The sequence below is a fragment of the Tachypleus tridentatus genome, chromosome 10 (genome assembly GCF_004210375.1).
Source record: "Tachypleus tridentatus isolate NWPU-2018 chromosome 10, ASM421037v1, whole genome shotgun sequence".
Taxonomy (NCBI): Eukaryota; Metazoa; Arthropoda; class Merostomata; order Xiphosura; family Limulidae; genus Tachypleus; species Tachypleus tridentatus.
The window spans coordinates 136,919,227-137,063,405 of record NC_134834.1 but is presented as its reverse complement, the minus strand read 5'-3'; the positions used below and the strand labels follow the sequence as shown (position 1 = coordinate 137,063,405).

The following is a 144,179-nucleotide window of genomic DNA, read 5'->3' as shown; positions in this document are numbered from 1 at the left end:
AAATCCTATCATAGGTGTTGTGTTAGGTAACATGACAGGTATGTGTTGATATGGAATGGTATAAATGCCAATTTCATTCCCCGGCTTTATGAAGTAAGTAACATTTGACTTATCTTCATGAACCCATTCCTTATTGGCCTATGGACGTCTTTCGTTACTAATTGTGTTTGTGGATTCTAAATGAGGTGCAATTGTTGCAGGCCTCTTTCTCAACGGTCGTATTTTCTCAAGTTGAGTCATATTCATTTGTTTCTAAAAGTCATTATGTACAAAATATATTCTCCTTCTTGGAAATTATACATTTTCTATCTCAGCATATCTCTATGATATAAGTGTATGAACACTGTGTGTAGAAAAGGGCACTCATACATTGTACCTAAAAAGGATCAGTCTGTGGTGGCATCACGATACCTTCAAATTGTCAAGCAATGTCAATGTAATTCTGAGACATTCTGTTCACTCAACTTGAGATCGGTTGCGGTTTTCATATGAGTTGCTGCTTTGCATATTCAAGATTGGTTTAATATAGAATACTCGTCAATTGTACGCTAACAAAATATTAAACCGTAAAATGCGGTTAGTATCAATTCGACATCAAATGTTTCATACCATTAAGACGATATCACAATTTATAGAAATAAATGAAATGTCAGACGACAAAGCCCACAAAGGGTAGCCTACAGTACTAAACCGTAAAAATAATGATCCAATAGAAAAAAACGTGGAATTCTAAATGAGCGTCTCATCAACACTGTGAGGTTATGGAACGGTAGTGTAAATAAAGTGTAATGAGCTATTCAGAGCTACGAACAAACTACATAAAGCGTGAATAAGTATACTACACTGTTTATCAAAGTGTACAAGACGTATATTTGTAAATAAGCTTAATAACTAGTATTTTGAATATTTAATTAAATAAACGTTCATTAGGAATTGTGGGTGTTTTAAAAGACATATTTCAGCCTAATAGAAAACCTGTTTAATCAGTAAAGTCGAAATTAGGCAGTGGATTTTTGCTACAATTATCTTGTTCGCAGCACAATAAAATACAGAATGTTACAAATGAAGTGTCAGTTTATGAAAGAAAAGAAAGTGAACGTTTCTGTTAACGTATTGAAATATTCAAGTTATGTTATTACATTATCATTTTTCAAAATTATAATTTACTCTCTTGTCTTCTTATACAAATAAAAATTGTGTCTTTGAAATATACTGAAACAACATATTTTTTAAAACAGGGTATGGGAATAACATTTATAATATATATATATATATGTATGTGTCGTTATTGTTTAAGTTTGTTGATTACTTCCATATGGTGCTAAAACATACCAAAGAAGCGCTATTCACAACGTGTAATGAAATAATAACTATTTTTATCAACAGATAAATAATTGTTTTTAAGCACAAATCACCTACACAAGGGCACTGTTTGTTGTTTCAAACAGGGGTATCAGAACTCTCCTTTAGCGCTGAAAGTTTTCACTCTTATCACTAAGCCACTGGTGGAGGAGGGGTCATAACCCGTAATGAAATAATAAGTATTTTTGTCAACATACAGTGAATAATTTTTTGAACACATAGCTGCGTAATGGGCTATCTAAGCTTTATTCCCTGCAAAAACCAAACCCAAATTTTTAATGTTATAAGACTTATGTTTATTTGTTATTCACGGTTGAGCAGATAGCAAATGAAAATTATATACTATGCAGTGCTGTAACAATGTAATTTACAAAAAAATCAAAATTATGGTAACTCACTGTTAATCTATAGATATTGATGTCGTACACATAATTTCAGCGAAAGTATGAATCTCGTGCAATAGTTAACATATATTTACAACTGTATAATTATTGTTTTCTTGTTATTGTACTTTATAAAATTTGTAGGATCATGTAAATCTATGATAACGTGCTTTTGAAGCTTGAAGATAAAAAATAAAGATTTTAATACACGCAACGCATCGAGTTTTCAAACAAAAACATCTGCATGGTTTTTCTTTTCTAAATAACCATTTACAAGGAACAACGAAATGTTCTCTACGATTTAAATATGCATATGTTTCCACATCTCAACATCGACGTATTCTGAAAATAAATTATTAACTTTTTATTACAGAATTGTTTTTTATAAATTACAAAATAAACATATTCAATGTTTTTGTTTATTTCAGTCACAGGCTGTACCCAGCTACATCTGGTGCTATACAGGCTTCCATGTAATACAATTCTGACATTGCAGAGGAAATAATGAAACTTAGTGATTTACAAGCCGCAAGTTATATATTCTGAGGCTGTACATATGTTAACAGACTACGGTGAAATACAATATCAGTAACATATGTTAGGGTAATGTTACTTGTACAGAAATGAAATTGTAAAACTCTGAATTTGTGAAGTTTTTGTTATAATTACCTTAACGGTATAACCAGATACAAAATTTATGCGCATATTATGCATACAGTTTATACACACATATATATATGTATATATATATATATATATACACACTTTTTTTATTTAGTTAAAATAGTGTTAAAAATTATATTAACCATGTTCATTGCGTTATAGCCACCTGTACAGTAATTACACGTTGTCTGTAAGCAAAGTTTTTATCATGTAAATATGTACCAGCACAAACCACTCGAGGCTCTAATTAACTTCACATTAAACTGACTACAATCAGTTTTTTGTTGTAACGTTGGTAAATAACAGTGAAATGTTGATACATAAATCAGATGATTACACAGACTTTATCTATATTTCGATGTCGAACAAACGTCCCCCGCTGGTACAACGGTAAGTCTACGGATTTGCAACACTAAAATCAGGGGATTCGATTCCCCTCGATGGATTCAGCGGATAGCCTGATGTGGCTTTGCTATAAGAAAACACACACACATCGAACAAACTATTTTAATGTTAAGTTAACAAATACAACATAAGTAGCATCTTATGCTCATATGAAGAAGATTCTAGATATTCCGTGCTCTTGTTTCGTCATCTTGCTTTATGTGTGTCGTTAATATTTTACTTTGGCATACAAGTTGTAATACAATACCAACTGATCAAATATATTATTGCTGTGTCATTTTTTCTTTCTTTTACGATGATGGAAGAGATAATTTGTGGTACTGTAGTTTAAACCTACCACAGCCTGAAGGTAAGGTATACCACATAAGCACTCGATCTTCGTCATCATTAAAGGTTCGATGATCTAAAACGTAGAAGGACTAGTGTAGTCATTAGTCACACATGGATTGAAAGAGACAAGACACGATGTTAAAGTCACAAAAAATAATGTGTTCATAGAAGAAAAACTGATTATGAAAAACTGATATAGCTGTTGCTTTTTGAGTGAAACCGCTATAACTGTTACTTTGGAAGTAAAGTTGATATAACTGTTACTTTTGGAAGTAAAGTTGATATAACTGTTACTTTTTAGAGTAAAACTGATATAACTGTTACTTTTGGAAGTAAAGTTGATATAACTGTTACTTTTTAGAGTAAAACCGCTATAACTGTTACTTTTGGAAGTAAAGTTGATATAACTGTTACTTTTTAGAGTAAAACTGATATAACTGTTGATTTTTGAACTAAAATAAACGGATAACATTTCAGTTTTAAACGATTAATGGAAGCAATATTTAAATAAAATTGGTATATAAAAGAAAATAAATAATACGATCAGCATACTGGAGAACATTAAACACGTGGACAAGAATAACAACTTTCGGCTCCTTTAAAACAGAAATGAAACAGAGGAACAGAAAAATGCGGATTAAAAGTGTTTAAACTAAAATCACAGTGCACATTCTCTGATCAATCAGAAAAATGGACAGCAGAATTCGGAAATATTTCTATCTCATGTGACAATCAGAAGGTAGTTCTTTGCATAAAATGTACAGCAGAATACAATGATACTATCCTATAAAACAGTACAGGAGCTACTTGGCCAAACAGTTTGCAAAAGAGTAAGAACTCGGACTAAATTTAACACGTGACTTCAACACGATTTACCCTGTTTCAACTAAGAACTGATAAAAATTAAATTTTCTTTAGAGGTTATATATATGAGGGGAGGGTAATGTTCGTAGTATTTATATACTGCAGGCTCTTCTTCCTTATCTTAGGCTTGTCCTCAAGTCTCTTTAATTTAACTTTAACATCAAAACTACAATGTAATATTATTTAGTCACATGAATACAACAAGAATTACACCAAAACTACAATGTAATATTATTTAGTCACATGAATACAACAAGAATTAAACCGTTTTTGAATAATTAAAGTTTAAATATATATAAAAAGCTCGAGCAATATAAAGAAAGGAAATAAAGTAAAGGTAAACATAAATCATTAATTAAGGTTAAATATATATTTTAAAAACACCTTTATATAACAGCTTTTCCACGCAATAAAAGAAAGCACAGTGCAAACTCTCCTTTGTTCATTCAAAGAAAAACAAAACAAAAGCATGAACGAACTTACAAAGAGTACGGAAATACTGTAAGCAGTACATATAAGAACAAGGTAAAGAAAAAAGAACTGAAACAATATTAGGTGTATAGATTAATAATACTATTAATATATAATTAAGACTAACTTCAGCATCACTTCAATATAATTAGTTCAGTGATAAGTGGAGTACAATTTATATGGTGCAAGGTTTGTTAGAATTTGGTTATACTCGAGAATTATGGGCTTGCTTGTGATTTTCAGGAGACACAGAAAAAAATACTCCACATTTACAGAGATTACTTTAGGATACGTTAGAGATAGCTTTGGGGAATATTGTTGTATTAAAGAGGAATAATCTTACCAGGAACACAAATTAAGGGAGCAAGACCGGAAACGGATAGATTACTTTAGGAAAAAATAAGGAGAATGTTGGGTTTGCAAGGTGCACAGTAATAAAAACGTAAATGATATAGAGGCAGATTCAGTTAGCACTGAGATATCATTGAACCATTGGCTGCTTTCAATGAGAATAACTATCAAAAGGTTATCATAGTGGAGGGGAATAATAAAAAGTAGGCTGATAAAATGTTTTGAAGTGGAGAGCACTGAAAGACTACAACTATAGTTTTTTTAGAGGTTCTACAGTGTTGACACTTCAGTTGCTGGTAATAATAAACACTGTCTTTTCGTAGTGCATGTAGGAACGAATGAATTTGGGAACTTTATAACAGAAGAGATGTTTTAAAAAGTATAAATAACTAAGTCAGACTATGCTTTTCAGAAGTTTTCGCTCGGGCCATACGCGTGAAGGAATTACTTAACAAGATAAAAGGCTTAACTTAGAGTACAGATATGTTCCTTGGACTTGTGAGATCGTTTATAATATAATAGAGACTCCATTTAAGCAGGTTAGGTGGCAGATGTTCAGGGAATATTAAAGAAGTTCATTAAAGACAGATTAACTCAATGTTAATTAGTGGTGAGAGAATTTGGGAAATTGATAATGAACAAATTCATAAGACAGCTAGAGCAGTAAGGAGATTAGAAAGAAAGAAGTATTAAAGGACATTAATAACTGGAATTATTTTGAAATTCCAAGTTATAAATTATTTTCTACTGATAAACCTTTTTATCTAAGAGATGAACTGCATCTTGTTAGGAATAAAGACAAAAATGGTAGTCTGGAGGAGGAATCTGGTTTTTAAGATAGATCACACAAATGATGCCAATGAGTAACTATATAATGAAATAAGGATTATTACTAACAAGAACACTGATACAAGAACCATTGAAAACACAAAGTCTAGATCATAAAATATTTTATTTATTTGAAAGTTACCTGCCATTGCCTCTTTCGTCCATTGGTAAATCAGCAGTAAATTTACAGATTTACAATTCTAAAATTCAGGTTTTGATTTACTGTAGTGAACAGAACTTAGATAGTAGATTGTGTAGCTTTGAGCTAAAATAAACCCTTTTCACTTGCCGTTTTATATGGCTCAAAGTATCTACATTTCAGTAATTTTAGTCTGTTTTGTCTATGATGTCAAATTCATAATTTTGCAGTAAGACGATTTAAATGCAGGGTCTTTCAATGTCACCAGCCATTTATGAGTTCAAGATCTGTAATAACTATAAATTTTCAATCATGTAAGTAGCATTAAAAGGCTTTATACCCTGTACTATGTTTAAGCATTCCTGCTCTATTGAGAAAAAAAAAGCATCAAATTCAAATGAAAAATTCCTAAGACCAAACTTGGTCACTACAAACATATAAATCCCTTCTCAGTACTTCCCTAGACTTGGCAGCAGATTAGCAGTCAAAACTAGTTTGTAATTGATATGTCGTTGTAAAAAAATAATTACATTACTCCTCATGGAAACAAGCAATATATCATTACTGCAACCCTTCTGTAAGTAATTACTTAACATTCAGCATGCATGTTTGTATGCATTAATTTAAGATTACTTTTAAACATTCTACCATGTGCCTAATGTGTGCCCCTCGGTCTGGATTCCTGTACGTGGTGAGGGGACCTTCCAGAGAAGGTTCTGTTCTTTCAGTTTACCTCTTCTGGGATCTAAACATCTACCCACGTGTTTGTTGTGCGTGGCAACCCGTGAAGGAGAGGAGAGGATTCTGGTGGTTGAGGGGTCCAACCCTAACACACCACTTTGGTCTTGAATTCCGTGGGTCAATCGGTTGGTCCACTCGGGCTAGGATCAACCAAGTACCAGAGTTGGATGTTCTCAATAGGTGTTGTGGACATTGTATCTGATGCTGGTGTTTCGTTATAGTGCTCACGAAACCCTGGCGTTGCTGCAGTGTCCTTGTTTGACATTGTAGTGCGTGGGCTCTTTGGGCTCTTTGGGCTCCATGGTGGGAGGGGTCAGTGGGCACCGAAATTTCCCTTTCTTTATTATGGATACTCCAATTAAAAATCTTAATAAAATAGTGGAAAAACAGTCTTGAAGATTCTGAGCAGCAATATTTAACATCTGTAACACCTGTTGTACTTGTACCTCATTTTCTTATATTGCATTCACTTTCATACAACTTTAGGACAAATGTCTTCTTTTTTCATTAAGAAGGGACTAGAGGGACTTGCTGGCTCTCCAAAGTCAGTAAAGAAGTTTCAGTCTGGTGATATATTAGTGGAAACATCCACATCTTAACACAGTAAACTCCTCTTACATTCAAAGGCAATTGGGGATATACCTATTGAGGTTAAACCTCATGCTACTTTGAATTCATCAGGAGGAGCTATTGTTGAGAGGGATTTGAAGAACATCCCAGATTCAGAGATTCTCGTTGGTTTCTCCACCAAAGAAGTTTCTGCAGTGAGGCGTATCTCCACTCGCAAAGATGGAATTATGATGCTGACAAATGTCCTCATTCTCACATTTACGGCACCACGTCCGCCTGCCACCATTAAGGTAGGTTATCTTAATTGCAGATTACGGCCAGATTTCAACCCTCTCCGATGTTTCCAATGTCAGCGGTTTGGTCACTCAAAGACGTCACGTCGTGGTTCCTTTACGTGTGTTCGTTGCAGTGGCAAGGACCATGATGCCTACGAATGTGAAACGGACCCTCAGTGCATCAATTGCAATGGCTCTCACTCGTCCTACTTTCGTTCTTGCCCTAAATGGTTGGAAAAAAATAAGTGCAGCGTTCCAAAACGATTCATAACATTACTTATCCTGAAGCTCGAAAATTGTTGTCCACCACCTCATCTCGGACGTATGCTGCTGCACTTTGTTCCACAACTAGCTTTATCTTTTTCGTTCGCTAGGTAATTTTTACATAAGACTTGATTTATAAGAATTTTTTTTTAAATCATAATTTTTAAGCCTAGATTCTTGAAATTTACTTGATTTATGCAAATTGCACCCTGGTGTGTTTTTTACAAATGGTAGCGACAGTTTATTTTTATCTCTGTGGTAATAGGGTGACAAAAAAAACATGTTTTGTGCCTTTCTATTTTTGATTTTATGTGCTGTCTAGCTGTAAAACGCAAACATTATAAAATTATAATATCACTTTTGTTTTGTTTATGTACACCTATGTATAAGAGACATATTCACGTGTGATATGCGCGTTTATATATTAATTTATAGATATTTCCATTGCGCATTTGAGAACGTAAACCGATGTTGCAAATTCAGTTTTCAAAAAATGTACTAAAATATCTTTGACTTATATTTGATTGTTTTATTCAGAAAAGGGGACGTTTTATCTCGAACAATCAACATGTTTTTAGAAAATAACATCTTAGTAACTAGGGGACAATCCTCAAGCAATGAGTAGTTTGTGTATACACTTTATTATATTCTTTACGTAATGGTTACGGGTGTTTTAACTGTAATGCAGATTGACTTTAACACTACTAAAGTAAATATAGACATTTTTTTGTTTTAAATTAATTTTATTTTTGCATTAGCAATGTAAAATAATCCAATAAAGGATTTATTCGATAATTAAAAAAATCATTCCAATTTTGTTAAATATATTTGCAAGTTATAGTTTCTTTTCCAAATAACAACCTCCGGAAATAAATAATTACTGAAATTTCAAAAATAAGAAAATGTTATTAAAAGAATTGAACAGCAGTCAGTAAACATCACCATATTTCCTTCTATTATATGAAGGTTTTTCTTTTCAGAATCATTATTCAGTTATTATCCTATCCTAACTTTACACATTTCTTAATGTCATCAATATAAAATAAAATGTAATAATCACCTTCCAAATAAACGTGATAGCATCTAAGTTAAATATATTACAAGTGTTTATGAAATTATTTAGCATTTTATAGAGTAGTTGAGGTCACAGTTATTTTAATGTAAAATTTGGAGTTACCAAAGCAAACTTGTTAATTGCTTTTCATATTTGTAGATAACGTTGTGGAGGCGCTCTTCGCTGCATTGGGGTTTTCGCCACTAAGGCGTTACATCGAGGCCTTGTTCTCTCTGTATGGGCATTACTCTCAATACCCGAGTGTAAGTGGTCTCACAAAAACAGGTCTGGCACAAAATAAGTTTCGGTATAAAGGTATATGCAATGGGATAACAAGTCAATACAGGTGTATAAAAACATTTGCAAAACACATCACTAGCAAAATGACTATAGAAGGCAGTACAAGATAAACTGAAACATAATAAATATTTTACCTTGTATTAATAGAACAGTTGTATCTCTGCAAGTGAAATTAAGTGTTCAGTATACTCACCTTCTCTTTAATCAACAGAGTCCAGACCAGATAGACACCAGCACTTTGATGTGGTACACCAAGTGGTGTAGAATATGATTTTTTTCCTTAACTATTAACTGCGAGTGTATGTATGAACTTTGACTTTAAGCTGAAACTAAGAGTAATTATCAATGAGGTCACATAATAAGCAAATACTTTTAAAGTTCCGTATTTTTTACGTAAATATGCCCTGCAGTAAATTACATGATTTTTCCGTCTCCTATACGTTCATACCCAAACTAATTTTGTGCCAGATCTCTCTTTTCATGTAGCTCTTTCTGAGGCCGAGCGCGTAAGGCGTGCGACTCGTAATCCGAGGGTCGCGGGATCGCGCCCGCGTCGCGCTAAATATGCTCGCCCTCCCAGCCGTGGGGGTGTATAATGTGACGGTCAATCCCACTATTCGTTGGTAAAAGAGTAGCCCAAGAGTTGGCGGTGGGTGGTGATGACTAGCTGCCTTCCCTCTAGTCTTACACTGCTAAATTAGGGACGGCTAGCACAGATAGCCCTCGAGTAGCTTTGTGCGAAATTCCAAAACAAACAAACAAACAAAAGCTCTTTCTGTTTAGAAAACATAAATTTTGTAAGCTAGTTTTATACTTTTTGACATCGACAGGAAGATCCAGTGTTCAATCCAGGTCTTTTTACTGGGGAAGGAGAGAGGGGGATGTGAAGCTGGAATATGAATTTAAATTTAACAACATGGAAGATACTTAACTTTACAAATATGCCATGGTATATTTTATTATAATTGGTTACCATATTTCAAAGTAATTTTTACAAATTTGCAAAAAAGAAAAATTACCGAAAATACGTTCAGAGTTCACTATAGCCACTTTTAAAGAAGACGAATGCGTCTTGTTTGGGTTTTTTTCGTGCAATCGCCCCCCAATGGCACAGTGGTATGTCTGCGGACTTACACACTAAAAATCGAGTTTTGATACCCGTGGTGGGCAGAGCATATACATCGATAACCCTAGACAACAACGAGTCTGAAAGTACATTAGGGCCCTCAATACTAATGCCCATGCAGCTTTGAAGCGTGTCTTGCTCGTCGCTTCTGATTTCTCGGCTTATTTAAAATACTCCTGAAAGAACCCTTAGCTTCAGCAGTCAAAATCAGCACAATCATCAAATAATTTTTAAAGATTGTAGAAACCGAGTCCTGTTTTTCGCAGGTAACGCACATCATCTCGATATTCTTGATACTTTCAAACGTACTTAAAGGAGTTCAAATCAGCCCTCACGAAATGAAGCTGAGACGACGTAAATAGATTTGTAATTATAGAGTCAGTGGACTTTCCAAAAGTGCAAGAAAGCCTTTCTTATCATTCAGATTCATTTTTACTCGCTCTGTCAAGTGAACTCATAATGGTTCCGGAAATAGTACTTGGTAGATCAGTAATGTTCAAGAAATCTCATCACCCCAGTTAGTCATGTAATAAATCTAAATTGACAACTGGCTTATATTATACAGTAATATTTGTTATTCAATTATGAGGCGTCACAATCATCGAGATATTCGGCAATGCAGGTCAGCAGATCCTAATCTGTACCTTTGATTATACCTGTCGAACGGTTGCACTCATTTTCTTTTATATTGTTTTAGCGACTTTGTCTTCCAGCACAAGAAAACGAGAAATCAAACGTCCATGTTTCGTAGTATGTGTAATTTCTTCATTTGTTTCCCTGTTGTAACTACATTCCTGAATCAACAGTTGAAGAAGTAAAGTATGAAACTGACTTTTAAGGCCTGATTTATAAATCGTACCATGAGTATGAACATTAGCATATTTCTCGGACTTAGAATGTCTGTTGAACTTTCCGGTATTCCAGTTGTTGGTAAGCGTAGCTGTTATGGAAACACCACTTTTTTCTATGTAGTGCATCTAAATTATCTTTCAAACATTCTTGGCAGTACTTACAAAACACTCCTCCAAAAGATGTATCAAAAACAGCCATTCATAGTTCTCTTTCCATTTCTTCTGTTATTTAAGCGAAGTAGATGATAAAGGTGAGGAAGTTACAGCTGCAGGGTTGATGAATCAACATCACTAGTTCCAAGAGTTTGTTACTTTTCTTCACTTTGAACCAAAAACCCAATATCAGCACCACCGCCGTAGTTTAGGTTTGTTTGTAACAAATTCTATAATTGATTTCTGCGACATACTTAATCACAGAAAAGTTCATACCACAAAGTTTATTAACAACGTTAATAAATTTAAAAACGGCCGTTTCTAGAAAAATTTTGTCGGTGTTTATCTTCTACAATATAACCCTTATCCTGGTTCTTTTCATACATGTCCCTCATTCTCCCGATACACTTTGGCTAACTCTCAAGGTCACACCCGCCTTACTTCGAGAAGTCCCCAGAATTTTGCGTTATTCCGTTTCTAAAATCATGTGATCCAAGTGTCAAATGGAATAACAATAAATCCTGACTCGTGTGTCACGACTTTCATTCGGTTGTTAGCATCTCTCTGTGAAAAAACTAACGTCTCTAAAACAGACAAAATGATTAAAATATTTCAGAGGGAGTATTTTAAAACAGGGGAAATTCTCTCCTGTACACCCTCTGAATTCAACACGGGGAAACACTTTTTCAGCATTTGATTATTATATGTAAATTAAGAGTTTTCATAACATTTACGCCAATTTCTATGATTTATTAAGTGTATAAATAATTAAAAAAAGAGAAGTTATAATTGACTTCGGACTTTATTGTACTTAACTGTTATGATAATTTTGCTTCCCATGGCACGGTGGTATGTCTGGAGACTTACAACGTTAGAAACGGGGTTTCGATACCCGTGATGAGTACAGACAGCCCATTGCCTAGTTTTGTAATAACTGTAGACAAACTAAAATTGATAATTTTTTCTACCGTTTTAGGTAAAGAAAAAAGCTGAACTGACGTTGGAGCATCTGTTTTAGTTTGTTTGTTTTGTTTTTGAATTTCGCACAAAACTACTCGAGGGTTATCTGTGCTAGCCGTCCCTAATTTAACAGTGTAAGACTAGAGGGAGGGCAGCTAGTCATCACCACCCACCGTCAACTCTTGGGCTACTCTTTTAGCAACGAATAGTGGGATTGACCGTCACACTATAACGCCCCTACGGCTGGGAGGGCGAGCATGTTTGGTGCGACGGGGATGCGAACCAGCGACCCTCAGATTACCAGTCGCACGCCTTAACACGCTTGGCCATGCCGGGCCGCATCTGTTTTATCTTTTTAAGGTTTGTTATTAAAATTTTTATCTACATATATACAAAATCATATAGTCGTTTATTTTCAATTACTAAAAGTGTTTAGAGAGATCGAATTATGTTTCTAGGAAGGTATTGACACTTTGTTCTAGATAGCAAAACATACAGATATCAAATAGGTAAAGATTTAATATTGTTTGATAAATTATGGCATTGTACTCGGATTTGGTATTTGTGTTTAGTATATATTTATAAGTAATACTCTAACCAAAAGTTAGGTCAGAAGTTCAAAATATGAAAAGTTCGAAAACATTTGTTTGCAAGAGAATAAAACTAACGTGGACAGTAAAAACACCGGCAGCCGTACTCTGTTAGCTTTATCGTGTCTCTCTTTGACGATTGAAACTTGGTGTGAAACAACCTTGCTAAACAAAACAAGGTGTAGAGGGTTCTAATGTTGTCTTGTTCACCGGTCATCTCAATTACGTACGATAATCACTAGTTTCTATAATAACCAGTATAAAACTTTCTATTGCTTCATTACTTTTGTATAATAGGGTAACCAGATTTGCAAATCGAAAAAATAGGACAGTCCAACCCTTGTTTCTTGCCCCCCGCTAGTACAGCGGTATGTCTCCGGATTTACAATGCTAAAATCAGGGGTTCGATTCCCCTCGGTGGGCTGAGCAGATAGCCTTTGTGGCTTTGCTAAAGAAAACACACACACACCCTTGTTTCTTACATCAAAATAGCTGTTATAAGTTGGAAATAATTTACGTTGATGGAGTGTTCCACCTAGTTACAAATATATTAATACTGTTTCTGAAAAACTTTTGAAGTACTTAGGTTACTTCGTATCTGGGTTTATTAAAAAGCCTATAATATTTTCAAAGATTTAGATTTTAACATTACTTTAAAACTTTTTAAGATATATTTTTGTGAAGAATAAATTGAACGTGGAAATTCTGTTATTTGATTAAATAGTTATAAACTACAGTACATAGTGTACGATGTGGTAGACTAAGAGCATTCCTTTAAATGTCTCCGTATCCAAACCTGCGCAGATCTGGATTTGTCACCTCCCAAAGATGGATCTTTGGAGAGAGTTTGGCGGCAGGATAATGCGAATTACAGCAATGAGCAAATCAAGTAGGTCTATTACATTCGTGATTCGATGCGACTGACAGTTTAACGTGTCATAAAATGGGGATGTTTTGTGCGTCCCGAGAACTTTTTACGGGACAATGGAACAAACTACGGAACTATCTCTAAAAAACCGAGACAATTGGGTACCACAACCCAAAGTAGAAATTGTACTGGGAATGACTAGACGAATATAAACTGTCTTCAGCTACCACTGTAGAACGTATCCTCGGATTAAGTGGTAAATGGAGGAAGTCAGAATTACTTATATTCTGTTTTCCAAAGATTTTCATTAAGCGACCAAAGCCCCAAGAAAATTGTGAAAAATGTTACTCAATATACCTCAATAAATAAATATTTTAACGGTAAAATACTGTCTGTTTTTTCAACATCAACCCATACCCATAAACATGTTTCTAAATGTAGTTGTTAAACTTTAATGACTTAAAACTTGTGAGTTGTGTAGAATTACTTATGTGCCATTCAATAACAACTGTATAAATGTTGAAACTAAGTAGTCCTAGCAGGACTGTATAGTTTTTTAAAAATTAAACCTGTTAAACGTTAATTTGATAACAATGTTTTCTTAGCATTGCGGTATAGTTGTTAATTAGAGTTAGACTGTAAAACGTTAATTTGACAACATGATTTTTCTAGCAAGACTGTACCGTTGTTAAGAGTTGAATATATGAAAGAATAATTTAATAACTGTGTTCTGAGCAAGACTGTGTTATTGTTAAATATAAATGATTTGGAAAGACGAACTGTAATTCGCCATAATAAATAAGTTACACTTAGCAAATGATTTTAAAAGTTAAAATATCACATCAGAAGTTTTTTTTAAATGAAGTAGGTGGAATTTTATACTGTCTAACAATTTCTCCAGAGTAGGAGTAATATAGATATTGCAGTATTATTTTGTTCAAACTGTAAAGAATACGTCTTAAAAAGGATTTAACCTTAGTTTTGGACATCCGCTGTATGAAGCTTTTGTTGGATAGTATTAAGGAAATGATACCATCAGCCTTCTTAAAGTCGACCATCTTGGAATGAGAATATCATTAAATTTTTAAGGCTATTTTTAGTGCACATATTGATTATGTATGAGAACATTTATGAAATCCAGAAATACGTTAGAACCAGGATAAAAACCGATATAAAGCCTCAACCAGTACTTCAGATATTCTTAAATGCGATTATATGAAAATATAAATATAAACAGTACAAGAGTTTAGCTGATATCTTAGTCTATAGATTTTTGACATGAAATTGTAGGCACATTGTGTGTTAATTAAGATGTAATAATTATTTACATCACTTATATTTGCAAAGTTTCCAAAGATTTGACTTGTTCTAATCAAAATATGTGTTTATTGTGCTGTCCTGACAAAAAACTTATTCACTGTTGAATCTGAACACAAGAAGTCTAAATTTATTTTAATGCATTTGTGAGGTGTTTTTATATACCGATTATATCGCGGCGTCTGAGACTGTTACAAGTTATTAAGCATAATAAATTTACCCTTTTGCAAAATAAAGTTTGAGAGCTTCTTTCAGAAACGTTGTATATGTGGTAATGTAGTTGATCTTAACACAAAGCTCTCCGTAATATTTGGTTTTGAACATATTCCACACAAATGCTTACCATTATAATAAGTAAGCCTTGTTATGTTTTTTTTTTAATTCTGCAAATTCAATTTCTATCAGTGGTAAAGTTGGTTTCTTTCAGCAGTAAAGTGTTTCTAATAGCAATAAAGTCAGTTTCCATTAGTGGTACAGCCACTTTCTAATAGTGATAAAGTCGGTTTCTATCAGTGGTACAATTAGTTTCTGTCATTGGTACAGTCAGTTTCTAACAACAGTAAATTTATCACAAATGTTTGATCTGTTATAAAATATTGCTAATATTCTAACATTAACATTTCCTTTGTTAGAATAGTATAACCCCTTTTTTATTGATTTTAACAGTAGTTTATTAAACACTCCAATTTTGGCATGACAAACTTCTTTTGATAAAACATGTGGAAACTTAAAAGTTGAGAAAACTATACATTTCGATGTTTACGTCTGATATCTTAAACTCTGATGAGCAAGGTGAGTCTTGATCTGTGCTTCATTATTAAAATATGACTTCCAAATATATTAATGTGATAAAATTATTGAATGTAATTCATTATATATTTAAAAACAACTGGTATGGGTAGAGAAAGCACTAGTAGAGGAGCGAACAACGTTTCGACCTTCTTCGGTCATTGTCAGGTTCACAAAGAAAGAAAGGGGTTACTAACAGGTAGCTGACCATACGTTTGAAGGTGGTTGTATAATTGAGTGTAGGAATGTATAGGGCGTACTTAGATGTTTGATTATATTTATTAATATAGATATAAAGGTGTTCCTTTGTATTGGTTTATTTTGGGTTTAAGTTGTTGTATAAGTAAGGCTTCTTTAATTTTACGTTTGTTTATGTTTGTTTCTTTATTTAGTATTTGAGTATTTTCTATTGTTATGTTGTGTTTATTTGACTTGCAGTGTTCGAAAACGTGTGAAGGTGACTTTTTGTGATCTTTTAATCTGGTTTCCATTTTTCTACTTGTTTCTCTAATATAGAAGTCGTGACAGTCATAACATTGTATTTTATAAATAATGTTGATGTGGTGTTTGTCAGTGTAATTTTTACATAGCTTTTACAATATGTGTTTATTTGACTTGCAGTGTTCAAAAACGTGTGAAGGTGACTTTTTATGTTCTTTGAATCTGGTTTCCATTTTTCTACTTGTTTCTCCAATATAGAAATCGTGGCAGTTATTACATTGTATTTTATAAATAATGTTGGTGTTGTGTTTGTCAGTGTAGCTTTTACATAGTATAGATCTTAGTTTTGTGCCTGGTTTTTAAATAAATTTGATATTAACTGGAATGTCATATTTTGTTGCTAGTTTTTGCCAAATGTTGGTTATTTTTCTGCTGATGTCGGCAATATATGGTATGCAGCAGTATATGGTTTCGTGATTTTTTACTTCGTGGGGTATACTTACTTTTGTCAGTTGATTTTGCTTTTTGTCTAGGTGTATGCGTATAATGTTTTCTATGGTTTGATAATTTTAGTTTGTGAAGTTCAAAATTCTGAAGCGACTTAGCACGCAACTGGCTGACTCGTGAGTGAATATTTGACATACTTTTTTCGTTTATTTGATCAGTTTTTAAACTGCAAAAATTATTTTCCACCACAGGTTACTTTTATTGAGTTTATGCACTTTTTTGAAATTCGGAATAAAACGTTGTCTTGTAACTACTACATCTACCCTTGAAATCCCTTGTAGGAACTTGAAAACAAAGTATGAAATGTCAACAAATATAGCCACTTCTGTTGTTGAAAAACAGGTATGAAACATTTTATTTAATATTTGGTGATAAAAACTGCATCTGAGTTTGAGATGAGATGTTACGAACATTAGTTCCACAAAGTGCCTAAAATTACATTAATTTGGAAAGCAATACCAGTGTGTAGTTAAACTGAGAAATAATAGTAATTCCACACCGATATTATTAATTGTACATTTCACGAGTAAAAGCAAAAACAGCATCAAAATTTAACACTCGTCATAGTTAATAAACAGGTTCTGTACCAGTAAGTTATTATAGTTAATAAACTTGTTCTGTACCAATAAGTTATTGTTGTTAAATGCTTCAAGTTTGCGTCCTTTCCCCCCCCCCTTCCATGACTTATCAGGACGTATGATATTTTACAGTTAAATAAATACCATATTGTTGTGTGGTTCGCTCACTTCACACTTCTTATATGTAAAAATGAATATCTGTTTACAGGTAAAATTTGATACTTATTACTTATGTTACTTTTAATATATGTTTTGTGGTACTTTTTAGTTATAGAATAGTTTATTTTCCCTTCTTATTTTTCCAGGTTAAGCCAGCTCGTGATGATTGCACAGATAGTACGTATTCTTTGTATCATTCTTTTCATAGTGGTAGTTAAAATTTAAACCAAAAAAGTTTTGTTGCGTTTAATTTAGTGCATTAACCTCCATGCAATTAATGCATACAATTCTCGTAAAATCTCAAATAAAAAATTCAGTGAAATGAAAAGTAGAATTTAACATGTTTAAACGAGTTTCAAAATTGTATAAATATTAAAATATATACTGAAGATATTATTGGTATAGTACATTCAAAAATACTGTCATACAAATAAGACTATCGTTATTACGGGCCAAAGAGTAATCACGGACACTTGAACATGTACACAGATATACGCTAAAAAGTAACGATAGAAACACGACAGAGAGTTATTAGAGACGCAAAATCGATCACTGAAACACGCCACACTGATGATTTCGGATCCAAAAGAGTAATCACACACAAATCTGTTAACTAAACAGGTAGACGTGTGATATGATCACAGTTATGAATGATTTTGATATGTAGAATAAAAAGGTATTTAGAAGAAATCATAAACAATTAATGGCAAACAGATAGGCGTAATTACCCCAAAAAGTAATGAAAATAGCATATTCAAATGACCAGAGACAATCACAGTTATGCAGTTGGAAATTTCCCCACATGAATTACAAAATAGTGTGTAAGCAATCACAAAAAGTCAGATGAAAGTAATTGCAGACACGTGTATGATCACAGAGACACATTACAACAACGTTAAACATTTCACACTAGTTATCACAGACACATGAATTATTACATAAACAGATGCATTTACTGACATTAAACACAGTTGTGGTACTTGTATTATAATCAAGTACATAAAATAAACAACTGCTACGATATTTTATTTCAAGTCTTTCAAATCATTATTCCTAAACAAGAATAAAGTAAAGAGGTGGAAGTAAAGAGGATTATTATCCCTCGAAATAAGGAAGTTAAGACTGTAAGCTATTACTTCTCAAAAAAGATATCATGTTTTTTAAAAGTTAATACCTCCTTTCCTTGGTGAAATTATTTGTTTAAGATTACTAATCACACCCAACTACAGGTACGTACCCTTTGTCGTCATATTTTTTATTTTTATTTTTTTGTTTGTGGACGTTTAGTTTGCCTATTGAAGATAAGATAAGGCGTACTATGCATATACTTAAAAGAGACATTCTACGCTTTGAAAATATTAAAATTCTACAAAAACTCCAAAAATTCCCTTTTCTTCCGAGAGAGTGTACCCTAAATCCATTGTGAACAAAAGAAGTTAAGCATGGACATAAAATATGATTAAAATACCGCATGATGTCATATGTCTTGAAAATACCATGAATCTTGACAACGTTTAGTTCATATTTTATTGATGGCAAGTGTTGCTCGTGAATACTCAAACTTATGACAGAGAAAGAAATAGAGAACAGCCAGGATTCCAGTGTGATTCAGTATGTAATGATTTAGTAAAACAAATGTTGCCTTCGTTACAATACAGTTCAGTAGATACAATCCTAACACTGGTAATAACTCACCTCATAGAAGTTACTTCATAATATATTATGCTGATTAATCTGGAACATCATAGGTATCACAATAAAAATACCTATCATTCTGATTGATCTTGTAAAACCATCATACAGAACACATAACAGTGTATCAACATGGTTCATCTGGTGAAACCAACAACATCGTACAAAACACATTATAGTGTATCAGCACGATTGATCTAATACAACTAACATCATACAGAACACATTATAGTATATCAGCACGATTGACTCAGTGCAACTAACATCATACAGAACACATTACAGTATATCAGCACGATTGACTCAGTGCAACTAACAACGTATAGAACACACTAGTGTATCAGCACGATTGACTTAGTACAACTAACATCGTACAGAACACATTATAGTGTATGAACATGATTGATCTAATACAATAAGATCATACCGATTTCCTTCTATAATTTAGTTTATCTAGTCATTTTTAATTGTATTAAAATTTTAACTCACCTTCTACGTAATTATTTGTATTTTGAGAAAATGTACGCGAATCATGAAAATAGCATCAGCTTCCCTAACGGTGACGTATATGTACTATTAATGTGGCAGAAGATTATGTAAATTGATAATCACATAAGGTATATTCACGTGACCTACTTAGTGAATAAGTACCCGACCAGAAGTTTTACATAGAGAGCCAGTTATGAATTGCTTTGTGAACGGTGTGTAAATTATTACTGTTCAACAATTTTTTTCAATTTGTGTATATATGTATGTGTTAATTGTCTTTATTATTATTATTTTTTTTCAGTATGTATATTCATTTTATTTATTATTTTTCCTTTCATTTTGTGTATGCATTTGTACAAAATTATATTTATTTGTATTATTATTATGTGCACTTTTTTCATTCGTCATGTATATATGTACAGTGTAAATATAACTTTCTCATAGTATATATCGCGTTTTTATTGTCTTGTTCGTTTGTATCACCTTATTGTTGTAAATAAATTTAAAAGTGTAAATTATTACTGTTTAACATTCTATATTGTTATTAATCTTGAAAGGTACCGTTGTTGTTGTTGTATTTCTAATATCTGGTTCTATTTCTTGACTGTTATATGAATTAATGTTGATATTTACGATATATTGTGTATTAACATTAGTGTCAAGTCGTAGCTAAGCATGTGTTTAATTTCCCTCCTAAGCTTTTTTGTCTTTAGGTTTTGCAAACGGGTCTGCCCCCCTCCCACTGGCTCAGCTGTATGTCTGCGGACTTACAACCCTAAAATCTGGGTTTCGATACCCGTAGTTGGCAGAGCACAGATAGTCCATTGTGTAGCTTTGTGCTTAATTCAAAAAGCAAAAAATACAATACAAATTTAAGTTTTTATCACGTTGAACACCATCATTGGTAGGATAAAAGACCATAAGGTCTATAGAAACTTTTAACACTACCATAGAACTTGAACAGTTCTCTACATAAATCTTGTAGTGTGTGTAGTGTCTCTTCTATTAGTCTTTCAGTGGTAGAAAAGGGGAGTTGTAAAGCCTGCCCACTCGTACCGAAACCGCTACGGTAAGTCGTGAACACAAGTGTTATAGTGTGTTCTGTTAGTGTTCTTTTTTGTGTTTCCTTCAGTTAGATAGTCATTTGTAGTAGTTGGTTTTATTTTATTCCAGTGTTAATATCGAAAAACCTTTACATTATAAGAGTATAATCAGAGCTGAAATTCTCAAAAAAAAAAAAAAAAAAAAAAGTAGAGTCACTCAGCTCGGTGAAGTGGGCCTGTTTTCAAGAAGAAAAATATATATATATAAAGCAGCTCCTAAGTTCCGGTACTCAATACCTGAAAATACTTGCAGAACTACACCCCTTAGTCTAAGTGTTTTTTTTGTTTTTATTATTTTTAGGTGTGCTCAATATATAATCGAGAAGGTACTTACGTCATAACTTTAACTAAACGTAACGTGTGTTTTTTTCATTTCTTAAAAAGCTTGCACGTGTTCTCAGTCTACTTATCATTTAGATGTTCTGCGATTTTTAATACAAAATAAAGCTGTGAGAGTAAAATATAATTCGTTTTTTTTTTTTTTTTCAGGAATCTGCGAAGGTGGTATACAAAGACGTTCATAATGTTTAGACATATACGTCATTCCTGCTTTCACTTGTTGGATGGCTAAAAGACGACAAAATATAGCTAAAACTTTTTAATGGTATTTTATTGATAAAATTAAAACGTGATTTCAAGTTTACTTGGAATAGTTTTTTTTTTAAATTTATTTACATGTTTTCTTTAAAATGTTGAGTGACTTTCACGCATAAAATAAAACACGTTAAATGCTATCAAAAACGAAAAAAAAAAGTTTTTTTAATTTTTTAACAGCTAACTTCCTTTCTTGTTTTTAAATTAGTTAATATCAGGCAGGTGGTATTGCTGTCTGTGTAGAGCTGACTTGTATTATTAACTGAAATGGTATTCTAAATATCTACACAATAGCTCATCAGAACGTTACAACACTATACAGTGCTACCTTTCACAATGGTATCTGTGTAATGTCTGAGTGATGGGTTCTGGGAATATTTGTATCATAGCAGCAAGTTTTATTGTTCCTCTTTATTTTGTTCGTTTTCATCACACGATAAACCGGAACAATGACATTAAACAACAGTTTCAAACAGAGTATAACAGGAATTACCAGACAGTAACAGACAAACAATAAATATTACGGTTAGAATCCTATTGTATATAGAACTTGATTATAAATACAACCTTCCTATTTCTATTGAAACACTGTATTAAAAAAAACTCGTTTGACTAAAGAGCAAAATCTTCAAAAAACAAGACAAATCTCAACCCTTCAAAGATGTAAACAAGATAACAGGAAAGGCTTTTGTATAATCTCTACCTAATAATAATATAACTATTCAACAGCAATTGAGTTTAATGTATCCTATTGTGTATGTTAACATTCTACTAGTAGTTTTGTTTTTATTTTAATGGTGAATTACTGTCCACAAAGTTAAAACTTGTCTTCACTCTTATTTTGATTTCACATCTTTATGTCGTCAATCCTTTTATCAGAGCTTGGTAATTGGATGATTCAAAACGAGAGACGATGATATCAGAGGGCGCATTGCTATGGATCATATCATAGTGTTACTAAGGGAGAGTGACACCATAGCCTTAGTTTTACTCGCCAGAAGTTGTGTTTGTAAAGTTATATGGGCGGACGGTGTTACTAAGGGCAATATTTATATATGCGATTGGTATTACAAGGTGTATTGTACTAATAATGGTAGTATTTGTATGGAGCGTCTTATCAAAAATAGTGTGTCTAAAAGTGGATAGCGTTACTTTACAGATTTTGTCAGTAAGGGCAGTGCTACGAGGCAGATGGTCTTTCTAAGATAGTGGTTTTATGGATGTTTGGTGTTACTACAGGCAAATAGCTCCAAAGGATGATGAGCTCATAACAACTGACAATATTATCAACATTGAGGTCTGTATTCAATAATACGTCCTAAAAAGCAAAAATTTTATTTAAACGAGACAGTTGATTTGTGTTTTCAGTTAATAATTAACTAACACGATCACAGAAGTTTTGATTACAAGTAAAACCAATATTTAAATAAAACAGTTACTATAATACATTTTTATTCACTATTTTCTGATATTTTCACGTGCTCTTTACTCTTCTATCTCCGACTCATTAACATTAAAAGTAAACGATAGAAAGATCAACACATGTGATCACCAAATAGTGTGAACACTTCATCCCTGTTTAATATGTGGTCTGATACAATACAGTTCGTGGTCTGTTGGTTTTTTACTACGGAAGGGGACTGATGGATTTTAGAGTTTAGTATTGCAGAAAAGAAAATTGTATTAAAATAAAAATTGAACAAGTCGGTTGTAATACATTATATTGTTACATATTATAATTTATCTCGGACAAGTTTTCGATTTATTTTGTTACTTATTACAATTTCAAATAGCGGAAATTTTAATTTATAAGTTAATTGAATGTCGATAAATATCAAATCTATGATATTTTCCAACAATATTGATACACAGTTTTATTTCTTGACGCAAATATATTTTAATATAAAAACAACAATACAATTTATAATAACGGTTATTATAAATAATGGTTTATATACAATAGTTTTACAAATTTACAAACAATATTCAGTCTTCCATCTGGTGTGGAACTAAATAACTTATCGACGTTTACGGAGAGTGAATTAATTCTATGTTGAAAAACAGGTATACTTCTCTAGACGGGGAAGCCAGCTACGTGCTTCTCAGGCACAAGTAACTTTTTCACCGCCGAATAATTCTAATGTCCTCGTAGTAATACTAACGTCTGAAGTTAATTCACTGAAATTAAACGGGTTGTAATGTTCGAAATATATAAACTCTCCTGGTCAAATATCTGTAGTTCTCTTATTAATTAATATGTGTTTGCGAAAATTATATCTTCCAAGGCTTAAGTATACCGACTGTAGCGGCCTAACAGTATTTTATTACTGTCACCTCATCTTGCAACAGTTACTTTTTATACTCATTAGGCGATATTATTAAAAATTCACTTGGCAACAATATTTGAAGATACGCTAGTGATTTCATAACACATGTAATGTTGATTCTTACTCACTAGAATCTTCTACAAATTTAAAGAGGTGGAATTTGCGCAATACACATCCAACAATATATGCCACATGCATCAAATTGAAACAAACGCAGGTATTAAAATAAACGTACAACTGTAATTCCGTTATAATATATGTTACTATTTGTTATAATACATGGTTTATTAAGATATAAATCTCATACGTATATTAACTTTATGCTTTATTAATATGAAAAATAAATTGTTCAAATTTAACATAAATTAAAAAATCGTAGACTATAAATTTAATGTTCATCGTACTTTAACTTAACTATTATGTCACTGAATTTAAAAGTCAGCAAACAAGCATGTTGATTATTTCACTTTACATAGTTATGTGTAGTCATGATTTGATGGGAACTGTTTAACAGATACACTTCAGGTGGGGTACAGTTATATACTTCGTATTCAATTAGATTCGCCTCCCACTAGTACAGCGGTATGTCTACGGATTTAGAACGCTAAAATCAGGGGCTTGATTCTCCTCGGTGGGCTCAGCAGATGGTCCAATGTGGCTTTGCTATAAGAAAAACACAAACACTCAATTAGATTCCACGAACTGTTTACTCACATTTCTACAAAAGTGTTTAACCATGTAATTTAAGTTTCCATACATATATTTTATCTCCAATATCTGTACGAAAAATCACAAAATCTTAATAAGACTGAAACATTTGTAAAATCTCAGACTTAACAAGAATAACCCATACTGAAACGTTTACGAACAAAATTTCAAGATACACTGATAAACTATGCGTGTAAACATCTTAGTTTATAAAATTATTTAGTGAGATTAGCTTTCATACGATTTTTGTAAATTGTCTTCATGTTTACTTCAGCTCATTATTTAAAATTTGTAATACAGTTTCTAAACGAAAAAAAGTGTACATCTCTTATGTTTCGCTGTGTTTATCATACTTTACAGTAAAAACGTTTTACGCTCACTACTCACTAAGATTAAAAGAGTGCCAGACATATGGCAGGTAGTCAAATGTCTAGACAGGGTCATTCTGCAAGTATTCGGAAAATATAACTTATTCCTGTTGATAATTTTCTCTGAAATAAGTTACTTAATTCTACTCTGTTAAAACTAAAAATCAAATCCAGATAATTAAATGTACGAATTAATATTTCTTGATAAATTACATCCAATAATTATCAGCTTCTAACAAATATGTTTGAACAGCTAATACAAGTCTTCATTTCTTTTATAAAACTTGTATTTCTTCATAGCCCAATACGTTTTAAGCAGATATAATTAATATATACAATTGAAGTCACAAACTTGACAAGAATTACAAATAGTGAAAATCTTTAGTTAAACTAAATTCTACAAAACATGTTCATTTAAATCCTTAACTAATTTAACTGTCTCCCGTTTTGCTGGAAATTAGATCTTCTGACCCTCACATTACCCTTCCCCTAGCCTAATATGTTATCATCAATATAAAAATCACAGACTCAACAAGTATGTGTGTGTGTATGTTTTTTTATAGTAAATAATCCGTGATGACGAGAAAACCCACTTGTAGAGAAAAAATACATATTTAAAAACGGCTGTGATGGGTAGAGAAAGCACTAGTAGAGTTTACTCGTCTAGTAGTGCTTTCACTACCCATATCAGTCGTTTTTAAATACATAATATTTTTATACTAAAGTCACATCGGGCCATCTGCTGAATTCAGCCAGGTGAATCGAACCCCTCATTTTATTGTTGTAAATCCATAAATTTAGCGTTGTACCGGGCAACTTTGAGAAGTATCACACAAACTGAAACAATTATTAACAAAAGTTAGAAAATGCAAATTTATCCTAAATCTACCACAAATGATGTGTAGATATCTTACTTTTGAAGATTTGGAAAGAAAATCTGTAAAATAACTGTGATAACAATAAAAAGATAAACTGATAAAATATTTCAGTTTTTCTTTCCTTCTTACAACCAAATATATAGTCTACAATAAATAGACACATCATACCTTTTCTTTCACATTTTATAAACCCATTATGTTTACTGTACAATGTCTCTCATTACAGAATATACTTTATAACACAAATAATGAGTATGTTCGTTATGCTTTAAACCTAACAATAAAGAACGGATTTTCTTTGTCACAACTTAACTGTCAATATTACGAACTTACATAACCATACAGAAAGCTAAATATACATTCATGACATTCTCAATATCTGGGGTACATCAGAAAGTTATATTGTGTTTTAACTTATTACCTTCAGTTTTAGATCTAGAATTCACATATTCGTAATTTAAACTACTATTGGTTACAAGTATAACTTACCAAGATCTATATTTAGTCTATCTTCTTAGATTATAATTGTTTAGACATGTAAACAAAAAATATCAGCATCGTCCATTTTATAATTTGGGTTGTATTCTTCAAATTTACATGGGAGGCAAATTCCACTGACAAGCTGATAGTTTGATAACCTTTGATATTAATAATAATACAAACTGAGACATTTATGAATTATAATATACTGGATTTTCGAGATTAAATTAACTTTCATAGGAGTCTAATACGTTTCAGTTAGCGTGCAATTCTTGTATACTTTCTACAAAGGTAGTCTCGCCTAGTCACCTTTGTTCATTAGCAGTCAAAGACCTCAATTTGAGAACCAACCTGTTTGATCTTTTTGCTGCATTTGACCATAATGAAAACAAGAACTAATACATTTTGTCTGATACATAGAACACTGATTGTAACTGGAATATTAATTTTTTTCTTTCTTAGATATTGAGAATTTATAAAAGTTATAATATTTACTGGCATTAGGTATTCGCTGTAATAATGACAATGTAATTTATTTATATTGTACAAACAAAAGTGACTGATAGGTTCGAGTTAATCTATCAGTTTAAACTATTTCATGGACTTTAAAAAGGCTAATTATGTTGCACTCTTTATTTCACTTAGCCAAAGATCTGAGCTACTTAAACAGCCCATTATGAAAAATAATTGTTGAGTATTTTAGCTGTGCTAAGAGCCGCTCACCGATAACATACGGTAAATCTACATTTGTGTTCCTTAAGTTACATCACATTTTAAAAGGAGAATGATATCATGATTGATTCCTAACAATATACTCAAGATAACCTGCTTGTGAAATAAATCAACATTATTCGTTTCGCTTCTTCTTTATGAATATTAAGGTATGTTGATAATTGTGCAAAAAACCTCTTCCTCCATCTCTAACTTCAATTTGCAGTTACTACTGTGGTGAAGTAGTGGTGCTTGACGGCAATGTCCATATATTGTCTACAATCCTAATTTGTTTTTTAATCTAGTTATATAAAATATGCATATAAAACTAAATATAAAAGTCTAGTGTTTGGTGGCCTGCTTAATTTCAATTTCTTAAATATATATTCATAGGAGAGAGGTACTGATGTTGTATCTTCATCATGTTCGTGGTGTCTATCGAGGCCACACAATAAATCATTTTTATGCCAATTTTTAGTAAAATAATTTAGTGGGTTATGCAAGAGTCTATCCGATAATATTTCTATGAATGTTGATGAAGTGCTGCGCGGTACTTTATATGCTATGGTGATAATTGTATTTTCTGTTTTCTGTATAGTTGTTTTTGTGATATGTTTAACCAGGCTGGACATGCGTACTCTATAAATTGGTCTACTGTATTTGTTTCGTTTATTATGAATTTCGCGCAAAGCTATACGATGGCTATCTGCGCTAGCCGTCCCTAATTTAGCAGTGTAAGACTAGAGGGAAGGCAGATAGTCATCACTATCCACCGCCAACTACTCTTTTACCAACTAATAGTGGGATTGACCATCACATTATAATGCCCCCACAGCTGAAAGGGCGAGCATGTTTGGTGAGACGGGGACTCGAACCCGCGACCCTCGGATTACGAGTCGAGCGCCTTAACCATCTAGCCATGCCTGGCTGTGTCTAACTTATGTATTGTAGATTTTTATTATATTATCTGAAGAAGTTCCTTGATTTTTACCCGATAGGCTTCTTCCATAATTTGCTCTTTTCCAGATTCTAATCAGTATATTATTAGTATGCTTTATCCACGTTAACTTAGTATCGTAGGTTAAACCAAAAACTTTTGCCGAGGAAGCAGTCTGTAAAAGTGATCCGTTCATGTATAACTTAAGAGGATTTTGGTTTTTAGTTTATTTAATCTGGTGAATAGTATGACTGGTTCACGCCTGTTCACCCGTCATTTCAAAAGTGAATATTGAGTTTTGCCTGCGCGCGCAACGTTTCGAAGAGAAGACAGATGAACGCATTATAAGATAAAGGATAATAATCTCTAGTTGCCTTACTGCTGGTCCGGAATGGCCAAGTAGTTAAAACACACGACTCGGAACCTGAGAGTCGCGGGATCGAGTCCCCGTAACACCAACATGCTCGCCATTTCAGTCGTAGGTTCTTTAATGTGACGACCAATCTCACTATTCTTTGATAAAAGAGTAGCTCAAGAGTTGGTAGTGATAACTAGCTGCCTTCCCTTTAGTCTTACACTGCTAAATTAGGAACGGCTAGCGCAGATAGCCCTCGTGTAGCTTTGCGTGAATAGTATGACTAGTGTGCCCCCCAGTGGCACAGTGGTATGTCTGCGGACTTACACACTAAAAACCGGGTTTCGATACCCGTGGTTGGCGTAAATAATGGAGCGTGTGTTAAATATTTTGATGTTACATCAGTCTACCATGAGAACAATAAATACCGAAAACACCATAGTGGATATTTTCAACACATTTTAGTGTTTCCTCTCAGTAAGTTTAGCAAAAGAATCAAACTATATTCACTAACTTTTGAATTCATTGACATACAAAAACTGATAACCATTAGATAAACTAAAGTATGAACAATAAAATAGACGCCAATGCGAACTATCAACCAACCTCATAATTAACAGATCCAACCGGCAATTAAACAATGAAGAGATAAATCTGCTCATCTTTGCAGTAACACCTGGAAGTATTCCATCCATCGAAATGAAAACCTGTCTGGAAGACTTAGCTAGAAGACTAGTGATTCATTCTACACAAACCGAAACCACCAACAAAACAACGGAAAACAACTACCAGAAAGAAGACAACTTCGACAACAATTCCATCGACAACCAACAACCTATCTTTCCAGGTAGAACTGTAAAGATCTCTTCCCCCGAAACACCTCAAAACTGTATCTTAAACAACTTTTTCAAAGAATCTTCACGCAAAACCATCAATATAGTTTCACAGAAAAGAAAACTAAAAAAACAACCTCACACGATAAGATATTAATTCTATAAACAACCTAAAACAAGACAATAATATCAAAATTATATTATAAAAGCAGATAAAGACAATGATATAGTTATAATGAACACAAATGAATATAATCAAAAAATAAATAGCATCTTATCAGATAAAAACAAATTTAAACTGATACACACAACTCCAACAAAAACACATGAAAAACCAGTTAAACAAAACACTAATACAACTGAAAAAACAACACAATATCAGAAAACCTTCATTCTTACCAAAGCAGGGCCAACTCACGCACACCACAACTATACAGCACCCTCAAACCTCACAAACCTGATTGTCCACTACGACCCGTAATGTCGACGTATGAATTATTTAACTACAAACTCGGTAAATACAGACCGTGGTCATTTTTTAAATGTGTAACATCAGCTGGTTCCTCTTTCAAATACTTTTTTTTAACTTTAAAGCTATTCTTAATCAACTAAATAATAAAACTTTAATTGCCAGTTTTGACAGTTTTTACAGAAATCCTCATCACTAAACCTTGCAAGATAGATTTAGAACTTTATATCCAAGACCCCAACTCACTGATACACATCTCCAGCAACCCTTATAGAATTCACTACCGCCAAAACTACCTACAAATAAGTGGCCTAGGTATGAACAGTCTCGCGTTACAAATTCTAGCCAACAATTTCGTGACACAGATTGAATCTCATGCGATCACTTCGGCTCTAAACCCATCACTATACTGGTACAGATATGTTGACGTTACAATTGCTGGATTTACATCTACATAACAAATACTTAGTTTTTTTCACCACGTTAATTCTATACACCCCGACATTAAGTTCACCTGTGAACAGGAATAAATAAATTTCTCAATCTCCAGATAACAAGAACCGATACACAATTCAAAACAGAAATTCATAGAAAATTTACCTATATTGGACTATACCTTTGCTAGGACTCGGCATATGAAAGAAAACAAAAATTCAACATATTAAGAAACCAAATAAACACAGCCACAAAACTAAGTTCACTCGATAAAATTAACGACGAAATCAACAAAATAAAACAACACTTCATCAACATCAACACATTTCCTCCAAAAACCGTGGAAAAAATTATACACACAAACCTAGATCAACAACAAACAAACGATAATAATCCCAAGATACAACAAACTACAAAACCTTATACTGCTGCATACCATATGTTCCATATGCTGCATACCAACATTTGTAAAAAACTTATAACAAAACATAACATTCCAGTAAACACTAAATTTATTCAAAAACCAGGTACAAACACAACACTAACATAATTTATAAAACAAAATGCAACAGCTGCAACCACTCTATATTGGAGAATTGTTTGTTTGTTTTTTTAATTTATAAATAATATAATTTTTGTTGTTTATTGTAAAATCATAATATAATACCAACCATACAACTGGTAAATAAACACTTTCTAATAGTTTTATTTATAATGTCTAAATAAATAAATGAAACAATTTTAATAGTTATTTTTAATTTTCTAACTGCAAATATTGATTATTTGTCGCTAATCCTAAAGCTTAACAATAAGCTATTTGCGTTACGCTCACCAAAGGGATCAAAACCACAATTTTAGCATTACATACTTGTAATTGTACTTCTGAGCTACAGAAAAGGGCAAAAAATAAAGAAATATTTTGCTTCAGATAGAGGCACAAAGATTACAGAAATAAAAAAAAAACAATAGTTTAATTTTGCTTTAACAAAATGCGGTTTATCTGCTGTGTCCGCTAAAGGGAACTGAACCACTGATTGTAACAGTGCAAATCTGAAGATTTACTACCTGGCTCAACATTGCCATGTGGTTAAGGCACTAGACTCGTAATCCGAGGGACGCGGGTTCGAATCCTCATCACACCAAAGATGCTCGTCCTTTCAGCCGTGGGGGAGTTATAATGTGATGGTCAATCCCACTATTCCTTGGTAAAAAGATTGGCCCAAGAGATGGCAGTAGGTGATGATGACTAGCTGCCTTCCATCTAGTCTTATACTGCTAAATTAGGAACGGCTAGCGTAGATAGCTCTCCTGTAGTTTTACGCGAAATTCAAAATAAACAAATAAACAAACACTGTATTAAAATATTTGTTTTACTTTATTCAGAATTTTTTATGGCATATGTAAGTTAATTGTTTACTGAAAAACACAAGCAATATAACAGTTTTACTTTTCACTACATGTACTTAAATTTAGATCCCTATCCTTAGAAATAATATCTGCCTAGTAACAGTGCCCCTAGTAACAAAATCCGCCTTGTAACACCACCCACCAATAAAAACACTATATTTAGTAAGACCATCAGCCTTATAATGCTATTCGCCTATACAAATATTATCTTTAGTAACACAAATCCATCTAGGAATACTATCTGTCGAAAGAATCCTACCCTCTGAAGAGAAACATAAAATATGATGTCACCCTTCCCACTATCAACACACCCTCTGCTAATCACCTTATGTCATTTCTAGCAACACGTCCGCTGGTGCCACTTCGCAAAATTATGACGTCATTGTCTCCACCACTCAACATGATTCAGCCATTGAGCGTACGCTTCTGAAGTATCCTGATAATTCATAATATTTACTTAGTGACTTATAGCTTCAGACAGATTGATACTTCCCTAAAAATTGCAATTAGTGACCTAAATGTCATGATGAATAAACAGCTTGTCTTCAGTATTTATTTCCTTGCCATTTACAATCACGATTCATTCTTATATACATATATATGTTTATAGTAAGATAAAATTATACAAAGCCACAGGCGACATGTATCAGATAGTCACAAACAACACGTAATGACAGAGAGTGAACTTATTAAAGGTTTAAAACACTCTCACAAAAAGAAGGGAATATGTTGTTGAACGAACAAGTAGTTTGTATATGAGCCCTTAACTTTACACGGAGCATCACATCACGGTTTCATGCTACCGTACAGTTATCAATACAAAATGAAGTGATTCGTAAAGATCACACGTCTCGATCCTCGCCATGTCAACCTTCTTGGTTAGTTACTTTTTATCATCAGCGATTTTATCACAGGTACACATACAATATTAATGCGTGCGTTTCTGTTGTCCAGGTAACATTCACGCCAGTGTATAAAGCGAGGTCGTTTAAAAGTTCTGTATTCAACCGCCATCCATCTCACAAATAAGATACCCTGAAATACTTAGCATAGTTTATGAATAATTTAGGTTTCCTGATTCGACTACTTCAACTATTAATAGTGCTAATTGCATGTACCTTCTGTTTCTCAGTACAGCTTTCTTGTAACACAGAATCGTACTGCACTTTTTCTTCTGAAGCAGTCTTGACCAAAGAAAACTTTGAGCTCTGCACGCTTATCATGTAGTTATTTCAGTCTCAGAAGCTATGAATGGAAATACAGTACTACAAATGGACATGGTATATAACTGCCAGCGCTGTAATGGGCTTTATATGTTAGTGTAGCACTTTTTGAATGGTTAAGGACAAAAATTCACAATTTAATTTACCAACATGCAATTTTACTTTTATGCGGCTTATTTTCACAGATTGGTATTGATTGGTACTGACCATACTTCCTGTCAGCATCTTATCCCACGTCCCTGATAATAATCGCCAGGCGGCCCCTCCACTTCCCTCCACATGATACCGCCAACTTCGTCCGTAGATACAAACTCCAAGCCGCGTTTACCCCAAAAGCACCCGTCTTCTTCGCAAGGGAGACTTACTTATTCATCATAAGACGCCCGAAGATCTCGAATACCTTTGCTAACTCTGACATTCGTCACCAGTCATCCCCTTAAAAGTAGCGTTCATCACTACACAATCTTCCTTTAAAAAGTCCACCCTTCATTCACTACAGAAGGTACCCGTCAAGCTCTTTCATGTTCCACATATTCAACAATACATGCAGTCCAAATAAAATCCAGCAAAACAGGTTCACCCACTCATTCTGTCAAAGCTGTCACGACCTTTCAAGTCACTGCTATCTGCATCCTCATCAGTGACTGCTCTCTTGATTTCCACTATTTCCAAGCCAATAAACCGTATCGGAAACCTCTCCAACATCTCATCTGTACCAGTACACCTCCATGATTCATCCTCCTTAATCCAATACCATAACCCACCGCCCATCACACCTCCACAATCCACAGTGCAAATACAAGAGATCAAGAAACTCAAACTACGTCCACACAGGAAATAAAACAAGAACAGTCCACCCAAACACAAATAACACGGAGGAAAAGACGAGCAGAAGTTTAACCATTTAAGCCTCACAGTAAACCAGTCAGAATACACTCTGTTCACGACTGTCAAATCCGGACCAATCTTCACCCTCTCTCAGTTGAACTCAACAGACTTCACCACTGGCCACGTCTTATCCCATGAACCTCTCTTCGTTTCCACCCGAAACCTCGACTCCGTGACCTACATACCATGAAAGACTTCAAAAAACATAAATCTCTACCACAAAGTCCTTCCTTTTTTATCAAGTTAGTCTTACAGGATATATCTGGCTATATCGGCGCGTTTTCTCTGGGTCTCCCGATTCCCCCCTCTCCATATCTAATGATCCTATGCCGTCCTGACCATACCATTGTCCAAAAATTTAATTCCATCTTAGTCTCTTATCGTTAAGCCCACCAACACATCCAAATCGAGAGGGGGACAAAGGGAAAGGAATTTATGAGCGCCCCGAGTAATATTTGCCCCTAAGCTTCGGCTTGAATAAAGTAATTTTAAACCGAAACCCATGCCGCGATTTTTGTCTTTTTTTTCGACATTCCTGTATTATTTTTTTCTTTTATACCTTTTTTTCCTCACCATTTCTATAGTTATCTATGTTACTGTATACACATTATATATAATATTATTATGTTTCGACTTATTATAACAAATTTTCACTTATATTAACAGTTGTACACTAAGACATGAAATGTACGTATTTAAAAATCAACTTTAATTTAAGCTCTTATTTATGTAGCATATTGTTCATATTTATGCGTTAAGACTAAAACTTTGTGTATGTCTTAAGTATCGGCGGCCCGGCATGGCCAGGTAGGTTAAGGCTGGTTCGAATCCCCGTCACAACAAACATGCTCGCCTTGTCAGCCGTGGAGGCGTTATAATGTGACGATCAATCTTACTATTCGTTGGTAAAAAAGAGTAGCCCAAGAGTTGGTGGTGGGTGGTGATGACTAGCTGCCTTCCCTCTAGTATTACACTGTTAAATTAGGGACGGCTAGCGCTGATAGCCCTTGAGCAGCTTTGTGCGAAATTCAAACTAAACCAACTAAGTAACAGCCAGCGGAGATAGAATGATACACTTTCTTTCAGATATTCTATTTGTATTTTAAGAATATGAGATTAATTTAGAAATAAACTGATAACATGCTGGCTTGCTATTTCATATCAAAGGAGTTGACGAAAACAGAAACTAAAGTAAAGAAGATATTCGAAAAGTGGATCTGAAATAAAGATAAAACATGACTCTTCAGTTTTGTTATTAATATATAGCAGACTGCATGCAGTACAGGCAACACGCAACTTTTATCATGCGCAAAAGAAGTGCAGCTTTCTCTAATGGTCACAATATATACCTGTATACTTTTTTTCTTAGGTCAATGGTTTAGTGCACGATAAGGAAGTAATAAAATGTATTTAACAATCTATTGATTTTCTTTCTTTATTCATATTTGATTTAATTAAATCTGAGTCTAGTATCGTAGCATGGTCAGGTTGTTCGGACAATTGATGTGCACTCTGAGGGTCGCAGGTTCGAATCCTCGTCTTAACAAATATGTTTACCATTTTCGCCGCGGAAGTGTTATAAAAATGTGCAATCAATTTCATTATTCGTTAGAGAAAAAAAAAACACTACAAACGTTGGCGGTGGATGGCTATGATTAGCTACCTTCCCTCTTGTCCTTAAGTGCTAAATTAGGGACGGCTAGCGATATAGCACTTGCGCGAAATTTAAAACAAACAAAATTTAGGTTAGAGCTCTAGTTGGCGATCCGGGTTTTAATCCGCATGACACCACAAAATATGACGTGGGTGCGTTACAAGAGTAACTGTCATCTTATTAGTGTGAATGGTAGATTGCAGGTTGCCTCTCAATGGGGCTACCAGTAATTCAAAAGTATGTCGGAGGCATATAGCTTTAGCATATTTACCATAAATATCAATACCAGAAAGTAGGCGATGTTTGGCTTAATTTAATAATTACTACAAACATAATTATCTCATATGTATACAAAGGGTGTCGTCTAACGTATCTATGATGAAAACGGTTGAAAGGGCTTTCATAAATACAAATAGTATACCAAGAAATTAATCAAGTAGTATTTTGGTGACGTACAAGTAATAGCTCAAAAAATCAATGAAGCGCTATTTTGGAAACATAGTTGCTTGTCATGTTCGGTTCTGTAATTTATACAATTTTGAAATACCTTGAAAGATTTACGGACACGTGCCTGTTGTATCTTAACCACTGACTATATGAGGTCAAACGAATGCATGTCTCACCTTGTTTGCATCCAATATATACATATAGTTTGTCCTCCGCTTGTACAGCAATAAGTCTACGAATTCACAACGCTAAAGTCAGGGGTTCAGTTATCCTCGGTGGACTCAGTAGATAGCCTGAAGTGGCTTTGCTATAAGAAAACACATACACACAAATAGTATAATTCCAGGTGTTCGCCTTAATCAGAAAGGAATGTCTTCTTTGATCAGATTATGAAAAATCAAACTAGGCTTTCCAGTAATCTGCTCCTTTATAGATGATACAATCAATGAAATCATTTTTATAACATACGTATACATTCTCAATATTATAAGTACACGTGCTAACGAAACCTCTCACAGTTTCTAGCTGATACATCTATAAGAAATTTTTAGACGGAGATGCGAGTAGAATACGTCATTATGATTAAACGTGACACTTCACATTTTGACTTATCTGTTTATTTTTGTATGTGCGTATATAGAGACCTGTTTAGCAAAGTATTGTTTCAATTAGACCAAAAATATCAAGTAGTGTAATAACGACACAATTTAAATGCTATAATTAACATTCAGCTATTATTTAATTTTGGAATTAAAAAAAGCAATGAAAGTGTATAATTATAAACATAAGTTGGCTTTGCGTAAATATAAGTTACAGCGGTACAGTTTTGCTATGTAACTCACTATAACGACTAAGGAAAGCCTCTGGTTTCTTTGTTTAGATTCATCAGCAGTATAAAAGTTAAGTTATCATTCTGTAGTAAGACAGGCTTTTCTCTCTTTCACACACACATAGACAAGTTTGTTTTTAAGTCACTTAGAATTCACAAACTCAGAAGTTCTGTAATGAAGTGTAGTTATGTTGATATATATGTATAAGCGATTTTTAAAAAAGCATAAACAGTACCAAGGTTTCTTGTGGTAGCAATAGAACCTATTTAAGCTGAATTATTTGAAAACAATACTCAGTGATAACAGCTGAAAGTCGGATATTAAAAGCTTGAAACCCTAGAGTTTCTGTTGGTTTTTACCTTCTTTATTTTTTAAAAGAAAAATAATCCTAAGAAAATGTTAAATATAAATTAGTTATTTCATATATGCATCTGATTTAGTTTCAGTGTAAAAACATATATTTATATACGTATTTGTAGTAGCTGCATATAGTCTTAAATTTCAAGTGAAACAAAAACAGAACTCGTAGTACTAGAAAATTATTAACATACTTTACAATATACAGATACTTTTCCTTCGTGATCTACTTTGTATTATATTTAAGATTTTTGTTTCAGGTACTAATACCCTATTACCACTTTCGTGAGTGTTATATTTGAAGAGAAAGAGGTCAAGCGTATAGTAAACGGTTTAAAGAAAATCAACTAAAAACATAAAACTACGAAAAAAAACATAAAGTATAAATGTATACAATAACAATATACTAAGTTAAAGAGGATAGAACAATGTTCACTTTTTATCGCAAATCTTGACAGCAATAACATTACCACTATACCACCATATATTGAACTTTGGCTTTACAGGTTATATGCGGCATAAAATAGCACCTTTACCGAATTTTCCGAGAACGACGGTCGTACTATATGAACTTATTTTCAAGTAGTTGAGAACTGACAATTTCTAGTTAGAGAAAACATGTACTAAGAGTAACCTAAAGTGTGTGATTGTTCATAAAATCCTTAATAACGTCGTTATATCAAATTATCGTCATCGCTCAAGCCACATGAGTAAGATTCAGTCACATCAACAGAGACTATAACAATTTGCGCCACATAGAATAAGTTTTAAATTCAGTCATTTAAACACTTTCCACTTTATCGCCTCGAGTTCCAAATTCAATTAAATAAAAAGATAGCGCATCATATCAGCCTGAGTTTAACTCTAGTTACATAAATACAATTCATAATATGAACACGAATCTTAATGCCAGTCACATAAACACCTTTTCTCATACTCTTCAAATTTTGAAACTAATACCATAAACAGCTCACAATATAGAAATAGTTGTGATACAAGCCACGTGCACAGTTTATCACGTTATATATAGTTGAAAAGTGATAACAATAATTATATTATACTGCGTTTAGAACGCAACTAATAATAAGAATTATGTTACATTTAGTGAGCGTTACAAATAGCAAAAATATATTAATCTGCGTTCAGAAAATAATTAACAGTAGCAACACAAAATAGGTACACGCATACACATATACATAATATCCTTATAAAAATATGCTTACTTTGAAAATGTTTATGTAATTAAAATAGGCGTATGTGCAAAATCAAAGAACTCATATAAAAGAACGAAGATTAATTGGCATAAAGACAGCAATGTACTTAAAACTAAAGCAACCGTAAAGAAGAAAGATGCTTCGTTTAAAAATAGGCTTAGAAATATAACCAGATAAGTCATATGGGAGAAAGATATGTAATTTGAAGAAGACATGTACGTATAATCAAAAAAGTTCTGTCAAAGAAAGATACTTTAAAAGTAGGTTTAAAAGTAAAATATTTTTAAAAAAAATTAAGAAAGAAAATGTGTGTAGGTTAAAAGCAGCCATTTATGAATAATGAAATAAACCATATGGAAAAAAGACGCTTTGTTTAAAAATAGGCCTAGAAGAAAAATAATAAAAGCATTTGAGATGAAATACATTTATATTAGAAACGGGAATCTGCACATGTAATCTATAAAGCCATATAGAAAAACAGTTTAAAAATAGGCATTATAACACGGTTGGTAGGTGATAGGTTATCTCGTTTGGCGCCCTCGAAATTTTCGACGCCGTAGGCAAACGCTTTTATTACCTTTTCCTTAAAGCTGGACTCTGCTCAAAAGCAAAATGAAAGAAAAATTACTTTTAAGATTCACATATGTATGTAATAAAAAGGTATTAAAGTAAACTTAAAACGTTTGCAAGAAGAAAGACAGTTTAAATATAGACGTGGCTTCTAATGAAAGAAGTCATATAAAAGCAATATTCTTAAGTGAAACAAAACATTGTATTTTGTGATAGTGCTTAATCTCATCCTAAAGCCTAGTTGTTATTTTGAAGTGTTCTGACGTCACGTCACATCACTTGTATAGTTAGCTTTGTTCAATGAAGTTAGCTGCAGTGAAACACGAAAGCCAATTAAATATGTGGGCTTGGTAGAGCGATACGTCAGTTCAATTCGATGGTTACTATTAGACTTATACCTTCAACTGGTGTTAACAGGAAACCTTTGTTCTAATGGTAACCAACATTTCTTAACTAAGTGAAAGTAAGGATAAATGTATTTAACTACCACTTGACGTTCAAGGGTATGGATATATAAGACATTTCATTCCATAGAGAACTGTATAACATATCTATGTTATTCTTATCGTAGAGACGCCTTATCGCGTTCTCATAATACTTTGTACTGCGCCATGACGCTATTATTAGTGTAGTTTAGGGGAAACGTCAACTTCCACTGACTGGTAAAGGTTAATTGAACAAGAGGAAAATATCAAAACGTCATTTCCCTGATGCGCACGAAAGCGCGAGGGGAAAGTCAACCTGTAAGAATCGTGGCTTCAAATCGTCAATGGTTGAGTGTTGATCCAGTGCAGCTAGCAATTTCAGGTCGCCTACCGCCGCTTTCTAAACAGGTAAGGTGTTGAAATTATAGCGATGAAAATGATGAATAATATAAGGCAAACATTTATTGAAAGAGATTGTTAGTAAGATTTTGAAATGAACCGACACCAACATGGTAATCTTTCACACAACTGTATCCAGTTCGCTACCAACCTTCCAATCTCTCTCATATCATATAACTTTCATTCGGCCATATCCAACTGCATCAGAAACCTCTAATTTCGTCTTACACGATAACCTTTATATGACCTTCGCCTATTGTACTCTCTCTAACTTCTTCCTAAATGATAACCTTTTAAACAGCCGTCACCTACTGGACCTCTTCCAACTTCTGTCTACGTAAACTTTCATAAAATGTTGGCCTAAAAAAATAACCACGCTTCCAAATTTCTCACGATAACCTTTTATATAGTGCTGACCTACTCGATTCTCTTGGGTATCTTTTTACATTATAATATTTCGTACAACCCTGATCCACTGGATACCAAACATCAAATTTCCTTTTGTGTGATAACCTTTCATAGAAATCTGACTTACCTGATATGAAACTACCACCTTTCTCTCATACGGTAACGTTACATTAAATCTTGACCTGCTGGATACCAAACTTCCGATTTCCTCCCACATTATAATATTTCTTACAACTTTAATCTACAAGTTACCAAGTTTCCAACTTTCACCTACACGATAAAGGTTCACGCAGTCTTGGCTTTATGAACACTAATTAAAAATGTATTCGTCTACTCTTTCTTAATAGTAAAATTTCCAGTTAATAGTATCTAAACTTGATGTTAACTTATACTTAATAGTGTCAACGGTACGCACTTAAATATGTTATCTCTTTATAAGTAGTGCCTTTAATAATAATTTCATTTTTTTATTTGTAAGTTCGTAATATTAACAAACTTGTTATTTTTTAATGTTTCGTACTTTTGACAAACGCTGATTAATCCATTGTCTGTCTATTCGTATTACTTTTAACAAAATTTTAGTTAATCTATTGTCTCATTTTTAACAAGACATTTAGTAGTCAGTTGCCCCTTTATTATTTTTATTAAAATATTGATTAATATGTTTATATATTTTGTACTTCTAACAGAAATTACTTATTAATCTACTGATTTATTGTTTTTAGATTTATTTCTTTCAAAGAAGATTAATCAGTCTGTTGTCTCTTTATGTCTAGTTCTTTCAACAAAGGTTAATCATTCTGCTGTCTCTACATTTAGTGCTTTCAGTAAATCAGAAAGAGATAGTATAGTATATCAACTATTCTTCTGTAGAAATAACTAAATATAAAAAGACAATAAATAAGTCAATAAATAGTACAATGGCTTGTACAATATGTTTATCAATTGTCTTTTTATACATAGCAGTTTTAACAAATCATTTATTAATCTATTAAAAAATTTTAAAGTTAAAACTAAATAATTTAGTGCTCTGTCGTGTTTAATATTTAACACCTCCAACAATACATTATTTAACTTGTGTATACAGTTAACAGTTTACAAACTGTTGCTAATCTGTCTTTTTTTACATTAATTTCTTTTAACAACAAGGTACTAATATTCAATACTGAAAATAACATGGATTATTCTGCTTATATATTCAGTACTTGAAAATCAATGATCAATCTGTTTATACATATTTCGTACTTTAAACAGACCATTTGCTAATTTGTTGTCACTTTATATTAAGCACTTTCAGCATTATTTAATCTTAGGCTTGACAAGATATAATAAAAGATTTCGTGCAAGAAAATGTTTCGTATAAGCCTACTAACTTAAGTTCCTTTACGTTATCTTTTGTTGAAGAAAGGGTTTAAGATCTCTTATAAAAAATAGAGTATTTTTATATTAAACTCTTACAAACTGAAGAAATAAGTTGAAAGCCATTAGATGAATTGGACTTTATAAAACATGCACATGTGGGTGTATGCACTAGATTTGTTAAAACAGAGCCTTGATAATGGTCATTGCAACATCGTTGGAATTGGCGTTTTGAAATATTAATGTAAACTAACACCTGTAACTACAACCATTCAGCACCGCGTTTTTATTCTATATATACTCTTGAACAGCCCTTAACCTAAAGCTACTACTTAAAATGACACGAGGTGAAACTTGCCGGAAACAAGAAACAATTAGATTTTGAAATTAATTCACGTAAAGTTTATTTGAAAGTTTACAGAAATAGGCAAAGAAATGGTTAAAGCTTGGACGTTGGCCCATTCTTTTCTGTTCATAAGCTTTGATATGCTATTCATGGTTACTAAATCAACGAGCTGAACAGTGTTTCATTTTCCAGTAGTTTATTTGTACAATTGTTTATTGAATTTCGTGCAAACCAACTCAAGTGCTACCTGCAATGGCCGTCTATAGTTTTAAGCTGATAAATGAGAGGCAAGAAGCTAGTCATCACTAAATCCCGGGCTATACTTTACCAAATAATATCAGAAGCACATTATTCAGATTTAGAAATTAAAATGATTGATAAGGATGCCAATGTAAATATTGTTGATGAAAGAAAATATTTTGCCTTTCCAATTTATGATTTACCCTCTTTTACTAGTATTGTACCACACCCTTCTATTATAAACATTATAACTTCGCAGTAATTCAGATATTGTAAAATTTGTAATAAATTACATTATTTTATCAGTGATGTTAAAATACTGATACAAAAATTAATGGTTAATGGATTTAATAAAGAAACTTTAAATCAAATTATTCAACTATTCTGTAACATATAAAAATGTATTAAATAAGTATAAAGAAATAAAAAAATCAAAGAAATTTAACTAAAATTTCTAATAACTGTTTCTAGTTGTGAATAAGGTCATTTAACAACTTGGCACTACTTTATGCAGATGTACACCTTACTGCATACAAATGCTTGTTTAGAGCGTGATAGTTGCAGTATACCTAATGGGTGGGGGTTGGGAATTATGCTAGTTAATTCAGATGCCAGAATGGGACCCTTCATACAAGTATAATTCATTTACTGGGCTACCAGTTAGTACCTTTCTCCCATAATGGGGACCGAAATGCTAACTTCAAGAGGTAAGTTTATTTCACTTACTTACTCCCAAATGGTAGTACCGTATTTTCTTCTTTAATTTGGAGAGCAGTTCACAACTGTCTGCAAGCAATGACGGGTGATATAGAAGTAGGATGTTGTGGGCTTGAGCACCCACATCTCTCTCTCCTAATTTCTATTTCTACATATATTATTTTAATTTCACTTTATTTTATTTCTTTATATGAGACTGGCGAATGGAGGTTAAGACTGATAGATGGTGTATCCCACCGCAACGTGGGTCCTACTCCGCTGCCACCTGCAAAACCTATGGTACATTTTATATCCTATATTATAGCTTGTACCTTGGGATCCTTTCAATTAGTGCAGCGTTTTTTACTTTACTTTTTGTTTCGGCTTGTTTTTAAGTTATAACAAACTAATATAATTAGTCAGAGGTTTGGATTTGCTGTTTTTAACGCAGCCTTTCATTTTGATTTTGTTTTAATGTACTTAAGTCTATCAGTATTAAAATTCTCTACAAAAAATGTATATGTATATACACACACGCACACAAAGAGGTGCACATTTTGTAATGTTTCAATTTCACATCTAGACTTTCTAATCATCCCAACAGCTTGTAACGAGCAGAAATGAAAAAGAAAAGACGTTATTTTCAATAAAGATTTAAAACATTTCCTGGTAAAGTGGAACTTATAGAGGGATTGGTTTTCAAGCTATAGAACTTCTCCCCAAAATGTTCTTAGACAAAAATATCAAACAAAAACTGTTTTGTCGATTAATCTAATTATATATTTAGTACTTTCTGCACAACAGTTAGTAATGGAAAGGTCGAAACGCTGCTCTCTGTTTATCAGTAAAAGTTTAATACCAGTCGTTCTGAGATACATTTTTATTTCAAGTGGGTTTCTGGTCATCAAGGGTTAGTAATCTGCCGTTCAATTATACTAAGTGAGCTACTCATTAACATGTCAGTCAGGCTGTATATAAGTTTCAAGACATGTGATACCGCTGAACATGTTACTGTGAGCGCATTAAAAAAATGACAATCTATCTTTTATTCAATTCAAAGAGCCGTGTAAAGCCCTTGTAGCTGGAGGTATTACTAACCTGCTATATTCCCTGTAGTCAGTAGTTCAAAACTAGAATCAGTTATATACAAAACCAAGGGTTTTCTGACCTACCCGTTTAACCCACGTAAGGTAGACTCCATTATCTCTATATTCTTAGTTTCCTAAAAGAAGCTTTAATTTTAAATTTTGTCTCTTTATATTCTGCTTATACAGGAACGTATACTGTGTGTTTATATTTTATATAAATATGACATTTTCAATAACCTTTACACCGTTTACATGTGTAACATTCACAGTAACATCAACTTTATGTGTACTTTACATGATTAAGTAATATTCACGGTAACTTTTATTTTTTGTGTTTATTACAAGTTCGCGTGTTGTTGTTTTTTCAGTTCCATTAGACTATCACAGATCACGTACTAGCTTTGATCATTTTTACTAGTTTTTTTGTTGCTATATATATATCAGGTGTTTCGTCGAGCTTCGTATCCGTCACCGTCAAACACCCGTAGCTTCAAAATGTCCAAGACACGGAATCAAGTGAGGAATAATCGCCGTCTACCCCCTTTGTTGTCGATTACTTCAAGCTCTCCAGATATCGAGCAACCCTCAAGAATTCAAAGTTCTTGTTCAAATTCTGGAGGAAATCGGCATATCAAAAGCCCGTTTGGTAGTCGATACCACAGAAACTGCTGCTCCCCCTATCGGACGCTCTCTCCTGGTCCTGGATGCTATCTTGATACTATACTAAAGAACAGAAATAACCTAAGTTCTCCACATTCTCGATCCCTTCAGTTCAGTAGTAAGTTCCTTAAGTAAAAGTAGGTGTGTATATTATGAGAAGTAAATATAATGATAATATTGGACGTTAAAGTAAATACTTTCTCGTATATATATATATATATATATATATTTAGTTCTGTTGTTGTTTTGAATTAAGCACAAGCTACACAATAGGCGATCTGTGCTCTGCCCACTACGGGTATCGAAACCCGGTTTTTAGCGTTGTAAGTCCGCAGGCATACCGCTAAGCCACTGGGGGCATATCGTTCCGTCTGTAAAAAGAAATCAAATTATTTCTATTGTACCAAACGTTTTTTTTTATTATTTAACTGGTGCAGCATCACAGTAAAATAATGTATATAGATTGTTAATTTTTAAACTTTCTAAGGTAAAGACTGAAAAAGATATTTATTGCGGAATGTAAAAACTGTTTAATGAGTACAAATACGTTTCTTGAACTAGTAAATTTAAGTGTTGGATCAAAAGGGAAGGAATAATTTAAAGTAAAAAGTTCTTTAGTTGTAATGTTAAGCATATAATTTATGTTTTAAAATATTCTCTTTGTGGAAAACTGTACAATGGAGAAACTATTCATTTGAGACCAAGAGTTAATTTACATAGTTCTCATGTTAGAAAACCAGCGATCTGTCGTTACCTCAAGTCAGTAAACATTTTTATTTCTGTAATTCTAATTGTTTTAACGGATTGGACGAGCCTTTCTTTAAGTTTTCTCTTTCAGAATTTTAGTGAAAAGAAAATCTTTGAAACATTTCATTGGTCAGTATGATACTTCTGTAAAATTTAATTAAAAGCCATTTGAATGTGAGATTTTAATAAATAGAATTCCAAATATCTTGGCGCGTACTGCAGACGTATCTTTAGTTTACTGTGAATAGTACCTGACCTTTTCTAGATCCCAATGAAAATCAAGCAGTAACTCTTAAAACACTTAAGATTATTCCATACAAATTATTTCAAGCATTTTTCAAAAATATCTGTAATCTGGTTAATTTTGATGACGTATTATAGTAATTTTATTGTCAACGTTAAAAATATTTTAATGTTGATGGTTAATTTAAAGACTCGTTTTCAAAAGGATTTGAGTGGAAACTATTTATTGTAAGATCGTTTATTTTGTAACCTAAAGTTTTTAGAAATTTTAAGATATGATAAATTAAAAAAAGTTAAAAAATCGAACACTATATTTTATTTAAATTTTGAAATTTATTAATTTCTTTAAATATGTTAATTGATTGTTTTTCTTATAGTCTTTATACTGAAGAATAGCCTATAATGTCACGAAACCGGTTAAATAAAGAACAATTTTGAAAAAATAAAGGTTTGTTCGTTTTTGAATTTCGCGCAAAGCTACGCGAGGGCTATCTGCGCTAGTCGTCCCTAATTTAGCAATATGAGACTAGAGGGAAGGCAGCTAGACATCACCACCCACCACCAACTCATGGGCTATTATTTTTACCAACGAATAGTGGGATTTACCATGACATTATAACACTTCCATGGCTGAAAGCGCGGCCATGTGTGGTGCGACGGGGATTCGAACCCGCACCCTCGAAAATGTCATTATATACACAAATCAAATAAAGTTCAAGATACGTGGATACGCTAACCAGCATAGAGAGAAGTTTAAAGGTAAAGATAACTCATGCTGAAATAGGATTTGTCCATGACCAGATGGTCATGGTACTCGACTCGCAATATGAGGGTCGAGGGTTTGAGTCCCCGTCATACTAAACACACTTGGCCTTTCAGTCGTGGTAACGTTATTTTTGAGGGTCAGTCTCACTATGCGTTAGTAAAAGAATAGCCCAAGAGTCGACGGTGGGTGGTGACGACTACCTGCTTCCCTCTAGCCTTACTCTTCTCAATTAGGGAAGGCTAGCGCAGTGTAGCTTTGCGCGAAATACAAAATAAAGTACTTCAGTTTGTAAAGTTGCTTTTTGAAACTGTTAAGGACTTTTCGATTTATCAAAGTATTTACTTGCTGAGGTATTATATATCAGTTTACTACGTCAGTAAACAACATTAATAATCTATATGAATATAATTACTTATACTGCAATGAAATAACTTCGCAGGGTGTGAATGAATCTTCAGTAAAATTAGTATGGAGGCTCATTAGGTCCATGCAAGGATACATATAAATTTTCTGTTTTGTATTTTACGGGTGTTATTTGCTTTATTTATACTACTTCGCCCCCTGTTGATAAACCTTCACCTAATTAGGTATTTGTGTTTTTCGTATAGCAAAACCACAAAGGGCTATCTTCTCAGCCCACCGAGGGGAATCGAACCCCTGATTTTAGCGTTGTAAATCCGGAGATATACCGCTGTACTAGCGGGGGGCACCTAATTAGGCATGATGATCTTTTATGTCCACGGGGAGATGCTTGCAACAGAGATACCAACCATTACGATTTGAGCGTAATCATTACGATTTTGGTGTATACATTACGACTATACGCTCATACAGACAAATATTACGACCTGTTGCAACTCCCAAATTATTATATGTTATATATGTCTATACATTAAAGTGATAAATTGTTCCCCCAGGGCTTGAAATGGGTGAAAAGAAAATTTCTAGTGAGATACAAATAAATTTTGATAATAAATAAAAAACATAGTCCAAATGGCTACTTGCGATAATCATGTTTGTGCTTGAAATAATAAAAAATATTTGTATCTCCGACGTCTACCAATAGTTTGAGTGTGGTGTTTCTCCATACTGAGTACATGAGGGGAATCCATAGTTACGTCATCAGTGCTTGTTAGCCAATTATCGCTCGCGTAGATGGGTATTTCTCGTTTCTAAGCGGCATAATAACACCAAGCGATTGTTCACAAGGTGGAAAAAAAAGAGGCCTCGTTCACCAGATTGTCTTGTTTCTCGCAAATCTAAAAGGACTAAAACTGTGAATCAAAAATTTAGGAAAGAGTATAGTGCAAAATATCCGGTCATTGCATTCAGTGACAGTCATGCGTTTTGTACAGTTTGTCACATCGATTTTTCTGTGGCTCATGGCGGGATAAACGATTGTTCCAGACATACAAAATCGGCATCTCACCAACAAAAGGCTGAGGCGAAGACAAAAACGATGCAGATAACGACATTTATGAGTAAGAATTCAGAATATGAAACCATAAATGCAGAAGTGATGTTCACGCAATTCGTCATTGCTCATAATTTACCCCTAGCTGTAGCCGATCATGCAGGACATCTATTCAGAAAAATGTTCCCAGACTCTGATATAGCGAAAAAATATGACTGTGCTGGAACCAAAACTACAGCCATTGTACAAATGTTGGGTTGTGAAGATGACAAAATGATTTCAATCATACTTACTAACAGTGTTTACAATTTAGCCACAGATGGATCCACAGACATGAATGACTCAAAACTGTATCCAGTGGTTGTACGATAACTGTACGGGCTCTGTCTACAACCATTACGCTCAGTCATTTGAAATAGTTGGCATCTCTGGCTTGCAAACTTGCGGTTTTTATGGGCGTTTTTTTGTTTTCGTTTTTTATTACAATGAGATATAAAGGAAGCAACTTTTCACGTCCTAAAATAACCTTTCATTAATCATGAATTTATATAACTTTCGTCCATGAGAGGGATACTCCAATTGGTAACATAATAAGTTAACAGTTGCAAGCCAGATATGATGAAAATCAGTAAAATTATGAGCTATACTGTCAGCCCCCTACATTACTTAAGTTTATTTGTGTGTTTTTTGCCCAAAGTTGCACAGTACCCACTGCAGTGATCAAAACATAATTTTTTGGCTTCACAGAAACTTGCTACTGACCTGAAAACAAAACGTATAATTAGAATATTGTATATGTTACGGAACATATAAATTTATTGATAGGAATGTGTTTATGCTAATACACTCCCTTAGAACACGCCCAAACATTCAACCATGCTTGACACATTTTCCACAATATTTGAAGGCTAAAAGGACAGAAGATCTGTAAGTTAAGAAGATATAAATACGTCCAAATTAGTCTAAATACATTCAGGCCCATTGCCCAGTATTTCAAGACACATTTCGTCACTATTACTCAATTGGATGATCATTTGTGTAGAGTTAAAATAAATTGGTTTACAATGTAGCGTTTGATAAAATCGAAGTTTTGTGAATACGATTATGACGTATTCATGAAGAAATATTATATGTTACGCACATTAATAAAAATCAGCTTTTATAAGTAGATAAAATATAATGATTTTTATTAGGTATAAAAACAAAATTGATATTGATTACTTTTACTTTGTATTAGTAGTTAAGCGCAAAGCTACGAAACAGCTCTCCGTTGTGACCGCCACAGGTATCGAAACCAAATGTTTTACGTTATAAGGCCACAGACTTATCAATGAGCCACTGAGTAGCTATCTTGATTATAGATCATAGCCTTCAGCATGATGCCTTGAGCTTCTGGTACGAAAAATATGGAGGTATGGTCTTCTAAATGTAAGGCAATTTAAAACAACAGGCAAACTGTAAAATGAAGACGTAAGGAAGTTCAAACTGATTTATTTTATTTGACACAGTTGTAATTAAGATTGATACAACCACACTATAAATTTTCAATAGTGTAGAGTCTTATTAGCCGTCATCAAAGCTTTTCTAGTTTCTGATTAGTTTCAGTCTCAACTTTTTTGTTTTGAAGGTCGATGTCATCATCTCAACCAATATCCTGAATAGATTAACTGTTAAAGTACACTGTCACGTTCTTCAAGCTTATCAAAGACTCCAAAGATACTTGTAGCGTCTTTTCCTTTGTGAACCTGACGATGACCGAAGAAGGTCGAAATGTTGTTCGCTCTTCTACGTAAAATATTTTCTCAACCCAAACGCAATCCCACATTACTGCTGAAACTAGTGATTTGTTAAATTCAGCTGTTATAGAATAAGATAATAATGTAACCAAATCCGAACCATGTTTCAAGCATTATCCCAACCAAAATCAGTCCTCACGTCCAATTTTTTCTCTGTTTTATCCCAACTTATCTTTTGACATAGGCCCACTTTACGTAATTTGGTTGTCTAATTGTTCCACAAATTCATGTTTAACATCTAGTTTATATCTCTTTTACTCCATATATTTGTGCAGACATCATACAAGATCCACCAGAAGCTTTATTTCATATTCAGACATTAATTGTTTTAGGCCTGGCATGGCCAAGCGCGTAAGGCGTGCGACTCCTAATCCGAGGGTCGCAGGTTCGCGCCCGCGTCGCGCTAAACATGCTCGCCCTCCCAGCCGTGGGGGTGTATAATGTGACGGTCAATCCCACTGTTCGTTGGTAAAAGAGTAGCCCAAGAGTTAGCGGTGGGTGGTGATGACTAGCTGCCTTCCCTCTAGTCTTACACTGCTAAATTAGGGACGGCTACCACAGATAGCCCTCGAGTAGCTTTGTGCGAATTTCAAAAACAAACAAACAAACAAAATTAATTGTTTTGTTAGAGACAATAAGCTGTTGCTCTTCTCATCTGTATGCTGTCATGCTATACGACAAGTGATCACCCCAGTCGGTGTGTCCAAGTTACTAAACTTTGGAAGTACGTATTTGTTAATGAGCACAACCAATTTCCCAAACAATCAGGTTGAGAGTCATTTAGGCTGGAAGCTTCAGTCAACTTTCTATAGTTACAAACTATTGCTAAACTAAATCTTGCATTCAGAGGAGTAAGCACTCAAGTATGTACAGTTTCTTTCTGGTCAGTAAGCATTGTTTGCATGCATTGATTCCAACAATGCAGTATTCAGTATCAATAAATGATAACAAATGTTCAGAAGGCAGCGTCAATGACAAAAGAGTTACATTTCTTCCCGTACCTTGAGCTTACATCCATTAATTTAAATGGAGAGAACATGAGTTAGCAAAATTGGTTGACTTGCTTAAAGTGTGTAATACACCACAAGATTGAACATAATTTTGACGCATATTTAATCTACCAATACTTCACTTCATGTTTGTGTATTTTCAAAGGCATATACTAAGCCACGGTTAATCTTCCACGAGTTGTTTTATTCACCATATCTTAAAACTCAAATAAACTACAGCTCTCTCACAGATTGGGGCCGAATATATAATCTGCTTTCTGCAACAATCAGCATTTGTTTTTTAACTTTTCCTGACAATTGATCAAAAAGAATTCGGCAGCCTTTTTTTTTATGTACGAATTTGGGATGTTCTCTTAGTCTACAACTGAAGCAGATTTTCCATTCATCCTTCTCAAAGTGCCATCCGAAATATTTTTCTTGTTATGGTTGTACAGCCCAAGTAATTGACCTTAGGAAGCTCTCTCCACTCATTTTCAAATAAAACCGATGTTATTTGAGGCAGTGTAGCTTTCCGTTTATTATTTTTTGAACATCTTTACATGATAAGGACTTCTCGAGAAAATATTAAGGTGGAGATTGCAACTACTGGTTTTTACATTCCTGCAACCTTTTTAATGTAGCCACCTGATACCTTGTTAATACAGGAATAATTTAAGAAATTAGACAATAGATTTGTTATAATCAACTAATTGTCTGAACTAATTTAGGAATATCTTTTCAAACAATACCTCTGAAGGTCGAATGCCTGGTCTGTTCAGTTCATCACTAGTGAACTTCAATTGCAAATGAAAGAAGTTCATAATGTGTTTTCAGCGTGACTAATGCAGTGAAACTAACTTATCTCAGTATCTGGAAGCTCCAAAATGTATACAAACATAAGGTTTATTTTCCTAAAAACGCAGAGTGATATAGTACCTTGGGAAACATATCTACGTGTGTGTGTTTAGAGTATAACAATATTTGAGGTAATAGTCGTGTCTGTCTTTGGGTTATAGTTGAGCAACATTGGAAGTGTTGTGTGTGTGTATTTTTCTAATACAGTATAACAACTTTGGAAAAGATGGTTATCGTGTTTATATGTATCACACTATAACAACGATCGAAGTAATGGTTGCCGGGGCTACGTTTGTATTGCAATCGAACAACATTACAGGAGATAAATATTGTGTTTAAGTATGTTACACTAGAAAGGATTAGAGATGAGGAGTGACTGTACATGTGATAGAAGACAACGCTATAAGTGCTAAATGTTAATGCTTAACGATAGACAAACACTATAAAGATGGAAATTTGTGATGTGCTAAAAACACGTAGGTCCAAGAAGTCTTGATAAAACTGAAAAAGAAACCTTCATAACCCGAGCGCTTTCGAAAGATGGATCTTTCTTCTTTCTAAATGGGTGACAACAAATCAATGGATGAGTATTTGTGTGCAAGTAACAATAGAAAAATGCTCTAGAGATTGATCTTTGTGTGAATGTGTGACAATACACCGACACTAGAGATGAATGTTTCTGTGGGTGAATGACACTAGACCAACGTTACAGAGATAAGTAGTTGCGTGTACGGGTAACAATAGACTAATGCTTTCGAGATGGGTTACAATAGGTTAAAATGAACACATAACTACGACCAAAGTTCAGTATGAAAAAGCAATTTATTCAACTATAATAATACTTATGAACAAATGTAACACTTACCAAAACACAGTTAATGAGCTCGTGTCTGGCCAAGACTTCACATTAATGAATAATATATAATAAACATTAGCATTATTTTAAATAACAAAATCAAGAAAAAAAACATAAAGAAAAAACACTAATTATTAAAAAACAGCAAACACAGTATTTCAAAAACACCTTTCTATATTAATAACAATATCGAGTGACAAACAACAATTAATCGCTAACTGTATCGTTTCAAACTATCTCGTAATCTCTCTCTCAGTGAAACTTATGGCAGGGTATTTATTCACTAAGTAGGTCACGACAGTGTAACTCATGCGATCATAAATTTACATAATGTTCTGCTACGTCACTAGTATATTTATGTCACGGATAGGGAAGCTGATGTCAGTTTCTTCATACATATATACTTACTCAAAATATAAATGATTAGCTAACCTGTTAATCTGAAGATGACCTAAGAAGGTCGAAACGTTGTTCTGTACATTATTTTAATTAGTTTTAATACCCATGCCAGCCATCTTGAGAATACATTTTTACTTCAAGTGTGTTTCTCGTCATTACAGAAACGATTTTGCTCCTAACCCTTGATACAGCGGTAAGGCTTACAACGCTAAAATTAAAGGTACGATACCCATAATGGGGAGAGCACAGGTAACTCTTTGAATGACATTAAAAACAACGAAACAAAATTAAACCGTAATTTATGATTTTATTAATTCTTTTGAAAATCACAAATTCATATTTGTCTTTTTCGTTGAAAAAGTCACTTTGTCTGTTAGTTGTACTTTCAAATGGATTTTTAAACCTTTATATGTATTTTCAAAAGGACTTTTATCTTAGAACAATGTTTTTAATGCATTTTCAAAAAATATTCTTCATAATAAAACACTGTAATGTACAAATTGTCTAATTCCTTTTGGAAAGTTAATTAATTACATATTACCTTTTACACAACAATACTCTAGTATCTTGAGTATATTAGATACAGCTAATGGAAAGTTAATAAGAAGGAGAAATCTGTCTAATGAAGCCGAAATGTTAGTTATCTAAACGATTCTTGCGTGGTTAGTAGTTATTAGAAATAGAATTACGCTTTGCCATTTTTGAGGTAGACTCCACGTAAAGCAAATAATTCATCAAATGTTCATTAACCCTTGTCTTCTAAATTTAGGTAAATGTCAACAAATTCAATCAAAATGCACATAATACTTGTAGGAAAATGCGTTCAATAAGCCCGTTAACAATGAATATTATTTTAACAGTATCCGTATTTTTTGTTTTACATATTTAACATTTATCACTTTATTTCAGCAAAATATACAAAATCTCTGTTGTGCCGTACTCTCAAAAATATATCAATTTTATGTCAAATCCCATTTGCTCTAAAATACAAAAATGTATATGAAAAGTTTAATTTTTTGATAAAATTATTAATCCAATTTTTTTCTTGAAACATTGACACGACAAAGTAAAGACATCATTATATAAAAAGCGATAAACAAGAATATCACATTTAATTATTCGTGAGTGTAAACGAAACAAATTGTGTTTACAAACAACATCACATTGTTAAAGTTCGTTGATTTAATATCCCGGTCGCGAGAAATCGACCAAAAGTATAGAACAAATAAAACAAAACAAAACAAGCCAGACTACATAACCGTAATCCAGTAATATAATCTAAAAAAGCTTTTTCTTCAGATTGAAAAAAATATACTCGTAAGTGAAATCTGTAAAATGCCTTGCCAGAAACATAAACATAAAAAGGAAATTTATTCGCCTGTGGCGTTTGTAGATGTTGCTTACCTTTGGATTCGTGTTTGAATAAAGCAGATAATATTAACTGCAAGCTTAAAAATGATGCTGAAAGTGGAGACAGAAAAATTATGAAAAGAACAAGTGTCTTGAGTGGTCAAGATCGAATTATATTAGAAGAAAGTGAGGTATAGAATATTGATTCTAGAGTGGATGAAAACGATGAAAACCTCTAAAGCTAGACACAGCTTTAGCATTTTCTTACTCCATGGATTTCAAATTGGAAAAAAGATTTTGAATAGTAATGTTAAGTTGTTTATTTCTGCCAGTCATCACCTCCGGGGACATAATATTTCACAATTTGCCGCTACGCCTAGAAGACTCGTTTTCTTTGTGATCGAGGTTATTAAATAAAAACCAACTTGCAAGTTGTTGTTTTTTCCCACTTCCGACTCCACAATGGGATGACATTTAATATTTTTCTGAATATTATTTACTCCATGAATATCAATAAAACATTGTAACATTGTTTTCCCCTTAAAATAGACCAGGCAATGTATTCTGAACTTCTGTACATTATTATTATTAAATCGTAACCTGTTCAGACAATGTTCAGAGAATGCATTATGAATTTGTTAATTAAAACTTCACTTTAAATGTGGTAAGATGAAATTATGAATTTGTTTGCGTAGCATATTATGACTTCATTCTGTTATAATTTCACTCTAAATGTGCTTAGATGTAATTAATTGTGAATGAGTTTGAATAGTGTATTGTGAATTTGTTTATTGAAAATGTTTTTTAATGTTTCTAAATGCAAATGAACATACCTAGCCAACAAAAAAGCAATCTACGCTATATTTGTTTAGGTAGAAAATTATGCAATTTGTGTTTATACATAAAGCATCCTTGATGTATACTTATTTTTTTAGAATAAGTTTCACTATCTGACTGGGTTCGAACAACATTCCTTCTCTTTTAGGCACCATTTGTATTTCATAAAATTATTTTATTGTTAATACTTAGTTCAGTAGCGGGTAGTGTTTACTAAATATTGATTATACAGTTTTGGTTAGGTGTTCATTGAACCATTCTGCTATATGATTGAAGTATGGAGTCTTTGCGCTCCCCACTAGTACAGCGGTAAGTCTCCGGATTTACAACGCTAAAATCAGGGGGTTCGATTCTCCTCGGGGCTCAGCAGATAGCCCGATGTGGCTTTGCTATAAGAAAACATACATGAGTCTTTGCTTGAAAATCTGGAGTTAATTACAATGATACTGTAGGTGGGGATTTAGCAATTTTTGTTATAATTTTTACCATTATCACAATGACCGAACTGGTGGATAGCTAGACTGATAGCTGAATGTAAAATGTATAGACTTGACTATGTACACATTAATATTAGCCTGGTATGGCCAGGTGGTTAAGGCACTCGACTCCTCATCCGACGGTCGCGGTTTCGAGTCCCCGTCACACCAAACATCATCGCCCTTTCAGCCGGGGGGACGTTATTATGTTACGGTTAATTCCAATATTTACTGATAAAAGAGTAGCTTAGCCCAAGAGTTAATGGTTGGTGGTGACGACTAGCTGCCTCCCCCTCTGGTCCTAAATTATGGACGGCTAGTGCAGATAGCCCTCATGTAGTTTTGCGCGAAATTAAAAAAAAAAACAAAACCAACATTAATATTAATACCAAGATATGCATATCAGTGTTTTCGTGTCAATTACAAAAAAAATGTTCATGTATTAAAGAGTTTTTCAAAGCAGTATCATTGAGTGAGGTTAAGTATGATATCGCATGGGAAACGGTTGAAAGTAGAACTGTTGAAAACAGCTATTAAGTTTTAAATAACGAAAGCCAAGAATGCAAATATTTGAATTTGCAATATACGTTTTGAAATTTAATTTGTTATACGTTAAGGTGGTATACCCACAAGGGTGGGAAAATATGAACCTCTTGTTGTAATGTAATATAATGCAACGTACAACCTGGTAGTGTTAGCGCTTTCTTTCGAAGTAGGTAACCTTTATATCAGCGTAAGTTGCATGGTTTTACTCTTAACTTAAGTGGACAATAATGATTTCAGAATAACCTGTTTTCATGTTTCGAATAAGCAGACTATTGTGTTTGAAATTATCAGAAGACGCTTCGGTAAGATAACAGTTAGATATGTATAAATCCATTAATTTTTTTGTCGTTGTTCGGTACTCAGTTACAGATAAAGATATTATGAAAATATCCCGAATAAACGTGAACCCGTAACTACAGAAACTTAGTTTTGTCGCAGATGCGGATATTGGAATAAGAATTAGTGTATTTCTAAAGCTATATATTTGTATAAAAAGACAGTGAATGAGATGATTAGCCCCTAACATTACTTCAGCAGCTGTGCACTTAACAACGTTTCTATACAGCCATAAATCTATCGTAAGGACGTTGCGCTGTTGTATGGTAGAAATTCGCCGTGAATTAAATATGGAGGGCCGATAAATGTCGCCCTTGGCAACAATGCTAACACCTGCAACAGCTATTCCGTGTACTAGAATATGTGAATTGTTCTTATAGATTTGCAAGTACCACTCTATCTTCTGTAAAATTCTCTACAAATTACAGAGTGCTAGTGCTCTAATGTCAATATTGTTAGCTCTTTTCCAAGTGTAAGAAAAATACTATAATTGTTCCAGTTATATCTATTTTGACTGATCCTACATAGTAGTTTCTTACCGAAACGAAACCTAAAGTACGCTGGAAAGTATATATAAAGCACAGAACCAGAAATATCAACGTTTAGAAACCTGTTTCAGGGGCGTAGATTTTTTACACCCGATGGGGGGTATGATTTTTGCAACCACTTATGTGGACTGTTCAATTTGCAACTTGGTAATCTCTGATTACGTGAACCTGAAAGCTGTAAACATGCAGTCACAGAGTAATCTTGTTGCTACGATACTTCAAGGTTTCCATGTAGATTTGTAATAAGTGAGGTGTTGTGAACAGTTTTCAAAACGTTAATAGAATAAAGACAAATGTGTCACAAATTAACTACCACGTGAATTTATTCCTGCACACTGCACAGTATAAAAGATGGTCATTATACTTGACAAGGTTACTAATAACTTTCATTGCATGAATTACGTTTTCAAATATTAATAAAATTAGTAATTACCCTTGATAAGTTTTTATCTACTGAAAACTGTTCATGTTGTTTGATAAAAATAATTAAAATGTTTTTGCGAACTCTTGAAAATTACACATCAATACAATGTAGCACATAATTATTCATACTTTTCATTGAAGTAAGATTAATTTAGTCCTCTAGTCTACATGTTCCCAAACGTAGACCTCCTTTGTGATGATCTGTTTATGAATTCTTTCATAAGCTCTTCTATATTTATCTTGTCGACCTCATCTTTGTGAGTGTGACAAACTGCCACATGGTTGAGCGGCACTGAGACATAGTTAACCTTAACCACGTCTTCAACCGTCTTAATGCAGAAAAGCTGCGTTCACATTCGCAGCTGGATACTGGACATACAAGCAAAATTTTCATGAGAAGAAACACTTCACTAAACATCTGCTGGCTTGTTTCATGCATTTTATAAGCATCCTTCGCACCTTTCAAAGATACTGCTTTTGTTGTTCCTTTGAACATGGGCAACTGAAACTCGAGCCGTTGTGCAGAGATTTCCGGATAGAAATTTATAACCGAGTTGTCAATCTTACCAGATGTGATCATGTTCTCAAGTTCCAGATATTACCTCAAGTCATTGTTGTCTGCATTGAATCTAGTGGTCAGATGTTCTATGACTGTATCCACAAATTCAAAATATTGGCTTCTGTAGTAATCTTTAGCTGTTGCAGAATGGTGTGCTGAACCATCACCTGTGATCCTTCTGGAGGGTCTGCGAATGCGTGGTACTTCAATAGGCACCAGATCTAGGGAAGTTACCTTTTCCTCAGCTTCATTAAATATCTTGTTGTAATTTTCCTCTGTTCGCAATACCCGCAATTGCTCAACTGTCATTGCAGATGCTTCAATCATGCCAGATACTGTCGCTGATTTTGCTTGGAATGCACGGTTTAGTTCCTCTAATGCAGCTAGTGGATGCTGAGCCATCAACAATCCTAAACTGTCTTTCCTTTGTCATATCTGTCCAGCAGACCTCGTGCTTTCACTGCTACATCTGATTGATTTTTCATTTGCTAATTCAGACAAAGAATCAACAATGTCACTGTAGTGATCATTAGCACATGTAATTGCAGATAGGCGGCACAACCAGAGTGTTGGACACAGTGGTGGGCGGATGTATTTAACTGGACCATTGTGGCTGTCTGACGATACAATATTTTCAAATATTGTCTTGTATTTGCCTGACCTCTGAAGCAAGACACCAAGTTCATGTACCCACTATCCCTAACTATCTTTAACAACTCTCTAGTGTAGACTGAATATTGGATGAACAAAGAATAATTCAACTACGCAAGCAGCAATTATCTAGCTCTCTCACAGACAAAGAAGAGATGGCACTAAATAATGTAGTGGTAATGAGTGGAGAATGCAGTAGTTTGTGCAGTAAGAGAACCAGCTGGTGGAGTTCAGGTCCGAGTGAGCAATGTAATTAACTTTCAGGACAGAATGATTTATGTCCAGGTTTGTAGGAATCGTTGATGTCACCACTTCATTACTTCCCACTGTATACAGCTAAGTTTTTCTCTTGAGTAACAAAAACGTTAAGACAAAAGGTGTGTGTGTATGTTTTCTTATAGCAAAGCTGTATCCACCGAGGGGAAACGAACCCCTGATTTTAGCATTGTAAATCTGATTTTGTTGTTATTTATAAGACTAGTGAGTCCCGTCTTGTAGCCAGCGATCTTCGATAGTGCACTTTCTATTACTAAGAAACGTCTTTGCAGAAACTTATCTTATGCAGATAAGTTTTTTTATTGTTGTTGTTGTTGTTGTTTTCCTATAAGTCTGAGAGTCAGATTCGTTTAATATTGTTTTAAACGACGTGAAAGTTATTTAATACTTACATTACATTTTTTATGATTAGCTACATAATCAGTTAAGCCAAACAGCTGGTGACAATTGTAATGTTAAAAAAATATTTTGGATTACTGGATAACAGATGTAGCTATTTAATAAAATATTTTAATTTTTGCTATATATGTGGATAACATTGGTGAGTATTGTATAAAATACTTTGGTTTTATTAAATTGCAAGGTTGAATAATCCTTATATTATACAATAATCTTTTGAGTCTATATCAAACATATAACAACAAAGCCAACATATGGAACGATCACAGTTAACCCTTTTAAAAGCGTAACTAGTTACTTACTGTACGGTACATTTTGTAAAACCGAGAAGGATTCCGGCACAGAAAATGGTCGATATCGTTTCACTTAAATCTTATGAAATGTTTCTCGCTGAATCAATCAATTTAATTATTAACACACCTATAGAATAAATCGTTATTTTTAAGCTCTTTTATTTCCAACTATGTCTTTCTGAGATAAGAGTTGCCCGCTTTAAAAATGGAACTGGTTAATGTGCATTATGGATCTATTACACCCTAATGGTTACCCTGCCGGACTGTGCAGCTAAAGTTCCTTGTTTCACGCTACCAAAATAACAACAATTGATTTGTTCACTTTGGGTTCGTAAGTGCTTTGTAAGAGTAGCGATCAAATATCACCATTTAGCTTGACAAGAATAGCCCGAACGTTGGCGATGGGTGGTGTTGACAAAATATGATGACAAAATATTTTACTTTTGCTGGAGTTCTACTTTTGGTTAGATAAGTACATGAAGGGCTTACGCTAATTTATCCACGATCTCTTGACGTGAATTAAATATATATATATCTTTTTGTCATAGGAGATTTGGAGCCAAAGTTATCGACATATGAAGCTGAGATACTTCTGGCTTCTTCTGATCCATCTTGTGATTGGTCAGCTATGGAGAAAATGTGTATTGTGGAAGTAATTCATTGAAATTCACTTCTTCTTTAAGAAAGTCAACACATACTAAAACAATAGCGGGTGTGGGTTTTTCTCGAACCTTTAGCTTGACAATTTAACCTAAATTCCGTGCAGTCCCGACATTGCTTTATTTTTTGTGTATTATCATTTTGTGTATATTTGAATACAACTTTATTTTCAATAAATGTAAATTTTTACTTTCAGTTAAATTTGAAGGTTTCTTTTATCTTAATTTAGTAGCCCTGTCAGTCATTACTACTTGATCTCGTCTTTATCCTGTATTGATAAAAATCTTCATTTCTCACGTTTTCGTACGAAACCTTTCATTCAACCAGAGATAATTCAGGTGTTTCAACCATAAATAATAATTATGGTGATCAGGTAACTGCGATTTTCTCCGTTTATTGGTATAACATATATATATAATAACAAACATATCGCTACAACTGAGTGATTTCAAATCGTTAAAATTGAATTCCCAGAATTAAGATTATCTTCTCATTTGTTTTGCTTGTTTATCTTCTCATATGCGTGTGTGTAAAAAGGAATGAAATCAACAATATTTGAAAATATTTTCTTAGAACTTTAAACATTATCCAACACTTTGCCATAAAACAAAATATTGAATTTTTCACTCCTTACATACTTTAATATCAGTACCAATAACACAAAATGCTAACATTTTTACATCATACATATTATAAGACCAGTACCCAATGACTGACAATGATTCGTTTCGAAGATATTACCTATGTGAAAAATAAAAGTAACAAATTATTAATATCAGAGGTAATATAGATAGAACTAAAACACTCAAAAACCACTGTAGAAGAATTCTCATAAGTCTGAGATGTAAGAAGTAAATTAAAAGTGGATGGTCCAAGGTTTATTTGACGAAGTGAGATGTGTGTTACAGGCGCACCCATTACGGCCAGAGTCCTAGGAAAGTCTCAGGTCCCTAAAAGATCATTGATTTTAGATTAAATTATGTGCATTATCCTGTTTCTCCTGGGAATAAGTGTCCTAATTTTGATGCATCTTTACTGGGACAGATTGAAAAATGGAAGTGTCCCCACTTCCTACGCCATGTAAGCTGTGTCCAATAATTTCAAATATACTTAGAATTCCATAAAACCTGTGTGAAACGAAGAAAAAACACTGTGTAGGAAATCTATCATTAACTCATGTTATTTTTTCCTAGGTGGTAGCAAACAGCTTAGTATAAATCTTGGAGGAATGACAAGGAGTACATCTCATGACAATCTGAACAGAAAAGGTAATAAGTGCATAAAATGAAATGCTGAATATACCAATACTAGAAACCACTTGCGATGTTGCAATAAGCATATCGAAATATGCTAAAAATTATTAGGGTTTTGGAGATTTATATTATGATTCCACGTGATATAAGCACGAGGTCACTAAATGAATTTGAAGTTGTGTAATAGGAAAGGCATGTCAATACACATTACGTCATCGCATTAATTTATCTTTTAACTTTTGGAGGTGTTCAGTTCAAGTGTTCAGTTAGTTGGGATCATTAACTGGAACAAATTAAAATATGACATTAAGGTAGCTTACCATATTTCCAGTTGAGTTTATTGTTCAACTTATTTCTTTCTCATGGAATCTGTTTTAGTAGCATAGAAAGAAAATTTTTAAGTGTCGTTTTAAATTAATTGGGTGTAATATGCTTCAGCTTACATTTCTCCATACTTCTGTAATTCTATACTGGACTCTCCATTATTCGGTAGTTTTATACCAAATTTTACAGTATTTCCTAAATTGAATAATGAATTTTCCATCTTAGGTTTACAGTGGATTTTGTCATTATTTCGTAGTTTCATTATGCTTATTTCAGATTCATGATTCTTATGGGGTATTAGTTCAGTACCTGTGATTTTTGGCAATTTTTATCAAACAAACCAAAATTATCATAATTTGAAAGGTTTTATGTTTGTTGTGTGCACTCAAAACAGTTTCTTTCGAGCAGGTTTGAATCAGAAAGAAGTAGAGAATTTCCTTCAAAAAAATCCAGATTTTCTTGAAGACTATGTCATCAATAACGTTGAGTCAGAACTTTTAGAAAAATGGATTACTCGAAATATTAAGAAAGCTCCCAACTCGAATGAAGTGAATGGTAGTGTGTTATTTCTCAACTATTTCTACCATTAACAAAAATCTAATGCTTATTCGAATGCGGTTGAATACTAATAAGAATTCTGATAAAAGTACAGCTAATTCAAAGTTAATCTCCTTCTGTTTCTACTCAACTTTATTTTACATCTAGTTTTTACTGTAATGTGCAGTTAACACAGAAGTTGAAAATGCTGTTTCATGTATTTGATATTTTTGACAACTTTTGTTATAACAAATATCTCATATCCGATCTGTTACAATTATAGGCTTAATTTTTCGGTAAATATAATAATGAAATCTGAAAAGCTTCTGCAAATGTATCGTTTGTTTTTGTTGAGTTCCGAATGACTAATCCACGAAAAGACTGATCAATCAGTGCACCACATACATTACAGCGTTTTTAGAAACTTTTAGAATAATTTTTATTTCTCTTGTGCTTTTGATCTTCGATATAATTGTAGGCAGCATTAAATTTCTTGTTGAAAAGTTTTTACAGTGTAATATTGTAAATTCTTTAAAAATATTGTTCAAGTAATTCTTAGAATCACAAAAAAAATTATTTCCCGCAACAATGTTCAAATCATCCCTTAAAGTTGTATAAGTCAGAAAATACCAAAAGAATTACAAAAAGTTATATTAACGTTGTGTTTAAATATAACTTTATGGAAAAGTATATTCAGAGATTAGGATAAAGTTAAGATTCTCACATTTACATTTATTTTTATGAAGTTAAATTAGGTAATTTTGAAAAATTTAATTTCACAAATTCCAAAATAATCCAAAGTTAAATTTCACTAAGAAATTATAAATAATTCTGTAAAAAATACATGAACTTTTCTGCAATGTGTTACTTTCTCGTGAACAACCTCATGTGCATTTTCTGAACACAATCAATACATGAAAATTGTATATAGCTATTTGCGTTCAAAAGATATATATATGTTTCTCTTACCTCGAGGGCCTGGCATGGCCAAGCGCGTAAGGCGTGCGACTCGTAATCCGAGGGTCGCGGGTTCGCGCCCGCGTCGCGCTAAACATGCTCGCCCTCCCAGCCGTGGGGGCGTTATAATGTTACGGTCAATCCCACTATTCGTTGGTAAAAGAGTAGCTCAAGAGTTGGCGGTGGGTGGTGATGACTAGCTGCCTTCCCTCTAGTCTTACACTGCAAAATTAGGGAGGGCTAGCACAGATAGCCCTCAAGTAGCTTTGTGCGAAATTCCAAAACAAACAAACAAACTCTTACCTCGAGACTTCGCATAAGTTATACACTTATGTCCGAATACAGAAACTACATGGATAAATTTGATAAAAATGACACAGAAACCATGTAATACGACACATGAATATGCATGGAAACGTGGCATAAAACCTTTTTTTATGATAAATGGATATACATAGTAAAACTGGCATAAAATCATTTTATATGATAAATGAATATGCGTGGTAAAAATGATACAGAACCATCCGATACGATACATGAATATGCATGGTAAAAATGTAAAGGTGTCTCAAATGTGCAGTAATAAAACCAAACGTGAGCATATTTTTTATGAACTTTACAGGAAGATCTACCAAACAGACAGACAGATTTCGCTTGATTGTGAAAAAGCAACGTTCTCAAGGATTCGTCAAACCACAATATCCACACGTGTAAAAAGCAACTATCAATAACGAATATCACAGCTCATAAAGGAAGAACTTCAAATCTAAATCTTTAGTTTTACTCTAGACAAGTAAAGAAAAAAATAATGTTTTTGACGTATAAGTCGTTATGAAAGACTTCCCTAATATTTGAAACTTTTTAAAATCTGAGACTAACTCCGCATGAGGTATTTAAAAATGTATTGATATATTTTATTTTGTTGTTTGGTTGTTATTCTTTTTACTTCTTACAAAATAACCACCATTCTTCAGTTGTTTCAGAGCGAAGCCAAATTTGGCTAACTTCTGTGTCCACCACGAGGTCTTAAACTTCGGTTTTTAGCAGAGTAAGGCTGTAAACCTACCGCTGTCGCACAAGAGCCCGCCATTTTTCAATATCTCTTGTGTATGGTTAATGTAACAATAAATATCACAGTTTATTCTGAGCAACAGGACAAACCTGTACTTTTTGTACCTCACAACATTGATAAAATCTGATTTTTTTTAAGTTTTCAGGAATACATTTTTATTGGTAATGAAACATGAACTTTCATTTTTAGGACGGACACAGAGGAAAACAAGTCTCTCAAGATGGAAGGTAAGTTTGTTTTACACTGATTTGTTTATGACACTTCATACTTTAATACGTGTTTGTATGATTTGTTCTCTGTATCTTAAATGCGGTGATGATATTTATTCAGTGATCAACATTTGAAGAATTTTTCGTTTAGTTTTGTGTGCACGCCGACAAAGGAAAGATGCTCCAGGACCTCACTACAAGCCTTTACTCAAGTCCGAACAAAGTTCAGGTTTTGTCGGAACTCGCTGCCACTATTGCTTCTGCTGTGAATGCAGAATCTTGGAATCTGTATCTGTATGATAAAACAAACCAGGTAAAAATCCATTGCTGGTAGTGATATTTCTTATATCATCTGTGGATTGAAACACTAATACAGTTAATATATATTAAATGGAATTTGGGTCATTCCATGTCAACTCACCCAGAAAAAGAACTTTTTCCAGTTCATGTCATGAATTTTTTTTAAAAAAATTTAAGCAAAAACTTCATTTTGATTTATTATATTCAGCCATGGAAAATCCTAAAGATGTACTGCATGGCTGAATAAATCAAAATAAAGTTTTTGCTCAAACGTTTTTCAAGGAAATCTATCACATGAACTGGGAAGCCCTAGGTGAGTTGACATGGAATGACCCATCTGCTTTTACAATCTGTACTAGTAGCAAAACGAGCTGTTCGTAACAGTATTCCAATCTTCGATTATCAAAACATTGGAATAGTAAAGAAGTCATTAATAAAAAGAAGGTGATTCTTCATTGTGTACTCGTACAACACAGCAAGTTACGGAAGTTACCTTAGTTACATAAGTCAGTTATTAATTTTGTACTCGTATACTAAAGAAGCTGTTAGTAATGGAACCCGCTTTCCCATTTTGTACTCGTAAAACAACAGTTTTAAGTAACGGAACCTAGTTATTCATTCTATACACTTCTTCATTATGTACACGTATAACAGAACAAGTCATTAGCAACTGGATCTACATCTACACCTTTTTAAGTTAAACACGAACAAGAGTGGTGTACGTTGTTTTAAAATGAATTTTGGAGCCTCATCACGTATTAATAGTCCATGTCGTCACTTTCGTTCGATGTGCTCTTTCTGACGACCACTCATGGAGACAACAGACCTGTAATATAATTTCTATTGTAAAAGAATCCAGCTTAAAGTTGTCATGTCCAAAGAACATCATTCCTGCGTGATATTTTTTATAATCCTTCCGTTGTGTGATAGTTTCCTAGTGTCCATTTTAACAGTTCAATCACATAAAATTCAATAGGTGCTGTGTCAGGTATTTCTTCGTATAGGATAGTATGAAACATTTTATTCTCAAGTTGCATTAGATAATAAGAGTATAAGTTGTTGTTGTTTTTTGTCTTGCTTTGTTTAATTTTTAATGTTTCAGTTTTCAGAATGTGGCCTGTCTTGTTACTGTGTTTGTAATTAAACAATGAGCTGCAGAATAATTTTGAGTATTCTACCATACAAATGTCCAGATTTAACCTATTTATATATTGTTTTTTTACTACATAATTGTTTAGATTGTAGCCTATAATCTAAGGTTGAGTTATGTAAGTTTCAATTTTTTATTGTATGCAAGCTGAAATCCTGTTTTATCTGACTGGAATTATATATTAGTAAACAGTGTTTTCGAAAACAAGTGGTATTAACTTTAATTAATCAGTAAACCTATCACAGAAATAGCGTCCAAAGTTCTTTTAATTCAATATTCGTTTTCTCTCTGTTCTTAGACTTTACAAAGCTTTACAAGAGGAGACATAAACCGACCTAAGTAAGTATGCATGGGTGTACTTGTGTATGAACGTGTGTTTATGACCAGGAATTGTGTTTACAGTGAAAAAAACATATAAGACTCCAGAATACACTGTTTAGTGGCTTTTTGTCACTGAATAACAGTTTACATGCTTTAATCACGTATCTGCTTTAGTGTTATCATAGCTATTCCATTAATTCGTCTTGATTTGTACTAGCTTTCTTTAAACCATGTAAAAGTGCATTATTAAAACATCAGCTCAGCGTCGTTTTTGAAAAGTCTCTATACGATTTGCTTTTCTGCAGCAACACTCACCTATTTTAGATGTGAGGGCCAACAAGGCTTGGTTGTAAATATCTTACTTATTTGAATACAAGTAGTTGATCAGGACGTTTTATACTCATTTACTTTACTAAATTATCAAACAAAATCTTTATGTTTGAAGTTGTATAAACATGTCATTGCTGAAAGTTAACAATGCAAATACGCCGCTTTAAAGCTCAACTACTTTACCATATTATCGAACAAAACTTTCACGCGTGTGGTCGTTTTAATATGTCTGTTTGTTTTAATTTCGCGCAAAGCTACTCGAGGGCTATCTGCGCTAACCATCCCTAATTTAGCAGTGTAAGACTAGAGGGAAGGCAGCTAGTCATCACCACCCACCGCTAACTCTTGGGCTAATATTTTACCAACGAATAGTGGGATTGATCGTCACATTATAAACCCCCCACGGCTGAAAGGGCGAGCATGTTTGGTGCAACCGGGATTCGAACCCGCGACCCTCGGATTACGAGTTGAACGCCTTAATACACTTGGCCATGCCAGGCCCTTTAATATGTCATCACCGAAATTTTATAATATAAAACGCGTTTTTTCTTTATACTCAGCATGTTAGATTGTCAAACAAAATCTTCACGTGTGGAGTCGTATAAAACTATCATGACTGAAGTTTAAAATACAAAACACGTTTGTATGTAATAACCAATCACTATGCTAAAATATTGAACAGTTTTTCCATGTGGAGTTACAAAAATCTGTCATTGTTAAAGTTTATTTTATTTCTTGATCACAGAATTTGCAACATTCAATAGAAGAAACAGATAAAAGATTAACGTCTAAGTCAAGTTCAAGAACGTTACTGTTTAGAAATATTCATTATTTTGAAATATGAAAAAATGCAAATCACATATATAAAATTATGTAAATAATTAAGACAGTGATAGTATTGACCGAAAATTGCCACAATGAATTATGTCGAAAATATACTTAAAATATCTTTCGTAAAAGATGCAATCACATTTTCAATGTTATTGAGAAATAATAATTAAAAGTTTTGATTCACTCAGTCAGTGTTTTCACATAACGAGCATGCTTTATAATTGCTTCGAAGAAAGTTGTAATTGGCTCAAAGAAATCATTATGGCGCTGAGTAAAATACTCTTAAAACTATTTTTGTCTCTTTATTTCACATTATTGTAAGAGTCTTATTTTTAATAGTAATTGAAAATAAACTTTAAATAAACAACATGTACACAATGTATATATATTGACAGCCTCATGTTGAAACAAATAGTGGCGACAACGTTTCGACACAGTAACATTAATATTCGTCGGTTCTGTTACTGTTTTAGTGTGATACGTTTCAAACAGAAAAATGCGAATGAGCTAGAGGGCTGTATAGTATGTAATGTATATCATACAGACACAAAATAAACCCAGTTGTTACTTAGGCTGAGCTGTGTGATTAATTAAGATTGCTGAAATATGATTGGTTAGTAACTGATCCCACAGAGTACTAATTTCTAAATTTGGACCTTTGTTAAAGACTTTTTTTTTTCTACTTTTAATGAGTAAAACTTCTTTAATTTGGCTTGTTTTGTAGTTGTTGTCTTTGACAGTGGTTTACAGCTATTCCAGATAATATGGTGTCATGTCGAGTAATAGTTGAACTGTTTTTATAACGTGAACTGTGCCGTTAAGATACTTAAGACATTGTTCTGAATGTCTGCAGGCTTCTCCAATATATGAATATCTACAGCTACATGAGGTTTCCTCCATCCATCCTTTAGTTATCTGAAGATTCGCGATTTATTTTGAAAGTTAAAGTGTATCACAAAGAGTTGATCCAAATTTCAAATGTTTCAGATATGAAAGACTGTTTAATGTAGCAATATTTATTTATTTATTTTGTGTTCGTAATTCTCTGGTGTCGAGGCTATGGAGATTTCTAGGAGAACTAGATGTATAAATAGCTGCGACCAGACGAGCAGAAGGGTAGATTATTCAGCGCCCAGGCCGTGAACGTGGGTTTTCTCGGGGTACTCCCGTTTCCCCCCACAGCAAAATCTCTGGCATCGGACCTGTAGGTCTCAGCCTCATTCTGAAAAGGGCCGTTTACCCAGTCACAGGGTATCTAATCAATCATAGTAAATTTTAAAAATCAATTCGCCAGCCGCCAGTGTACTCCGTTCTCGAGCCAAGGTCTGGCTCACTTCACTTTCGCTGCTCTCGTCCAGTTCTCCCGTTCTTCCTCTCACTCACAAATACCCCACTCCATTTTTGAAATATTAAAAAATAAAGTAAAAATTCTACGGATATTTTAAAAAAATTCTCATGTAAGGGGACGAAGAGGAACTACAACGTTCCTGAACACCCCAGTTGGAGAGAGAACTCTTCTGATTTCTCTCTCTCTAAACTAAACCCCTGCCACGTTAGTTTGCGTTTGCGTTAGCAGAAGGAAAGTAAAGTTCGTGAAAGAGAAATTTGATCAGAGAAAAGCTAGTAAACGTAAAGTTAACCGTCGTAGGAATGGATGGTATGTTACTCTAATTACAGTTTAAAAGATATAAGGAGAGTAATTTGTCTCGTCAAAGGGTGTTCCATACTAATTGAATCCGACTGTGTTGACTTCGACAGTGCGCAGTGCGTGCTGTTCGTTTATTATTGAATTTATCACCACAAATCACAGACACTTACTGTAGAAGAATCCTTAACCCAATACACCCATGCATTTATATTATTCGAAAAGTAAGTTTGTGACAATATGAATTTAAAATTTTTGCATTTCTTTTAACTTTCTAACTGAGTTTTTGGAATAAAAGAGCTCTCTATCTTAGTCGCGTTTTCTTACCACCTACACAACCCTCTGAAAAAAAAATCGTAGGACCTAATGAAGTTTCACATTACTGCGTCGAAACGTCGTCAACGTTTATTCATTTCAGTAGAATGCTCTCCCTATATAACTAGAAACTAAGGCATCCGTCCTAAGTTTGGGGGGGCATAAGAATTAAATGTAGGGATTGAGCTAATAAATTAAATAAAAAACTTACATTTATATACATAATTTTATTTCACATATAATTTACTTTACAACTATATTATTTCACATCTACTTTATTCTACAATACAGAAATTGTGTTACAATTACTTTATCACATTTTTTTAATCCTGTCCACAATGTCTTTGCTTATTTGTACTCTGAGCGTTTCTTGATATATCATAATAGAAATTCTTTCTCCTTTTGGAGTCAAAGTGAAGAGATTTCATGGTGATCCTACTCTTAACAAATTGACAACGCAGAATTGGCCATGTCTAAAGTAAGGTGTTTTCATAAGTAGCCCTGTCATTTTAAGGGTGTGACCTTGTGCTTTGGTTTTTATTTTTCCGGGAAAATGCCAACATGTTTTAATGAAGGAACTCAAATATTCCAAGAAAATTCAATTAAATTTCAAAATAATAAAAAAATGTTACGAATAAAGACTGGTCGCAGACTGTGGAGTAATTAGCTAAACAAACATCTTTTTGCTGAGGGTGTGACCAGGTTGGGTAGGGCCGAGCAACCTTATGACATGACCCTTGATCCAATGTATCGTCCTAACAAGTTTGGTTGAAGTTGGTCCAAAGACCATGGTGTAGTTCACAGACAAATAAACAATTTTTTTATATTTATAAATATAGACTGGTTTTGTTTTGCGGAATGATTGAGACGAGATGCTAGTACTACTAATGGTATAATTATTCGAATTAGTATTCTCGTCTTTATGGGCTTGGCATGGCGAAGTGTGTTAAGGCGTGCGACTCGTAACCTGAGTGTCGCGGGTACGCATCCCCGTTGCGCCAAACATGCTCGCCCTTTCAGCCGTGGGGGCGTTATAATGTGATGGTCAATCCCACTATTTGTTGGTAAAAGAGTATCCCAAGAGTTGGCAGTGGGTGGTGATGACTAGCTGCCTTCCCTCTAGTCTTACACTACTAAATTAGGGACGGCTAGCACATATAGCCCTCGAGTAGCTTTGTGCGAAATTCAAAAAACAAACAAACTCATCTTTATTATGTATATTATTGTTTTCACAACGTTTCAACCAATAAATTGTCAACGAGTTATAATCTGCTAACAATTTTCTTAAACAAATAAATTGTAACTTAAAGTAAATATTAAAAAAAATAGCTCATAACTCATAGTTATAGCAATCTAATGCTTTTGAAAGTCGTTATTTTGTTTGTTTGTAGATATTCTTAAAAAATAAAACGTCATCAGTACGTCACACTAGAAAGCAACAATCCTTGTGTTAAAATGTTTAGACTGAGCAAACAAATATATATTTATTGGAAATGTTTTTATTCATTTTCAAGTCTTAATGAAGTTTCTTAATATTTTTTTAATTATTAATCTGACAGAAACTTAGTGTTAAATCTAGTAAAATGTTTGTGAAAAATAGTAATATCAATACTTAAGCGTATTGACGCATACGAGTTACAATTGTTATTGGCAAACAACATGACACGGGCTGGCGAGTACTACAGTGCAAACTATAAAGTTAAAATCTGTTTTTATACTGAGCAGATAGTCTTATAACAGGGTAGTTATGACGTAATGTGCCTTCTCAACCTGATGTATATACACGAAATTATTAACGATTGATCACATTTTTTTTTCCATAGCCATGAAGGACCAATTTGTAAAATGGCTGTTGAGGTTGGGACAACCGTGGCTGCTTACGTAGCACAAACACTGGAAACTGTAAGAACTACTAACAAAGAACGGGTAAGTTGTAACATAATACATAGAAAAAAATCAGATGAAGAATCTTGGGTTATCAGCATATTTTATCATTACCTGGTGTTAAGGTAAAGGAGCATTTAAACTTTAACAGACACAAATGCTGTAATAATTGAGGTACAAACTAATGTCACTAATTAAAAGCTAATACATTTTACTGGACATATGCTATCAACTGAATGTGGTGTATTTTATTTTTTAATTTTATCATGTTGATGCCTCTGATGGCAGAAACCACAATTGTAGAGAGTTAAGAGCAGTATAATTAATTGTCCAATTCCTTGAATTTTGTCTTCAAGTTGTTTGCAAGCACTGTACACAACACACTTACTTTCTTTATATTGCCACTTGTTTGAAATAAAAGCATTTTATTTTTCTTCATTTTTACAACAGTAAAATCTAACAGTAACAAAATGAGAAACGGCACCATTTCCCATTCGTAAAGTTCTTAAATATTTTTAGATGAATTCTGTGTAGTTATTCACACATAAATTCCATTATTATTATTATACTTTACTGTTTCTATTTTCTTGTATAAGTTGATGTCAATTATTATCTGATAAACCGCTTACATGACATGTGAGTTTCCTGCAGTAGACATATTTACATTTGTCATGAGAATTTATGTTCAATGATGATATGAAAATGTCTAATAAATAAGTAGCTACAAGGGTTCCTATTTTACTTGTATAAGTTATGAGCTTTTACAGGTTTGTTTTTTCGAATAAATAGTTTATTCAATAGGAGCCAGTAACTGATTTAAATGACGTTCGTGTATGTGGTTTATAAATTAATAGTTCCTGGGCAATGAAAAAGGTGTTGACTAGAAGCAATTGGCCATTCAAAATAATTTTGTGAAGTATACATAGCTTACTCGTCTCCTACATGACGTGTAATTCGTTCCACATCAGTAAATGAAAAATTAAAATAAAGCTCTTTTAAGAAAATTTACAAACTATTCATGTCTTACATGATATCTGTATCTATTAAACCATATGAAGCTCCTTATAACTAGAAACTTGTAGGATCAAAACAGTTTTTTTCACCGGTGATCCCAATACAGATTTAAAAAAAAAACATATAGAAAGCTTTACTGTCAAATGTCAGTGTCAGTTTTACAGGGGCCACATTCTTTGACTCGTTGGTGATACATTTAAACAATAAACGAACAGCACACAATCCACTTGCTTTAAAATGTTGGTGGGCTCAGCAGATAGCCCGATGTGGCTTTGATTTCTTTTAAATACATTTTAAATCATTTATGTGTGTTTATTTTCTTATAGCAAAGAAAATTCAACTTATGGTAACCTGGGTTACTATAATTATATATAGAGCTTTAAATAATTCTATTTTACGTCAGAAGTCCATACAAACTGATTCAGTTACCTTAAAACTCAATAAGATAAACTATCTATGGTGTTAGATTACATCAATGAAACTTACTTTAGAAATCGCCCGTCGCTACTAAATTATCAGTCACTCAATCTAAATCTAATTATCTCTTATTTAACTTTTCTTTTTTACTTCTACATTGTTAGACGCCTGTTTATAAATATTTTGAATAAGGCTTAAAACCTTCTATCTCTTTCTGGTAATAACAATATTACACAAAACGACAAAACTCTTCGAGTAAAATAACTTCAACAACACTAGGAAAGCCTAGTACAACAATTGAACTACGCAAACAACGTATGACTCGTACAGAGTTACAACCGAAACTTATTATAATTATCGCTTTTAAAATCATTAACTGTTAATACTCTTTTTATGAAAGTAAATAACCATTAAATATTAAATCACTAAATAAACTCAATAATTACTCTTATTTTAAAAGTATTCTATATCCAGCAGTCAGCATCAAGTAAATAAACATTCGAGTAATAATAGACTTCGAGTACAAAAATTATCAGATAACTTTCGTTCTAAAATTTTTTACATTTACAAATACCGATAAATCTTTCAAGTCTAACATTTTACAAGTTATACATGATTAAAACGTGGTAGTAGGAAATTTCTTAAATATTAATATTTAAATTATGGTCATTTAATCATTATAACCCAACATTAAGTATAACTTAAAACACTTTTCTATTATCGCATAACAAGGCTAAAAGTTATTACTGAAAAAACGTATGTTGGTAATCCTTTCTTTATTACAATTATCCAATATATACATATATTTTTCAGGATCCTAGATTCCCCGATGGCGTACTTGTTGACCCAGAATTGGCTGTTTTCGTTTTAGCACATCCCATTAGACTGTCTAATGGAGAAGTGACAGGAAAGTTTGATTTTGCTTACTCATTTTTAACATAGGCCTCTCGTATCTCATTAGTTTAAGCTCTCTCTCTCTTTTCGTGGTTTAAACGTTATGTGTGATTTACCTCAGTATTTCTGTTTTTACTTTTCATAAGTGTAATTCTATTCAAATATATTATCTAAGTATTTCTGTTTTTACTTTTCATAATTAATGCTCGCCCTTTCAGCCGTGGGGGCGTTTTAATATGACGGTCAATCCCACTATTCGTTGGAAAAGAGTAGCCCGAGAGTTAGCGGTGGGTGGTGATGACTAGCTGCCTTTCCTCTAGTCTTACACTGCTAAATTAGGGACGGCTAACACAGATAGCCCTCGAGTAGCTTTGTGCGAAATTCAAAAACAAACAAACATAATTAATGTTCTCTTCTATTCAGCCCACGGTTGAAAGGGCGAGCATGTTTGGCGCGACCGGGATGCGAATCCGCGACTCTCAGATTAAGAGTCGCACGCCTTAACACGCTTGGCCATGCAGGGCCCTGTTCTATTCTAATACATTATCTCAGTGTTTCTGTTTTTACTTTTTATATTTATAGTCCTATTCCAATATATTATCTCAGTGATTCTGTTTTTATTTCTTATAATTCTAAAGTGATGCAGACTTTCTCAGTATTTCTGTTCAAATGTTTTACAGTTTTCACATCATATATATTGAGTACTTCCGTAATACTTTCTTTCGATTATCTTTTTATTTATCATAAGCTTTTGCTTTTCATATCTTAATGCTTTTGTCTTAGTATTTTATTATTTTATTACATTTTAGTAGCTTCGTTAACCGATTTTATGACTTTTGTTTAACAAAAAACGTATTATAACTTATCGGGGTTCCGATATCACTCAAGGTGTTCTGACGTTTTTTTGAATTGTAGATGGTGTTGAAATACTCAGCTGTGACTGTTGTTTCGTAACCTAAAGAATATGAAGTAATGCTAGATTTATATAGCTTATTACTTTTTAATGGTAGTCAAAGGTTTTATAATTGATCGGATGTTACCTTTTTGTCAGTGAGAACATATATCACACTATGCAGCTCTAATTCATTAACATGAAGTATCTTAACCCGTTTTCCTTCATGAAGATAATAATTGGTTGAATAAATTTAATGTGTAAACTGAAAAATATATTAATCTAAGAATACAAATTACCATTAAGCATCATTAAGTTATTGCTGCAAACTAAAACAACGTCTAAACTCTGTCAACCTAAAGACGACCTAAGAAGATCAAACATTATTCTGTACTTTATTTTAATTAAAGTTTTAAGACCCGTACTACCCATCTTTAGATATATATGTAATTCATTTTAGGTTGCTATTCATTTTTCAGTCATAACTAACTTGTTCCATTGTTTATCTAGGTGTCCTAGAATTATACAAAAAATCGGAAGATGGCTCATTTCACGAGGAAGACGAAGAGGTTCTAGTAGTCTGTTGTTATTTTGCAATAATTTTGTAAACTCTAAAAACAAGCGTAAATACGTTTATGCAACAAATGTCATATTTTTATATATAGTATTGACGTACAACTAACAGCTGTATGTATTAAGTGTACTGAGAAACCTTTCACACCAAATATAATTGTAGATAGTATTACAGCCATTTTACAGGAATTTTTAAACAGCCAGTTCGTGAAAAACGTAGCTTTTTTGCATGTTTTAAACCAAATTTTGAAAGTTCATTTCTAGATCTATTTTATTTGATTCTTTGGCATTTATGTTGAGAAGATCGGTATAATATATGAAGAATGTATTAAGATAATGTTTGATGTGTCTTTTTGTCGTGGAAATATTTTTTGTGGTCATTTTCAGGGGAATATCTATCATTTGAAAGCACTGCATACAAAAGTAAATGTAGATTGGGGTATATTCAAATACAGTAAAGCATTATATGCTGTTTTAAGTTCAAAACATGCATATTTATGCTATTATAAGAAAAAAAAGAAGAAATAGTGTGTTTAGTACCAGCATGTACGAAAGCTATATTAGCTACTGGGATACCATAACAAAACATTGTACAGACAAGATAAATAAACGGTATAAATGTTAGACTTATACAGTAGGAAGTATGCCAGTCGTTTTATGTAGGATACGAAACAACGAAATATTTAATAAAACTTGCTTGTCTCTTAGAAATGATTCATTAATGTTACTTATGTGTACTTTCGACCAAATAGCTGCTTCAAAAAATTACGTTTTCCCGACAGCTCTGTGAAACAGTTAAGTAGAAAATCTTATATTCCTCAACGTGTAAACTTCGATTTAGACAAATCTACATTGTCAGTACCAGTTCGAGCTTCACCTGACAGCATTGTGCTTACAGTGCAAACCAGTTTATTACTGGTTTTAGTTTTATTACGTGTTACGTCACTGGCACAAACTTCTCTATCCCCTCCTACTGAGCAATGCTGTACTAACAATTCACAAAAATATACGCTGCTGTTGTTGCTGTTTGGTAAACAGTGGCGTCGCGTAGGTCTTTATCGCAAGGCCTGGCATGACCAGGTGGTTAAGGCGCTCGACTTGCAATCTGAGGGTTGCGGGTTCCAACCCCTGCCACACCAAACATGCTTGCCCTTTTTAGCCGTGGGGACGTTATATGTTATGGTCAATTCCACTATTCGTTGTTAAAAGAGTAGCCCAAGAGTTGGCGGTGATGACTAGATACCTTTCTTCTAGTCTTATACTGCTAAATTAGGGACAGCTATCAGAGATAGTCCTCGTGTAGCTTTACGCGAAAATCAAAACAAACCAACTTTATCTCAAAAACGTATAGAAGTTAGTTATTATTTCAGTGATCTGCCTGTAATCATGTGAACACCTGCTCTACCCCACTGAACATTTATGGGAATTATCAGCCACAACCTAGTCGAAAACGCTTTGATTTCCTACTTATAATGACCATTATTTTTACCACGTGTTTGGGGTGCCAAATGTTTGAAAGAATAACTGTGTTAGTCAAATCAGTCATCTTACTAAATATATTACATCTATAGATTTATAGCTTTCATTTACACGTTAATGGCACCGAGTTTTCTTCGTTGCTCGTATTTTTACTGCTAATGTGTCTATTCCTTAAATCTCTAATACAAAATATATATATAAATTGTGTCAGTGTGTGTAGGCACAACTGCTTTTCAGTTTAGAAATTGATTTATACTTACAAAGCATGCATCATAACATATTTATTTTTTAACTGAGGAAAACTACGTAAAAGGCAACTAATCATATTTACAATCTGTATAGATATTAAATCTAACACACTATGCCTATATTTTCATTTTTCTAATTGTTTATTGTGTATTTTTCATTGTTATTTGGCGCAGTTATTGATGTTGTAGTGATACTGAACTGGGTAGTTTGCTTGAAAAGTAGGAAGTAGTTTTAGTACATTATGTAGCTTTATGTTTCATTTTTTTTAGTATACATTCTAACTAACTTTTATAATTTGGCAGAAGTTTACATTTATTAAGAGTTAAAAATGAAACATAAAGCTACATAATGTACTAAAACTACTTCCTACTTTTCAAGCAAACTATCCGGTTCAGTACAACTTGACAATAATCCTGTATCGTAGATTCCGATGTAAAACTCTCATGTTCAAGGCACATCCCTCCACTATGCTGTTTTCCGTAATATGTCTCAGGATAACGGCATATATTCACACAGAAATATATAGGTGCTGGATCCAACGGCTTGATCGATATCTCTGTATGTGGAATAGAATGGATACACGCTTCATTTCCCAGCTGCTTAAGATATAAGGCCATTGAACAGGTATATTGCAGAAGCATCTTCCTCACACGTGACTTATGTCAGTTTTTCTGGTGGAAAGTCTTCTTGATTATGTTGCTTACATTTCGTGGATGACTTATGCCAATTTTGTTTTAAATATTTTATTTTAATAGTAACTATATCCAATGTTACTACTTTTAATTCAGATTTTATAACTGTCCACAATTATCATTACTGGCCGTTAAAAAAGCTCTGCTTTGCAAACATCAATGATATTACCAAGGAAGTTTGTGTGTTGTTGTGTTTTCATTAAAGAATACTGGTAACTGAGAGAAAGGTTATGAGGAAGATAAGATCTCGAACTGAATTTCAACTTGCTTAAGCTCTTCTAACTACTTTTATAAACAACAAATACGCTCTTATATAAATATACAGTAACGAAAGAGTCCGCTATAAGAACAATCTTTTCTCTTTTATTGTTTGAATGAGGGAAGAGCGCACTCTGCCACGATCTACGCTGGACCCACCTATGTATACACATATTTTAGAAACACGATATTCTTGCTTTGTTTATTTATTCACAACTGTAATGGAAAAATCGAATAATAACTTGTGGATCGCGTCGAGGTTACTCCAAATTATTCGAATATAGTATTCTTGTGCACTAACTTTGACTGTTATAACCAGTTACATTTCTGAAAAATAAATAAATATTTGAGGATTCAGAGAACAATTGAAACTGTAAAAGCACCGTCCGTGAAAAGAAATAAAACGAAAAAGATATTTTTAAATACCAGTTTTATCATAGTTCTTATAATAATATACACTGAAATCATATGTATTGTTGATAAGACTTATAGTTAACAGATGTTTTGTATAGATACAAGAGCTACTTATAATTAACAGCTGTCTGTTTTAAATTTAGTGGTAATATATAATTAATAGGCGTTTTCAGAAAATATAGTTGTAACGTTAATTAACAGGTGTGTAGTAGTTTATAATTAACAAGTATCCTTTAAGTATATAATAAACACGTACCGTATTTTTTCGGTGCAGGTTATCAACAGTTATCTAGTGTGGGGAGGAATTGCTCTTCATTATGCTGAGGCATGTATAATCACAAGTTTGTATTAAAAATAATAATTAAGCAGAATATCCTTAAGATATTCGGTCTCAATATCTGAATATTATTTATTAGGACACTTATGCGTACATACTAAAGATATTTTCCATATGAAATATTTCTTGCATACCAAAAAGGTTATAAAGATCATCTTTAAATTGAGTGATTTATGCTTACAGGAATGTTATAGAAGCTAAACCAAATCTAGATATCCCCTGGTGTTGAAAATTATTTTGTTATTAATATTTATTAAGTGTAAAGAAGAGAAAAATAGTTGATTGTTTTGTTGTTTTTTATTGTAAAAATCAAAGATTGTTTACATTTCTCAAAACAATTTCTTTAACCCAAAATGTATCGCTATATTTGTGAAAATAAAAAAAGTATTGAAGCCTTAATACCATGAAACAACACATATACATCACTATATTTCAGCTTTTCCATATTCTTCACTCGATTCTAATTATTTGTTTAAATAGTATCTACAATACATGTTTTCGATACAAAGTGAGACCTACTAAATATTTATATTTCAAGATGTATGGTAACATGGCACGTCAACGCAAACTGAACAACTTCCTCTTGGCTGTAGTCAGGTAAGTTCCAGTTTTTAGTACGCGGAAGCACGTTTCACTCAGTTTTTTTAGTTTAGTACGGATTATTTTCGTTACACACTATTACTATTAGAGGTTTTTGTGCTCAGCATTATGTTGTTTTTATTCATAAGTCAAATGAATCGTTATACACACACACACACACATATATATATATGTAATTTTTAAAAGAAAATTGTGTTGATATCCACTAATATTATATTTATACAGAAGTCTTCGCTTGTATTTACATCAGTCGCTGATAATATGTTACAGCATTATGTTTGAAAGAAGTCATCGTATGTTTGATGTGTATAAATCTAGCCCGTCTGAATGGAGATTTATTTTCATGTATGACAACTTTATTATTGTTTCTGCAATAAACATAAACTTGACCAATGTACTCCTTTAGTCATGCAAGCTTTTGGAATTAAAATTCAAGATTTATCCATTCTTATATTAACGAAGAACATACCGAACCATATTTGAACAAAGTAAGTGTAACAGTTAAATACTTGTCTGCAACCCTAATTTATACGAGTGCAGGGACTGGACAAAATGTGGCTCTCCTTAAAATGTTCTTAATTTGTTATATCTTTTATTAGATAAAAGAACAATATGTAAAAGTATATATTTTTTGAACACACTCGATAATATTTATTTAAATATTATCTCAGATTCTAAATTTAGCACTGGTTTTCGTAAATATCTGAACTTTTCATGATTCTAGTTACATGTTATCATAAAAATTGTTGTGCACCTGCTGTAGTTTCTTAGATATTCTTATTCCATTTAGCATACAGAATGGTCAAACAAGTTTCTCTGCAATGATCAGACATAAAAATGAAACTTCAAACAACACAAACCAGTTTCACAAGTTAATATTTAGATTGCATCTTCTGGATTTCATTACTGCTTTATATCGACGTGGCATGCTTTCAATGGGTTTGTGCAGGTATTCTTGAGTGACTGACTGCCATCCTTCTTCTAGTATTTCAAAAATTTCATCTTCTGTGTTTGGCTTGAGATCTTTCTTTAATTAGTTTTTCTCAGCCCATAAATTTTCAATCGGATTGATTAACATGGCCATTCCATAATATTAATTCTTTTGTTTCTAAGATATCGTTTAAACATTTTACAATTGCAGAGAAACGTATTTAATCATTTTGTAGACTAATTGGAATAAGATCTAAGAAACTACAGTAGGTGCACAATACTTTTTATGAGAAAATATAACTAAAATCATTAAACGTTAAGATGTTTACAAAAGCAAGGGTTAAAATTATGATTCGAGATTATATTTAAACAAATCACACCAAGTGCGTTGGACAAACATATTACTTTACATACTTTTCTGTTATCTAATAAAAGATATAACAAATTAACAACATTTTCAAGGGCGCCACTTTTTGGTCCACCCGTGTATAAATATCTTGCATTATAGAAGAATTTCCATAAATGCAATATTGTATTTTATGAGTAGTAAATTTGTTACTGGTAGTACACTAATGCTATAAATACTATGATTCATATGCTGGTACTGGATCCACAAATGACTTGTTTAATCCAATTTCAGCTGCTTCTCTCTTCTTGAAGTTGAATGTAACTTTATTAAATTTGTATGATTCTCATTGGACTTTATGTCTTTTAAATAACATTTTGATAATGTACTTTAAACAATGATGCTGTTTGTTTTATTTTTAGGTCCATTTTTCAAGACATGATCACCATGGACTCTGTGATTGTTAAAATCATGGTAAGACTATATAATTTAATCTATAAATGTAAAATTTAGCGATAACAACAGCAATGTACAAACAAGATGAATAATTCATGAAATAAATCAAAATTTATCGTTATAAAAATATTTAAGGTACCAAGCATTTCTTCAATTAGTTGGAAACTCTAACACAGTTAAATGTACACAATACTCATGTGATACAGTAGTGTGGATGGATTTTTGCTTAAATTAATACCATAGAGGAGAGATAATCTATCACTTTTAACCTTCTACTGAAGAGTGTGATGGAATTAAAAGTTTACATAGAGTGTAATTAAAAACAAAAATATTTGGAAGATAATTTTATGTTACTAAAATAAAAATATATGAACTAGAATTGATGATAATTTTCAATTTAATGAAGTTATGTAATATTAAAGATTCTATGTGGGTATTTAGTTTGTTTGAAATTAAGCACAAAATACAGGCTGGGCTATCTGTACTATGCACACGACGGGTTTTGAAACCCAGGTTGTAGCAGTGTAAGTCTGCAGACATTCCACTGCGCCACTGGGAAAAAAATTAAATGGGAGTAAAAGCACACTACGTATTCAGGTTCATAATAAATTGATGATTAAAAACAGAATAAAATATGTGACAAAGTGGTATTTGAGAATACGTGCACATCATTCTATTATTGTAAAACATGAAATGACTACAATACTCAATGAGTTTGCCAGTTGAAAGGGATTTAATATTATATATTTATTTTAATATATGCATTTGTTTCAGCTTAATGCACGTAATGTATATTATTAAATGTGTATTGCATAAGTCCCGACTGTTATCTAAATTTGCAGAGGATTTTCGAGCGTAAGAATCTACAACATATGTTTTATGAAAGCACTAGTGTATCTTTTGTTGGGCCAATTGAACTTTCGAGAATTTTGCCTAAATTGTATAAATCGAAGCGCCAAGTAACAGTTTGAGAATATTGTTTGATTGCTGCAGTAGGTATGCTATAAGCCTCAGAAGCTATAATTGTGACAAATACTTATTGATCGGAAAACTACAGATATTTGGCCAAGAACGTTTATAGATTTTTAAAGTTACATATCGACATCACTGAGTCACAAAGATACGTACTGTTCAAATTCAGAAAATTAACTTTGGACGTTAATATTTCTACGAGAACATTATATACCCATCTTCCTCTGTGAAAGTAAGCTTGCAAACCGTGGTCGGCCAAAGGAGCTAGCTAGCGTTCTTGTCAAGTGAAATGTATGTGTATCAACTTGTTGTGAACCTAGATCGTCAATAAATTATTCAGTTCCAATGCAGATAAATACTGATTGCCAGATTGTAATATTTTGCATATAAATAATTATTTGTGATAATCGTTATTATAAATTCTGTTGTTGTTTGTATATTAAATTATGTGTTGAAAAATAAAATTGTGTGTATCTTTGACAAATATCATAAATTTAATACATATTGACTTTTAATTAACTTCCAAATTAAAAGTTCTGGCTATTTGAAATTGTGATATGTAGCGTACGAAAATCAGAGGCTCGTCCAGGATAAATTATAATGGGTAACACGGTTTATTTGTAAGAATAGATGGTTGATTGGGTTGGACAGCAGCCAAAAGTTATCACGTAGATACATGAGATGTACATCCAACAAAAATGCCACATAGGGTTCGTTACAGAACCAGGGATGCTACTGATACTGAAATGGAGTCAATCTTTATAATACAACCTTCAAAAAGTCGTTGATAACTTCCAGTGTTATTGTCAAAGGGTCTGTGTGAACTTTAGGTGAGAATTTGGTAATATGCATAGATGTCTTTCAGTTGTCATGTATGTGAAAATGCCTGGCTGTATTGGAAAATCCCATTTTAACAATATGTTACATGTGAGTATAGGTAGTTCAAACACAAAACTGCTTTTAGCACTTGAGAAGGACAGTGTAAATTTTTCATCATGGTGTTTGGTCTGCGTAATGCATTGTCACTTTTAAAAAGCTTACTGCAATTACACTTAGGGGACTAAAGTGGAAGAGATGTCTCATCTATGTGGCTGACATATTTCTCTACACTCATTTTATGCCACAGCTAAAAACCTGAAAATAACATTCCAGTACATTAACAATGCAAGTTGAAGTGACACCATGAAAATATGCATTAATACATATGGAACAGAGTTTCTCAGACATATATTGGATAGGAATGGAGTGTCTCCTAAACCTACAAACGTTGCAATGGTCAGAGATTGGCTCCAGCCCAAGAAAAAATAAGAAACACATAGCTTTTCAGGTTTAAAATTATATTTTCGTGGTCAGTTTTTCCAAGATAACTGCACCTCTCTCTGTCTGTACTGAATAAGGTTGATATATACCTTTTGTGGAAATAGGAACATGAATAGGTATGTCTTGTTGAATAGGAAGCTTGTTGTTTGTGGTGCTATTTCACCTTTATCAGTCATTCAATTTGAATACTGCTGCTAGTAATAGTGAACTTGGTGTAGTTTGATGAAGCACAGGATGGAACATCTAACTCCATTAAGCATATCAGCTCCTGGACGTAGTATATGACAAAGGATAATCCACTTAGCACTGTATTATTTGGCAAACATTACTGTCTCTATTTGTTGATTGTATAAACTTTTCTACTGGAGTGAAATGGCTGACAAATTTTAAATATCCAGATAGTATTGATTACATGCTAGATTATTATTATTGATAGATTAGCCAGTCTCTGATAGCATGTCCTTTTGTTGAATGCCCAGTACTGAATATTTTGAAGTATTCAAAACCATAATATTATTTAAAGTGTTCTAAAGAACAGATCAAGCTGATTATCCTGAGAATAATGGTATAGGTCTATTGAATAACAGGGTGTTTAACAAGTTTGTAAAGTATTTTTGAGTTCAGTAATTTTGACTGTATTTGGAAGAAGGAAATAAAGAAACTTTACAGAGTAAACACAATTAATAATTTTTACTAAACAGTACAAACACCAACACAGCATATGTACCTGTTTAGATGCTGGACTTTAACTAGGTCTGAGTTGTCTGTTCTCCAAGCTGCATTTGAAGATAATTCTTACTAGACTGTTTAAATCTAAAGTTCCTTATTTAATGGACAACATTATACTTACCCAGAGTGTTAAACACTAACTAGATGGGAAGCCATTCTCATTCAAACATTAGGAAGATTGTAACTTCAAAATATAATCTGACCTACTATTGGAGAGCACAGCTGCCTAAATTCATGAACAATGTGCAGTATTACAGCCATATTTTCCATAGGCAGAGCAGTTGTTATCTCCAAAAAATAAATGAACAAGGGCAACAAGAATGAAATTAGCTTAATGACATTTTTAACCATGTGTTACATGAAAATTGCACAAATACATGCAGTAACTTAAACTTTGAGTAATACTATGTTAAAATGAGATGATAGAAAATCCATTGTATTTTTGTATAGAATAGTAACAAAATCATGATATGGTATTGATGTGTTCTAAAGTTCATGCTATAATGTTATTGCTTAAAATGTCCCCAATGGTTAAAAATTATGATTACTAAGTCATATTGTCAGTTCTGAATACATTTTAAATGTCAAGGAGGTAAACTGTTAGTAAGATTTGAATATAGTATTCATAAAATCTGAAAGTTACAAAAGTTCAGGAAAGTGTGAATATGTTCAAAAATCAAGGGCAAAAAGTCATAGGAAGCAGATCATGTTCAATAAAAGAAGGTCATATACTTCAAAATTTAAGCTCACAAAAATATATTAAGGTTTGAATATGTTCAAAAAGTCATAGTAAAGTTTGGTATTTCAGAAAGTCAAATTAGACAAAATATCTTGATAATTGCAAAAGAAATTTTTAACGTAAAGAAGGAACTGACGTTGTTGGAATTAAAATAAACATATTCAAAAGGTCAAAATTACAAGCATTAAGTAAGATGTGTATTTATCAAAAAACTATTTCAAAAACATAGTATCATTCAGAGGTACCAACATATTAAATAACTATTAATTAAACTATAAATCTGTTATTATATATTAACCAACATGTTTACTTGTAGTGGAATACCAATTATTTGTTCGTTAAACTATTGTAAGCAGTTCAGTAATGACCAATGTTTGATTAAAGATCAAAAATAGCAATTAATATTGTCAATTTTTGCATATATGTTATATCAATTTGTTAATCTAACAATAGATACTGAAATATGCGCGACAGTATCTTTACCTAGTTATATATATGTTTATTTATTTACACTGCAACAGAATGCATAATCTCAGTTATAAAAAATATTTTTTGTATGTTTATAAAATAGAACTTTAACTATAAAGAAATATTTGAAGAAATATTATACTGATATTTAAAATTTATACTGCATCAGTTTTTCCAAGTCAACCTCAAGGTGGCCATATATTATTTTATTGAATTCATAAGAACTCCTTAAGGTGTATAATATTGGAAACAGTTTTAAGTTATTCACTTATATATTTATTGCAAATTACTGAAAAAAAAAGCAACAGCTGTCTTACTTAGTCCCCATAACAATGTATATCTTTACACAATTAAAGAGCATAGATTAATGAATTTGTAATTTGTATTTTTTTTCCAGACATTTGCACAGAAACTTGTAAATGCTGATAGGGCTTCTCTCTTCCTAGTAGATGGACATTCCAAAGAACTATATGCTAGGATATTTGATGTTAGTGGAAAGCCTGATGATGGCTCATTTAAAACCATTTTAGAAGCATCAAAAGAAATTAGGTACGAAAATACAAAGATTGTTTGTAGTTGTATACACCTTTGTTTAGCAAGCTCACACAGTGTGAGATATAGTATTTGTATAAATTATAAACATATTTATGTGTTTTCAAACAAATATAGCAGTATTTAATTTGATTATATTGAATAAATAAAAGTACCTGAATGTTATAATGCTGAATAAACGTTTCTTTCAGCTGTGCATTAATTTTCTTAAACTAAACTTGTATTAAAATTTGTTTTCAGTAATCTGTTCTGTATTACTAAATGAAGACTCAACATGAACAAGATTTTTGTTATAGATTGTATAAAGGTGTACATCCTCAGAAGCAGTATTCTAGCTTTCCAAAACCAGTACTTCACTAAAAGCAATATAAACTTAAACTATGAGATACAAAATCCTCAGTTTCTTCATTCAGTTTGTCTTGTGTGAGACAGAGTGATAAAAGTAATTTAAGGATTAAAACTAAGTATGATTTTTAATGCATTTCATGAACCACAATATTCAGAATCTAAAATAATTAAAGGTTTTTAATGATAATGGTTTCATGTGGATGGTAAGACCTGATGAATGAAAAGGACTTGAACTATTTCAGTGAATAACATATTTTTGTCTTTTGTTTAGTTTGATAGAATATTGCATTAAAAATGTAAAGAGTTTTATGAATCTTTTTTTTTCTCCTTGCATTTTCCTAAATTAATCTCACAAAAGAAACAAAGTGGTTAAAAGTTGCTTAGCTGAAGGATATTATGTGGTTGGAATTATTTAATTTATGGCATTTACAATGGTTCAAGTAAGTTATATACCTAAGATCATTTTACAGTCTTGTAACTAAAGAATTATTTTTGAGTGTTTCATTGTAGTTTAGGGCCCTGTATAGCCAGATGGTTAAGGCACTTGACTCGTAATCCAAGGGTTGAGGGTTAAAATCCCTGTCACACCAAACATGCTCACCCTTTCAGCCATGGGGACATTATAATGTTATAGTCAATCCAACTATTCGTTGGTAAAAGAGTAGCCCAAGAGTTGTTTGTGGGTAGTGATGACTAGCTGTCTTCCCTCTAATCTCACACTGCAAAATTAGGAATGGCTAGTGCAGATAGCCCTTGAATAGCTTTGCACAAAATTCAAAACAAACCAAACAAACCAGTAATTATATTTTTATCATATACTTCAATAGATCAATGAATAAATAGCAATGTTTAACAATTACTTCAATAGATCAGTGAATAAATAGCAATTTTTAACAATTCTCTCCTCAGGATTTTAAACAAAAACATTATTATATCTATAATATGTTGTTGATGCCTTTCTATCATTTCCTTGCAAGCAAACAGAGATTTGAAAGCTTGATCTGTTTTGTTGATGAAATGAATTTTGGGAATGAACACTCATCATCAGTTTTCCCGTCTTAATCCCCATATTTAAAGTAAATTAAAACTAGAGCAACATGAAATTAAATGGAAGTTAAAATATGCATGATCAGCAGACAAAAAAGTACTTTAATTTCAAGTTCTGGCTCTCAGATGTACTAAGAAATGACAGGACTTTCATATCAAGTTCTAGCTCTCAGAAATACTAAGAAAAGATAGGTCTTTCATGCCAAGGAATGGCTCTTGGAAGTACTAAGAAGTGACAGGTCTTTCACTCAATGTCTGGCTCTCAAAAGTACCAAGAAATTACAGGCATTTCCCAACAAGGTCTGTATCTCAAAAAAACTAAAATGATGACAGGTCTTTCACTCCAGGTTCTGGCTCTCAGATCAAGAATTGAGCTTTCCTCTTCAAAATATGGAGTGAATTTCCCTCCAAATGTGCTAAAAGTCGATATGAAAAGTATATTCTCTTTACCACTAACTAATCAGAAAACAGGAATCAAAATATGGAAATATCTCCTCCACTCATAGTGACCTCAAGTTTCTTAACTTGTCAAGCTGCAAAAATTAACAAATCAGGCTCTAATTTATACTAGTTTTCTGTTCATTTCTTATTTATTATTCAGGATTAGTGGTAACAAGTTACTGCATTTTGTACCATTTCTTTACTTAGATTTCCAATTGGGAAAGGAATTGCAGGTCATGTAGCTCTAACAGGAGAATCTCTGAATATTTCAAATGCGTACAATGATGAAAGATTTAACAGGTGAAAAAGGAATCCTCAAACTTTCTAAATCCTTTTTAAACAAAGTAACCAGTTTATTTCTAAATCTGGATATTACTATTTGATATATAATTTTAATTTCAAAAGGGAATCAGCTAATGTTTATGTTCTCTAGTGTCATGATAAGAACTTTCCTTCATCAGTAAGGTAAACCATAATTTGTAAGTTCTCGAATTTCAAAGTGCTTTGACCAATAAACAGTATATTCATATATACTACTTTGATTATTTTTGTATTGTATAACAGTAAAGCTGAATACTTTTGTTTTACAAATGTTTATCAGCAGGTTACTTTGAAGTAATGAAACCATAAGTTTAAAACTTATAAATTCCAGTTACAAGAAGAATCATATAATAAATTCATAGTACAATTTTGATTTTATTTTCTAATATTATTAAAAAAGAACAAAATTAAAGCAATGCTGATGTTTTTTATTGGAATAACTGAGTAATATGCTCACAAAGCTATATTTCCTTGCTTTATACTAAATAGAACCAGAAAATAAATTCACACAGTTAATGGCTTATGCCTTTTTTTTTGCAATTCCTTTAGAACTGTAGATCAACAGACAGGATACAAGACACACAATATGTTGTGTATGCCAATCTTCATAAGAAACAAGTAAGATTCTGTGTATGTTTGTCCTGATAGGAACCAACAAAAATATCTATTATGTGTTTCTGGCTATCATAAAAAAACAAGTAAAATATCGTTTAGAAAAGCCTACACATATAAGATTCACAAAAATATGTTGTGTATGCTTATATTCATTGGATATATAAATATAGAAGAATGTTGCTGCCTTGAATAGAACTATATAACATGTCAATGGCGATTTTTATTTTCATATGAAACTGGGCATATCCCTGTGTTTCATGTACTGCAGTGTGATTCTGAGAATTCAAGGTTCACACTTCACTGTTACAAAATATCATTCTGCACATTGGGATCACAAGATGATGGTCAAAACCCACTATTTGATTAGAGTAGCCAAAGAGTTGGTGGTACGTGCTGTTGTCTAACTACCTTCCCTCTAGTCTGTCAAGTCAAAATTAGGAGCAAATGGTGCAAATAGCTCTCATATAACTCTGTAGAAAGACAAATATAGTTAAATTGTTATAGGTAATGAAAATAACAAAATTAAATAATAGGTTTGACAGTTACCAAGTTATTTATAGTTTTTTAAAAAAAGGATGATGTTTCAAGTTAGTGTTCTTCATCAGATCATACAGTTTACAACAAAGGCACATGCACAGAATTCAAAGAATGTGTCATATTTTGAATGTTGAGCTTAAAAAGAACACACATTTGACTGTTAAGGAACACTAAATCTTCACCATAGAGGAAAAATCATTATACACATCTATCCCACACAATGAAGGTTTAATGAAACTGAAATAATTTCTTAAACCAACAAGCCATGCTGGTCATTCCAACATACATATTTCTACATTTAGCCAAACTTGTGCTTACATTTAGCTTATTTACTTTTATTGGTGACTACTACAAAAAGATATACGGGGCACTATGAGAACTCACCATTGTCAACCTCTGTGTTGAATACATCAAAAATCTTATATTTAATCCATACAATGAATCAGTACCCATGAGGTGTCATCTATACACTGATACATACTAGGGATTGTATCAATGCTTACACTTTGTTTTCTCATTCCACATCTCTCTAGAATTTACTTTGAAAATATCTGACACAGTGCTCTCCATTCTCTACATTAACATATGCATAAAAGATGACCATCTGACTACTAGTATACATTACAAAGAAACACACACATACCTACATTTTGAACCTTCCCACCCACATAGTGACAAAAAGTCAACCTCATTCACAATTTTTACAACTATGAAAATTATGTTGTGATTATGATAATTATAAATCTGTATCCAAAGACATGAACATTTTTTTACTAGAAGACTACCATGATTCTCTCATCGGCAATGCGGCCACCAAAGCTAGCTGATATACCCAGCAGCAAACACTCAACCATACCAAGAAAAAACTTACTAATTGTATTCAACTTGTGCTAACGTACCCTCAAACCAACAAGAAGATCAAATATATTATATTAAACAATTACACAATACTTTTCGAGGACCTACCCTTGCAAATTCGACAAAAATCTGAAAGAAATCCTGGAACACAGTAACCTTAAATAAAACAAAATGAAACTCCAGGTACTCACACATGTAAACAAAACAAGTGTGTCACCTGCCCACATATAAACAGCATGTATGAGGAAAGAACACAACTTTTGACATAAAACAGTCCATTACTTTTAACACCAAATGTATCATTTACAGTATAATTTGAAAGAGATGCAATAGCTTATGTATTGGACAAATAAGCTGTTGACTTGGTGATTGACCTTGAGAACATTTAAACCATATTAAATTGCCAGATCAAGATATATCTAAGAATGTTTCGATTCTTAGACTTATTAATTATCCAACAGACATTCACAAAGGAGAATGACTGGAAAGGAACTTATCTACAGTCTGGGAACCCTACAACCATTTGATTTAAATGAACGCTTTTCTTTCCTGTAAATTTACAATTTTTGTTTACATTTTAATTGCTATCTGTTTTATCTTTTCATAATTTGTAATTTCTGTGGAATAGATGTAATTTTATTTACACTTTATAAGTTCAACATTTAAAATACTGTTAAAATAAGTTCTTGGAATTTTGTACATGCACCTTTGTTGTAAACTGTATGACCTGATATATAGCACTAGTTCAAGACATTACTCTTTTTTTAATAAAAAAATATGTATAACTTGGCAGTTATTCAACCTATTATTTAATCTTCTATAACTTTGTGCCAAAGTGTTGAATATACTCTTTAATTAAATAGATTCAACCAAGTGAGATGTGTTACATATACTTATTTTAATAAATAAACAAATAAATCTTATTTATTGTGCCACTGTTTAACATTGTATGTAATTTAAGTAGTATTTTGCATAAGATCTCTATTGCATATGCCTACACTGAATGAAACATGCAAGATATATCTTAGTGTTATCTATATCTACAATAATTAATAGATGACCATTTGTTTTATGTAATATTTTTCAACATTTCAGACATTGATGGATGTTGTACTATCTGGTTTACAAGATTCAGGATGCTTTTATTACTTAAATGATGTCATCACTTTTTTCTCAAGTTTTGAAGAACATTTAGAAAGATTAAGGTATATCTTTGACAGTTTATGCAAAGCAAAAGTAAAGTTAAAACTCATCAGATGTCAGTTTCTACTAAAATAAATCAAATATTTAGGTTGTGTAAACCTGACCCAAATGTACAAGAAGTATCTGGTACCAAAAACAGTAAAAAATATCTTGAATTTTTAGGATTTTTCAGAAGATTTATCTCTCATTTCATAAGTGTAACAAGACTTTTAATGGAAAAAACTAAGATGCACAGATAAAAAACAAGAAACGTTTGAAATGCTATGAAACTCACTATAAAGGCACCAATTTCAAGCCACCCAAATGTTTGCAAAACACCCACATTAAGCATATATGCTTCAAGTTTTACTATATATACAGTTTTTCTCAATTAGATGTAAACAAATAGGAGCATCTTTTAGTTTATCAGAGTAGACAGCTAGAAAAAGCTAAACTGACTTACTCTGTAACTGAACAAGAATGTTTATTTGTAGTACACATCATTAAAACCTTCAAATGTTATTTGTATGGTAGAAAATTTACTATAATCACGAATCAATAATCCTTGAGTTGACTAATGACATTAAAAGGGCCCATCACCTTTGTTACCTAAATGGTCATTGTTCTTACAAGACTATGATTTCAAAGCTATACACAGACTGGATATTAATTAGATTCAACCAAGTGAGATGTGTTACATATATTTATCTCAATAAATAAATAAATCTTAATTTTAATAAATCATATTTATTATGCAACTGTTTAACATTGTACATAATTTTAGTTAGTATTTTGCATAAGATATCTGTTGCATATGCCTACACCAAATTCAACGTGCATGATATGACTTAGTGATACCTCTATTTTATATACTTAACCAGCGTAGTATTTGTTTTCTTTGTCTATCCTCTTTAGAAACTACTAGAACATGTTTTTTGTGTGCCCATTTTCATGAGAAATATGACAGTTATTCTTTATATAAAATATTTTTGTGCTTATTTATCTACCTTAGAATTAATCAAGATATCTTTTAACTTAGCCTATCTTCATTAGAAACAAGAGGTATGTGCTATTTAAATATGTGCATTTTTGATCAAAGTAAGTTTTCATGTATGCTTATTTTCATTAAAATCAATTTAAATATCTCGTATGTACACCCATGTTCATAAGAATTAATTAAAGCATCATTGTCTAATTTACAGTTATGGGTTATATAGTGTTTTGAGTGCAGTCATGTGGTGAAAAAGATGTATGGTCGATTTAAAATGTTGTTCTGTACTGTATTTTATTTTAAAACCCATACTAGCCGTCTTGAGAATACAGTCTTCAAGTTTATTGGTATTAAATTGCAGAGTAATATAGTAAATGGTAACAAACATTAAGCAACTAATACTTAAAGTCAAATGCACTGCTAAAATAGGCTGAATTTTAGCTTTATTTTTATTTCTGATTGACTACTGAGCTGATCAAAACTACCCTATAAGTCACTATTTAGATAACTAAGATATAAGATGCCTGTTATCTATGCTCTTTTCATAAGAAACAACTTTGGTATTTGTTATTTATACCCATCTTTGATCAAGCTGAGAACATTTTTGTTATCCATGGCCATATATTTATATAAAAAAATAAGACATTTGATCTATCTGATCCACATACTGGTATTCATGCCCTCTAATGGCATGGTGGTATGTCTGTGGACTTATAAAGCTAGAAACCAACTAAACATTGTGGTGAGCAGAGCATGGAGGGCCCATTGTGTGGCTTTGTGCTTAACTATAAACAAACAAACAGTCTTCATTAGAGTCAAGTAAAACATTTGGTATGTAATCTCTTTAATTAGAAAAAATTCAAGTATCTTTCATGAATGCTTTCTTTACTGGAACCAAAACAAATGGCCCACATATACTCATATGAAACCAAGTATGATGTCAATTCTGTTTTCGTTATAAACATGATATTCTGTTACATAGTGTAAATTACAAAAGTGTTGGAATCACATGATGCACCTGTTATTTATTTTCATCTTCATTAAAAGAGATGATATCTTTCATGTATGCTCTTCTTTATTAATAACTAGAACATTATTGTTTTTAATGTTCATGATGGCCAGAACCAATTAAAATGTCTGTTACTTCTACTTGTAGTTACATAACAAATAAGCCATATATCTGTTATGCATGCCACTTTTCATTTTTTATCTGTTATATATGCCTATTTTATTTTGAACTATAGAGGATATATCATTCATATACCCATGTCCATTATAATTTTTTAACATATACCCATCTTTATTAAAGGCGAAAGAGATATATAAATTCTATGTCTGTATTCATTAGAAACAAGAGATATCTGTTCTGTATGCCTGTCTTCACTAAATAAAGCATACTATGTTTGTTTATGTTTATAAAAAACAAAACAACCAATATATCTCATATGCATACACACATACACCTATCATAATTCCCGTCGAGGTGGATTCCTGTATGTGGTGAGGGGACCTCCCAAAGAAGGTTATGTAATTTCAGTTTACCTCCTCTGAGATCTGAACATATGCCCATGTGTTTTTTTCCGTGCATGGTGACCCATGAAGGGGAAGGGAGAATTCTGGTGGTTGAGGGGTCCAACCCTAACACATCACTTTGCCCTTGAATTCCTGTAGACAGGCATCCTTGGAATTCCCTCCCACAGGGTCAATTAGCTGGTTCACTTGGGCTAGGGTCAACCAAGTACTAGTGTTAAAGTTCTCAGTAGGTGTCGTGGACATTATATCTAATGCTGGCGTTTGGGCATAGTGCCCACAAAACCCTAATGTTGATGCAATGTCCTTATTTGACATTACAGTGCATCTCCTCTTAGGGCTCCATGGTGGATGGGGAGAGTGGGCACCAAAATTTTATTTTATTATGGATACCCCCATTTATGAAGAAAAATAAATAGATAAGATTCAGAAAGAAATGTTAATTGATAAACGGACACAAATTAATGACTCTCTGCAATAGTCAGGGTCGGTATCTGTGCCTAGATTTCTCATTTTGCACTCATTGTCTGAGAAATCCGTATGGCAGATTCTCTCTGTTTTATTCAAAAGGGATTAGAGGGGCTTGCTTGCTTCCCAAAGTCAGTAAGAAAGTTATGCTCTGGAGACATTTTGGTGGAAATGTCCTCACCACAACGCATTAAACTCCTGAATTTGAAGAGCATCAAGGTTACTTTCCATCCTACTTTAAATTCCTCAATAGGAGTTATTGTTGATAGGGGCTTGAAGAACATTTCCAAGTCAAAGATCCTCTCTGTTTTTCCCAGCAAAGATGTTTCTGCAGTGCATTGAATGTCCACTCACAAAGACAGAATTATGCTGCCTACTAATGATCTGATTTTGATGTTTACATGACCACTTCCACCTGCCACTGTCAAGGCAGGTTATCTGAACTGTAAGATATGGCCATACATTCCCAACCTGTTAGATGTTCCTGGTGGCAGTGGTTTGGTCATTCAAAGACATCATGTCATGATTCTTTAACATGTGCTTGTTGTGGTGGCAAAAACCACAATGCTTACGAGTGCAAATTGGAACCACACTGTGTTAAATGTAGTAGTTCACACTCCTTTTATGTTAGTTCTTGCCCTAAGTGGGTGGAGAAGAAAGAGGTGCAATGTTTGAAAACTGTGAACAATATCTCCTACCCAGAGGCTCAGGTGTTATTGCCCCCCACTCCATCTTCGACATATGCTGATACACCCTGTTCCACTTCTACAATGGGAGTGCAGAAAGATCTCTTGGTGCCTCCAGCAGTGTAGTTTGCAAAGCAACAGAAGAGTATTTTGCCTTCCATGGTTACTAGAGTTGACAATTCTATATTTGTTCTAATCTCTATCCTCACCACTCCTTCCAATTGCTCCCCGAGTTCACTTCCTTTGGCTCCTGGTTTGGGTGTTTCCTCAGGTCTGCCTTCTTCTTCAGCACTGAGATGTAAAATTATTATTTCCTCATGCTCAGTTGCTGGAGTCTTCATCCATGGGCAGAGACCTGTCTACTCATCCCAAGGCAGGATTCTAGGAGATCAATAGACCTCCTTCCAATAAAGAAAGTAAAGGTGGTCGAAAACAGAAGGGTGACATTAAGAATCGATTGAGTTTTATCTCTCCTCACAGGAAACGTTTCTGAAACCTTCAAACTACCATCCAATTGCTTTGATGAGCTGTCTCTGTAAGATTTTAGAGAGGTTGGTTAATGATCATCTTTCTGGTTCTCGAATCAAACAACCTTCTCTTGCCTACCCAGTGAGGGTTTCAATGACAGCACTCCATCATGGACCACTTGATTTGACTTGAAACATCAATTAGGGAACCCTTTCTCAAGCAACATCTTGTTTCAGTTTCTTTACATTGAGAAGGTTTATGATACTATGTGGAGATATGGAATTTTGTGAGAACTCCACTCGCATAGATTGTGTGGCCATTTGCCCATTTTTATCAATAAATTTTAATGGAAAAATGATTCAAAGTTTATATGAGTTTGACACTAACCATTCTTTGCCACAGAAACTCAGAGCTCCTCAGGGTTGTGTCTTGAGTGTCACACTTTTCATTATAAATATAAATGCCATTATTAAAGTCCCTCTTACAGGTGCAAACAGACTCTACGTCAATTCCATATCTTATGTCACTCATCAAGCATGAGGTTTATTGAGTGACAGCTACAGATTGCCCTCAGTTGCTTACTGAAGTAGACCACAACAAACGGTTTTACTTTTTCTCTTTCTAAAACTATTTGAATGCACTTTTACTACCAACTGGGTGTTCACCCCAATCCTGAGCTCCACCTTAGTGAAGTTGTGCTTCCTGTGGTTCCCAAGGCAAAATTCTTGAGGCTTATATTTGACCATAAGTTGACTTTCACCCCACACATCAAGCAGCTATGCATTAAATGTTCAAGGACACTGAACATCCTCTGTGTTCTCTCTTCCATCTCTTGGGAGCAGATTGATGTTCTATGCTAAAGATCTATTGTGCCCTCATTTGATTGCAACTGGGCTATGGGTCTGTTTACATTAGTTGCCTAATTGTAAAATAATATATTCATAACTCTCTTGAAGAGTTCTTGGGACACACATAAAACTGATAGACTGAAGGGTAAGAAGCTAAACAACAACACGAATCGCCATCTGTTGAGCACTGTACTTAACCAAATAATGAGATATTACTGTTACCCCTATAGTGCAAAGCAGAGTTTTTTTATAGATGTAATTGAATGTTAAAAAAATGGACCATAGATTCAAAGTCTAGGAAGTTAACCACTTGGCCTACCTTCTTAAGAAATAGAAAATTTTGTTTTGCTACTTCATAAATTATTATGAAGTTTTTTGTTTTATGAAAATTTTATACTGAACAAAGTGTTAATGCTCACATACCGTATCCATAAGAAAGAAAGAAGGATATTTATTGTTACATTTTTCTAACAAACAAAGTGTGCTTTTTTTGTAAACTATTATTCTACATAATCCTATATTTCTTAACTGATGATTATTGCTTAATATGTGATTGTTGAATATGAAGGTTTGTGGTATATTTCAAATTAAAATTTTCATGAAACTGGTTAATTTTAGCAAAATTTCTATATTATTTACTGACACAGGGAAGTAGCTCATTAATCTAGTATAGTTATCAGCCAAGCTTAAAAATGTTTTTGTTACTAAAAACAATAAACAATTAAAATTTTTTGCAAAAGAAAGAATACTAAAAGTAAGTATTGTTTGCCTGAAGTTTAAAAATTTCTTTTTTTCTTAGTATAATTGGTGTTGTTCAAATGGTAAACAAAGAGGATGGACCATTCACAAAAGCTGATGAAGAGGCCTTTGCCACATTTGCTTCTTATTGTGGACTGGCCTTACATCATGCAAAGGTGATATTTTTCAATTTAAAACTGTAATTTGTGTAAACAGAACTAAAGTGTATATAATATATAACCATATGTATATACTTACATTCCTTTTCTGGGCAGATAAATTTTATATTTCTATTTACATGAAGATGAAAGAGAGAGTGCTCTGAAAGGCTAGGTACAAATATTAAAACCTATTCTTGGAAACTCATACTGTCACCTTGTGACTGCTTGTTTGTCATACCTAGTCTATAGCAAAAATATCACTAAGAGAAAAGGTACCCAAATGATGAAATAATACATTATAAGCTTTATCAGTAGAAATGTGAGAAAAGGTATAGTTAATTAGCTTTGCCAATAGTCTGGTTGATTTTGAGCTCTTTTCTAAGAACATAGCTTGCTCTGGTGAAACATTATAATTATATTTCTGTGGTATTGAAAAGGTACATAATATTTCTACCTTTTTTCTTTTGTCTGCAAGAGTAATGGTGGTAAAAGGCTGCAATTTGCTACACTGACTGAATTATTCTCACAGAATTCAAAAATGGTCTCAAACCAAGTTTATCTCTCTTAGGATTTTCATAGTGAGGTTGTAAAATCATCCAAAAAACCCAAAATTGTAAAAAACATTGGTTTATTTAATAAGTCATAGCTCTAAGACTTAATATGATACAAAGCTTAATTTTGTTTTCAAATTTCGTATAACATATCAGTTGATAAATCAGCAATTGTTGTAATTAAAAGTCTATTAGATCTCCTGTAAAAATATTTAGTGACATGCAACTTTTTATGATTTAGCCAAAAATAGCCCTACTTCAGGTCACAGTTTGACCATGTCACCAGTTATTCAGCCTTTTCAGATTTTTAACATATATTCTTACATCTCTGAATATGATCTACAAAAAAAATCAGGATGGTGTTCAACCTACTTTTTGAGTTGTAATTTTTTAAAGTATCCTCTGACCATACGTTTTTTATTTTAAAAAAAATTCAGTTCAGGTGTGTTACTGTGTGCAAATATATCCATACAATTTTGAAAAATACCTGTCAGAATTTTATGAATCCCACTGAAATATTCTAACCAGCCTTTCACAATGTTAAATAATGAAGTTGTAAGAAACAAGAAAGAATTAGTTAATTTTTGAACAAATTTATTGGCATAACTAGTTAGATCACATGGCAATGCAAATATATTGTGTATGCATTACATTTATGCAGATATGGCTGAGTTTAAGGTTCATAATATAATAAATACAAAGATAAATCAGATACAAAAAGCGCAGTGCTACAACAGGGGATAACTGGGAAAGATTATAGTCACACCAAACTGCAATAATCATGACAATGAAATGTTTGAAAAACTGCTTTGGCAATAAATTAGCCTTAACAACATCAAATAAACATTGCTTTGTCCAGACAGCTTGAATAAATTTCTGAAATTCGAGTTTGATTATGTTGAGATCACTTTGACTTAGAACATAGTGGCGAGCACTACTGCCTTGCACGGTAGGTGCACTTATCAGACAAAGAGAGGCCATTTTTGAATTCTGTGAGAATTCTGTCAGTGTAGTAAATTGCAGCCTTCTACCACCTTCTACTCTTGCAGCTTTAAGCAGCCAATGTTGCCTGAAAATGAATTCTCCAAAAATAAAAAAAAATTAACTAATTTTTACAGGGCTGTAAATCAGAAACTATTAGAGATATTAATCTAATATTTGGCAATTTTTCATTATATGGGTAGATGAGCACATGTGAATTTTTTCAAGGCATTCTGTGGGGGTCACCTGCAGCCCCTGGATGATTTGACATGGAATGACCCAAAGTTATAATATTTCTGGTGAAAATATAACACAAAGAGTTAGTCAAACAAAGAGTTTTATTTCTCCTTTACATAGCATATACTTAATTTCATATTTTGCATCCTAAACTCAAATGCATGTCAGTTCCTACACTGAGACAATCATTCATCAAGTATTTTTTGATAGGTTATTTAGGCAGAGTATTCATGATGAAACTTTGTAGAATGGACGACAACTGCCTGTTGTGGAGATACAAGTGTGGAGGACAACGTTTCAAAGGTCTTCTGCCTTTCGTCTTTAAGTTAGGTCGTTTGAGTTCATGTTCATATTTACTTTGACTTCTGCCTTTCGGGACAGGACCTGGCCGTTCTCTCCGGTGCTGCCTTTGCCTCGGTCTAGGATAACATTAAGAATGACCTCCTTCACCCAAAAAAGAGTAAAAAATTATTTAATAAATAAATAACTAAAACTAAACCTAATAACCTTTCACGAAAGGGGACGAAGAAGAACCACAACGTTCCTGAACACCCTAGTTGGAGAGAGAATTCTTCTGATTTCTCTCTCACTAAACTAAACCCCTGCCACGTTAGTTTGAGTTTTGAGTTCACACACACTGACTTGAAGATAAAAGGTAGAAGACTTTTGAAACATCGTCCTCTACACTTGTGTCTCCACAACAGGCAGTTGCCATCCATTCTACAAAGTTTCATCATGAATACTCTGCCTAAACAATTTATCAAAGAATATCTAAAGAGCTGTTATGGACCAGCCTCTATCAAGAAGATCAATGACTACAATAAGAACCTTACAAATCTCTCACACTGATCTAATCATGTGACCTTTCTACTATGCTGCAGGGATCCCAAACTTTCTGAAACTCAAAGAAACTACTTTCACTAGAACTATTAAGATAAAAAAAGGTTCTCAACAATAATAGTAGACGCCTCCTAAGACTGCATGTAGAAGAACAGAGACAGAAGAAGCACCATCTAACCAAAAAATTGGGATACAATATACTGAGCTTCAACAACTTTTCTCCTCCAACATTAGAGCACTAGATGTCCTAAACCTCTACATCAAATGCCATACAGCCAACCTAGAAAACATCAAGAAGAAACAAGTTCAAAAATTCAACACACTATTCAAGACAGATAATCCTACATCTATAAACATAGTTCACAATTACAGTTTGAGAGTACTAAGTACTACAGAAAATAAGATCCTTAACCTAGGTCTAAACTTCTCTATCCAACCTAGCATAGTTCCAACTGTTGACACAGCTGCAATCTTAGAATCTGCTGCACAAAGCCTTCTGAACACTATGGCTGAACAATTTACTCATCAAACTTACACCATCCTCAGGAAGGCCAAAAAACCAAAACCGAACATCAATAAACACGAATGCAGTGCACTGAACCATCTAAAACGAGATAACAACATCAAGATTCTACCTGCAGATAAAGGAAACAGTATAGTGATCCTAGACGTCAATGATTATGACATAAAGATCAAACAGTTACTAGACAAACACCAGTATAAAGAGATCACTAAAGATCCTACAGAAAAGACAGAGAGACTCATCAATAGAATGCTGAACAAACTAAAGAAACAAGGCTTAATCAACAAAAAACTAACCAAAGACTTAAGATCCAAGGAAAATTTCCCTCCTCAATTCTACAGACTACCTAAGGAACACAAACCTAATATAACTCTAAGGCCTATCATCAGTGCTCTAAACTCACCTTGCCATCACCTGGATACTTCCCTAGTACCTATCTTATCTCCACTACAAGGAAACAATGAACATCACATTCAAAACTTGACAGATTTCATAGGACAACTCAGAAAGCTACACATCAAATTCCACAGATCTATTTACCAATGTTCCAACCTCAGAAATCCTTCACATCACCAGACAACGACTGCTGAATGACAACTCTCTACCACACAGAACAGATATGAAAATATGCGCCATAATGGAACTAACAACCATTTGCCTACAATCAACCTGTTTTCAATACAACGAGGAATTTTACAAACAAACAGATGGTCTCGTCATGGGATCATTACTCTGTCCAATCTTCATGGAAGACTTTGAAGGAAAAGCCCTTTTATCCACACCAATAAAAACAAGTTTCTACAGACATTATGTTAATGACATTTTTGTTATTTGGCCCCACGGTCATGAAACATTCCAGTCTTCTTAGAACATCTAAATTCTATAGACAAAAGAATCCACTTCACCATGGAAATAGAGGAACAAAACAGTCTATCGTTTCTTGACATACTCATCATCAAACAAGCAAGATAAATAACCACAACTGTATATAGAAAACCCACCCACACGGACAGATACCTACACTTCCAGTCCAATCATCGAACCTCAATAAAACGTGGCATTATCTAATGCCTAAACAAAAAAGCAGAAAACATTTGTGATAAGATATCCATTGATATGACAAAAGATCGTAGAGAGTTTGAAAAAGAATGGTTACACTTTCTCCTTCATCAAAAACTCCTGGAAGAAGACCACAAGAGAAAGAAAAGATCAGAAAGTTACCACCATTTACCAACCATACCTACAACATTTCAGTGAAAAACACAAATGCACAGCCAAAAACTTCAACATAGAAGTCCAGTAGAAATCCTACAATACCTTAAAGTCTATTCTGGTAAAAACAAACAGTGATCTACCAAAGAGAATCTCAAAAATATCATCTATGAAATTCTGCATTCCTGCAGCAACACATACATTGGAGAAACAGGAAGAAAACTCGTGACAAGAATAAAATAACATAAAGATAGTACAAGACTCACGAAAACACAAAATTCAGCCATTGCAGAGCATGCCACGTCAACTTGACACAGAATAAACTGGGAGAAAACTAAAATAGTCGACACAGACAAATTCTGAAAGACAAGAAAAATCAAAGAATCATTTTATATTAACACTGTTAAACCTTTACTAAACAGAGATTCTATATTAGAGGTGAGTAATGTGTGGCTGCCATTGGTTGAATCTACTGGAAATCTCTTCTCCAATCAGAAACAGTGATAATCCAACCAATCATAACATGCTCTCCACAATCCCCCAGGATACTATAAAAGACTGACGACACCTACACACATACTGACTTGAAGACGAAAGGCAGAAGACTTTTGAAACATTGTCCTCTACACTTGTGTGTTCACAACAGGCAGTTTCTGTCCATCCTACAACGTTTCATCATCATTCTTCAAGTTTCCATGACCTACTTCCATCTAGACTTTTGTTTTCATCCTTTCATTGTTAGTACTGTCCAATTAGGGCAACCTCTTGCTTAAGAAGAGTAATTTACAGCATTTCAAATGCACATTTTTGCATGTTGCATGCCACTACAAAGCCTTTCACTCAACTCAAGAGCTTAGCAGATTGGTTTGGCTTACAACACAGTATTGCTTGGACAAAATACTATTGGGCAAGCAAAGTAGGCATTTTTCTAGATGGCAAAACTTAGATATAGAGAGAAAATAAGTAGTAATAGGAAGAGAAAATTGGAACTTGAATAAAATGAAAAAGAAAATAAATGAAAGGAAGAGAAGAAGAAACATAAGGGAGAATAAGATAAAGTAAAACAAACTAGAAAGGAAAAGAACTCTCATACAAATGAAAGTAGTTAGCAAAACTTACAGTGCCAGTAATGTCAATGCAGTAGAGAAGCGTTATATTGTATTTTATTATGCCACTGCTTATCTTGTTTTCTGAGTTGTAGGTTCCAGTAAAATGAATGTTATAAACTCTTACAACCTAAGCTCTGGTACTGAGTAAAATGACTTTATTGACAACATTAAAAAGCAAACAGTTGAAGTGCTATTAAATACATTTTGTACTTAAATCCTGCATAGGGCAAATAAAGAAAGATATGATTAAAATTATTATCAGTTTTAGTTATTTAGTATTTCATTTCACCATCTACCAATTAACAGATTGTGTTTTGCCAGCTTAAAGGCTGTAAACCATAAGTTTATTTTTTGTTACAAATTCAGTCATCAAGAAACTTTTTACCAGTAACTTAAGTCCTAGTTATTGTAGGCTGTAGTGAGAATTTGAAAATATTATGCTCATGTACAGAGTTAATTAACATCTTTTTAAAGGAGATAGATGAGCAATAACATAAATAATGTGACAGTTCTGTCTTAACCACTGTAAGCCTGTATCTTAAATCTGATTAAAAGTGCAATGAATTAAAAAGAAACTTTAAAATGGTGATCTCTTGGAGACAGTCCTATATTTTAAGAACTCATCGGTTTTGCTGAATGCAGTCGTTCTCTGAATATATACTACCATAAATGCTTTGTTAAAAAAAATTCAAGAATACATTGGTTTTTAATTATTTTAACAAATTAAAGTGTAGTTTATTTTGTACTTTACTCTGTACTTTATTTTAATTTAAAACTTTAATACCCATACCAGTTGTCATGAGAATACATATTTACATCAAGTAGATTTCTCATCATCATGAGATTAAAGTGTGTATGATTATTAATGTAAAAAACAACAATGTTTGTCTTACTAGCAGGAACCTACATTTTTTTCTTGCAGTTATATGATAAAATTCAACGATCTGAAAAGAAATACAAGGTGGCACTAGAAGTCCTCTCATACCATAACACATGTACAGAAATAGAAGTAAATGAGATTAAGCAGGCCCCTGCCTTACCAAATGCAATTGCTTTGCATGAGTAAGTTGGGCATATAAATTTGATTCACTTTTTTACAATCTAATTAGACAAAGAAGCAATAATTAACTAAGAATTGAACAGAGAAAAACGTTTCTAATTAGAACTTTGTTTTTGATTTCTGAAAGACAAGATATAGATAGTAAGTGTAATCAGAAGATACCGTTCAAACAGTCTGTTTTGTTTGGTAATCAGATATTTTTAGCAATAAATATTTTTCATAGGGATAAGCTAAATGCTTTCAAAAGAAAACAACCTTTGTTTTAAAGATGCAAACTTCTTACCACCTGAAAATGCTCCTTTCCATGATTTGAAGTATCTAATAAAAACAAGGTGGACAATTTTTATTCAAATAATAATCCATATAATTATTCTGAAATATGTATTTGTATTATACAATCACAATAATTGAAATACAATTATTTTATAGTGTAATTTTAACAAGTCTGTATGACAACATGTAAGCTCTTTTGCATGTATTTATTACTTTGGATTTCCTGATATTGACATTGTTATTTTTCTTCTTTTGAGGATGAGGTTGTACTGGACAAAAACAAAATTCAGTTTATAAAACTATAACAACAATAGAAATCCAAAGTAAAACTTTCAAACAATTGGAATACAAGTTTTATCTAGTGAAAAAAAAAAAAAAGAAGCTAATAAATATGTTCCTGGCCAGGACAGAAGTATCAGTGTTATTAATTTCAATAAATAAAGGAATTACAAAATGGAATGAGAGGAAGAAAATGCCAAAGTCTGAAACAAACAGTATTCGAAAATTAAGCCACTTTAATTACAATATCAAGTAACAATAAACAATAATTTGGCCTAACTATATCATTAAAGATCAAGGTGGTGTTTTTAGTTAGTGGTAAGTCCATAAGGTTACATCTCATGTGAGTAACCAACTTACATAATCTTTCACCACATTGGTGTCTGTATATTATTGTTAAGGGAAGCATTTGTCAGTTTCATAATACAAACATACTCAAATTCAACGTACTGGAACTAGAATGTGAGTTAATACTTTGATGTAAATAAAAATTCATAGCTGAACTAAATGACAGAAGGAATAATAAATAAATGGTAAACAAAACCATAACAAAATGAAAGTAGAAATTGCTGTCTCACAATGTTTGGTTTTACTGTAGCATAAAAATATTTAGCTCCAGAAATGTTATCTGTGAAACAACATACACAATCTGTCCCTGAAAAAGAAAGGTTTACCTACAGAAAGCACTCAGGTTATACAGTTTTTATTTCATCAAATCTATATTATTTATCCACTATATTCTTATTAGTAAAATGTTTAAAAGACTGTAGAAAATAGATTTGAGGTTACAACATAATAAAAGTTCAAAAAATATTTTTGAGTTAAAATATAAATATTACAGTTAATGAAAAGTAAACAAAACCAGAATTCAAACCATATTAATTGCCAATAGAATTATTTTTTTGGTGGTGAAAACATACAGTGGTATGTATTGTAGGTGTAAATCATATTCATTGATACTTTACATTTCTGATGATTCATAATTGCTTTTATCAGTTTCAGGTTTTGTCCATACTCCTTGGACTCTGATCAAAAGGTTTTAGCAGCAATTCATATGTTTGTAGAATTATTTGGACTTCAAAAGTAGGCAGCTTTCATTTTTATAGTCATTGGACTTCAAAAGTTAAAATGTTGTTATATATTAATAGATTTATGTCAATTTAAACCTAACCAAATAAAAAATGTTATTAATTTGTCTGTTTGTATAAGATATTAAATCCTTAAGTTTCACCTTGTACACTCACATTAGTTTAAACTAAATCAAATATTGTTATATTACTAATATATCTGTACAATGAATTGCATTCTTAGGTTTGACCAAGACAGTCTTGTTCGTTTCACCCTAACAATACGAAAGAACTATCGTCGTGTTCCATATCACAATTGGGCTCATGGATTTAGTGTAGCTAATGCTATGTATGTTATCATTAAAAAATCACGGGGAACTTTCAAGCCTTTAGAGGTTAGTCTATAGTATTACTTTTTCAAATTGTACTTGCACTTATGATTTTAAAGTACAAAGAATTATAAAGAAAAATGCTACTACTGCAATGGCCTATATTTTTGTTAACAGTAAAAATTATTATAATTTAAAAACAGAAATACTTTTCTTATTCTTTCATTGAAACAAAGATATGTATAATGCTGTAGCAATGCCAATATTTTCAAATTTCATTTGCTCAAGTAGGTTATTAGAACCAGAGGCTACTGATCAATTGAAAAATCTATTACATCTCAAGTTGCAATTTCAATGTTGTTATAATCTTTCAAACCATTTCCAAAATGCTATTTCAAATTACAAGATTAAATTTCTGATTAAATACTTAATTCATAGTATGAAAAATGAATTGAGCTTACAATTTGTAGATATAAAATTACATTGTGTTAACACAGGAAATATCTTCATTTCTGCAGGAATTGGCACTTTTTGTAGCATGTTTGTGTCATGACTTAGATCATAGAGGAAAGACTAATCAATTTCTTGTGAAATCAGCATCTCCATTAGCTGCTATCTACACTACATCTACATTAGAACATCACCATTTTAACCAGACTGTGTCTATCCTTCAGGTATTCCAGAAAGTGCATAAGTATTTTATATCACCATTCTAACCAAACTTTGTCATCCTTCAGGTAATCTGGAGTCAATCCTTAGTTATCTTTTACCACCATCTTCACCATATTATGTCTATTGTTTAATTAATTCAGAGACAGGTTAAATATTTTATATTTCTTTGTTTGTTTGAGAGAAAAGTAACAATGAGCTCTCTTCCATGTCCACCTTGAGAAATTAAATCCCAGGTGATAGGATTATAAGTTCATAAACTTACCTGCCACTTAACTCCTAGGGGTATTTTATATTTCAGTTCAGACTTTGTTATCCTTAAATAGTCCAAGTGACAGCTAATTGTAAAATATTACCATTTGAACCAAACCACCTTAATCTGTAAATATTTGTATAAATGTATGCATGTATACAAGTGTTTTTATATATACTTTTATGTGCCTCTGGTTTATTTCTTTATAGCAAGATGGACATAACATTTTCAAGAACTTAACTTCAGATGAATACAAACAAGTAAGTACCTTTTCCATTTCTCTCTCTATTGGATAACAAACATTTTCTACTGGAGAATATCCAGGTGATTCAGGGTAGCTTGATGGCACTCATTTGAAGAATGTAGTCAGAATTTGTCCATCAACTCTGGATGTTGAGTTATTGTAGTATCTCAACATTTTATCAGCACTGTGCATAAAACCATGCAATCAGCTCCATGCAATAAATTTATGCTGTGATGTTAAGTATACTTGGACAGTTTAATGGGTAAAAGGCATACATTTTTGATAACTTCAATGATTGACTTTATTGTGATGGCATAAGATTACACATACATGTTGTTCATATGTTGTGAAGACACAAGTATAGAGGATGACGTTTTGAAAGTCTTCTGCCATTTTTCTATAGGTCAGTCATCCTCTACACTTGTCTCTCCACAACAGGCAGTTGCCTTCCATTCTACAAAGCTTCATCATGAATACTCTGTTAAAACAGTCTACCAAAAAAAAGCTGTTTGTTCTCAATATAATTGCAGTGAATTGCACAACCTTTGCTTCATACCCATGCTCACCTCCTCTGCCCAGAAGTCACAAAACCTCCATGTGCTTAGTTTCCTAGAATGTTTGAGACGTCCCTTAACTGAACAGAAAAAGGATGGAGTTGGACACCTCTCTCTCATTTACCTCTCACTCAGTCGATCACTTTGTCTCACACTGTGCACAATCAAAACAAAGTCTAGTCTGCTTCCTCATGTCATAGCCACAATATAATCAAAATCTGCAAAACTTTGATTTTTTCAAATCTCTAGTTCTGTAAACGTAAATTCTTTGAAATACTGACTGCTTCCATTTCAAGTAAAGACCAAAAATCAATCAAACAATTTCTGTTATATTTGTGGAAAATATATTTACAGTTTCACAAAGGAAAAACATTACACACAAGGTAAAGGTACTTTATGACTATTTTGGGTGTAAAGACAAATACTGGGTTCCAAGTTTTGTTTTACAATTTTCACATCTGGCTTGATACAGTGAGCCCAATGATCATATAACTGACTGTTATTTTTGCATGTCTATTGTTTCTGGATATTCACACAAAACTAAACATTACATTAAATATCCACATATTACATCTTCAATAAAATCATTACCTCACAGGGATGGTTTACTAGTGCTGCATTCACTAGCGAATTAGATAACAGAAAAGTTATCTTGTGAAGAATACAATGAATTATCTTCATCTAGTAATTCTATTTCTGTGGCACATTAGCATAAACTGCCTCATCTGATAACACAAGAGCTAAATGATGTGATTCATTCTATCAAAGCATGGAGAACTTCTTGGCTCTTGTCTACAGTAATGGAACTTATTAACTCCAGGAACAAAAGTTTTGATTTACCAAAGTTGCATTACAGTATGTAAGACACTTTGTGTTTATATTCAAATGTCAATGTACTAATGAAAGAATTAGGTAATAAACATCATCCTCAATAATGGAGACTTTTTATTGACTGGAGTTAGTCTGAAAGCTTTATTTTTGCACAATGGGAACATTAAGCCATAAGTTCTCATTGCTCATGCTGTGAACATGATAGAAATTTATCAAAGCATACAGATTATAACTGAGGCCATAAAATATGGTCACCACAGGGGAACATATTTGCTGATTTAAAGGTTATTGCATTCTTGCTAGGTCTGCAGAGTAGGTATACCAAACATTGTTGCTGCTTTTTGTGTTTCCTTGAGAGCTGAGATGATAAAAATCATTTCAAAAAGAAGGAATGACCAGTGAGAGAGAATTACATACCAGAGAAACAATATTGAGTATCAGCCTTTCAATTAATAAATAATGTTATTAAAAAAAGTTAGTTTCATGATATACAAGAACATTTTGAAAGAATCTTTCAAAACTCTAAAATGAGATGTGATCAGTAATTTTCAACATGGTTTTTAAAATCAGCATTCTTAAATTAATCAGAAAGAGTTGAATTTTTTTAGTAGCAGAGAAAAGAAAATGTTGTTGTCCAGTGTTATTAAACAATAGGTAAGCATTTAATTAACATATTTGCTTCACATTGTGTTATTAATACTGGAAAACAAAGTAATTTCTGAGTATGAAAATAATCTATAAATAATTGTACCATTGGTGATTTCAATATAAAAAACACTTACACAGCATATGGGTTGAACGGCTAGACTAGTCATCCCTAATTTAAAACTGCTGACTAATAGGAAGGCAACTAGTCACCAACACTTACCACATGTGTGACTACTCTTAATCACTTAGTGGATTTAATGACCTCAGTTAAAATTAGCTAAAGCTGAAAGTGTAGAGTGTGTTATACAAAACATGGTAGCTCAAATATTGAATATTTTGATCCATAGCCAAGGACATTCACTACAATGCCACATTTAGTTTGACTAAATAAATGAAGAACTAAATTAGCATTTCTCAAGCATAAAACTTTATAACTTGTACTGAAACATGGTTGTTTAAATAGAATATCGCTTTTGATATCTAAAATAAGAAGTTTTAACTTCTAAAAAAGTATCTAAACCTGGCATATATCACCCATGCAAGTAGCTTTTTGTACATTACTGATATTTTGGTAGTTAAATAGTTTCCTATTGAAATGTTATTTAAAATATATGATTGGTATGATTTGTGAAATCTTTCAATAATGGTTCATGTTGACCTTCATATTTTTTAATTTTCAAATTGGCTATATAAGCTATTGTTAACAACATTTTCAAGTTTTTAGCTATTTTTGAATGTCTCTAGTTAAAAGTATTAATTTTTTTTTATTTATTGGTTTTTAATTTCACATATTTTAGAGTTAGTTTATTTTCAATATATGCATCCCATATCTCATTGATTTTTGTTATGTCTGATTTGTATTATCTTTGAGTGTGTGGTTTAGGTAGATTTTAGTAAGTTGCATGATTATATTGAAACATTAGTCACATGTATAATGTTCCCAGGATTATATGTTCTTTATAATGAATGAATTATTTCTTTGGTTGTTTTCAGTTAAACCTGTTACTCGCTGTCTTAATTATTTTAAGGTCAAAGAATATATCTAATATTGAATCTTAACAGATTTGTGTGTGTTGTTTTAAATATGTTGCTAATTGATTTATTTTAAGGTATTAGGAAATATCAAGCACTGTATCTTAGCAACAGATTTGGCATTATTTTTTCCAAACAAAGCTAACCTAAAAGAAATAATAGATGATGACAGATTTGATTGGAAACATCCTGAACACAGGTGAGTACTTCTGAAGTTAAAATATTTTATGTATAATAATATATATGCATTTGTAAGTAGAAATTAGAAAAAGACACTTTTATACATACTTCTCATCAAGATTTAACTGTAAATTCTATTTAAAACATTACTGTCAGTTAACCCTAAGTGCATGGATAAGGGTCAAAGTATGCATTCCTCAACTTTGTGGAGAGTGCCATTCAACATGGGATTTTTTAACTTGGTGTCAGAGTTAACAACTTTTCATTTTACCCTACAATGCTGATTTCACAACATTTCTTGTTGAAGAAAGTACAAGATAGTATACACAGGAATACTGGAGAAAATTTTAGATATACCTCTAGAAATTTGTGGAGTTTATTTAAATGCAATTTTTCAAACTGTATGAACAAGACTATTTTTCTTCTTCACATTAATATTAACTTGCATTCCAACTGTCCCCAGGTCAAACACTGATACGTCTTTGAATTTGCAGTGCAATAATCGTGGGCTTGATTTCACTCAGCAGACTCAATAGGTAGCCCAATGTGGTTTTGCTATAAGAAAACACACACGAACACACTTCAACTTGTCAGAGTTTGAGTTTGACCAATTTTGTCATTTCAAAGACATATCTTAAATTCAAAACACTTATTCACACATCTTATCAACAGACTTCTTTTTATCAATAAAAACATTCCACATTTTGTGAAAATACACTTCATAAATTTTGAATTATATTAACCATTACTTCTTTAATACAGGGTCAGTCTATTAAAGGAACACCAAGACACCTTAAGTAACATACTAAGTATAAAAGCAAATAGGCAAACTTTGAGACAGAGATCTAATGTTGTTATGCAGCATTTGTTACCTTCAAATAATATATGAGGTTCTTACTTGTTTATGATTTGTTTAAAGTACAGACATTTGATTCCAATACAAGAATTATTATGTAACTCGATGCTCTTTAACCTTGCTTCAGAAAATTCTTTTGAAAGTGTCTGTGTTCTGTTTTCCATGTGAATAAAATTATTTTATCTTTATTAGAAAAAGTTGCTATGATTTATTGCAATGTTTTTGCCCCATTAATGAGAATTTTTTAATCATGTTAAAAACTGTTTTTAGGCTTCTTCTTGAGGCTATTGTCATGACTGCCTGTGATCTTTGTGCTAGTACAAAACCCTGGGAACAGCAAGAAAGTACAGCAAAGGTGATCTTTGAAGAATTCTATGAACAGGTAACATTAAAGTGACTGTATTTACCAAATAGAAAAAGAAAACAATTATTAATTTTAATTTAGTTCAGTGGAGCTTAATTAATACTTTTTAGGCTGTACAGCTCAAATAACATATGACAGTAAATATCCTTACAAAAAAACAGTCGAAGGTTTACTGTTATTTGTTTAGACTATCATTACTTTTAATCAAATTTTTAATAAAATGCTCTCCCAGTAGCATAACAGTAAGTCTGAATGCTTACAATGTTAAAATCCTGGTTTAGATACCTGTGGTTGTTACAGCAAAGACAACACAATGTGTAGCTTTGTGCTTAACTACAAACAAACAACATTACAAATATATGTTACAAGGCCCTGAATATTCGTGCTCTATCATAATTTGTATTTCTAAATAATATTGGGGGAAAAAAAACAAACTTGCACTCTTGTTATGAGATTTTATCTTCTAACAATACTCATAATGGTTTATGACAAAAATGTCCAACAATGAAAAATTATGGTTTCCCGTAACATTATAATAAAAAAAAGCTATGTAATATAGCATTGCAATGCTTTCTTAATAATCATTATGTAGTAAACTACATATCACTTCATTATTGCATGGCTGATAATTAACTAATAATTATAATTTTTTAGGGTGATGCTGAGAAGGCACAGGGAAGAGAACCATTGCCTATGATGGATAGAACAAAACTTCATGAACAGCCTGCTTCACAGGTACAAGCTCAATGGTCTAGTAGTTTATTCCTTTATTATACTGATCTCTAACTTTGAGAGAAGAAAACCACATTAATAAATTGGTCTACAGTAACAAAACACATGGATCTAATAGTTTTTTTGTTTTGTTTTTTGTTACCTATTATCTACTCCTAATAATTTCTTAATGTATAGCATTAATATATATTTCTAAAAAGGCAATACACTATTAAGAATCCAACCTACTAATTTCCACCTGTGTTTTATTCAAATGTATCTAAAAGTTAAAGAATAAAACATACTTCACTTCTAGTCACATCCACAGAAGTAAATCTTGAGGAACTAGAAGTTTTTTCTGCACAAAACTTGTGCCTGTTTGTGAGAGAACAAAGCTGCTCGTTCCACGAAAACAAAAAAACTTCACTCTCAGTCTAATTTAAAGAAATCAAACAAGGGTCTCAAAATTTCTCTCTGGGCTATTCAATATTGTAAGTCACTAGGAGTATTCTGGGAAGGAGGTTTGGTGGTTGTTCTTAACTCAAGCAACACATGTAGGCCTAAATAAGCCATGTGTCAATAGCAATTTAGTATGGTTGCATGCTGTTAGTTTTTAATAAGTGAAATTTCTGCTGCATTGTAACTGTAAAACTTGTAAAAACTAAATTTTGTATATAGATTGAAAAACTACATATCAAATGGAAAAAGTATACTGATATAAATTATGACATATTCTGTAGTTTTTGCATCATCAGGTTTAATTTTTCATCACTATCAAACTGCAGTTGGCATTTGAAAGATGGATAATTTGCACCCAATGATTTCTCCCCCTTCCAATGTCTGTATATAATCAAATTTGTATCAGAGGAAAATCCTCACAAACAGGATCAAAATACATAGATTTTACACTTTCTTTCTATATTATTCTAATATCTGTGTAAGATAGGACAAAAGTTCTTTGACAGCCTAATGCACATGTACAAAAGAAATAATTCTTGTAGTAGAATATGAAGATTCTCTTTTCATAATTTTGTATTATTCTGTACTTTCAATCAAACCTCTTTATCTGCGAGTCTTTTCTTTATTAAACACTAATTGTCTTACTTTTGTTGGTACTCATAGTCTGCATTACATTAACGTTTTATTATTATATTTTCACAGGTGGGATTTCTAAAAGCCATATGTCTGCCTTGTTATGAGCTTCTAGTAAGCATAATTCCAGAGAGCAGGCCAATGTTAGATGGTTGTTTGTAAGTTTTTGATATTCATTTAAAAATTTGTTGTAACTTCTTATCATCCTTAAAACAAGTTATTCTGAGTATATTTTCTCTGCAACTCTTAACTTGGTAGATAGGGGATTATTATCCAACCATTTATAAAAATAAATAATTATTTGCTAATCTAAGCTTTTTTATACTTTAAAATTGGAGCCTAAAATTAATTGAGATTCTACTGATGTATCCTTGGTAATGTTAAAATTATTTTTTTACCTTATATAAATATTAACATTTTCAGTATATGCTGAAAAAACTGAACTTTGATGATTAATCTTATGTCATTGTATGAAAAGAAGCAAGCGACTTCCTTTTGTCAATGTTATGGATGTTCTACACAAATACCTTAACTATTCTGTAGCAGTGGCTTTGGATGTTCTGTACTTTTCATACCAATCTTAACAGATGCTTAAATTTACTTATAGTCTTTCTATAAATAATCAATAAGAATGTTATAGCCATTCCCCAGAACTTCTTCACATAGGTCGTCTTTATATAATTGCTAACTATCCTATGGTAAAGCTAAAAGTCATGTCTATGCAGTTAATAACTATTCTGTTTGAAAGCTAAAGCTTTAAAGTGTTTATGGCCGTTCTGTGAAAAAGCTGAAAATCAACACTACATAGTTAATAACTATTTTGCTTAAAATCTAAAACTCCACTCTACATAATATATACCTATATTACAAAAAGCTGTAACTTATATATACACAATTAGATTATTGCTCTTCTATAGGTTTGGTTTTGATTTTTTTTAGCATAAATCTACATAATGGGTTATCTGTGCTTTGTCAACTACAAGTACTGAAATCTGAGTTTTATCATCATAAGCCTTACTGCTGAACTAGTGGGTTGGGCTATTCTATTGGAAATATAAAACCTTGTTTTTATGTAGTCTATGTCAAGTTTTGTATAGGACTGGATTCTTTACAGTAGGTATCTGTGGTTTATTAGTGATCATTTTATAGATTAATTGGAATAAGATGGTCTAACAAACTACAGCAGGTGCACAACACTTTATGAGAAAATGTAACAAAAATCATGAAAAGTTCAAGAATTTACAAAAGTCATTTTTAAAATTAGAATTTCAAATCTATTTGAACAGATCTCATTGAGCACATTCTAAAAACATAGTTTTACATATTTTTTTCTGTTATTAATAAAAGAGCAAATTAACAGAATTTTCAAGGGAGCCACTTTTTTTGTCTCATATATTACACCCACTAATGGACATTATGATTAAAAAATATTAAATCAAAGCAACAAAAAAAATTCAAGAGGGGCAAGTAACATAATGTAAAATCACAAAACTTGTACAGCTACTTTGCTGAACAGCTCTTTTATGAGAGGCATTTCACCCAGTGGCATCTTCCCTCTAGGTGTTGTCCTTTGAAAGATGTCACATGATCTGCAGAATCTGATAATATTTCCAATGTCCCCTGGCTAATGAAATTTGCTGATGATGCCGTGGTCGATCCAGTACAGAAATCCCTTCCAGGCTTTCCAAAGTTTCTGCAGTGAAGATTCTTTCTTCTGTGGTTCCTTAAGTTCTCTTAGACTTAAATTCAGAATGTCATCTTTTGAGACATTCAGTGGCTTGATGTCTTGATTGATTTTTTCTTGACTTCTTGTGGTGACTGCAGATGCTTTGCCAGCCTTCTTTCTGTCTGGCTCCTTAAAACTACTACTGCCTAGTATATTGCCTATCACCATCTCATAGCTGGGTGCTTTTGTACACATGGGCTCAAGGTTCTCATGTAATATGGAATGTCTACTTTTATTCTTGCTACAGGAAACTTTCTCACTATCCCATCAATCAGCACACACAGGTGTACCTTGCCCATCATGTGGCCATTAAATACTAGACTTTCTTCTCCCCAGTGGGTTTGGTTCCCCTCGGTAGACTCAGCAGATAGCCCAATGTGGCTTTGCTGTATGAAAATGCACACACACACTTCTCCCCAGCATAGCCTTCACCTACCAACATGCTGTAGCTTGTTGACATCTCTCAATATCTGTCACGTGCTCACTCACCACTGACACTGCTGACTCATTTACTAACTTTACTAGTACATTTTGACAAATAATCTTTAAATGTTTACAATGTATAGGTATATACATGTGCATATGCATGTAGTATATACACATAGGTTTTGTTCAGTAGTAGGTTTAAACACAATAAGAAAACACTTACAGTGTTGCACATTTTCATTACAAGACTGTAGCACAGTCTGATTCTTGACTTACCATATCACCATCTGAGGTCTTCTTATTCAACCTTACTAAGACAAAATAAAAATTCGACACTAGAAGTTGATTAAGGCAACCTTAATAGTGATGTATGATTTTACAAAAATCATATGTCACTCATTCAATTACACCACCATTCCCAATTCACCCCTGAAGAAGAGAGGTCAGTCTTTTGAAAGTGCTCAAGTTAAAGGGTTTTTATTCACTTCTGTTAAGATTTCTTGAACCTACGTGTTTTTCTTGCATCATGAAAGTAATTAATATAAATATTTGAGAGACATTTAATATAATGACTATAAATATGTGCAGATGTCCAATATAACTGTTATTTTTAGAATGGTTGTAAGTTTTTATACAAGCAGCCAAAATAATGAGCTTAGAGATTTTTACATATTTTAAATGGCAATAGGTTTTTTTAGAATCATCTTGCATAAATATATTAAATTTATACATGCATTCTATATAATGACCACAAACCTTTTTCACAGATAGTCTATACAATGGCTATGGACTTTTATTTACATATTCCATATAACCATTATAGGAAGTTCTCATCTGTTTTACCTAGTAGCAAGAAATATCTTACTATGTAATTGTAAACCTTTTACTGTTACACTACACTATAATTGTAAACTTTTGTACATATTATATAGAGAACATAAAAGTTTGTAATTGTAATATTTATTCAACTAGGGTAAGGCCTATTTTATAAATGCTACAGTAGTTGCAAGGATTATGAAGTACTTACTTTAACTGTAGTCATTGCAGTGGTCACTGCTGAAGTTTAATGGGTAAAAAAATTATAAGGTATTTGAAATTCGTGTAAATTAATATTTGGGATGGATATAGCCATTCTGTATGATTAGGCTTTACATATTTGTAGACTACAGGATGATTACTGACATTTTATAGTTACATAAAATGGCTGTAAGAGATTTTCATAAGTGTTGATTTGGGTCTGAACTCATGGATTTTTTTTATTCCTTTCAATGCTATCACCATGCAACACATAGGTTTATTTTTCTGCTACTATTTTAATTTATATGGGTACTTTGGTGCGGTATCTAGTCAGTCTGCCAATATTATTTCAAAATGTAGCAGAAAAAATAAAGCTGTGTGTTAAAATGTGATAGCATTCTCATTGACAACTATATCTTAAACAGTGATAGCACTGAAAGGATTAATGATAGAGAAATATGGTTCTAAATCCAAGACAAAAGTTCATTTATTAGATGTCCTTGATGCATGCTTCTCTAAGATTGAATTTCTGTGGTTAAAACTGACTCGTGTGTTACATGATAGAAATTATTTCTATGCATAGCTCTCAGAATTAGTTTTAGATAATTATGATTTCTTCATAAAAGATATTTTCATGATCTAAAGTTATGATAGCTAAATTTGCAATACTTACAATATTATGTATAACAGGAGGCAAGGTGTAACATATTTAAAGATATGTGTGGATTTGTAATTTAAACACTACTTAGCATAAAACTTAACTGTTAGTTGGAGCTATCTTCAGTAAAGTATTAGCTGTTTTAACTAATATTTGTGTTATTGGTGTTTAAACCAGAAGCAACCTTGCTCAGTGGCAAACATTAGCTAAGCAACAAAGTAACTCACTGGAGAATCAAACAAAGGCCATTCAGTATGAGGAAGAACAAGTAAGAGAAGGAGAACAAGTTCTAGAAGATTCTAAAGAAGAGAAAACTAAATGAAAAATTTGACCAAGAACATTTAAAAAACAATGAAATGTTTATACCAGAAGACCAAAAAAATAGTTTATCTAATTAGTAAAATACATAAACATTAACATACAATATATATTTCATTTACACAACTTAAACAGAAATATATCATTTATAATGCCTCATTTTTAATAATGACAGGATGCTATTTCCGATGGTTTTCCAAATTATGGAATGATTTTATAGCCTGTATTCTTAACATACGTTTTTATTCAAAATTTGCCTACTTCTAAGATTCAGTACAAAATCTGGACAACTGTTGTGTGTCTAGTTCCAAATCCATATAGTTGTTGTGATCCCAAATTCAGTTTGTTTGACTATTGCAAGTTTCAATTCAAAGTTTGTCACATCTTTTGGACTTCATTTTAAATGTGTTATAGTTAGTTCTAAGTATTCATGCATAGACACAAGTATTGTAATTATGCTAACATTTGATCTACCAATACTTTAAAGTCACTTCTGAAAATTAGTATTTAAAGATATAAAGTCTTCTTTATTATCTGAGCTATTACATTGATGGATATAAAACTCTTGAATAGAAGAAAATATGAAAACTTAAATGTTCATCTCCTGAAAAACACATGTAATGCATGTGTACTCTAGATTTGTTTATATTTACTATTTCATTGAGTATGCTTTGAAGATTGTTAAATTCCAGTTTCTTTTAGTATTATTTTCTTGTACAAACTATTTATACCACGCATGAACAAATGATGACCAAGTTGGATCATATAACTCCCTATACCTTCTACAAATACTTCATTGAATGTTTCCGATTCTCTACTTGAAACTTTAGTGATGTATTTAATGTTAAAAGAGATTTAATTGGCTTAGAGCAAATAATAACAGTTCATGATTAATAAAGAACTCTTCAACATTTATTAAAGTTCTCTACGTTCTTTACTTATTTTTAAACCCAAATTTCATACTTACAAGAAATAAAGTACAAATTTAAAATCATGATTGTATAATTAGTTTAAAATGTAATGACAAAGACATTCACAACACTTATATTGGCATTTAGTACTTAATTCTAATCATTAGGAGTAACTGTAGAGCACTAACATTTCAAAATGAAACTGACTTGATCTTAAATCAGAGTATAATAAGCAAATTCTCACTGAGATTCATTCCAGACTACTTTCATCATCAGAATTCTGAGCAGTTTGTTTTAAAACCATATTTTTATTGTAATGATTTTTTTTGCTACACAGTTGTAGAAGATAACACTAACATTTCAAACAAATTTTGCATGATTTAATTTATTAAGTTATAATATGTACTATCAAAACAAAAAATTTTCAACTAATCAAAATATTAATCTATGTAACATACAACACTCCAGGTAATAAATCTTTTGGAACATTGTTACATCACTTGATTTTTTTTTAAATTTAAAACTAAATTTTAAAAATTTAACATTGCAATTATTAAGATTACAGGGAAGCATACTTCTTTGTAATGGAAGATTAATTTTATGAATTTTATAACCTCAGAATATTTGTGTTTATGTCAAATAAAGTTTATGAACTCAGGGAAACATGGGAAATATAGTTTTTGGTTAAAGTTTGTTCTAAATTATTGTGTTTGTTTTTAAATCTTAAAACTGATATATACACACACACATAATGATAAGTATTTCTGCCATTGGAAAACAAATACCATACCTTGGCCAGCTAAGGAGTACAGTCTCAAATATCACATTGACTCTTTTCATTTCAAATATTGATTCAGTTGTGTTTTATATATCTATTAGTATTCCAGCACGTTGTTAGTTATCAAGAAGAACAATTTCATATTTTGTTGCTTAGCATATAATAAGGAGTAAAACATTATCAGAGAAAGTAATTATGATGAATTACACATTTATATCTTATATTAAGGTCAAACTAATATTGCTTTCAGCATTGGGATAGGTCTACTCAGTACAAAGATATTTAACAAGTTATATCTTGCAGAGTAGTTTTAAATTTCTCTGAATAACTGTGTTTGTGAAAACTAAATATAGCCTGTATAAGATGTAAAATACTAATGAAGCAATCTTTAGTATAATACAGATCCAGTGTATATTCTTGCTTGGTTGATCATTCTACCTCTTTAACTGACTATCATCATCAAAATGGTATACAAGACTCTTTAAACCTAACACCAATTACTTCAAAGGTAATGTCAGATTTACACAAAACATCTAATGCTATCCACATGGCTTTTCATACTAATTCAAAATTAAGATATCACTGGAGGTAACAGTTGACTGACCAGTTGAAAACAGTGCTATCAACATCATTGCACAATGTGCAGCATTAGTCAGACCCTCAGTTGGTAGATCAGAATGACAAAGAAAAGACAGCTACAATGAAAACAACTTAATGACTTTCTTGACACCATGTTACATGAAAAATGAGCATATCAGAATAACAGAAAATTTTTAATAATAATACATTAGAAATAGAAATGTAGAAAAGCATGGTATGTATGCTCACCTACCATAGTTTTCCTCCCACCCCTTTACTTCAGGCTTGCCCTTAAGCTGAAAATTAATTTTAACTTTATAAAATCTATACATCTGCAATGGCCAAAAGAGTATAGTAACATTCTCTTACATTTGTAAACACTTAAATACAAAACAGATGGCACAACTCTTAAAGAAAAGAAATCCATATATAAAATCAAAGTATTTTAACAAATATGCAGCACATACTGAAAAACCCTTAAACAGTAAATACAATTAAATTTCACAATGTTTAATTTAGAAAAGTTATAACACTGATACAGTTTGTGAATTCAATTAATAATGATTAGTTAAAAGTATATAAATTGTTTAAAGTGAGCTATACATTGATTACACTGCAAAATGAAAACATAAGATAGCCCACTTCACAAGAATAAACAAACAATATAATGACAAAACCAAAAATGCAGAATAAATCCTTTAACAGGGAAATATGTACAATTTGCATGTTTAGCCCTTCAGTAATTAAACAATAGTTCAATTAATAAAAAGATTCACCAAATACAAAGTAAATTAAATACTGAAATTATAAAAATAAAAGCACTAGAAAACTAAACTTCAATATATACAAAAGTAAGCATACTTTTAAAGATAAAGAGGTAATTGCAGTCAACTGAAATAGTTTATCTACAGCCCTTTTTAACATTAAACTTCAATATAACCCTTTTAATAAAGAAAAATAAATAGATCCTTAAAAAGATAAAATGCACATTCATATGAAATACTACCCTTTATGGACATAAAAGTTTAGTAAAAGGAATGAAGTAGATTATAATTAAAATATAAAGAAAATTACGAAAGCACATATCGTACTACAACAGCAAATTAATACAGTAAAAATATACAATATGTACATATATGTATTCAGTCTAAGTCAGGGGGGTCGCAAATCCTTGGCAGGGTAGTCGCGTAGTCTTGTTAGAAGTAGCTTGGGATAACATTAATTTTATTTCATCAATTACATTTTCATGCTCTTACATTTTTTTGTTTCGGTGCAAAGCAAAACGTGTGCTACGTTAGTTCAATGTCATTAGGTGATATTATGGGTGTATATATGTGTGCCTGTGAGTGAATGTGTATGTGTCTGCAACTGTATGTATGTGTGTACTAGTAAGTAGCGAGTATGCGAGTGCACGCGCATGTACGTATGCTTGTGTGTCTGTTTAGCTGTGATTAAGTGTGTGTGTGCTTGCTGTCGACACGTGAGTCACATGTCCGTTGCTGATTGGTGGATGACGAATCGCGCGACTGGCCACGCTCCCTTCCCTCCCAATACTTATCCCATCATTACTTTACCTGCACCCCCCACAAGTAGTCAGTGTAAGATCTACAGTTGCCAAAGCGTTCATTATTCAACATTTTTATTTTATTTTAACAAGGAGATAAGTAAGCAGTAGAGGTGAGTTGTGTCCATGGCTAAACGGCGCAGATACTCAGAATGCTACCTCAACATTGGCTTCACCACTGTGCTTGCCAACGACGGCATCGAGAAACCAGTGTATTTTGTGCCATGCTGTCCTGACTGCAGAGTCAATGAAACCATCAAAACACAAGAATCATCTCGAGATGAAACATCCAGAACACGCAAAAAAGGGTTTGGATTTCTTCAAACGGCATGAACACTGTCTTAAAAGCCAAAGAATTGATAGAAGTGGGTCGTTTCAGCAGCAGAGTGCAGCCGTAGTGGAAGCTTCATATGAGATTGCATTTGAAATTACTAAACAAAAAAAGCCTCAAACGATTGGGAGATTCTGCGCTTGGAGAGGGTAAAGGAAGGACATACCTCTGAAAGGCTCTTGATTTCTACGTATACAACCCATATTTCGCTTCATATTTTGGTAGTGTTTTTACTATTCACTTCGAGTTTTACGCCAGTAGACACAGAGACAGAAGACCTTATTACCATTTGAATTAGCCCAAGACAGGAAGTACAACTTCGCTAAACAACGAGGCGACATGCCGGCCGGGGAGTCGGAGACCAGGGAGAGCGATGTAGCGTCTGAGACTGAGGGAGCAAGCCCGTCTGTTTCAGGGACAAAAAGTAAGTCTAGTGACTGTGGCCAAATAGATAATGAGGATGTAAAATTAAAATCTTTAATGTTCGTAGCGGAAAAGGAACTAAAAGCAAGGTTAGCGCCTATTAAAGAAAATACTATTAGGACTAGAAAAAAAAGAAAACTAGTAAAAGATATTATGCCTTCATCATCTGAAGATAGTGTAGCTAAGACTACGGTTATAGACTATAATATGCCAACAACTAGCAGTTCTAGCAACCCAAACCCCACCCTGGATATTCCACAACAAACAAGTTCAGACAAAGACGAAGTTCTTTCTGACGACGAAGGCTTCACGCTTGTGCAGACTCGAAGTCAGAAAAAACAAATTAAACAAAGAACAACCACCACAGACACACATACACAACTCGCACCAAAATCACCTAAGCACGCAATTATAATCCAAGGAGTTCCTGGTAGTTTCAACCAACCACAATTAGCCAAAGAAATATACAGGTGCAAACCTAACACAAAGATTACTAATATTAAGCGTCTGCCCAGAGGCGGTGTTCTGGTTCAAGGACAGGAACCCGCTGACTTTAACAGTCTACTGAAAGCTTGGCCTTCAGACGCGTTCAAAACAGGAAACATTACAATACACCTACCAGGAACTAAACCAACACCGAAATCTTTTGTGATACGAGGTGTACATAATTCAATAGACATAGAAGACATTAAGGAAGAGTTAAGTACACAAAACATAAAACATATTTCAGTAGACCGCATAATTTCAAATATTACTAAAAGACCCACAAACCTAATCAAAGTAGTCACAGACAACAGCCAGGATATTACACAATTCATTAATAATGGTATCACTATGTGGTATCAAAAGTACACAGTAGAACAAACAAAAACACCAGCAGTGGTTGTCACACAGTGCTACCAATGCCAAAGGTTTGGACATGTAGCAGCAGCATGCCAAGCAAATGCGCGTTGTGTGGGCTGTGGGGAGAATCACCACATTACACAGTGTACAAAACAGAACCCCAAACCCAAATGCTGCAATTGTGGGGAAGAACACACGGCAAATTATAAAGGTTGTCAGAAATATAAATCCATTAAAACACACTTACACGAAATTATTTGTTTGTTTGTTTGGAAATTTCGCACAAAGCTACTCGAGGGCTATCTGTGCTAGCCGTCCCTAATTTAGCAGTGTAAGACTAGAGGGAAGGCAGCTAGTCATCACCACCCACCGCCAACTCTTGGGCTACTCTTTTACCAACGAATAGTGGGATTGACCGTCACATTATACACCCCCACGGCTGAGAGGGTGAGCATGTTTAGCGCTACGCGGGCGCGAACCCGCGACCCTCGGATTACGAGTCGCACGCCTTACGCGCTAGGCCATGCCGGGCCTACACGAAATTAAAAATCCCAACATGAACAAGCCACCACCACCACGAACCATTAAGGAACCCACACCTACCACTCCAGCACCACAAAGTACAACTACACAAACAAACACTTACGCTGCAGTGGTTAAAACTTCATCATCCCGACAGGAAAAACCATTACCAAGTGAAGAGGAAGTACCAAAACCACCTCAAAATACACAAGCAACAACAATTGAAACAACACTGACATCTGCCATAACTTCCACTTTCTCGGAAATAATGGCAGAATATACAAACACCAACAGTCTCACAGACATAATAGTTAAAATCATTTTGAAAAACATACACAAATTCCTGCCGTAAATTTTAACCTCCATCATAAACTCTACTAAACATGGATAACTTCACAGTTCTACACATCAATATCCAGGGTGCTCTTGCTTCCAAGAAACATGAGATTGAAGATACAAGCTCCATAAAACCTGATGTAATTATAATTAGTGAAACTCTCTTATATAACTACCATCGATTTACAATAAACGGCTACTCCATTATTAGACATGGCAGGAAGGATAATAGAGATCCAAACAGAGGTCTTTTATTATTGTATAAGACTGAACTTATAGTTCAGGAACTTACTATCCCTTCCAGTAATGAATCTATAATTAATGTAAAAACGCAAAATCATACAGACGTTACTGTGGCGGGCATCTACTGCTCGCCTAGTACAGTGTTAGATGTAAATCTATTGAATATATTGTATAATAGCAACCGTAATCTTATTATTATCGGCGACCTAAACAGTAAACATATAGCATTCAACTGTCGTAGTACAAACGCAAATGGCAATTTACTTTTTCAATTTTTGGATGAATCAAATATGACTTTATTAAACGATGCAACACCGACACATATCTCGTACGCACACGGCACCAGTGAAATACTGGACTTATGCCTGTGTTCGTCAAATATGAGTCGCAAATTCGTAAATTTTCATGTTGTTCACGATATAGATAGTGACCACCTCCCAGTTTGGTGTATCTTCAATCTCACCCCCCACTTAAATAAAATCATAGTGAGAGACCAACTGAACTACAAAAAAGCTAATTGGCCAGTTTTTCAAACTATATTAAATGAAACCTTACCTCCAGAAGTACTACATATTGCCGCGGACGCATCAGATATAGATGCATACTGTCATATCATCTCTGAGTGTCTAAAACAGGCAGCCAACAGATCTATACCGAAACAAAAACACTTCACAACAACTCATTCATGGCAACCACACAAAGACATAATACACTTAATTTAAAACAGACGTATACTCCGCAGACAGTACATTCAAAATCGCAACCCCACACTTAAAACTCAGATAAACACAATAAGGAATAAAATACGAAACTTAATCAGATAACAGAAACAAGAAAACTGGGACACCTTCTGTTCCGATCTAAATCACAAAACTGATCCTAAACAATTCTGGACACACTTGAAAAGATTTACAAACATAAGAACAACAAACACAGTATATCCACCACTGGAACTGGATGGAAAAACAGCATACACTAACACAGAAAAAGCCGAGATATTTAAAAAACACGTTCAAAACACATCATGAACCAGACATGAACAGATACTTTTATAATACAGTCACAAACTTTATTGATCAAAACAGAAGCATTTTTACACCTAAATTTCCAGTCAACACTATTACACACCAAGAAAAAACAAAAGACTGGAGCACTCATCAACTGATAAAACATATCACTGTAACAGAAGTCGTAACTGCTATTAACAACACAAAAAACAAAGCCCCTGGAGAAGATGGTATTCAAGCTATCCTCCTAAAACAAGGCACTCAGAGATTATATTAACACCTAACAGCGTTATTTAATCTCTCACTATCAGCTGGATATATCCCCGTTTCTTGGAAGGAAGCAATAATATTAATGTTCCAGAAAGAAGGAAAGCCAGCGAATAAACCAAACAACTACCGCCCGATTAGCTTAACCAGTTGTATTGGCAAAGTATTAGAGAGGATAATTAGTAATCGTCTGTCAGTTTACTTAGAAGAAAATTCAAAATTACCAGAAATTCAAAACGGATTTCTAAAAAACCGCCAAACTACAGACCACCTGATTCGACTTACAGAATCAATTACCGACAGCTTCAACAAAAAAGAATGCACTGTAGCTTGCTTTATCGACATTGAGAAAGCATTTGACACAGTGTGGCATAACGGCTTACGACATAGATTGCTTGAAATGGCATTACTCCAGGAAACTATTCGCTGGCTGTCCAACTTCCTAGATAACAGAATGTGTAAAGTAAATGTAAATGGGGCACACTCAGGGTCCTTTTCACCCGAAGCAGGAGTCCCGCAGGGAGGGGTTGTTAGCCTATATTATTTATCATGCACGTGAGTAATATGCCTCTGTCGGACCTAAATTTAGGTTATGCATCACAGTTCGCTGACGATGTAGCAGTCTGGAAAAGTGCCCCCACTCCGTCAATAGCAGCAACGAACCTACAACCAGTCCTAAATAACATCGAAGAATACTGCCAGAAATACAGAATCAAAATTAATATTCCAAAAACCCAAGTCATAGTATTCAGCAGACTGAATAAGCTGAAAAAAGATCCACCAAAACTCTATATGAATGGATCACTTTTACTGACTGCTACTTCTGCTAAATTTCTAGGTCTAACCTATGACTCAAAATTAACGTGGCTACCACATATTAAAAATGTACTGATACGAATCTGGAAAAGAGCAAACTATGCAAGAAGTCTTTCAGGTAAAATCCAAGGAACATCACCAGACAACATACTTAAAACCTACAAAATGTACATTAGACCAACAATAGAATATGCATCACCTGCCTGGATTAACATAGCACCCACACATGTACAGAAACTTCAACGTATACAAAATTCTGTACTAACTTCAGCATATAAAGTACCACGTAGCACCTCAACCACATTCATGCACAAGTATGCAAACATAGATACAATAGCTGAAAGACTCTTGCATAATTCTCTAAAATATTTCAATAAGAATTGGCATAAAAATGACTTAATGTGTGATCTCGACAGATATCACGTACATGATGTAAATGGTCCTAAATACCTCTCCCCTTTTAACATATATTTAAGAAATGTAACACAAGCTGGCCACTATGCACTAGACACTTAGTCCTTGTTTCTTTTTACGTTTATAATTATTATTTTCTTTTTTAATCATTATTTTTTTATTATTTATTTTTTCTCTTTTTGAATTATTATTCAAGTATTGAATAATAATAATTATTATTACTTTCTTTTTTGTGTGTGTTACTACAAGTAGTAGTAGCATTCTCTCAATCGAGAAAAAGGAGAAAAATACAAAAAAAATATATATATATATATATGAAAATACAATATATATATATATATATATATGGAAAAAAATTAAATGAAGAAAAAAGAAAAAAAACGTCTTGTTCGTCCATGCATGGACTGAGCCCTGAAATGGACTTGAGTATGATGTTATACTTTTACTCTGCCCTAAAGCTTTAAAAAAAAACACAAAAAAACCCTAAAGACAGATGCTATAATCGTTCGGAAGGGAGGAAGAGGTCAAATGTACCTGACCCTCCTGGGTATTTAACAACATCAATACCCAAATACCCACACAGTCAAACTTGGAAACTCAAACGATTGGAGAAACACTTCTTAAACCCTGCATGATGAAAGCAGTAAATCTTATTCTTGAAGAAGCCAGTGCAAAGAAGATGCAGCAAGTATCCCTGTCAAATAATACTATACAGAGGCTCATTTCTAAAATGTCTATGGATGTGAAGGAACAGGTTTTGACTGAAATCAAGGGTTCCCCTTTGTTCTCCTTTCAGCTCGACGAGTCAACAAATGTAATTTCATGTTCTCAGTTGCTTGTCTTCGTGAGATACATTAATTCAGGTGACATCAAAGGCGAATTCTTATTCTGCAGTGCACTTGAAACCACAACAAAAGCTGATGATGTCATGGAAAAAGTTTCAACTTTTTTTCAAGACGAAGATCTTCAATGGGAAAATGTGTGTGGGGTTTGTACGGATGGGGCACCGGCTATGCTGGGATTGAAATCAGGATTCCAGTCGAGAGTGAAGAAGCTAGCACCTCAAGCAAAGGGCATCCACTGCATGATTCACCGATATGCTCTCGCCAGTAAGACTCTCCCTGCCTCTTTGCAGGAAGTGCTTGAATCTATAATCAAAATTGTAAATTATGTGAAGACTCAACACTCACCTATTCAAAGAACTATGCAAAGACATGAATGCTGACCACGAAGTCCTTCTCTTCTACACAGCAGTACGTTGGTTGTCAAAAGGAAACGTTATTAATCGTGTCTTTGAAATGAAAGATGAAATAAAGCTATTCTTGGAGATTCAAGAAAAGAAAGATCTTGTAGCTCAATTCGAAGATGAAGCATGGAATAAAAGGGTTGCGTACCTAGCCGACATTTTTGACCAGCTGAACAAGCTCAATTTGAAGCTTCAAGGAAGGGTAACACATGTTCTCCTTTTTCAAGATAGTCTTTGGGCCTTTGTTTCCAAACTGCAGAACTGGCGTCAGAAAACCAATCTTGGAAACATCGCTATGTTTGAAAAACTTTGTGGAGTGATGGATGAATCTCAGATCCAACTGGATCAGTTCCTCAAGGATGAGATTACCGAACATCTTCAGTCACTAGAAAAGGAAGTCAAGCATTACTTCCCTGAGCTATCACAGGAACAGGAGGCCCTGGTAAGGAACCCATTTTGTACTGAACTTGATGTATCCAGCATCCCAGATGATATCCAAGATGAATTTCTGGATCTAAGGAACGACTCTTCAGCTCGTGATCTCTTCAAGGTGAAATCCGTGACTCTGTTCTGGTGCGCTATGTATCAGTCATACTCCAAAGTCAGCATGATAGCTTTACGTGTCCTTGTTCCATTTGCTTCTACCTACTTGTGTGAGGCAGGATTTTCCACTCTTGTCAATATAAAAACAAAGAATAGGAACAGATTGGATGTTGGAGATGACATGAGACTGGCTCTAACAAACACTCGGCCACGAATTTCAAAGCTTGCTGCTGAAATGCAACATCAGGCATCTCACTAGCTGGGTTGGAAAGCTGTTCAAACCTATGTTAATATTATTTTAAGAAATATATGTTCTTTTTGTGAATTCAGGTTGGACCAATGTGATTGAATTTGCTAATAAATAATTACAGAATTTTTAAATATTTTTTTTAGATGTTTCTTTCCCTCTCCTTCACAGAAAATAAAAGAAAAATTAAGCTGCTGATAGTAAGCCCTAAGTAGGGGGTCACATGGGTTTCAAACTTTTAGGTAAGGGGTTGCGAGTGCCAAAAGGTTGGGAAACCCTGGTCTAAATGGTGTTTTCGAAATGCCACTTCAGAATGAGGAATGGAGTGATCTGTAATGACTGTAGGTGTAGTGGTTGGGGTCACTACCCTTAGGTAGTAGTGGCTCAACTGCTTTTGATGTTGAGACTCCTTACTTCATCCCTGGGCTGGATAATGGAACCAGTGATGTCACTGAGCTGGTATGAGGTACAAGCACTCCATGATCTATAAAAATCCTCACCAACAACATTGTTGGTGAGAGCTTCACACCCAACTCAGTCTTAGGGATGATCCAAATACTGGAAGTAAGAGCCATAAGAGTCTGTCATAGTGGTATGTATTGCTTGCCAAATGAAGACAAATATCTCATACCTACACTCCCAGTGAACTTCTTGATTCTTAGTCTTCGTTAGATTTTTGCTTGCCCAATAACTATTTCTGTTATTCCAATGAAAATAGCCAATACAACCTACCCTTTTACCCAGAACTGTGTTCTCCATTAACTACCTAACTGTTACATAAATAGTAGCTGGGTCTAGTAGGAATATAATACAGTCAAGACTACAAAACTGGCTTGGGTTTACAGTTGAAAACCTATACTACTAACCATTATAATCCACTAACACTTCCATCATCTCTCTCTTTTAACTTTCTGACATATATATTTTTATTACTCACTAGTACACTTACAACCTACATTTTCATGCACATTTAACCATGTCTTCTACTGAAATAATGTTAAGAAAATATTTATAAAATTTTATGTTTATAAAATATTTCAGTTTGAATAACTGAAAATATTTTTGTTGTAATTAAATAGAACATTGGGTACACCAAGTTTACATTTGATATGATATGCAAGCTTTCAGTTTGATTGCACTACTCTTACTGAAAAACTACTCTTGCATGTAAATTTATTCCTTATCAAACGTTTCAATTTCAGAATTGAAACATTTTTTCTTTAATATTAATGAAAATAGGAGGTGCGCTGAATCTCAATATAATATCGTAAAAATAAAAAAATCAGAGTTGATATCCTACTGTAAGATCTTAATGTCCAGCCTTTGTTTCTACTCATATGTTGTTGAATAGTTGTGTTCTTTGTGTGAATTATCCATGCATGGTATACAACACTCATGAATGACTTCATGTAAAGATCATGCATGCCTGAAAAACCAAACACGTATATTTATTTATAAAAATATATTGCCATATATATATACCATCATTACACATTATCTATCACATGCATGCATAACTTTAAACAGACTGCCTTTGGTAACATCTCAGGTTACACCATTCCAACTCTTTTTTTTTTTTTTTTTTGTTGATAGCCATACTATAGCAATGTGCTTGCATTGTTTTTTATTGCTTTTTTTCAGGTATTGAGAAATAAACGACACATGTAGAATTCAGCTAAACTAAGATTTTTCAACTAAAACTCTAATCAACTAAAATTAACACTTGTGCTGTTACTACAATACTTCTCAATATACACTCGGGAGGAAAAATAACTCCCTCACTGTGTATATTCCTCAGGTGTACAGGGAAATATTTAGCAATGATTATGTGGTATGCTTTGTGGAGTTCCTGTCAATCAGTTAGTGATTTTTGCAAAACATAGGATGAAAGCTACTTAACAACTAGAATGCCCCCTGGTAGTACAGCGGTAAGCTTACGGATTTACAACACTAAAATCAGGGGTTTTATTCCCCTTGGTGGGCTCAGCAGATAGCTTGATGTGGCTTTGCTATAAGAGAGCACACACACAATTTGAAAAAGAAGGGTTGCAATACCCTTTCATCTCAGTTTGAGCCTCTAGCTATCATTTTCAGTTGTACAAACTGTTAATGTACAAAGCATTACATCTAGTGACATCATTTTGTCTCAAAACATGTTAATGGATCAGTTGTTATGTATATCCAATGAATATCTCCATTAATGAGACTCTGCTTGATAGTGCTGAAAGTAAAGGTTGCAACATCCTTTTGGCCCAACTGAGTATACAATCAACAAATCACCCTATCTCTAAATAACTGAATCATTAACATACAATCTAGTACAGACAACTTACAATAGCACCAATAACTTGAAAATCAGAATAGCATACTTCCTTTCAGTTACTGATCCTTCAATTAAATGACTTTCCCAGATGATCAAGTTTAATTCCAGCTGTAATGATCAGAAGGCCATCATTGGTTGTTCAACCATCTGTCAGAGGTGTCCCTTTTCTCTAGATCTGGCAATTTCTCATTTGGTTCATTCTGGATGGCCAAATTAGTATTCTTAGGTCTTTTATTCTATGTTGTATGTTGTACTTGGATTAAACAGTGCTTCTCTCTTCCTCTGATTCATCAATCTCTTATTGTACAAAAACAGCTTGTCTAATTTTCTCTACCACGTACTTTAATGGGCCAAGTAATTGGAATGTAAGATGAGGTCCCATCCTGCCAAAGCCAGTTGGCTTTCATTCTGCTTGCATATATCAAAGACCCACCTATTATGCACACTTTTACATTTATTCCATCACCATCTTATCATAGCATATCTTCTACATTATGAGAGCCTTTTCTAGCTATTGACTTGCAAACTTATGAGTGTTGGCTAACACAGACCTTAAGCACTACATGTATTCTGGCAAATATTATGGTCTATGTCTACAGAAAGCGAGACTTCCTGTCTAAACATGAAGATATTTTGTGATATGCTATCTTGATGCATGTTAAGTTATCATACAAGTTGGTTCATTTGGGACTAACAAACTCAACAATCATGTAATATAAAGTCTGTATTACTCACTATACTAAACTGTGAGACTGGGGATGATTAAAATGCACCTTTTCACCACTCCTAACACTTTAACATAAACTCTAATGTGTGAATAATCACCAACCCATTTCCCACATACATCAAGTGCTTTTGTCATTGTAGTTTCTCCGTTGTTGCTCCATTCCTTTGTAGATGATTTTGCATTCTTTCCATTTAAACAGGTGCTCTGCTTCCTCTGCACTTGCTGCTGGCTGTCATGTTGGTTTTATTGTGCCTTTTATCATAAACTCTGTGTTCATTTGGTCTTGTTGTCAGGCCCCTGCCAGATTAACTTATCAAGACTTTATTTAATCCCTCATATGGAATGAAATATACTATGCTGTCATCTGTTCTGTGTTTCTATCTTCTGTCTTCACCATCTATTCTGTTATTCCTGTTTTCATTACCACCTCAGTGGTTGTGTCTTTCAATAATCTGTTGATACAACTGCCAATCCAGGCACTTAGGACTGCTGTAAACTTGTTTCTCTCACCTATTGTCATTATTCCTTTCCATGATGTTCCTTATTTTATGCTTTAGCTTTAAGAGTATGCCTGTGAGGTATTACAGCTTCCTGAAAAGTTCCATTATGTGCTTATTTACTTGATCAAAAAATTCTGAGTTACATATTCACAATGCCTTCAGGAAGAAGCCCAATTACACATTTGTCTTTACTTTATTGTTATGTGCTGAGAAGTATATAAATTCATTTTTGTTGGTTTGTTTTCTATATACAGAGAACCCAGCTCCCTCGTCACGCATCCAAATCAAAGTGTCAAGAAATGGTATCTTCCCATCTTGCTCTTCTACTTTAAACTGCACGTCTTCTAGTATCCGATTTGGTCCTCTTGATATTATGGCTAGAATGTTGTTCATATATCTCACCCATGTAACAGCGTTCTAACTATATAGAAAGAAGCTAGCATATGATACCAGCATATGCACAAATAATCCTTCTTATAAACAGTGTTTAACACTATATCTTATGTTTTATTGTCCATACCATAGCCCAAAAAGCATAGGGAATTGTTAATGTACCAGATAATTTATATAGAAGCTTTACGTGATGTTGGCTGGACTCTCCAACACATTGCTACACAACTGAAATGCTCCTCAAAAATTGTCAAGTACATTCTAGTTCATAAACCAAGACAGGTAAATTTGAAAATAGGAAAGCAAAAGGCAGAATACCTAAACTCAATTATGCTGATATTAAGTACCTTTGTTAATGAAACCTTTGTGATAGAAGGAAGACTGCTACTGATCTCAAGCAAGAGATAAATGACCACGTACCAAATGACGGAAAAGTATCCAGATCTACAGTATCAAGAAGGCTTAATGTTGCATTTAAAAACGTTTACTTTGATCTCCATGTGTTGCCAAGGGAGTAAGATTTGCTTAAAGGTATGAAAACTGGACTGTTGATTATTGGAAAAGAGCATTATTATTTTATAACAAGTGAATTGTGTGCTGTTGATTTATTGTTGAAATTTATTATCCAACCTACTGTAAAGAACCCAGTAAATATATGTAAAATTTGATAGAGAGGCTCATTAACACCTCATGGCTCACTTACTTTATGTTTGATATTTGTCATCTAATTTACCATTGAGATATTTTTCATTGATAGATGTCCACAACACACACTTTAAGTCTCTTTCTAGTATTCTTAGGTAGCTTGACCATAGCTGAGGTTAGGTTACTCTGGCTGGGGAACACTGCTACATTCAGTCTCAGACATTGCTAGATACCACAACAATGAAACGATTCTCGGTTGTCTGTATTTTCCTTGCACTGAGATTAGTCATCAAGAGGGGAAAGCATTAACAACCATTATCAGTGGTTTTACCTTGTGAGCTATTGTTTACAACAAAGTAGATGGCACAAATCGTCACAACACAGGGAAGAGCTCAATGCCTAGGAAAGGATTTCACCTAGACCCAACAACAGTTTCAAATAATTGTCTTCCTTCAATAATTGACTCTCCATCTTGTTTGGATATCCTTTGAGTTATGGAAAATGCCATTTCCTTAACAAACAAGCCATTTATATTTCATAAAATAGGAGTATTAATGATAACAGACGTGTCAAGAAAAATAAAATTCTGCAATAAAATATCCTGTGGTTATGGCTGATAAATTTACCGTTCTCATGCACTCTGTAATATATTTAAAGCAAATTAAATTTCCTTCAAATGATGGGACAGGTTCAATGAATAATAGAATATTTACCAAGGTTCCTATTACAGAGTTGTTCAAAACTTGTGTTAATAACTTGGTTTATGAAAAATGAAATAAGGACCAAATGCGATGTAAATTACAAACTAACAATCTTTATTATAGCATACACATAGTACTTGTGTGTGTGTATACTTGCTTTGTTATAAACAAAGAATAATCAGTTTAACTGGATTGTCTACCAGATTGCCTTAGAAAAGAGTTACATTTTGTTTTTTGAAATTAAGCACAAAGCTACACAATAGGATATTTGTGCTCTGCCCATCAGTGGTATTTAAACCCGATTTCTGGTGGTGGAAGTCCACAGGCATATTGCTGTACCATTGGCAACAGAGATTTAAAATCATGCTATTTAAACCTAATGTTACTTATTTCAAAGGTAACATCTGACAAATTTAGAACTACTAGTGATGTATGAATTGGTGATCATTTAAACATTATTAACTGAGGTTTTTACCCTCGAAGCATCACCTGACTAACCATTGGGGGACACTACTTTCGATATCCTTGCTCTATGTGCGTATTAAAGTCATACAGCATCATGGGTATACAATGTATTACTTTATAAAAATGACAAAAAACAAAAGCAAGTAGAATGAAAACAATTTAATGACAATTCTGAGTACTTATTAGACAAAAAATGTAGCTATTTGAATAAATAACAAATGTGAAATAATACTACATTAAAATAAAATGGTATAATTAAACCACAATGAATGAAAGTTTTAACGAAAATAGTGCAGTACTTGAAGCATGGCAGATCATACTTTCTCATAGACGGTAATCAAAAATTAATATGTCTATATTTACATATATTCATTTCTTTTTGAAATTTTTTGCAGATGTTTTATGTTTAATTAAATACACTGTAAGTAGGAAATAGGTAGTCATGAACTTTCTTTATTACCTAGCTTGTACTCACTCAGCCACGTTTCTGTACAATTAATCCTCTGAGATGTAGATTATTCACAAATATAGTGCAAAGGTTTGTTTATGTTAGCACAATTTAAGAGTGAAACTCTCATTAATGTAAGTAATTGGAATGTTTACTGGCATTGATAATCTATAATTATTAGATGCTATACTAGAATCTCAACCTATCTTAAGATCGTGGTATAATTGTTATTCTTCTGCATGCTGATCATTCTGTTAAGTTGTATTTCTGATGTCGAGACTAAGGTCCTTTTTCATGTGTGAAATGTATTTAAAATGTGATTCAATGTTATATTTGATTCAGTTTTCTAATAAATTTATTTAGTATGATCCTTGAATAGTATTCCATAAAACCATATAGAACTTGTGATGTCGAAAAGGAAAAGAAAGCTGTAAATGAAATTAAGACATAATGTTTCACAACATTAAGAGTCGGGCCTTCCCTGTACCAAAGACTCATAACAGCTATAACAAAGATTGTTTGCATTCTCCAGCCATTTGCAGGGTTTCCAGATTGAGAAATGGCTAAGGGAAGTTATAGTTAATGCACCAATTCGAACTCAGCTGGTTACCCCTCATAATGAGAAGTATAATGTGCCAAAGATAGCATCCAAAAATCCAACAGTGTTATCTCTATGAGACTAGTAGATATTCATTGACTAGTACAATCACTGGTAAGGCTCACATTTGACAATACAGATGAAAATGATAAATAAATCTTGCCATGAAAAGCTATAAAACCACCAATTGTCATAATCTTACAGAACTTAGGATAATCAGGTGTCTTCCAGATTGCTATCGCATCTGACTGTATACAGAAGGCAATACTGACTGTGCAAATTCCTGTGTCACAACATTCTGCAATTAACACAGTATTAATTAAAGTATATGTATGTACGGAGTATCTCCCTCCAGAACTAAAAGTGTCTTAGCCCCTTAATGGTAGAAGAATGAAGCAGATTATCCTATGAGTATTTAAAGGAGCAGTAAAGTAATACCTGGACATTTCATCAAATATTTGGTCAGATCTAATGATGAGTTTGGAAAATTTGCTGAGCATACTACAGCACTTGGATGGAAAGGAGTATGATAAATGAGTACTGGTACATGGTTGTCCCTGAATTACTTGCCAGATTTAACAATGTGGGAAATCATATATGATACAACCAACTCTTTTGTCCTTGGAAATAAAACTCCACCTGGTTGAACAACTATCTGGCATTGTATTTATTCTTATCTGTAACTATCAAAAATCAACTTCCAATAAAAGTGATTATCAGACTGGTAGTGAATTTTTTATGATGCGTAACACCGTTATAGCTGGCCTAACTGAATGTGAACTAAAGGTAAAAACAAGACTTCTAAAGCATCTAAGGTCAGTGACTTGCAATGGTCTACCTATCTCAGTGCATCTACAAGAGCTCAATAAATGACTCATGATTAAACATTTGAGACTATTGTTGTGAAACTGAAAACTGTGTTTAAAAATGTAAAAGATACAAATTTTAAAACAAAGCCTGGAGTATTCACATGGATGGAAATAGAGTTTTGATACTTGTTTTAGTGCTTAGATCCTGGAATCCCTGCAGTGTTCAAATTTATTAAATTAGCTTCAGAAGAAATAAATGAAGATCCAGCAGATGTGTTGGAAGCAACTTTTCAGGCAAGAAGATGAAGTACAACTACCACAAACTGGTAAATACAGTATTAATGCACATAAATCTTGCAGTTGTATTGCCACTTATGCGTGATACTGTATTATGCCATTGTTATAAATTTGGTAGTTGACCTATACTGCAGCAAGCAGCCCATATTGTTATAAACTAGGATGCTTGAATGTTGTATAATGTGAGGACTAACGAGTACCAAGGACATTGTTAGCAGAACAACCAGTGCTTCAGCACTTGTACTATCAGGGCAAATACCAACAAGAACTAGTGTGTCTCGACCACAACTCTTTTATCTGAGTGGATTAAAAATCAATAAAATAGTAATCTAAAAGACCATGGGGAAAAAGCATGCCACTAAATCATTGATAACCTCATGTTTTCTGTTGGCTGTAACATTTAGTTTTGCTGCAAGCTAACAATTTTATTACTGCCAGAAATACCTGCATTGAGTCATATAAAAATTGACGTTTAATGAGGTTAAATATGGGCATCATTACTGATGTCAAAAAAGGTAAAAATGGACAACACCATATTACTTTATTTCTTCTGACCTGAGCAAAACCAATAAGTCAATTGGTGCTGCATTTATCAAAAAGCACAGCAAAGACTCACAAGCACAGGATGCACATTTTGACTACAATGTAGATGCCAGCAGTAAAATGGGGCACAAAATCTGAAGAAGAAGCAGAAATTTCAATTCAGAGAATATGGGGTTGGCTTCTCTTACTGCCAAAATACACTGGAACCGTCCCAACCCGAACCTAACATATTGGATTATCCAACAACAAAGGATGGGAAAAATCCCCAGGTCTATTACTTTGATCAAAAACCGTTTGGTGGGTTTAAGTGGTTGCCCTTTTGTTGTGCATGACTGAAAGTTTTCTGTTTCGTGTGGTATATATTTGTAAACACTTGTAACATAATTCCTTATGACTTGATTTTAGCGCATTCTAGTGACGTTCTGCACTACTGAAATATTATGTTCTGCTTTGCGATATATGAAATATATCTCAGGCAAAGTATACAACAAAAACGTTGAATATAGTGGCTTTGCTCTACATACACAAAAACAGAACAGATACCTTGGATGCACAATTCAGAAATAAATGAAAGGAAGCTTACATTGAAAGGGCAATGTTCTAACGTTACTTCCTGTAATTCCAAGGAAAGGTACTGTTTTATTTATAAGAACAGTTTTTTGTTAATTAAGTATTGTCTTCCGCTGTATTTTGCACATTCCTGTAAAGTATCTATACAAATAATAAATTTACATTTGTCTGTCTGGAATTTTTCTCGCAAAATATTTTATCTAAATCTACAAATCTCATATCGTTAAAGTCCTTTGTTCGAAAAGTTTATATTGGTTTTTCGATTCATAATCACTTGACCCCTCCTAGTATAGCGGTATGTCGACGGATTTACAAAGCTAAAATCAGCGGTTCGATTCCCCTCGGTATACTCAGCAGATAGCCCGATGTGACTTTGCTCTAAGAAAACACACAATCATTTTTCCTGTCTTTTGCTTAGTCAAAACTTTTCAATGTAATGAGTATGATACGCAATGGCACAATGTTATCGTCATCACTTGATGACTGGCTTTGGTTTAAGCTTTAGTTTTTTATTTGAAAGGTATTACACAAAAACATTGTATAATTAATTTTTCATTAAAAATTAACATTGTACTAAAAATAATTTATATGAGCTTTTTCGACTTATTTTGGTCTAAAATATACATGTGCAATTTGTTAAAAACTTATTATTATCATTTTATTGAACATGCATTCAGATGTTTCTACAAACTAAGCTAAATATTTCTTCATTACAACTATATATTTAACTTTGCTTTGCAAGATTATAATTTTTAATTTCATAGATATCTTTTAGCTACTTTGTTCTTTACTATGGGATTTATTTGTTGTTTGTTTCTTTGATTCAGTTCATAAAACTATGTCATACCCTGACTGATAATAATTGTTTCACAATCTGTACACTATTATAAACACCTTATTGTTTACTTTCGTTTGTTTTGAATTTCGCGCAAAGCTACTCGAGGGCTGTAGGCGCTAGCTGTCCCTAGTTTTGCAGCGTAAAACCAGAGGAAAAGGCAGCTAGTCATATACCACCCACCGCCAACTCTTGGGCTACTCTTTTACCAACGAATAGTGGGATTGATCGACACATTATAACGCCCTCACGGCTGAAAGGGCGAGCATGTTTGGTGTGACGGGGATTCGAACCCGCTACCCTTGGATTACGAGTCGCACGCCTTAACACGTTTGGCCATGCCAGGCCCATGTTTAAGAAAGTGTACCTTAAATGTTTTGCATGAAAATGATAAAATAAGGAAAATTCAACCAAAGGGCATGAAAACTACTGCACATCTTTTGTGGGTCGTGGCTAATAAGATTATAATTTTATTGCTTTAATATAGCATAGATAGATGTACTTTTTTGTCCCTTACTTCAGGTAAGTTTACAAAAATAAAATCGAACCTCGCTGTAAATGTATGAATCAATTTGTTAATGATATTGCAGTGTTACGTTTGGAATTTGTGATCGGTAGTTGTTTGAAATGCTATCTCTTACGAAAAAAGTATACTAAAATTATACTTCGGTCAAATGAGTATCGTTTAAAACGCTGTTTAGTATGGCATTAGTGCTATATATTTTACTTTTTTGACCCAATTAATGGTAGGATTTTTTTCATAAGAGCCTGTGTGTTAAAAACTATCAATAATCTGACAATATGATAATTTTGAATTGCGCTCTTATAGGATTTTAATAATGTGCAATGTTGCTAGTATTTTTATTATGGCTATGTGTACTTGGGTTGCAAAACAATATAAGCGGTTAACATTTTGTAAGGACTGTGGTAGGTATTCTAGGTAATTTGATTAATATAACGACCTTCCCTCTTTATAATCTTTAACACCAGTAAGTTTAAGAAAGTTCCAGCACCTTTGACCACAAAGTTTCACTCCCATCTAATACTAATTCGAAATACCTGTACTACACTTTCCTTCATTCCCATCTTTTACTAATTAGAAACACCTGTACCACATTCTCACTTAGGTATGACCTCTACCTTGGAGGAGATATAATACAAGGGAAGGCGAATATAAAATCTCTGGAACGTTGACAAGGTTTGACCTAGTTATTAGAGAACATCTAAGACTGTGGATCTGAAGGTCTATAGTTCGTGTATCATTACAGTAAAAATGTACTTTGCACACATAGACCCTCGGTGTGTTAAAAGAATTATAGCTAACTCCTAATATTCTGTTAGGGTATCAAAGAGCTGTTGATAGGTGCTGTTGACTAGCTGACTTCACTTTAGTATATCAATTCCAAATTAAGAATGGATAGCCGTGGTGTAGTTCTGTGCGAATTTTTAAAAGAGAAAACTTGAATGACCACTAAAGTACATAATCTTAGACAAAGGTAACGATTAAAGCATATTCAAGCCCATTTTCATGCCTTTTACAGAAAATAACTAACCAAAGAATACTTGTTTGAAAATAGTTTTGAACATTTTACCTGAATGTGCTTTAATAAAGTTATATATTTATGCCTAAAATCACGTTTTTATATTTAAGTAAGTGTCTCTATAGAGGTCCTACAAGACTATAAAGGTCCTCTGTGGATTTCTTTTGGGTAAAGTTTTTTAGAAGGCCTTCCTATTCACTCCCCTGATTGCCTTTTTTTTTTCAACCAGGAAGCGATAGGCTCCACCATTGTTTCTTCCTATATCTATATTTATATAAAGTTTGATTTCGAAGCATGATTACGTTAGATTAATCATAAATCCGATAAAATTAATCGTGATACAAAACGAATTCAGAGTGAATTTCATAAAATACACATGAACTCTAGAGCACTAGTTGATAACTGCAGGACAAGTTCAAAATTAGTATAATTAAGCATACACTGCTGGCAAAAATCTTAAGACCAATGAGCGTAAAGAAAAATATGCATTTTGCGTTGTTAGACTCAACCACTTATTTGAGCAGAGCTTCGAAAGATGAAAATAAGAAAAGGGAAAATAAAAATAAACACTTTTTAGCATTTAATAGGGAAAATGTGGACACTATGAAATTAGCCTAAGTACTAGCTGGTCAAAAGTTTAAGACCATACCAAAAAGAAGTCCTAAACAGGATAGGAAATGCTCAACAACTCAACAGGAGGTCTCAGTAGTGAGTTGCATGGCCGTCATTGCGAATAACTGCAAATATTCGCTTTGGCATGGTCGATATAAGCGTTTGCAGAAGGCTGGTTGGAGTGTTATTCCAAGTGATGAAGATGGCTTCACGAAGATTATGCACTGTTTGGAATTAACGTCCATTTCTATAGACTTCTCTTGCCATCCACCCTCAAACATTTTCAATGGGGTTCAGTTTGGGCGAACACATTGGATGGTCCAAAAGAATCACGTTATTCGTCATGAAAACGTCCTTTGTTTTGCTAAAATTGTGGATTGCAGCGTTGTTCTGCTGAAAGATCCAGTCATTTCCACACAAGCGAGGGCCTTCAGTCAATAAGGATGCTCTCTCTAGCTGCTGTTTGACGACCCTGTATAACTTGAAGCTCCATTGTTCCATGCAAGGAAAAAGCACCCCAGATTATGATGGAACCTCCTCCAATGTGTCGTGTAGAAAATATCTCCGATTGGATATCCTCATCGTGCCAGTAACATTGGAAGCCATCTGGACCATCCAGGTTAATTTTTTCTCATCAGAGAACAAAACCTTTGTCCACTTTTCTACTTCCCATGTTTGGTGCTTTTCAGCAAAGTTTAACTGAGCTGTTTCGTGGTGTAGAAGGAGGCGTGGCCTTTGAAGATGTTTACGGTTTTTAAAGCCTTTCTCTCGTATATGCCGTCTTATTGTTTTTGAGCTGCATTCTGTGTCCGTAAGACACAGACTTAATCTGGTTCGACGATCGGCTATTATCTTGCCGGACAACCCGTCGAATTCTCCTGCTTAACGCCAGCGAAATTTTCTTGGGCCGACCACTTGAAATTCTCGTTCCGTATCCCTTGGGGTCTTTTAAGAAATTTGCAACAGCAGTTTTACTACGCCCAATCTCACCAGCGATGGCACGTTGAGAGAGACCTTGCTTTTGCAGCTCGACAATTCTGCCACGTTCAAACTCCGTCAACTTTTTAGCTTTTGCCTTGTTTTTACCCAATGTAACACAGGAGATGTCAGTGGGAGATGTTGGCAATGCTAATGCTTGAACACAAATGAGTAAATTTCGTTACGTGTTTACCGATTAACACTTCGTTTCAGTTGGGTCTTAAACTTTTGACCAGTTAGTATTGAGGCTAGTTTCATAGTGTTCACATTTTCCATATTAAATGCTAAAAAAGTTTTTTATTTTTATTTTCACTTTTCTTATTTTCATCTTTTGATGCTCTACTCAAGTAAGTGGTTGAGTTTAACAATGCAAAATGAATATTTTTTCTTTATGTTCATTGGCCTTAAGATTTTGGCCAGCAGTGTATTACTTAGAAGTGGTTGAGCTGAACAAAAAAAAAAAAAAAGGCAGATTACAAAATAAAGTAGAGAATTACTGAATGAGAAGTCATCTATAAGTCGGGAAAATCATAGTAAATACAACATTATGTAAATTTATCTTATTACGAATGGGACTGCCCACCAATGACTCAGTTGTAAGTTTATAGGTTTTTTATGCTGAAGTTCCCCAGTGGTACAAGGGTACTTCTGTGGGCTTACAGTGTTACAATCCGGGTTTCGATACCTGTGATGGGCAGAACACATGTAATCCACTGTCTTACTTTTTGCTTAACTTCAAAGTAACCAAACGATTAATATTAACGAAAATATGAACTAAGGGAGAAATATTAGATTTTAAATAGAAATAAATGCAAATGAAACAAAATGAAAAGTGGGCAGTTATGTATAGTTATATACACAGAATGAAACAAAGGCTTAAAGTGTAACACGAATCATTACAAATAATTAAATAGTAACTATATGTAGTTTAGGTGACGCTAAACTGAGACACGTAATACAAAATTAGTGAACATAAAGGTATAAAGCTTGATGTTATATTACAACAAAATCAGATAACATTACAATCAGTAATGCAAATCAAAAATTAAATATAATATAATTCAAAATACAGTGTAAATGCAACTTAATACATACTAAATGAATAGTACCAGATCAAATAAAAATTTCCGTAAATTTAAATAAAATTGTATATAAAATGTAAAATAAAGTTATTCAAACATTTGAATGGGTGACTCTAAAGAGATCCCATAGAACTAAAAACTATTCTGTGGATTTATTCGTTTCAGATAAAATCTTTTAGAAGGCCCCTTTAGTTCTATAGGTGTTCTTCTTTTCCACATTGAATCAACAGGCTCCATTATTGCTTCTTCCTCTAAGATAGTCCAAAGCTCTCTGACCCAAGGTTAGATCTTCATCCATTTAGTTTGATCCTGGCATCATTATATTATATTATATTATAGTTTGGATGGATAGGTGCTCTAGGATCCAAGTTAGGACTATTGGTGAAAAAATATCACATTTGTATCGTAATATCCTGAAGTCTTTGCTTTGGGAAATCCTTTATTTTTTTTCATACATTTAAAGGATGAGAAGACCTTTGATGTAGAGATAAAATCAATAGTTTATAGGTATTTTTCACTTCATCCTATTACTCTACAAATTCTAAACATCCTTTGGCAGACTGGAGCACAGATTTTTTCATTATCTCTCCAAGATTTCTGGCAGATAAACTAGTGGGATCTACTAACATGGAGACCAGTCGCTTACAAACATTATTGTAGTCAGAGCCATAAGTACTGGAACCCTAAGCTATGTGTGAATGTTAGAGTGGGCAATAAAATGAACCTGCAGTCAATTTGTGTCTGAAGAAAGAAGTTCTTTCTATCACTCACCACTGGCTCTTCAAGATTTATATTCAAGCCTTTTTTTTTATTGTTTGAAGTAATGTGAACTTTTGTAAACTTGTAAAGTTGAAGCCAGTTAAAAGAAAATATTCTTTCATATTGGCTGGTGTGTGTAAAGTGTCAGGCTGACTGGTAAACTCAGTCTTTGATAAGTCAGAAGCTCAGTTAAAGATGCACAGTAGCATGTCACAGCGACTTAGGTTCCAAATCTACTTGACTTCTTCCAGAAAAACAGTTCGTAATCTGACTGTATTGTATGTTTCGCTTCTGACAATAAGAATTGTGAATGTTCCCGTTCTTTACTGCAGTGATGTGCTGCTACAAACACCCATTAAATCCAGTACATCAAGCTCCTTAAGAACACTGCTCCAACTTGAATTTTTTACATTATTGTCTGGTTGTTAAGGTAGAGTTTCAGTTATAGTGGATAAAATTTTATTTAAAGTTGTTTAGCACAAAGATTATTTCAACATCACAAGCTTGCAAACTTACTGGTAAAACACTGGAGGACACAATGGAAAAGGAAAGTAAGATATCAGTTATTGAAATTAAGTTCGTTATTTTACAAACAACGACCAGAGATTATAAGTTTCGAAGGTTTATTATTTGTGTGTTCATAAAATTAACTTGACTTTTGTAGCAAGTTAAGCATTGTACAAATGAATAAGTTAAATTTATGATATTTTGCAAATAAATGCGTAATTGCATAATACATGTAGATAACACAAAATTATATTATAATTACTATTAAATATAGTTAGTTGTGTATAACAATTATTTTGGCCAGAAAAAAATGACATTTAACATACAGTAATTCAAAGTTAGGAAATAGCTCAATGCCATGAATAAAAATCATTTTTAATCAAAATTATTAAAAAACAGCAGTTGCTCAATGTTTTCTGTCATTCTGAACGAGCCTATAAATTTTACAAGTATCTGAAAAAATCAACCTTCCTGCAACATCCTTTTCAATGAAGAGCGTAAACAAACTTACACATAAAGTCATAAAGCAAAAACGCGTCACGAAAGGAAGTAAATGTAAGGATGGCTAATATCAATCATTCAAAAACAATGCCAACAAGATAATAGGAAGTACCATCCCTACTGTCTTGTTTGCAGTTTTGATTGTTTCATATTAGCCATCTCTACATGTACTTCGTTTTTTAAAAGGCTTTTTTTACGTGTATTTGCTTGTTGTCATTGTTTTTAATGCAGTGTTTTAACAGACATAGGAAGGTTGTATTTATAATCAAGTTTTAAATACAATGAGGTTCCAACTGTAACATTTATCTGTTACTTGTTGGTAATCCCTGTTTCGACCTGTGCTTAACTTTTTAAAGAAACGCAAATTTAAAAAAAAAACAAAAAACAACTAACTCCTAGATGTATTAATAACATATTTCATGCTAAAATTGTGTTTTCTTTTTTAAATACTGCTTGATGTTAATATTACTTAAAAATGCAGATACTGATAATATCTGATTGTTTCATACTATTTATGGACATTCGAACAATATGCTGAATGCCTTATAACTTCTGGCAAGTGACGAAGCATGACTCTAAACCAAGCATAGAGAAATTGTCTAAACAAAATGTGGAGCTGTTTTAAAAAACCGTAAAAGCACATTATTTTATTCAAAAGAGGTGTGTATGTAAGCTCAAATACTCAGAACAACTTATACAGACCAGATTAGCGATTTGTACATGTTTGTTTGATCGTTTGCTATTTTCTCTGTTATTGTCCGAGGGACATTTACTCAATAACTTCTCAATACATACAGACAATAACATAAATATTGAACAGGATGTAACCATTTTGGCCAAGATTATAATTGCACCATTATCACATTTCTAACCGCGGCAATCTTTGAATGATATTCCATACTTCATGAACTTTCAAGAATGGTCTCTGATCAAATAGAGCTTGCGGTCAACGCGTCATTAATGAAGGAAATTAAGTTTTATCTAATTTTTATTACCATTCCTTGGATATGCACTGTTTTTTAAACTACCTACAACTATCTTGATAACTTCCATTAGGAGTACATTCCACCCTGATAAGACAGTGTTTCGTATGTTTAATTTTTAGAACAATATTATTATTAACTTCTTTTAAGAGTAATTGTATTATTACATTCTCGACGCCTTTGGTGTAGGTTTTGATGTATTCCTGCCT

At 33.1% G+C, this 144,179-nt stretch overlaps 3 protein-coding genes and 1 long non-coding RNA gene across 4 annotated transcripts; all 4 read left to right on the top strand.

Annotated features, from left to right (window-relative positions):
* Positions 1 to 16,226: 16,226 nt before the first annotated feature.
* On the top strand, positions 16,227 to 21,365 carry LOC143228227 (uncharacterized). Its single transcript, XR_013015274.1, has 4 exons — positions 16,227 to 16,294; positions 16,794 to 16,944; positions 17,486 to 17,516; positions 21,113 to 21,365. It is a non-coding gene; the product is annotated as an uncharacterized LOC143228227 (long non-coding RNA).
* Positions 21,366 to 38,711: 17,346 nt separating this feature from the next.
* LOC143230420 (uncharacterized) lies at positions 38,712 to 72,916 on the top strand. The gene is made up of 9 exons (XM_076463943.1): positions 38,712 to 39,141; positions 43,714 to 44,047; positions 60,542 to 60,616; positions 61,334 to 61,480; positions 63,681 to 63,718; positions 63,852 to 64,013; positions 65,449 to 65,489; positions 70,416 to 70,518; positions 72,721 to 72,916. The coding sequence occupies exons 1-9, from the start codon at positions 39,019 to 39,021 to the stop codon at positions 72,847 to 72,849; spliced, it is 1,152 nt and encodes a 383-aa protein (XP_076320058.1). The 5' UTR covers positions 38,712 to 39,018; the 3' UTR covers positions 72,850 to 72,916.
* Positions 72,917 to 74,191: 1,275 nt separating this feature from the next.
* On the top strand, positions 74,192 to 118,190 carry LOC143230419 (putative 3',5'-cyclic phosphodiesterase pde-5). The gene is made up of 18 exons (XM_076463942.1): positions 74,192 to 74,262; positions 77,633 to 77,683; positions 78,234 to 78,292; positions 79,994 to 80,045; positions 84,653 to 84,804; positions 86,851 to 86,943; positions 87,514 to 87,582; positions 95,947 to 96,061; positions 102,422 to 102,561; positions 104,108 to 104,194; positions 104,423 to 104,573; positions 105,026 to 105,181; positions 105,639 to 105,689; positions 108,816 to 108,937; positions 110,045 to 110,156; positions 110,793 to 110,873; positions 112,011 to 112,099; positions 115,946 to 118,190. The coding sequence occupies exons 3-18, from the start codon at positions 78,234 to 78,236 to the stop codon at positions 116,088 to 116,090; spliced, it is 1,674 nt and encodes a 557-aa protein (XP_076320057.1). The 5' UTR covers positions 74,192 to 74,262; positions 77,633 to 77,683; the 3' UTR covers positions 116,091 to 118,190.
* Positions 118,191 to 122,413: 4,223 nt separating this feature from the next.
* LOC143230421 (protein FAM200A-like) lies at positions 122,414 to 133,725 on the top strand. Its single transcript, XM_076463945.1, has 2 exons — positions 122,414 to 127,748; positions 130,961 to 133,725. Exon 1 carries the CDS (start codon positions 126,335 to 126,337, stop codon positions 127,166 to 127,168), a length of 834 nt encoding a protein of 277 aa, XP_076320060.1. The 5' UTR covers positions 122,414 to 126,334; the 3' UTR covers positions 127,169 to 127,748; positions 130,961 to 133,725.
* Positions 133,726 to 144,179: the final 10,454 nt, after the last annotated feature.

Coding starts and splice junctions, on each gene's coding strand:
- LOC143230420 (XM_076463943.1), top strand. CDS start 39,019: ATGCGCACGAAAGCGCGAGGGGAAAGTCAACCTGTAAGAATCGTGGCT. Junction 61,481..63,680: donor CAACTCGAATGAAGTGAATG/GTAGTGTGTTAT, acceptor TTTCATTTTTAG/GACGGACACAGAGGAAAACA. Junction 65,490..70,415: donor GGAGACATAAACCGACCTAA/GTAAGTATGCAT, acceptor TTTTTTCCATAG/CCATGAAGGACCAATTTGTA.
- LOC143230421 (XM_076463945.1), top strand. CDS start 126,335: ATGAATGCTGACCACGAAGTCCTTCTCTTCTACACAGCAGTACGTTGG.
- LOC143230419 (XM_076463942.1), top strand. CDS start 78,234: ATGTATGGTAACATGGCACGTCAACGCAAACTGAACAACTTCCTCTTG. Junction 105,182..105,638: donor AGACTGTGTCTATCCTTCAG/GTATTCCAGAAA, acceptor ATTTCTTTATAG/CAAGATGGACATAACATTTT. Junction 108,938..110,044: donor TGGAAACATCCTGAACACAG/GTGAGTACTTCT, acceptor AACTGTTTTTAG/GCTTCTTCTTGAGGCTATTG.